General features: G+C 44.9%; 9 protein-coding genes across 9 annotated transcripts in view; 7 read left to right on the top strand and 2 right to left on the bottom strand.

Annotated features, from left to right (window-relative positions):
- LOC106605327 (leucine-rich repeat and immunoglobulin-like domain-containing nogo receptor-interacting protein 1) overlaps positions 1–884 on the top strand; it is a 22,758-nt gene extending 21,874 nt beyond the window's left edge. Inside the window, exon 3 of the mRNA XM_014200818.2 lies at positions 1–884. This exon is cut by the window's left edge and continues 2,360 nt beyond it. The gene's annotated coding sequence lies outside the window, so the exon portion shown is untranslated.
- Positions 885–13,986: 13,102 nt separating this feature from the next.
- LOC106605326 (semaphorin-7A) lies at positions 13,987–33,412 on the top strand. The gene is made up of 14 exons (XM_014200817.2): positions 13,987–14,167; positions 16,626–16,765; positions 22,130–22,192; positions 22,620–22,715; positions 23,024–23,129; positions 23,790–23,897; positions 24,472–24,611; positions 24,965–25,149; positions 25,704–25,812; positions 26,063–26,264; positions 26,977–27,092; positions 27,263–27,435; positions 27,677–27,732; positions 28,469–33,412. The coding sequence occupies exons 1-14, from the start codon at positions 14,086–14,088 to the stop codon at positions 28,813–28,815; spliced, it is 1,923 nt and encodes a 640-aa protein (XP_014056292.1). The 5' UTR covers positions 13,987–14,085; the 3' UTR covers positions 28,816–33,412.
- Positions 33,413–34,981: 1,569 nt separating this feature from the next.
- Positions 34,982–45,876, top strand: LOC106605325 (toll-like receptor 2 type-1). The gene is made up of 4 exons (XM_014200815.2): positions 34,982–35,165; positions 42,249–43,250; positions 43,436–44,618; positions 44,832–45,876. The coding sequence occupies exons 2-4, from the start codon at positions 42,256–42,258 to the stop codon at positions 45,318–45,320; spliced, it is 2,667 nt and encodes an 888-aa protein (XP_014056290.1). The 5' UTR covers positions 34,982–35,165; positions 42,249–42,255; the 3' UTR covers positions 45,321–45,876.
- Positions 45,877–52,155: 6,279 nt separating this feature from the next.
- On the top strand, positions 52,156–54,327 carry LOC106605324 (protein S100-A1). The gene is made up of 3 exons (XM_014200814.2): positions 52,156–52,250; positions 53,509–53,668; positions 54,105–54,327. Exons 2-3 carry the CDS (start codon positions 53,528–53,530, stop codon positions 54,252–54,254), a joined length of 291 nt encoding a protein of 96 aa, XP_014056289.1. The 5' UTR covers positions 52,156–52,250; positions 53,509–53,527; the 3' UTR covers positions 54,255–54,327.
- A 2,306-nt stretch (positions 54,328–56,633) lies between these two features.
- Positions 56,634–60,028, bottom strand: cl026 (CL026 protein). Its single transcript, NM_001173885.1, has 8 exons — positions 59,829–60,028; positions 59,354–59,472; positions 59,045–59,261; positions 58,860–58,922; positions 58,602–58,739; positions 57,532–58,442; positions 57,104–57,288; positions 56,634–56,969 (listed from the first exon to the last, which is right to left on the bottom strand). Exons 1-8 carry the CDS (start codon positions 59,931–59,933, stop codon positions 56,872–56,874), a joined length of 1,836 nt encoding a protein of 611 aa, NP_001167356.1. The 5' UTR covers positions 59,934–60,028; the 3' UTR covers positions 56,634–56,871.
- Positions 60,029–60,044: 16 nt separating this feature from the next.
- LOC106605323 (interferon-stimulated 20 kDa exonuclease-like 2) lies at positions 60,045–69,571 on the top strand. Its single transcript, XM_014200813.2, has 4 exons — positions 60,045–60,139; positions 60,654–61,538; positions 68,583–68,783; positions 68,949–69,571. The coding sequence occupies exons 2-4, from the start codon at positions 60,840–60,842 to the stop codon at positions 69,048–69,050; spliced, it is 1,002 nt and encodes a 333-aa protein (XP_014056288.1). The 5' UTR covers positions 60,045–60,139; positions 60,654–60,839; the 3' UTR covers positions 69,051–69,571.
- Positions 69,572–72,439: 2,868 nt separating this feature from the next.
- Positions 72,440–94,005, top strand: LOC106605320 (brevican core protein). The gene is made up of 14 exons (XM_014200810.2): positions 72,440–72,733; positions 78,952–79,034; positions 79,435–79,821; positions 80,693–80,867; positions 81,009–81,136; positions 81,225–81,518; positions 81,634–83,292; positions 87,734–89,038; positions 91,026–91,133; positions 91,257–91,415; positions 91,962–92,044; positions 92,306–92,450; positions 92,559–92,741; positions 92,894–94,005. Exons 1-14 carry the CDS (start codon positions 72,729–72,731, stop codon positions 93,019–93,021), a joined length of 4,842 nt encoding a protein of 1,613 aa, XP_014056285.2. The 5' UTR covers positions 72,440–72,728; the 3' UTR covers positions 93,022–94,005.
- Positions 94,006–94,125: 120 nt separating this feature from the next.
- LOC106605321 (hyaluronan and proteoglycan link protein 2) lies at positions 94,126–97,870 on the bottom strand. Its single transcript, XM_014200812.1, has 6 exons — positions 97,685–97,870; positions 97,420–97,524; positions 96,824–97,180; positions 96,529–96,645; positions 96,227–96,409; positions 94,126–94,924 (listed from the first exon to the last, which is right to left on the bottom strand). Exons 2-6 carry the CDS (start codon positions 97,496–97,498, stop codon positions 94,647–94,649), a joined length of 1,014 nt encoding a protein of 337 aa, XP_014056287.1. The 5' UTR covers positions 97,499–97,524; positions 97,685–97,870; the 3' UTR covers positions 94,126–94,646.
- Positions 97,871–130,086: 32,216 nt separating this feature from the next.
- Positions 130,087–141,623, top strand: LOC106605319 (ammonium transporter Rh type B). Its single transcript, XM_014200808.2, has 10 exons — positions 130,087–130,488; positions 135,555–135,741; positions 135,908–136,058; positions 136,263–136,410; positions 136,686–136,852; positions 138,370–138,507; positions 139,272–139,405; positions 139,556–139,677; positions 139,869–139,942; positions 140,419–141,623. The coding sequence occupies exons 1-10, from the start codon at positions 130,302–130,304 to the stop codon at positions 140,494–140,496; spliced, it is 1,386 nt and encodes a 461-aa protein (XP_014056283.1). The 5' UTR covers positions 130,087–130,301; the 3' UTR covers positions 140,497–141,623.
- Positions 141,624–143,089: the final 1,466 nt, after the last annotated feature.

Raw genomic sequence — 143,089 nt, 5'->3', positions numbered from 1 at the left:
TCAGAGACTGCATACTCACCATTTGCTTAAGACTCTATGAAACTATAATAATATGCAAACACATGACTGTAGTTATAATAGATGTATAGAATACTGTACTAGGCTATATTCAAATACGGTAGATAAATCAGTTTCACTGTACAGTAACATTTCATGGCTCACTTTTTGACTAGCCTCTCGTTTACGAAAACGTTGTTGTTTTGGCGACAGGAGTATTATTTAGTTATCAGAATATGACGGTGTCCAGCGGGTGATGAAATTCTAATCTGTACATGAGAATGTATCCAATTCCATGTCATATTATAAACAATCTTTTAAGCTTTAAATCCTATTTCCATTTTCTTTTTTATAACAAAGTAAGATAGTTCGCACACATCAAATAGAGAATTCAAGATTATTTTTTGCAAGTAATTTTCTTTTTATATCAGTGGAATTTCATACTGTATAATTTGGTAAGATATTGCAATCAGCAACAATGCTTCAATGATAATATAACTGTATAACATTCATGTAACCTCACATTCATGTAACCTTCCTGAATGTTTATCGATCACAGGGTATTGAAAATATGTGCCTGAGTAATCTCACTCGCCATTAAAGAAACAATGATGAACTGTAATGGCGAACAGTACCTTGTGAAATTCAATGTTAAATGTAGGTCATGGACATTTCCATGCTCTAGGTTACTTTATGGCTATATCTAGTCCTGTGGATTAGTGCCACTCTTCTTTCATGTTCACTTGTTGTGTAGGTACACACAAACCAAAATTCCAAAACAATGTAAATGATGTACACATCTATAGTTAAGTCTGTTGTTTTGCTATCTTATTTGTAAAATATAATCTTTTTGCATTTTGAAATGATTAAAAACCTCTTTAACCTGCCTTATTGCCTTGGATTGATTCAGCAATATCCCATAGCCTTTTATGAAATGACAAAAAAACGAATCAGTCTGCTACAACATACAAATCTCAGTGGTTCTGAGTTGGGCTCTATTTTAAATGACTATACAGTACATTGTTAAATAATTGCTATGAGAGAGACATCCTTCCATGCATAAGACACAGTACGTTAATAATCTCAATGTTTTGACTCAGCTGTCAGACCATTTCAATCGATTAGAGCAGAGAAAATAAACAGATCTGTTTCATCGCCTCAGCGCAAATGCAGATGGTTATTTGATAGAGCTGTGTTTGTTTGTTACCCTTCCTTGTTAGTCTTAATTTTCTGACGGGAAAGGGGGAAATAGTAAATTTGGGTTTTGCTGTATATTGTCTCATTAGTTCAGTTGAAGGTGACAGGATGAAGATCAACCTCAGGAGATCCACGATCCACTGACAATTTCCCATCCAGACGGATATGAAGCCCACCAGCTGTAAGTGGATTCTGTGGAAAGCAAATCATTTTCTCTCTCTTGCCCTTGCCCAGAATAATCTAGAAAAAATGATAATCACGTGCATGAGCAGAGATTTAAACCCTTTTGGATTACCTCTGCATGTCTCAATCTGTTATATAGGTCTGTCTGGTGGATGCAAACCCAAGGCCTAGCCTGTCATATTATCTGTTTTAATGCAACTATTTCCTCTCATGGAATGGAATCCAAAGATTTTACTGTAGCGTCATAAACCAATGCTCCCTATGGGAAGCAAATCCAAGGGCATTATTTATTTACTTGTGCTGTCATGTGCAATGTTCACTGATATTAAAGACAGCGAGGACAGGAAATCATTATTTTTTGTAGGTATAAATCTATTTAGGTTTACAACAGGCTGCCAAAGAAAGATATACTCTCAGGTAGGTCTCATGGTTTACAGTACAGGTCTACAGTATTATTGCACCTCTACACAGATGTGCCCACAAGAGAAAGAACATGTCAGGTGTGTCAGTTCTAACATGGCTAACACCTTTAATGAACCCACAGTGCGGTTTTTCTTTACCTATAATTGATTGAATTGGGGCCCTTGTGTCTGAATTCCAGGTGATAAAATAACCATGATGCTTTGTGTTCCCCTTATCTGGCCTGATGCTGGCCACTGAGTGGTGCTAAAACACCATGGTTAAAGATTCTCAAGTCTCATCCATTACACTTACCAAACATGTTTAATTTTGTATTAATTATACAAAGGTGCTGGGTCACCGTTTCTTGGGAAATCATTTTGTGGAACTCCTACTGATTGGATTTTATAAGAAGGGAAATAAAATGTAGTTATAGGTGACAATGACTAATTAATCTAGGCGATGGGTATGGGTCTTCTAGGCGATGGGTATGGCATATGCTGCAGATACAGGAGCCTATATCTAAAATAACAGATGCCAAATGATCTCTGTATTATGTAAATATCATATTTTGCTAAAATAATCTAAATATCTATTACTCCGGAGTTGCTGTGAGCACTCTTCTTAGTGTCTCAGATGGTAGCCACCATGGCATACACTGACACTACCATTAAGATTGTAGATAAATGGTAAATGTAGCCTACATTTTTTCCAGTTTGGATGATTGTTTTATGCTATAGATACTGCTGTGAATATCTGAACATTGCATCCAAAAATAAACTGCTCACATTCTGGACATAACTTTGTAAGGACTGTGTTTGTGTAAATAGTTTCTGAAAAAAGTGTGGCCAGCTCAAATGCTGATTGTTGCTTCATAAGAAACTGGCCGTTCTAAATAAGCATTCTAAATGAGCGTTCTAATCACACGCGTGTGATCGTACTCTTCAGGAACCACTGTAGAACGATCACACCTGTGTGATGGTACGTGTGAAAATGAAAGGCTACATTTGTCCTAGCGCTGAGGAAAGATTAACGCAACACAAGCGGTCATATTTTCTAACTCTCGGCTGACATAAACTACAATATGAATTAGCTAATAGCAATTACTATGTATAATTAATCACATCACGGGTGAGCTCAACATAGATCGAAATAATTGAGTAAAACACTTTCTAAAAATCGAAAGTAATCTGACAATGATTAGTTTCAGCACGCAGCCATGCTTTTTTTCCTCACAGAAATCTAAGATAATAAGAGAAGACAAAATGAGTTTGGTCTGTTTATAGTATGCATGTTGAAGGGGTGTTTCGTCTACCATCGTTCGATTCCCACCATTCACTTCCTGAAGTTCTCAAAAAAAATTGTGTACCCTTACTCACCTCATTTTGTTATAGCATCTTTGGTCTGATTACGTGAAACCCAGAATGCATTGTATGTCAACAAACATGGCTCCACACATAGCTGAAATTAGCTTAGCTCATCATAATCAGTACAACATTCAAAAAAGTGTTTTATACACATATTTTGTGCCTATTACAATCTATGCAAGAATCGGAATGCCTGATTTATCACAGGTAATATTTTCTGATAGTGATTTACTGATACAAATGGCGCATGCAGGCAGTCAACCACGTAACCTCTCAATCCCACTCTGAGCCATTCAGTGTTTGTTACGGCTTGGTAATTGTGGAGGAGGAATGAGGCGCAGGAAGCAGCGAACACAGGGTAGTGGTGTTTTTAATATACACTCACAAAAAACAAATGTTCCCACACGCAGGGGAGAAAATACATGCGGCGTACAACAACGTCGACATGAACACAAGCCGTCACACAAGAAACAATCATTAATCCCGCACGAACAGGAGCGGGCCAGCTAAACTAAATAGCCCCTCTAATGGCTAATTGACCACAGGTGTCACAAAATAAAAAAAGGGAAAAGCAAAAGGGAATCGTGGCAGCTAATAGGCCGGTGACGACGACCGCCGAGCGCCACCCGAGCAGGAGGGGGCGCCACCGTCGGTGGGAATCGTGACAGTACCCCCCTCCTGACGCGCGGCTCCCGCAGCGCGCCGACACCGGCCTCGAGGTCGACCCGGAGGGCGAGGGGCAGGGCGATCCGGACGGAGGTGGTGGAACTCCCTCAACATAGATGGGTCCAGGACGTCCGCCGCCGGCACCCAGCACCTCTCCTCCGGGCCGTACCCCTCCCAGTCCACTTCGGTACTGTAGGCCCCTCGCCCGGCGTCGCGAGTCCAGAATGGCCCGTACGCTGTACGCCGGGGACCCCCCGATGTCCAGAGGGGGCGGAGGGACCTCCGGCACCTCATCTTCGTGAAGGGGACCAGCTACCACCGGCCTGAGGAGAGACACATGAAACGAGGGGTTAATACGGTAATAGGAAGGGAGTTGCAACCGATAACACACCTCGTTTATCCTCCTCAGGACTTTGAAGGGCCCCACACACTGCGGCCCCAGCTTCCGGCAGGGCACGCGGAGGGGCAGGTTCCGGGTCGAGAGCCAGACCCTGTCTCCCGGTGCGAACACGGGCGCCTCACTGCGGTGGCGGTCAGCACTCCTCTTCTGCCGCGCACTGGCCTCCTTTAGTGAGTCCTGGACGGCTCTCCAGGTCTCCTTGGAGTGCTGGACCCAGTCCTCCACCGCAGGAGCCTCGGTCTGACTCCGGTGCCATGGTGCCAGGACCGGCTGGTAACCTAACACACACTGAAAGGGTGATATGTTAGTAGAGGAGTGGCGAAGTGAGTTCTGGGCTAACTCAGCCCAGGGATATACCTCGCCCACTCCCCTGGCCGGTCCTGGCAATACGACCTCAGGAACCTGCCCACCTCCTGGTTCACCCTCTCCGCCTGCCCATTGCTCTCGGGGTGATAACCGGAGGTCAAACTGACCGAGACCCCCAGCCGCTCCATAAACGCTCTCCAGACCCTGGATGTGAACTGGGAACCTCGATCAGAGACAATGTCCTCCGGCACCCCGTAGTGCCGGAAGACGTGGGTAAATAGGGCCTCCGCAGTCTGCAGGGCCGTAGGGAGACCGGGCAATGGGAGGAGACGGCAGGACTTAGAGAACCGATCCACAACCACCAGAATCGCCGTGTTCCCCTGAGAGGGGGGAAGATCTGTCAGGAAGTCAATGGACAGGTGCGACCATGGTCGTTGTGGAACGGGGAGGGGCTGTAACTTCCCTCTTGGTAGATGCCTAGGAGCCTTACTCTGGGCACACACCGAACAGGAAGAGACATAGGACCTCACGTCCTTAGCTAAGGTGGGCCACCAGTACTTCCCCCTTAGACTCCCCACTGTCCTCGCCTCACCAGGATGACCCGCAGTAGGTAGCGTGTGCGCCCACCGAATCAAACGATCACGAACACCGAGCGGCACATACATGCACCCCACGGGCACCTGCGCAGGCGCAGGTTCCAACACCAATGCCCGCTCGATGTCCGCGTCCACCTCCCATACCACAGGTGCCACCAGCCTAGACGCTGGAATGATGGGAGTTGGATCGATGGGCCGGTCCTCCGTGTCATAGAGACGGGACAGCGCGTCGGCCTTAGTATTTAGGGAACCCGGTCTATAGGAGATGGTAAACCTAAACCGGGCGAAGAACATGGCCCACCTCGCCTGACGTGGATTCAGTCTCCTCGCTGCCCGGATGTACTCCAGGTTTCGGTGGTCGGTCCAGATGAGAAAGGGGTGTTTAGCCCCCTCAAGCCAGTGCCGCCACACCCTCAAAGCTTTAGCCACTGCTAGCAACTCCCTGTCCCCCACATCGTAGTTACGCTCCGCCCGAACTGAGCTTCTTCGAAAAGAAAGCGCAGGGGCGGAGTTTCAATGGCGCACCCGAGCGCTGTGATAGCACGGCACCCACCCCAGCCTCGGATGCGTCCACCTCCACTACGAACGCTAAAGCCGGGTCCGGGTGCGCCAACACGGGTGCGTCGGTGAACAGCGTCTTCAATTTCTTGAAGGCTCCGTCCGCCTCCGTCGACCATCGCAAACGCACCGGCCCCCCCTTCAGCAGTGAGGTAATGGGAGCCGCTACCTGGCCAAAACCCCGGATAAACCTCCGGTAGTAATTGGCAAAGCCTAAAAACCGCTGCACCTCCTTCACCGCGGTTGGAGTCGGCCAATTACGCACGGCCTTAACGCGGTCACACTCCATCACCACCCCCGTGGTGGAAATGCGATAACCCAGAAAGGAGACGGCTCGTTTGGAAAACTCACACTTCTCAGCCTTAACGTATAGGTCATGCTTCAGCAGTCTACCAAGCACCTTGCGCACCAGGGACACATGCGCGGAGCGGGTGGCGGAATATATCAGAATGTCATCGATATATACAATCACGCCCTGCCCGTGCAGGTCCCTGAGAATCTCGTCAACAAAGGATTGAAAGACGGCTGGAGCATTTTTCAACCCATACGGCATGACGAGGTACTCATAATGGCCCGATGTGGTACTAAAGGCGGTTTTCCACTCGTCTCCCTTCTTGATACGCACCAGGTTATACGCGCTCCTGAGATCCATTTTTGTGAAGAACTGCGCTCCGTGAAATGATTCCACCGCCGTAGCGATGAGAGGTAGTGGGTAACTAAACCCCACCGTAATAGCGTTTAGACCTCGGTAATCAATGCACGGACGCAGACCTCCCTCCTTTTTCTTCACAAAAAGAAACTCGAGGAAGCGGGTGAGATGGAGGGCCGAATGTACCCCTGTCCCAGGGATTCCGTGACATATGTCTCCATAGCCGCCGTCTCCTCCTGTGACAAGGGGTACACGTGACTCCTGGGAAGCGCAGCGTTAACCTGGAGATCTATCGCACAATCCCCCTGTCAATGAGGTGGTAATTTAGTCGCCCTCTTTTTACAAAAAGCGATCGCCAAATCGGCGTATTCGGGGGGAATGCGCACGGTGGACACCTGGTCTGGACTCTCCACCGACGTGGCACCTATGGAAACTCCTAGACACCTACCTGAACACTCCTCTGACCACCCCTGGAGAACCCCCTGTTTCCACGAAATACGGGGATTGTGACCAGCCAGCCAGGGGACCCCCAGCACCACCGGAAACGCAGGCGAGTCAATAAGGAAAAAACGAATGCGTTCCTTATGATTCCCCAGCGTTACCATGTCCAGTGGCACCGTAGACTCCCTGACTAGCCCTGACCCTAATGGTCGGCTATCTAGGGAGTGCACGGGGAAAGGGGAATCTATCGGCACCCGCGGAATGCCCAGCTTAATGGCAAGTCCACGGTCCATAAAATTCCCAGCTGCGCCTGAATCGACTAGCGCCCTATGCTGGGAAGAGGGAAAAAATGTAGTAAACAAAACAGGTAAAAACACATGACCAACAGGGGGTTCTGGGTGAATCTGGTGCTGACTCACCTGAGGTAACCGAGAAGTGTTCTGCCTACCATCTCGACTCCCAGACTGGCTCCTCCGGCACCGGTCGGCCGTGTGTCCTCTCCGACCACAGCTGGGGCAGGAGGAGCCACCTCCTCCGGTGCCCCTTGGCACGGCCCCCCTACCTCCATAGGGGTAGGGGCGGGGGTCCACGGGGGTGGAACGGGCAGGACCCTCTCCGAACGCCCGCGGGCAGCCAGCAAGTTGTCCAGTCGTATGGACATATCTATCAGTTCGTCCAGGGACAGAGCTGTGTCCCGACAGGCCAGCTCCCCTGCGGACGTCCGCCCGGAGACTGCAGCGGTAGTGGTCTATGAGGGCCCTGTCGTTCCACCCCGCCCCAGCAGCCAAGGTCCTGAAGTCCAGCGCGAAGTCCTGGGCACTCCTCGTCTCCTGCCTGAGGTGGAACAGCCGTTCACCCGCCGCTCTTCCTTCCGGAGGGTGGTCGAACACGGCCCGAAAGCGGCGGGTGAACTCCGGGTAGTGGTCCCTCGCCGAGTCTGGACCGTTCCAGACCGCATTAGCCCACTCCAGAGCTCTGCCCGTCAGGCAGGAAACGAGGGCACTCACGCTCTCCTCCCCCGTGGGAGCAGGTCTGACGGTGGCCAGGTACAGCTCAAGCTGGAGCAAAAACCCCTGGCACCCAGCCGCCGCCCCATCGTACTCCCTCGGGAGCGCCAGACGAAGCGCGCCAGAGCCAGACGTCATGGGAGGCGAAGATGGCTGTATCGGGGGAGGTGGAGGTGGAGAGAGGATACCACTTCTCTCCCATCTGTCCATCCTCTCCATCATCTGGTCCATTGCCGATCCGATGCGATGGAGGACTGTCGTGTGGTGGAGTACGCATTCCTCCATCGAGGGCAGAGGAGTGGCCGCTGCTCCCGCTGATTCCATGCCTTCTATCACGGTGCGGGATTCTGTTACGGCTTGGTAATTGTGGAGGAGGAATGAGGCGCAGGAAGCAGCGAACACAGGGTAGTGGTGTTTTTAATATACACTCACAAAAAACAAATGTTCCCACACACAGGGGAGAAAATACATGCGCGTACAACAACGTCGACATGAACACAAGCCGTCACACAAGAAACAATCATTAATCCCGCACGAACAGGAGCGGGCCAGCTAAACTAAATAGCCCCTCTAATGGCTAATTGACCACAGGTGTCACAAAATAAAAAAAGGGAAAAGCAAAAGGGAATCGTGGCAGCTAATAGGCCGGTGACGACGACCGCCGAGCGCCACCCGAGCAGGAAGGGGCGCCACCGTCGGTGGGAATCGTGACAGTGTTGTTGTTTTATGTATGTAGCTAGTGAGCTAAGCTGTAGCATTAGCAATGTCTTTCAAAAGGAGACAACTCACAAATGCAGAAATTCTGGAGATTTAAAAAAATTCTGACAATGAGTCTGAAAGTCAGGAATCAGATTCTGACAGTGAGAGTGAGGAGCTGCCCCCCAGCCATTGAGAACCCTGAATCTGAGGACCCCTTGTCCACTGACAAAATCCTAGTTCTCTTTGAAGATGCTGGGGTGATGGAGACAGACCGACTGTGGATGAAGTACATGTAAAGGGTGCGTGCTGGTGGCAGGGAAGTCAGGCACAGGAGAGTGAACTTGGTATAAACGGAGCAGTTTAATAAATGCTAAAAAACTCTGAAAACCAATATATACAAAAATAATATAAAAGGGTACAAAACCCGTCGCACACCAGAACATGACTTGCACAAAACATACAACAAACAATCACCGACAAAGACATGAGGGGATCAGAGGGTTAAATACACAACATGTAATTGGAAACGGTCGGAACTCTTGCAGCATAGAAGGATCCAACACGTCCTCCACCGGAACCCAGCATCTCTCCTCCGGACCATACCCCTCCCAGTCCACGAGGTACTGAAGGCCCCTCGCCCGACGTCTCGAATCCAGTATGGAACGAACGGAGTACGCCGGGGCCCCCTCGATCTCCAGAGGGGGCGGAGGAACCTCCCGCACCTCAGATTTCTGGAGCGAGCCAGCCACCACTGGCCTGAGGGGAGACACATGGAATGAGGGGTTAATGCAGTAATCGGGGGGAAGCTGTAACCTAACAAACCTTGTTCACTGTCCTCAGGACTTTAAATGGCCCCACAGACTCAGCTTCTGACAGGGCAGGCGGAGGGGCAGGTTTCGGTTCGAGAGCCAGATGGGGCCTCACTGCGGTGACGGTCTGTGGCAACTTTCTGGCGCAGCACGGCGCGCTGAAGGTGGACATGTGCGGCGTCCCATGTTTCCTCCGCGCGCCGGAACCAGTCATCCACCGCAGGAGCCTCGGTCTGACTCTGATGCCAAGGAGCCAGAACCAGCTGATACCCCAATACACACTGGAAGGGAGAGAGGCCAGTGGAGGAGTGGCGGAGCGAGTTCTGGGCCATCTCTGCCCAGGGCACGAACACTGCCCACTCCCCTGGCCGGTCCTGGCAATAAGACCTCAGAAACCTACCCACATCCGGGTTAACTCTCTCCACCTGCCCATTACTCTCGGGGTGAAAACCTGAGGTAAGGCTGACCGAGACCCCCAGAAGTTCCATGAACACCCTCCAGACCCTTGACGTGAACTGGGGACCCCGATCAGACACTATATCCTCAGGTACCCTGTGTGTAAACAGGGCCTCCACAGTCTGTAGGGCCATAGAGAGACCAGGCAAAGGAAGGAGACGACAGGACTTAGAAAAACGATCCACAACGACCAGGATCGTGGTGTTACCCTGTGAAGGAGGAAGATCAGTCAGGAAATCTACCGACAGGTGCGACCACGGCCGTTGTGGAACGGGTAAGGGTTGTAACTTACCTCTGGGCAGGTGCCTAGGAGCCTTACACTGGGTGCACACCGAGCAGGAGGAAACATAAACCTTCACATCCTTAGCAAAAGTGCGCCACCAGTATTTCCCACTAAGACAGCGCACCGTCCGACCGATCCCAGGATGACCAGAGGAGGGTGACGTGTGGGACCAATAGATCAGCCGGTCACGGACAGCAGACAGAACGTACAGACGCCCAGCTGGACACTGGAGGGGAGCGGGCTCTGCACGTGACGCCCGCTCAATGTCCGCGTCCAGCTCCCACACTACCGGCGCCACCAGGCAAGAGGTGGGGAGTATGGGAGTGGGATCCATGGGTCGCTCCTCTGTGTCATACAGCTGGGACAATGCGTCTGCCTTAGCGTTCTGGGAGCCTGGGCTGTAAGAAAGGGTAAACACAAAATGGGTGAAAAACATGGCCCACTTTGCCTGGCAAGGGTTCAGTCTCCTCGCCGCCTGGATGTACTCCAGATTGCGGTGGTCAGTCCAGATGAGAAAAGGGTGTCTAGCCCCCTCAAGCCAATGTCTCCACGCCTTCAAGGCCTTGACGACAGCCAACAGCTCCCGGTCCCCCACATCATAGTTTCTTCGAGAAGAAAGCACAGGCGTGGAGCTTCGGTGGCGTACCCGAGCGCTGAGAGAGCACTGCTCCTATCCCAGCCTCGGACGCATCCACCTCCACTGTGAACACCAAAGAGGGATCCGGATGGGCCAACACAGGAGCCGAGGTAAACAGAGCCCTCAGGTGACTAAAATCCCTGTCCGCCTCAGCTGACCACTGCAAGTGCACCGGGCCCCCCTTCAGCAGTGAGGTAATGGGTAATGGGACCAAAACCCCGGATAAACCTCCGGTAGTAGTTGGCAAACCCTAAGAATCGCTGCACATCCTTTACTGTGGTGGGAGTCGGCCAATTACGCACAGCTGAAATGCGGTCACTCTCCATCTCCACCCCTGAAGTGGAAATGCGGTACCCTAGGAAGGAGACGAACTGTTGGAAGAACAGACATTTCTCAGCCTTGACGTACAGGTCATGCTCCAACAGGCGACCAAGCACCCTGCGCACCAGGGACACATGCTCGGCGCGTGTAGCAGAGTATATCAAAATGTCATCAATATACATCACCACACCCTGCCCGTGCAGGTCCCTGAAAATCTCATCTTCAAAGGCTTGGAAGACTGATGGCGTATTCATCAACCTGTACGGCATGACGAGGTACTCATAGTGCCCTGAGGTGGTACTAAAAGCCGTCTTCCACTCGTCTCCCTGTCGGATACGCACCAGGTTGTAAGCACTCCTGAGATCTAGTTTAGTGAAGAAGCGCGCCCCGTGCATTGACTCTATCGCTGTGCCTATGAGCGGTAGCGGGTAACTATACCTCACAGTGATCAGATTCAGACCCCGATAGTCAATACACGGGCGCAGACCTCCCTCCTTCTTCACAAAAAAGAAACTTGAGGAGGCTGGTGAAGTGGAGGACCGAATGTACCCCTGACGCAGGGATTCGGAGACATATGTTTCCATAGCCTCCGTCTCCGCCTGTGAGAGGGGATACACATGACTCCTTGGAAGTGCAGCGTCTACCAGGTGATCTATAATTGAGTCGCCTTCTTTTTGGAGAAGGCGAGAGCCAAATCGGCATATTCAGGGGGAATGCGCACGGTGGAGACCTGGTCTGGACTCTCCACCGTAGTAGCACCAATGGAAACCCCTAAACACCTACCTGAGCACTCTCGCGACCACCCCGTGAGAGCCCTCTGTGGCCAAGAAACAGTGGGGTTTTGACAAGCTAACCAGGGTAGGCCCAGCACCACGGGAAACGCAGGAGAGTCAATAAGGAAAAGACTAATTCTCTCCTTGTGACCCCCCTGCGTCACCATGCTCAAAGGAGCAGTGACCTCCCTAATCAACCCTGACCCTAATGGTTGACTATCTAAGGCGTGAACGGGGAAAGGCACATCCACAGGAACAATGGGGATCCGTAAACTATGGGCTAACGCTCTATAAATGAAATTCCCAGCCACGCCTGAATCGACGAGCACCTTATGCTGGGAATGCGGGGAAAACTCAGGAAAAGTGACAAACACAAACAGTTGTGCAACAGAGGGCTCTGGGTGAGAATGGTGCCGGCTCACCTGGGGTGATGCCAGAGCGCCCTGCCTGCTGCCTCGATTCTTAGAGGAACCAACCCGGCACAGACCGGCAGTGTGACCTCTGCGTCCACAGATGGTGCACGAGTGGGAATCTACATGTAAAGGGTGCGTGCTGGAGGCAGGGAAGTCAGGCGCAGGAGAGTGAACTTGGTATAAACGGAGCAGTTTAATAAATGCTAAAAAACTCTGAAAACCAATATATACAAAAATAATATAAAAGGGTACAAAACCCGTTGCACACCAGAACATGACTTGCACAAAACATACAACAAACAATCACCCACGTGGGTGATTGAAAGAAGAACTGTGTTGCCAGTCAGTGTAGCAATACTATGAAAGTTTAGATGCCAATCGCAATATCAAGTCAAGAGAAGAAAAGGCCTGGAAGGAAGAGAGATGACTAGAAATGATTCGGTTGACCGTTTTATGTGTGGATTAATTGTCGGAGTAGAGGACCTTGTTAATTTCAGGTAAAATAACAACTCAATGTTTATATCCCAGGACAAATTACCTAGCAACAGCAAGCTAGCTAAATAGGACAACTTAGCTAGCAAGTGCAAGCAAGCTAGCTAAATTGCCATAAAGGTTTAATGCTTTTCGACCTGTCCCCAAATTAATGTAATTGGTTCAGAGTTTGTTTTGATATTTTAACCTGCGTGTTGTGATCGCGTTTGGTGTGGGAGGACAAAATAAATGTATGCACGATGGAGCACGCGCACAGCCGGTTTGGGTTCCATGTTATACCCTGACTACACCACTCGTGTCGTGTGCGTGAGCGTTGCAAAATAAATTAGAAATCTATGTTATTCCATTTTTGCACCCACACTGCTTGTACGCGTCAACGAGCGTCTGCGTTGCCAAGGACTAAAATAGAAGTCCTTTCTATTTCTGACGCAGATTGTGCTGCAAGTCCTGCCTCTCCCATCTCCTCATTGGTTTATAGAAGCAGGTACCCACGTGCCATCTCCTCATTGGTTATACCCACGTGGGTGATTAAATGACGAACTATGTTGCCGGTTGTCGTGGTAACACTATGAAAGTTTAGATGCCAATCACCATATAAGTTCAAAGATGAAAAAGCCTGGAAGAAGGAGAGATGACTAGAAACGATTCGGTTGACCGTTTCATGTGTGGATTAATTGTCGGAGTAGAGAACCTTGGGCATTTCAGGTAAAATAACAACCTAATGTTTATATCCCATGACAAACTAAATTGCCATAAAGGTGTAATGCTTTTTAACCTGTCCCCAAATTAATGTATTTGGTTCAGAGATTGCTTTGATATTTTAACCTGTGTGTCGTGATCACGTTTGGTGTGGGGGGACAAAATACATTTACGCACGATGGCGCACGATGGCGCATGCGTGCAGCCGGTTTGGGTTCCATGTAACGGCACTTGCTAGTTAATTTGTCCTATTTAGCTAGCTTACTGTTGCTAGCTAATTTGTCCTGGGATATAAACATTGAGTTGTTATTTTACCTGAAATGCACAAGGTCCTCTACTCCGACAATGAATCCATACATAAAACGGTCAACAGAATCGTTTCTAGTCATCTCTCTTCCTTCCAGGCTTTTTCATCTTTGAACTTATATGGTGATTGGCATCTAAACTTTCATAGTATTACTACACTGACTGGCAACACAGTTCTGCTTTCAATCACCCACGTGGGTATAACCAATGAGAATATGGCATGCAGCTCAGAAATAGAAAGGAGTTCTATTTTAGCCCTTGGCAACGCAGACGCTAGTTGACGCATGAGCAGTGTGGGTGCAATAATTGAATAACATAGATTTCTACATTTATTTTGCAACGCTCGCGCACGCGAGCGAGCGGTGTGGTCAGCCTATTAGAGAGTTTTGGAACTCACGCATGAAAGGGTTCGGGCACATTGAGGACGTGGAATGATGAATTATATCATATTGGCGACCGTTTTCTCCATGGTTTTTGCCGAAAAGTCACCTCGGCTGAAATTCATTGTAAAAGGTATGTGCTAATTTAGCTATTTGCGTTTAGGGTGGTCAGATACGCCCTGTCTGTGTATTAGGCTATATGCGAGGACCTTGTTTTTCCTCCATAGAAATAGTTAGATTAACAATGAACAATAGACTGTAGTCTACTTGAAAATCAAAGTAGTGGATCACTTTCCTCATCACGCGTTTATACATGCATGACATCATGCATGATTCAAGGTAGACAATAATGTAAAATGTTCCACAAAACAGGCTATACCAACAAAATAGAAATGTAGCCTAATAATGATAGTAGGCTATATTAAATTGACAGAATGATTGGCATTGTGTCAATGAGAATGGATCTCAGAGAAACGCAAATAATGTGATGAGAGAGAAAACACGTTGGACTTGGGATAATTGTATTATTTGAATAGCCAATTTGTCAAATTATATATGCGTCCCAGTTCTCAACTAAAGGAAATAAAATAAGCAATTTGTATTACATTAAATGGAAGAAATGAAGCACTGTGTATTAGATTATATTAATCTTTATGTGGGCTAATTTAGGCCCAGTTGCCTATTCCATTGTAATGAAAGGTAAGGGACAGAAGTGTTCATACGTTTGGAACAGGTTTATGGCAGCGAGAACGGTGGAATTATTCAGAACCAATTGTGTTTTACAAGAAACTGGCTTAATTAAGATAGCCTATTATTACTATTTAGGCGTTGATTATTCGGGTAGCCTGTCCTATACAATAGTGACCCACTCCTACGAAGCCATCTAATCTTGAATTCAGAGCGCACCTCAGCATGTCAATGCAGAGGCTGTATGTTAAAGGCCCAGTGCAGTCAAACATGTTTTGTCTGTGTTTTAAATATATTTCCACAATATGAGTTTGGAATAATACTGTGAAATTGTAAAAAAAAAAAAAAAAAGGTTGATAATGCCCCTTTAGTGTAAAACCTGTTTAAAAAGGCCGGCTGAAATTTCTGCCTGTTTTGGTGGGATGGAATTTTAGCCTGCCTGGTGAACCAGGCGGTAAATTCGGCTGCATTGGTCCTTTAAGTGTTTTGACAGGATCGCGGTTTTGGCGTTTGGGTCATTAATAATCCATGTGTAAGGTTCAACCTAGCGCAGTGGGTAGACGTTTACCAGTTGTCATGGAAACGCAGTCCTGGTGTTGTTTACCAATCAGACAGCTCTTATTTGTGATCAATGCCCGGACATTTCTTCTGATCTGCACCTCATTCACTCTTCAAGACAGAATATAAGGCTAAATGATACGTGCTAATTGAAAAGAGTGCTGAGGAGCTCTGGATGTAATATCATTAAGTTTACTCAAATACACAATGTCAGTGAACGTATTACAAAACCACTACATTACAGTTAAAACCCAGCATTATGGTGAATATTTAGCTCGCGCTGCAGAACTGCAATGCAGGTGCACGAGCTGACGCGTTGATGGTAGGTTCTGCAGTAGCTGAGGCTTGTTGAGGATAGAGCAGCAGCATTAGCTCCAGGACCTCATTAAAACACGCGAACAAAAGCGCGCGCTGACGCGCGCGCGAGCGCACACACACACACACACACACACACACACACACACATCCACACAACCCAATTAATATTTATGAGAATTCCACGCAGCAAACTAACAATTATATTTTCAAACTCATGCCTCACACCTTGCACAGTAGTCTAATATATTCACAATCAATAGAAACAGGGCCACCAAGTTAAGATGCACGGACCCTATAGTCATTTCAGGTGTAAAGGACAGTATTCCTCTTGGCAAATCAGCAGTCAAATACTGAACAACATGGCGTATTTGTTTGACATAACAAACTTGTTATACAAACCTATAAAGGGATGTCATGTTAATGACATTCAGTCTTAGTGTACCTGATAGAGACAGAGACATGTCAAAACAGAAAGATGAAATCGAAAAAGCATTACATTCTTCTCACCGTGGAGGTTTAAATGACTGAAGCCTAGGTCATCTCCTTGGACAGCGCCATTTGGTGCTCTTTTGTTGGCCAATTGAGGAACTTGTGGTCTACTTTCCTGAAGCGTCGAGAACGTCAGTCACTGAATTGGTAGACACACTAGTGTCGAATTTGCATGTGCCTGTAGGAATAGGAGTCCTGAGGGTAAATTGACCTTAACCATGGCAACCAATTCAATTAAAGTACAGACTCTTTCTCTCTCTGATCTGTACAGCTTTAGCCTCATATCATGTAAAACTAAAATGACTTGGGCCAAAAGGTAGACTGGCGGCTTTTTGAATTTTATTTTAGACGTTACATGACCACACCACAGAGCTCAATTAATACATTCTTGTTAAATCAAATTAATGAACTGAAAATGATGGCCAATTACATGTTCAATTGACTCAACTTGAAACCCCCAATGACACTGATCTACTGGTATATCATATAACAACATTGTAACAACACCTTCTCCTAATCTACTTTGATATGGCCCACAGAGCCGGCCAGGTACCACTTCTCGAAACCGGAGAACTACATGTCAGTGTACCACCAGGAGGGCACCAATGTGCTGTACGTGGGGGGCCAGACAATGATCTACGTGCTGACTTTCACTGACAGGGGGGTCCGCGATGTGCAGGTGAGTTGCTGGTAACCATAGAGATGAACAGAGATACTCGGTGGTGGTGACACAGTAACCCAATGCAGGCACAGGAGACTGGCTTAAAGAGGAGGCAGCAGCTGTCGACCTAGTTCAACAGCCTCCGTAGCACGAGATGGGTCATGCATACATTTATAGAGAAGATCTAATCTCTGTCCAATCGGAAGGAAGTGATTATATAGTGTGGGCTTATGAGGTCAACATACTGTGGTAAACCGTGGGGTGTTTGGTTGAGCGTGCAGAGATTGACACAGAGACAGGGAGGTTTCAGTCCGCAAAAACAACTTCAGTTAGGTTTGGCGCCGTCCTTCTTCTCTGCTTTTGCTCGGTGTCGGTCTCTCCCCGTTCTCTCCCTCGCGGTGTGCCACAGTGCTCCTTTTATTTGGCCTCCACGGCTGGTTGGCACTTTCCCCTAATTACCTCCACTTGGAGCTATCCGTGTCGGGATGCCCAGCTCACGTACTCCCAGCAAAGGGAGCCAGCATTGCATCACGTACCTCCCCTCTATTACCATCCCTGGGGTAGACCTCCTGGGATACCCCCCCTTAGCCCTGACTAGAAGGGAAGCATGCTCAGGGCTAGGTGTGCATCCCTCCTGGAGAGGGCGTCTGCATTGCCGTGCTGGGCCCCCGACCTGTGGATGACAGAAAGAGAATCGCTGTAAGGACAGGAACCAGCGGGTGACACGGTCATTCGTGTCCTTACCTCTTGCCATCCACACAAGGGGGGCATGGTCAGTGATCAGGGTGAACTTCCTCCCGAGAGGTAATACTTGAGGGTGTCCAGTGCCCACTTCACGGCAAGGCACTCCTTCTCGACAATCGAGTATTTCTTCTCCCTCTGGAGGAGCTTCCTGCTGACATACATGATTGGGTGCTCTTCGCCTTCCTGCTCTTGGGACAAAACGGCCCCTACCCCTGTGTCAGACGCGTCTGTCTGGACCAGGAGGTTTTTTGAGAAGTCCGGGGTGACGAGTACCGGGTGCGAACATAGCGCATCCTTCAGGGCCTGGAACGCTGCCTCTGTGTCCTCCGTCCACCGCACCGTCTGGGGTAGTCCTGCCTTCGTTAAGTCTGTGAGGGGAGAAGCTATTTTATAATTTTTTTCTTGGTGTTTCACATTTCCCCTCTCGATCTGATAGCCCAGGTACTCCACCTCGACGTAGCCCAGTTTGCACTTGTAGGGGTTCGCGGTCAGACCTGCATCCCTTAGCCCATCGACCACTGCCTGTAACCTGCAAAGGCTTGACTCCCAATTGTTACTGTGCACAATTAGGTCATCCAGATAAGCTGCTGCGTACTCAATGTGCGGCCACAGGACGCGGTCCATGAGTCGCTGAAAGGTCGCTGGTGCTCCGTGGAGCCCGAAAGGCAGAACTCGGTAGTGGTATAGCCCCCCGGGGTGGAGAAGGCAGTCTTCTCCCGGGAAGCCGCTGCCAGTAGCACCTGTCAGAACCCCTTAGTCAGGTCCGAGGTGCTAACGTATCTCGCCATCCCCAAGCGGTCAATCAGTTCGTCCACCTGGGGCATGGGGTAGGCATTGAACTTACTGACCTCGTTCAGGCCCCGGAAGTTATTGCAGAAGCGGACGCTTACGTCCGGTTTCGGAACCAGCACTATGGGGCTAGACCACTCACTGTGGGACTCCTTCAGTACCCCCATTTCTAGCATTGTCGTCACTTCTCGCTGGACCGCCACCCTCCGGGCTTCTGGTATCCGGTATGGCCGTTTACGCACTTTTTCTCCCGGACGTGTGTGGATATGATGTTCCACGAGATCTGTGCGCCCTGGCACCTCAGAGAACACGGCCGTATTCTGTTGGACCAACTCTCGGAGCTCTTGTCATTGGATCAGGTTAAGGTCTTCCCCCATTGCAACTTCGACAGAGGGCGTGCCATGCTGTGGCCGGGTCCACGTTACGCACAGCACCTCGCGTGCGTGCCATTTCTTCAGTAAGTTCATATGGTAAAGCTGGAGGGGTTTTCTCCGCCCCGGTTGGAGGACCTTATAGTTGACGTCGCCTACCCGCTCAACGATGTCGTAGGGCCCATGCCATGTAGCCAGGAATTTACTCTCCGTTGTAGGGATCAGCACCAAGACCTTCTCACCTGGTTGGAACTCTCGTGGTTGGGCCCCCCGGTTGTAGACACGCTCCTGGGCATGTTGCGCCTGGGCCATGTGCTCTCTCACCACTGGCCAAATCGCCGTCATCCTCTCCCTCATCTCATCCACGTTTGACTATGCTGGGGGTCAGCTGCTCTTCCCAGACCTCCTTGGCTAGGTCCAGCAGCCCGCGGGGCCGACGGCCATACAGGAGTTCAAAGGGGGAGAACCCCGTGGATGCTTGGGGTACCTCGCCCACTGAAAACATCAGGTGAGGCAGCAGCTGGTCCCAGTTCCTCCCGTCTCTCTCGATGACCTTCTTCAGCATCTGTTTTAGGGTCTTATTGAAATGTTCAACTAGCCCGTCCGTTTGTGGATGGTACACACTGGTCCTCACCTGTTTTAATCGTTACAGATTGCAGACATCTTTCATCACACGAGACATGAACGCGGTGCCCTGATCCATCAGGATTTCCAGCGGAATACCTACCCGGCTAAATAAATGGAAGAGCTCCCATGCGTACCTTTTGCTGCCACCGTGCGTAGCAGGATTGCCTCAGGATACCGGGTGGCGGAATCCATGATTACCAGGATATATTGGTGTCCCCTCACGGTCTTCACCAACAGACCCACCAGATCCTTTGCCACCCGCTCGAATGGCACTCCTATGATGGGCAAGGGAACCAAAGGGTTTCTATACTGTACCCTTGGAGCTGTGATCTGGCACTCCGGGCAACTACGGCAGTAGTCCTCCACGGCGCGCTTGACTCCGGGCCAGTGGAACCGGTTCCTGATCCACTTCCTGGTTTTCTCCACATCCAGGTGTGCCCCAAGCAGGTGGGTGTGGGCAAGTTGCAACACAGTCCTAACATACTGGCTGGGTATGAGTAACAAATCTTTTGTCTCCCCATTATGGTTTACTACCTGATACAATAGATTATGCTTGATTGCGAAGTGGGGGTAGCGCCAATCACTTACTCCAGGTAACAGTACGCCATCCACCGCAATCACCTGGCCCCTAGCGTTCTGGAGATTGGGGTCTTCTAACTGGGCCATCCCGAACTGACCTGTGAGGCTGAATGGGCCTCCCCACCTCCATAAAGGGGAGCCTGAGGTCTTCCTCGCACAGTGGCTCGCTTGCCGGAGCGTGGTCGTCTCCCTCCTGGGTCCGACTCGGGCCCAGTGGACACCTCTCGTGGCGGAGGTTGGGTTGCACAGGCCACCGTCCTTTTTACTTTTCTTCCTACCTCACGTGCGCGCCTCCCCAGGTCCCTTCTCCACAGGGCCTGGAAGAGAGGGCAGTCTCAACCCAGGAGAATGGACACGGGTAGGTTAGGAACAGCCCCCACGCGCATCTGGCACTCCCCCTTGGGGTGGTTATCCTCACCGGCACCGTTGGGTACCTCTTCGTGTTCCCGTGGACACAGGACACTGTCACCTCCTCGTCCCCCGGTACCTCCTTCCCACCTCGTGTGGGCCCCTGCGGGTGGGCCAGGGTCCCCATGCTGCCAGAGTCCAGCAGAGCGCTGGAGTCGATGCCATCGATTCGTACAGAAACCATCGGAGGGGCTGTCTCGGTGTGCGGCCAACAGGAGGTGATGTAACTCGCCATCCGGGTTACCCCAGAGCTGGGGGATGCGGCGGACATGGCCTCCTCCCGGCTGGGACAGCTTCACGCGAGGTGCCCCGGCTCACCGCACTCATAGCAGCGTCTCTGATCTGGGACCAGCAGCCGCCGACGTTGTCGGTTTGGGTCACCCTCCTGCTTCACAGCCTCGGCTGGTTCCGTCTGGGCCCCCTTCAGCCCCTCGCCTCTCTTTGTGTTGTTCGTCCCGCTCGCCACATCTCCTCTCTCCGCTCGGGACCCTCTCAGCAGGTCCTGGGTGTTCTGGTGAAGTCCCACAGCGGTCAGCAATTCCTCCAGGCTCTCGGGGTTCTGCATGCTCACCGTCTTCTTCATCTCGTATGGCAGGGCCCGAAGGTATTGATCCAGGACGAGCTTGTCGAGCATCGGGAGGGACGGTACTTCCGTCAGTAGCCAGCCCTTGGTCAGGCGCACCAGGTCACTCATCTGAGCACGGGGGGAAAGGGTGGGGTCAAAGGCCCAGTCGTGGACCAGTTGTGCATGGCAGGCGAGGCTGAACCCCATAATTGCTCAGGATCTCCCGTTTGAGTCCCTCATAATTCGCGGCCTGGTCAGCGTTCAAATCAAAGTAGGACTTCTGGGCCTTCCCAGAGAGGTAGGGTGCCAACAGGCTGGCCCACTTGGGCTTGGGCCATCCTTCCCTCTGTGCCGTCCTCTCGAAGGTGCACAAATACGACTCCACGTCATCTTCCTCCCTTAACTGAACCAGGAACTGATTCGGGCCAGATTCCTGAGCCCTCCCAACCTTCAACTGGGCTACCTCCGCTACCAGTCTGCGGTTATGTTGGTGCTGCTCCTCCAGTGCTTGCTCCTGGAGAGCCTGTTGCTTCTGCTGGCTGAAGATGAACTGAGCCACCAGCTCCTCCATGGTAATCTCCGTACACTCGACTCCACGGCACCTAAAGCTACTGAGTTGCCCGCATTCTCCACCATATGTGGTAAACCGTGGTGTTGGGTTGAGCGTGCAGAGATTGACACAGAGACAGGGAGGTTTTAGTCTGCAAAAACAACTTTACTAAGACAGAAAATAAACATAACAAAGAAAATTCACTTAGGTTTGGCTCAGTCCTTCTTCTCTGCTTTTGCTCGGTGTCGGTCTCTCCCTCGCGGTGTGCCACAGTGCTCCTTTTACTCGGCGCCACGGCTGGTTGGCACTTTCCCCAAATGACCTCCACTTGGAGCTATCTGTGTCGGGGTGCCCATCTTGTGTACTCCCAGCAGTGGGAGCCAGCGTCGCATCACATACCTCCCCTCTATTACCATCCCCCGGGGTAGACCTCTTGGGATACCCCAATACAATAAAGAAAATACACTGAGCTAATAATGCCAACGTTGACTCGACAAACATGAGCAGAAGGTAGCCTATCATTTGTGTTGTGACTATTCTGATTGTCTGTGCCCTATAGATACGCTTAGGTGATCAAATATTGGAGACAGCAAAGTAATCCTCCCTTTGTTAGTTTATGGCACAGGACCAGACTTTTGTCATTTTCAATCAGCACTGAATTTGATTGCAGTTATTTGAAAAGGCCTAATTTGCATACGGGTTATAGATAAATTGTATGAAATACTGGAATGTATCTTATATTATTACAGATCCCTGTGGTAACCGATGAAAATGCAAAGGCAGCTTGCATCGCCAAATCAGACCCACCAAAGGTAGGTGGTCACCACCATCATCATGCTCCATCAATCTTCGTCATCATTATCACCATCATTACAGTGAGGAAAGTTTGTTGCTACTGTAAGAATATGAATTAAACAGAGACATAATATCAACATGATATCGACACCAGTAGAAACTGTCCCAAAGGTTAAAGGTTGGGACAGGAAAACGGTACAATGCTGTATTTGGTATTCAGGCACAAATTCCATCTGGAAGTTTCTCTTGAGATAAAAGTCCTGCCACTGTACTTAATGAATAAGTGATGCAATGCATACGAAGTTATGCAGACAATGCATTCCCTCAGTACTGCAGAGGTAATTCTTGCGCTATCTGCCAAATTAGGGAAAATGGATGTTCCAATATTCTCTCTCTTTATCGCTCTCTCTCTCTCTCTCTCATCCCCCTCTCTCTCTGCTACAGTTGGAGTGTGACAATTTCATCACAGTCATTCAGAAAGTCAATGACACTTTTGTGGTATGCGGGACAAATGCAGGAACCCCTAAATGCTGGCTGCTGGTAAGATGACATGATGATGAATAGAATAGCTATTGTCTTCAACATGTGTTTAGTGTTCTTACAACGGTCACACTTTGATCTTACTTAACTCCTGTATCACTTTTATAAAAGTTGGTAATAGTGTTCAATAAAAAACTTTAACTTATATCTCTATTTGTACATTTTACATTTACATTTTAGTCATTTAGCAGACGTTCTTATCCAGAGCGACTTACAGTAGTGAATGCATACATTTCATACTGTATACAAGGAGGTAAGAACATTCAGGATATGGCTTGTGAGGTTGTGATGTAATTTCCTCTCCATAGGTAAATGACACTGTGCTGACTGACGCCCCCACCAATGGACAGATGGCACCAGCCTCTGACATCTCCCCTCCCTACCCCTCCCAGAGGTCCGTCAGTCTGTCCGCAGGTACGATGAGAGGACAGACAGACACTCCAGCCAAACATCCATAGAAACTCTGCTATTGGCACAATACCAAACCCATCCCTCACCCCTATTTCTACATCCTTGTTAACTCCTCTCTGTGGATCTGAAAGGATAGGATAAGTATCAGCATTTTGGTGGAGAGCTCCATCAAGCCATTATGTTCATAAGTATACAGACCAATCAGATCCTCAACATTGGCTTTGGTATGGGATAGGAGATCTGTTTAAAATGGTACTATAGTACTACAGATGGTTCACGACATGTAGCGAAGATGTAACTCACAGTATTATCGGAATCATGGCAAGGTTACTTTGTATAGCAGGTTCTGTGATAGCGCAGACCAGGCTGGACTGGAGTGATGAACCAATGAGCCATTTGCTAGAGTGAGGCAGCATTCTGATAACGTTCATTTCTCATTGAACCATTAATGTCATGATCCAAATGACCTTCCTTATTGCTATGGAGACAGTGCCCTAAGTGGGGTAATTGTAATACGGTTATGGGAGGGTGTTGGCGCAGTCAGCTAGCTGTCTTCTGTTGATTTATTTTTTATCTCTCCCTCTAACTTCTGTTTCTCTCTTCTCTCCCTCTCTCCTCTTTATCTTTCTCTTTATCTTTACCCCCCCCCTCTCTCGCTCTCAGATGGGAATCTATACTCTGCTCTGTCAGCAGTGGGGCGTCACCCTGGCTCTATCCGCCGGACCTACGGCACTCAGAAGCTCCTGAAGACTGAGACCAAGTGGCTGCAGAGTGAGTGGGATGAGAGCAACATGGGACTATATTGGTGTAGGAGAGCTGCATGAGGCACTGGAGTGGATGAGCATGGAAATAGCAAGTCTACATTATCTAATATCTTGTAACTGTAACATGCTGCATGCAGAAATGTAATCCCTATGAATTCTTCCATTTTAAAGATCATAAGTTAAGTTCACAGTTGTGATAAAACATTGTATGACTAACTCCCTGTATTATGTACTGGAAGTCTTTATTAGCCTATAAAACTTCCAAGCAAACACTTTTATCAACATGTATTTTTTAAATACACCTTTATCTCTGTACACGCTAGATGGCCCTGCTAGAAGGAAATGCATTAGTTTCAAATGTGCCCAGATAGTTACAACCAGTGACTGAGTTGGCCTGGAGCTCACTGGCCTCAAATGTTTTACTACCTGATTGAGTATTAGCACTTATAAAATAGTGCCTGTTAAATAGTGATAAGTACCAGCACCTAAATATAAAGAGTAACGGCACCAGAAATGAGTACCGGCACCTATTTCAGTCCACTTCAAGCACTGGTGGAAGTCCTTTCTCTCTCCTGCTGCAGACCCCCAGTTTGGTGGAGCAGCAGTAATGCCAGCCTCTCAGAAACACAAGGAGGAGATCTACTTCTTCTTCAGTGAGATCAACAAGACGGCCATGGTGGATGAGGAGCCCTACAGGTCGCGCATCGGCCGAATCTGCATGGTAACCACAACAACATCACTATATCAGCTGTATTGCAACGTTATTGCGTATTAAAGCTGAGCTCCGCGAAAGGAGAAACAGCACCACTGGTCACCCCATGCACATTTGTTATTGTTTAGTTTTTTTAAACAGAAGAGATGAGCATCCAGCCTCATGGTAAAAAGAAAACGTAGCACATGCTCTGATGTTCTATCGCCCGTGCAATGATGTCAGAGGGGGATAAAAACTGGGTTTGTTGTTTGAAGTAACATCTTTGTTGTTGTAATATTGCAAACCAACCTGGCAGTTTCACCGCTAAGGATTCCAGCTTTAATGTTATGGTGTACTGTTGTATACTGTGTGTCCGTCTCCAGGTGGATGAGGGGGGCATAAAGAACCTGCTGGCGGACTCGTGGACCACCTTCCTGAAGGCTAGGGTGATGTGTGGTGCGGGTAGCACCCCCCAGCAGTACAACAACATCAGACAGGCCTTTGTGCTGTCTGACGTGGCCCACGAGAAGAGGACCGGGGTCATTTACGGCCTGTTTGCCAACGCCTGGTGAGTAGACACCTTACACCTTCAACACCCTCCAACCCATATGGCTGCTTAAGACTGTATCATGCTTAAAATGCAGGAGAGGAATGAGCTGCACAAACAACATAATCAGAGGAAAGGAGGAATTATGCACAGCACATCCAAATGGGGCACAGGAGCTGGGTAGACATGTACATCAATGAAAACCTGCGAGCAGCAAAAAGTTTCAGTGAGGAAAATACTTGATTGTATTTGAAAGGGAAAGGGGGATACCTAGTCAGTTGTACAACTGAATGCATTCAACTGAAATGTGTCTTCCGCATTTAACCCAACCCCTCTGAATCAGAAGTGGGCTATGCGCTGTGGAGGCGGCCGATTACTTTTGAGTTTGAGTGCTTGTATTAGCATATTTGAGCAGCCTTAAATCTTTTAAGTCCTTTCGAGAGTCATAGTAATATATTCTACTCAGCTATCAGTCTGTGATTGAGTTGCTAACAACATTCCGATTCACATTAAGTTTGAATAAAGTAAGTAGAAGGAAGAAAGGCTTTTAAGTGTTGTATTGTTTGGTTGACCAGGGACACGACAGTGATATGTGCTTACTCCATCGAGGACATTGACCAGGCCTTCGCCACATCCAAACTGAAGGGCTACAGCATTCCTCTGATTGGACATCGCCCTGGCACAGTAAGACACCCAAGAAAGTTAAATTAACTTTCTTTTAATTAACGTTTTGTAGTGCCAATCAAAGTAATTTTGCAAAGGCCAATTGCATAAGCTCATGCATGTGAGTCCATCAATTTTGGGGAAGTGGAAGACTTGTGTTTCTATTTTGGAACAGTTGCAGATGACAGACACTGGTTATGAAATTATTGTTCAAGGCAAAGCCACAGCCTAAGTCTGTCTCCCTTCCTGATTACATCACTTCCTGTCCCAGTGTGCCTTCAAGAACTCCACGGCAGCCCACAACCCTAAGACCCTAGTGGTGATCAGGGACCATCCGGAGATTGAGGACGTGATTCGTCCGGTCGGTGGTGCTCCGCTGAACCTGCCCACCGACGATCACTTCACACACACTGTCGCTGCAATTGTGCTAGCAGTAAACGACGAGCACTATAGTGTGCTGTACCTGGGAACAGGTGTGTGTGTGTGTGTGTGTGTGTGTGTGTGTGTGTGTGTGTGTGTGTGTGTGTGTGTGTGTGTGTGTGTGTGTGTGTGTGTGTGTGTGTGTGTGTGTGTGTGTGTGTGTGTGTGTGTGTGTGTGTGTGTTTTGCTGTCAAGCTGTATCTCATGTACAGGCGTTTGGTGTAACCTATTTAAAAGGGATCTTTTAGAAGACGTAGTCTCCTTGACAAAGTAAATAAAAAAGTTCTTTGCTCAACGCAGGCATGAGTTGGGGCTTATTATAAGAGTGCATTTTTGGCATGAATCCCAAATAAATTGACTGAATTAAAAAAACACTAAGTAGCTACAGCCTAATCGACGTGCTCCGATAAAGAAGTCAGTCGCTACCACAGGGAAAGTAGTGATAGAGCTGTGAACAGAGCCATGGGTCTCTGAGGTGGCCTAATAACAAACTAGAGCAGTTAGTCTTCTGTGGGAAGTAATAGCCTCTCAATGTGGGGAGGAGATAAGAGAGGACAAGCTGCAGGACAGGCCTGCTCCTCTCCGTAAGTCACCCACTGATGAATTGACCAGTAGAGGAAAAAGGCAGCATGTGCTATTATAAACCTGGAGCCGTATTCAATCAAAAATAGTCACTGGGTTTCCGGGATACATAAAAAAGAACAGGTCTCGACCATGGTGTCTCTCTCTCCTCTGATAATGTTCTCTCTCTCTTTCTGGTGATAGAACAGGGGAAAGTGCTCAAGGTTCTGCACACTATCGAGGAGGCCTTTATCATATCCCAGTACTCCCTCTTCCACAACGAGGGTCCTGTTCTAAGCATGGCCATCGACTCTAAGAAGGTACTGTGAGACCATCAGCGAACACTCCTTAGCAGCTAGCACTAATATCCGTAGAAGAATTTGTTTACGACGTAGCTGCAGTCCAATCCATTTAAACAATGCACTTCTAGTGATAACCACTGTATGTCTCTTCCTGTCTCTCATGTATTACTCCCTGCCTTCTCCCCCAGGGCCACCTTTATGTGGGCACGGCAATGGAGGTCCAGCGCATACCATTGGCTGACTGCGGTCGCTATGGAGACAGTTGCCAGGAGTGCATTCTGTCTCGGGATCCCTATTGTGGTTGGGATGCAGCCAGGAGGAGGTGCACACCCATCCCAGCTGGATACAACATCAGCACTGGGTATGAGATGTGACGATGTCACTCCTGGAATACAGTTTAGATACCTATGGAAAACATGCAGTGTACAAAAAAAATAACAATCAATACCAGCCATAACATATCATTTCTTACAGAGGAGTGTCGAGGTTTCAACTACTATTCTAGGTTTTATGATAATTGTTTAATTTACATAAAATGGTTGATTGTTCAAAATGGTACGTGCTAATTTGATGTTCCTTCAATAATTTGTTTCATACCATAGGGCACTCACTCAGAGTCTGGACCATTCCAATGCCTCTATCTGTGGTGAAGCTTCTGGTGAGTGCCACTCCACCTCCTCTCTGACTCTCTGTATCTTTATTAACTGAAATAAGGAACTTTTTTCCAGAGCCTAACTCAGAAGATGATATCATATAATTGAGCGGAGGCTCAAACCCATTGGGTGGTCTAATATCAGTTTGCCCTCACTTCAAAGCCCAATAGCTTCAGCCATATTAACCTCTAATAATCCAAACAAATTATGGGATATGTAGTGTCTTTGTTAGCAGTCTCTTTTTTCCATGACTTCTGTTGGTCGCAGTCTCGGTGCAGCTGTCATGCATATCCGTTGACTGTTTCCCTTTCTTCCATTCCTGGAACATTGAGATATAAACCCAGGGAGTGGAGGATGAAAGGTGATGCAATATCATATATAAAGATATTATATTTTTATCTGTTATTTTAGCTGATATTTTCCAGAGAGAGTAAGTATCAGACCACAGAATAAAATAGATGCATCTCTGTGTCCGTTTGTACACGTTAGTCTGGTTTTAGGTTTACTGGGATTTGAGTCACAATTGTCCTACTAACTGAGAGCAAAGTTATAATTTACAATAACCTGAATACCTGTCCTGCCATTCCCATTTTCAACTCACTTATGATTGTTAGCGTTTATACGTAAACAATCCATAGGTATGAAACCATAGCCTATTCTCTAGTCTAGGGAGCCCATAAGTAAGTATTTAATTTGGGTGAGATCAATGTTAACCAGGCTGTGCCCTCTGAACCACCACAGCACCGAAGACCCATAGGACAAACCCCAAACAGGTGGTGATTGACTCGGACGGCCCCGTTAACCTCCCCTGCCCCGTGCGCTCCTTTCACGCCACCTACCGCTGGGAGAAGGACAACTGTATCCAGCACTACCCCTGCTTCATCACAGGAGACTCCTGTGTGCTGGAACCCACCCCTGACCTGCCTCTTAAGCAGGGGGTGTTCCGCTGCATGGCCACGGAGAACGGCTACAAGGTGGAGCTGGTCTCCTACAGGCTGGTGATCAACAGTGGGCCTCTGCCTGCCTCCTTGGCCTCCACCCTGGGGCCCTGCCTCCTGCTTGCTGCAGCCACCCTCTGGCTCCTGTAACCATTGCAAATGCTAAAGCTAACCCCTTAGCCTCTAAGGCCCTCTCTCTGACAGACAAGAGAGGAGGGACCACCATACCCAGGTTAGGTTCGCAGAGCATTGCTATTAATGGTCGGGTAATGCGATCAGTGTTGCCCACAGAGACTGTTTTCAGAAAAAAGTGTTTTTTTATTTAATTTACATTGTTCGGGAAATGCCTGAAAATAAACAAAGCCATGTATTTTTTAATTATATATGGACTTACCATACTAACCAATACTGTACTGTTTAAACAAAAAAAGACCTAAAACAAACTTAAAATACATAACATTTAAACTTAATACATTAACATCAATATGGGTTTTATGGAAAGACAAACTATATTATCATGTCTTATTCAGAATTTTAAATACAGATTCAAACCACAAGATGTGCTTTGCGAACCTTGCCTGTTCCACCCAAGAGATGACATCTCATGAGTTGGGTTAAATACAATACCAGGCCAATTTCTCTTTATGGTTTCTCAACTTATTTTGAAACTTGATTGTGCTACTTTGTGAATATTTGAAGCTTGAATACTTCTCTAACATCCAAACATCCTGTTGAATGTCATAAGTATAGGCTAGTATTTAGAAAATGTCTGGTATTGAGTAAAAAAAAAAAAGCCTTATTAACAATTCTGGGACATACCCCCTAAGCACAATTTGCAGTAGAAGCAAAACTGATCAATTATGTTGACTTGAAACTGTGAATGAGGTGGCCAAGCCTTACTTTGATGCTGGGAGGAAGTGTCATCTTTTTGACAGGAAGTAGGTAGAAGAGCATGAGCTCATCCTCGAACATCATTGTGTCTCGGCAAGTCCTCTGCAGTAAAGGCAGTTTTTGCATCATTTTATTGGATAGTATCAGACATTCATATTATGCTACTTCATTTTCAATAAACATAAGTACAGTAAACGTCATTCAGTGGCAGGTGAGGCCAAATTAGAATTGAGTAGATGACATGTAGAGTTAGTTGCATTTTGTAGTTTGCTATATGAGAAAAAGCTTGTGATTATATGAGTACTGTGTGTTAAGTATTTTATTGCTCCACAAATGCTGATTTCCACCATTGCTGCCTATGTATATGAAAGTTATTCTTGATGGTTCAAGGTTTTATACTGTACAGAAGTCCAGAGAGGACAATAAAAAAATCCTTGTCATGTCGAGATAACAATTTATTTATCTCATGATCACGACGTAACAAAAGTTGTTTTGCCGAGATCACGAGAATGTTCTCATGATCACGAAAAAACAAAAGTTGTTTTGTCGACATCACGAGATTAACTCTATAAATTGATGATAGATTGACATTATGGCTGAGGCGGTAGAGCCCACGGTGGATCAGCACATATGTTTCTATTGATTGCTACACTAAGGGATGGTACATTTCATGCTAACATGTCGCTCATTGTCAGTTTATAAAGTAGAATGTTAGCAAGCTAAATGTCCTTTACCTTGAGCAAAGAGTGGCAGATAGCCAAATGGTTAGAGTGTTGAGCCAGTAACTGAAAGGTTGCTAGATCAAATCCCCGAGCTGACAAAATAAAAATCTGTTGTTCTGCCCCTGAACAAGGCAGTTAACCTGCTGTCATTGTAATAAGAATGTGTTCTTAACTGACTTGCCTAGTTAAATAAAGGTTAAAAATAAAAGACCTCTTGGGGCATCTAAGCCTTCATGGGGCATTTGAGCCCTGAATGATGCCTGAAAGGATGGCTTGTCTCCCAGGTTGTATGCCAATTGCATGCAAGCAACAATGCAGCTAACTTGGCTAGTCTTGTGAGTGTGTTAGCTAGGTAGTCTTATTAGCCAGCTAGCTTGTTATATATCTCAGATTCCACCTTGTAGGGTGTTTCATAGGTAGTGCTTCTTGCAGGCAGATTAGCAGTCAGTGCATTATGTATATGATCAAGATTGGATGCGCTTGATTCTTGGCAGGCTCATTTGATTCAATAACAGTGACAGAGGCTGATAAGTCAGGATGCTGCCTAGTAGGCTGTCTGCAAGGAGCCTTACATATGAAACAGCCTACAAGGCAGCACCCTGATTTATCAGCCTCTGAGGCTTCTATTGAATTGGATCAACTTACCAGAAATAGATGTCACCTACTTTGGAATGTATGCATCAGCCTATATTGCGCTGAGCTAATCTGCCTGCAAGGAGCCTTACCTATGAAACAGCCTACAAGGCAGCATCCTGATTTATCAGCCTCTGAGGCTGAAATGTAACCTGATCAGCGTGTCAGGAATGCAGCTCACCCACTGTAAATGTGTCAGGCATCGTTCAGGGCTTAAATGCCTCACTTTGCAATCAACTCAGCCACAGTGCTCCTTGATGAAGTGGTTATCGTGCATCTGAAGAAATTAATGGATGATGAGTGGTACTTTTGATTATCTTGTGATCTCGACAAAACAACTTTTGTTATGAGATAAATATGTCTTGAAATTCATATGTCCTCTCTTGGCTTCCGTAATACTGTGGTTATACAATGATGTTACTCTTTGACTGCTTTAACTAACCTATTCTCAATGGGAAAATTCAATGCATAATTCTCAAAGGGGTTATTTTCATACTTGTATCTGTATGCTGTGACAAACGCTTTACATAATTTGATAGGCTCCTTTTGTGAAGTAGAACACTTTGAGCAGCCACCATACTCTGGGGAGAAAGACTGAAATTAATGATTTACATATTTGGAAGATATGGAACAAAATTCCTCTTTAAGCAATAGATGTTTTTTATTTTAGCACCTGACCTCAAATAATAATAGTATGTTGGAGGCAGAGAATGTTTGCTGGTGTAACAGTATAGCTTCTGTCCCTCTCCTCGCCCCAACCTGGGCTTGAACCAGGGACCCTCTGCACTCAGACAACAGTCACCCTTGAAGCACCGTTACCCATCGCGCCACAAAAGCCGCGGCCCTTGCAGAGCAAGGGGAACAACTACTTCAGGTCTCAGAGCGAGTGACGTCACCCAATTGAAACGATATTAGCGCGCACCACCGCTAACTAACTAGCCATTTCGCATCGGTTACACTCACCCCCCTTTTGACCTCCTCCTTTTCTGCAGCAACCAGTGATCCGGGTCACGGCACCAATGTAACATTATAGCTTCCGTCCCTCTCCTCAACCCAACCTGGGCTTGAACCAGGGACCCTCTGCACACAGACAACAGTCACCCTCGAAGCACCGTTACCCATCGCGCCACAAAAGCCGTGGCCCTTGCAGAGCAAGGGGAACAACTACTTCAGGTCTCAGAGCGAGTGACGTCACCCGATTGAAACGCTATTAGTGCGCACCACCGCTAACTAACTAGCCATTTCACATTGGTTACACTGGGAGGGAGTGGTTAACTCAGAGAAAATGTTGAATGTGACATAGTAATATGAATGTAGTGGCAACAAAATGCAAGTCTATTGTTCCCATTTATTGATTGTAGTATCTCACTACTGAAGCACCATCTTACAACCACTACTGTGTTTTGAACTGTGGCAAATTTTGAAATGGCAAAAAAACACTGTCGCCTGAAAATATTGGTAGAAAACAGGCTACATAATGCTGTTCTTAGAACAGTTTTAGCCATAGTTCTGCAGGTTCTATCTTTCTCTCTGGGGGTGGCAGTACGTTTGTTGTCTCGAGGTCTCAGGAGGATCTGCTTGCTGCATTGCACTGATGCGGGATATTGACTGTGCCAAACATAAGCTGTGTTGAGCCGCCTCATCCACCGCCTGCCGCTTCTCACTCACTTAGCACTTTGAGTAATTGGTTTCCCAAATCACTTTCTCAAACTCACACACATTCTTATATATGTCACAAATACACACAGGCATATTGGGCACGCACACACACACACCTCTTGTTTACCAATCACCCACTTCAATCTCATTCCCTTTACTCCAGTATTTACTGTTGCTTATCTGTTTCATTATATTTTCAGCATGAAGCTGGTGTGTCTCTGAAAACAGTGAACAGAAGCCGCTCATACGCTAGCCAACACTAAATAGGCAACTGAACCTGTATCGCTCACTGCAGAGAAACACAAGCTCTTTTACCAAGACAGATGGCCTAGTGTCACTGGGTATTGTTAAAAACAGTCAATGAATCATGCCTGTGCAGAGTTGATTGTATTTGGCCTTTCATGGATTTCAAAAGGGCAGCAGTGATATGGGAGTTTCGTTTCTCTGGAGCACTTTATTTAATGACCACCTTCATAGCCAGGAGTCCCTGCTATGACGTGGACATAAACAGTGGATATATCGCATGCGGGTGATTATCATTATCCTAGAAAGATTTAAACCGGTTTGTTGTGTTCAATTTACCCATTCGATAAATAATGCCAGCAGAGAAATAGAGTGAAGTGAATCGTATTGTCTTTAAATCCTTTCTCTGGTGCTTTGGACAGTGTTGATTGCATTTTGTGTCTTAGAACGTTTTATTACCATAACCATCCTTTTTTTAAAGGACAGATGTCTGTCTATATGAAGTGTTAATACATATCCATGTAACATATCTGTAACTCCATATGTTTCCCTTTACTGAACATGTACAGTGAAAATCAATAAAGTCATCAACTACAGTATTTCCTTTTTTATTCACTTTTATTTATTCAGGGTAGCCCAGTTATGTATTTCTTCACAAACTGGAAGAAAAATGTATATCATTGGTCTTTTTAATTTGCATGTGTGTCTGTGAAGAGAGCGAGAGAGAGAGAGAGAGGAGGGGCAGAGGAAGGGATGTGGACAAGCATATCAAACGAGGAGAGGGAGAGAGAGAGAGAGAGAGAGAGAGAGAGAGAGAGAGAGAGAGAGAGGGGGCAGAGGAAGGGATGTGGACAAGCATATCAAACGAGGAGAGGGAGAGAGCGAGTGATTCATACTTAATGGTATAATACATGAGCAATGAGCATGGCACGGTTTGTGGCACAGTGGAAAGTTGGGTTACTTTAAACTGTAGCAGATAGTGTTCAATTCAAGCTGGAGAACCACAAAATGGTTGAATTCGACATTGAGTATTTTATGTTAAATGTTGCACCATCTACTGGTGTAGAATTGTATGACAGTTCAGTGTCAATGCTCCACATGTGATCTTCATATTAGTAAAATTAAATAAAACATCACTTAAACCATGAAACAGACAAGTGAACCATATTTATACTGGTGATGAACTCTATTTATACTGGTGAATGCCTATTCTAGGACATACTCCATTGTCAGGGAAGTGATATTGCTAAACACAATAGAGACTATTTATTTTTGCCAACTCACTCACTATAAGCTAATATTCTTTCCATCACCTCCTGCTTTTTCCCCCCAAAGGATACTTGGCTTGACATGGTGATGGATCACTTATGATTAATAACAAGATCTTACAAGACAGCTTGCATTTGTTATGGGCTGTCATTCACTTTTTAACACCCACCAACAAACTGAGGCAACCATAATGAAGAACATGTTTATTTCTCCCAAAATACAACCCCCGACAAACCCCCATCCCCCTCTCTATTCTATTAGGATCGTTTCAATCCATTTCCCATGAAGTTAGTTTCCTATTTGGAATGAAGAAGAGAAACAACTAATTGTATTCAATAACAGACAGGCTTACTGATCGACTGCCAGAGATAGCCACACGAAACAAAATCAAAACACCTGCTACATACTAACATAACAGTATATTAATCATCCATTTTATAAGGTTCAGGCTTTCCTCTGTGCAAAGACAACCACAATACAAGTATATCTAATGACATGTCTCACTAAATCAATTTAATTGCCAGAGAGGTTTTAACTATGAACTTTGAAGGATCTGACTTAGCATTTTCTCCAATGTGTTACAATACCCAGGGTGGAATAATAACAGAGACAAAACTATTTCAATGTACTATTGCACAAGATGGCCCCATATCTTACTTTCCCCACAGTCACCTCAAAAGACAATGTATGCAATTAAAGGTTGCAAACCCTGGCAGTAGTGCTTGACTTGGACTGAAATAGGTGCCGGTACTCATTTTGGGTGCAGGTACCTTTTATATTTAGGTGCAGGAGCTCTGCAATACTTTTGAGCTAATATTCCATGAGGTGCGGTAGAACATTTGAGGTGTCGGTACACAGCTCCAGCTGGCTCCTGAATAAGTCAAGCACCGCCTGCAGGAAAGGGAATGGCTTTATACCCCACATTCCACATTCCTGAGCGCTTACAAACAGAGCAATGTGGAAAATACAACTTAAAGGGCTGGTCTTCTTCCTTCATGATCAGTCACAGACAACACATGTAAATGTGTTGTTGAAAACGGGTAACTGAAGGGCTGAATTGGTTCACTAATATTTCATCTTAAGGTGAGTTCTGAGACTTTGTCTGACTACTTTATGTAAAATCTTGATTGTTTTAACAGTATGAAGATATTCACAGTAGGGAGATGGTGATAGCACCAGCCATTTTCACTAATGTAGATATTTTTGAGATTCACATTACCTCAAATATTTTAGCAGTAACTATTTTTGCACTAAGGGATGTTTTCACAAATACCAAACAGTTGGGCATCAAGGGAAAAAAAATCTAGATATGCAAATTTGAACTGTTTAAGTGACTGAGAAATCAAACAAGTTAAAGTAAGCATGTCTAGACAGGCTGTATAAGACAATTATAGAACCACACTGCGATTATAGAAGGAGTCACCATCATGAGCTTTGTTCTGTCAAATGTTTCCCTCAAGTCCAGGAACAGCGATCTGCCAGGTGGATGAGGGTGCGTTTGACTCCATTAATATTGTGCTAACTAACTGAAGGACTCATGTGAGGGCCATGGTTTCGTGCAGTCTGTGCAACTGAGACATTTTATCACATATGTATTTAATGTTAATGTGTCAGGGTAAAACTTTATATTGAAGACCTTTGACCAGTTCTCTTGAAAAACAGATTCTGTCAATGAGACTAACCTGTATGAAAAAATATTAAATATAATTGTAAAAACTAGAGCTCAAGTCAAAGTCATAACTTAACAGTATGCGTGTCAGGAAATCAGACAACAGACAGTACCATGACAGAATAGTTTGGGGCAAGTCATTACCTGGAAGCATGTGTTATTTCATAGTTTTTATGTCTTCACTATTATTCTACATTGTAGAAAATAGTAAAAAATAAAGAAAAACCCTGGAATGAGTAGGTGTGCCCAAACTTTTGACTGGTACTGTATGTCACTCATTTGTAGATAATAATTAGCCTATCAAAAGTGAAGTTTTGTATTTGTAGTGTAAATCACACATATTTGGGTAGGCAAGTCATCTGATCCCAATATTAGACATTCAGAAGCACACAACCAGTGTGTTATGTGTTATAATGGTTAACCAGGCTAACTAACAGAGTTCATGTAGCCTATTAATACTCTAAACATCTAGGTTAGAGGCACATAGCTCAGGGTTGACTGCTCTTACCTGGTGGTAAGCAGTAACATTAAGTAAATAGAGACCGGCTTTAGAAGGAAGCTCCTCCTACTTTCCAGTAAAATCATCCTCACCTTCTCATCAGCCACTCATTGCGTCATATTTATGAGTTGCCATGCAGTCTGACATTGGTCCGTGGGACATTAATCAATCACTCAGTTATAGTTGGCTGATATTGATTTCATCACTCTGCAAGGTCTAGTGTTAATCTAAGCAGTTTTTAAAGGAGGAAGACCTTTCCTGAGTTCCTGGTACAATAACAATAAGATTGGTAAATACTTATATTGAACCATTTCATGATTGGCCTATGCTTTATTTTGGTCATTATGCTGGGTTATTATTTTGTGATGGGGTTATATTCATGTAAGGCATTTTACTGAATCAATATTAATGACATGGTTGATCTTTTTTCATTCATTTGTAGGAATAGCCATCAGTGTTGGCTAGAGAACTGATTCCTCTAAACTACTGGTACAGTAGGTATCATTGTGAAATAAAGCTATGATTTTTTTTTTACACCCTTAGAAACATAGAAGGGCATATTTCCTCTATGTTAAATTACAAAACAACCCCACATAGTAAGGAAATATTTACGAGTCAAGGAACCCTGCCAGATATGAATGTCAGTGATGGCGATGGACCTCAGAAAAAGAGGTCAAGATAAAGATAAAGACAGCAGTCTAACAGACTGCCCAATGAATTATAAACATCATAAATTGACCCCTCCAGCAGAAAGAAGGCATTCATTACCTAAATATTTACCTCTATATTGAGAGCAGAACTCTGACCTGAAGTTTGAAAGGGTTAGTCGCAATTGCTGGTCTCCAGGAAGTATTCCATATTTACATTTATATTTACGTCATTTAGCAGACGCTCTTATCCAGAGCGACTTACAAATTGTATACAGTAAACAAAGTGGAGGCTAATTAAATACCTTAGACATTTTGTTATCAAAAATACAATATGCCACAGATAAATTTTTTAAAAATCCTGAATCTTTATTGAGAAAAGCAACGGCTTCTGAAAATAATTTTTTGTTTGTTTTATGTTTCATCAGTTGAAATTATTCAAAATATCATAAAACATTGATAGAATACCAAACTTACTGTAGGCCATAGCAGGGGTTCCCAAACTTTTTCACTCGGGGCCCCTTTCATTTTATTTTTTTTTATTTCACCTTTATTTAACCAGGTAGGCTAGTTGAGAACAAGTTCTCATTTGCAACCTGGCCAAGATAAAGCATAGCAATTCGACACATACAACAACACAGAGTTACACATGGAATAAACAAAACACACAGTCAATAATACAGTAGAACAAAATAAAACAAAAAGTCTATATACAGTGAGTGCAAATGAGGTAAGTTAAGGCAGTAAATAGGCCATGGTGGCGAAGTAATTACAATATAGCAATTAAACACTGGAATGGTAGATGTAAAGCTAGTGAGGGAGATATGAGTCTCCAGCTTCAGAGATGTTTGCAGTTCATTCCAGTCATTGGCAGCAGAGAACTGGAAGGAAAGACGACCAAAGGAGGAATTGGCTTTGGGGGTGACCAGTGAGATATACCTACTGGAGCGCGTGCTACGAGTGGGTGCTGCTATGGTGACCAGTGAGCTGAGATAAGGCGGGGCTTTACCTAGCAGAGACTTATAGATAACCTGTAGCCAGTGGGTTTGGCGACGAGTATGAAGCGAGGACCAACCAATGAGAGCGTACAGGTCGCAATGGTGGGTAGTGTATGGGGCTTTGGTGACAAAACGGATGGCACTGTGATAGACTGCACCCAGTTTGTTGAGTAGAGTGTTAGAGGCTATTTTATAGATGACATCACCGAAGTCGAGGATCGGTAGAATGCTCAGTTTTACGAGGGTATGTTTGGCAGCATGAGTGAAGGATGCTTTGTTGCGATACAGGAAGCCGATTCTAGATTTAATTTTGGATTGGAGATGCTTAATGTGAGTCTGGAAAGAGAGTTTACAGTCTAACCAGACACCCAGGTATTTGTAGTTGTCCACGTATTCTAAGTCAGAGCCGTCCAGAGTAGTGATGCTGGACGGGCGAGCAGGTGCGGGCAATGATCGATTGAATAGCATGCATTTAGTTTTACTTGCGTTTAAGAGCAGTTGGAGGCCACGGAAGGAGAGTTGTATGGCATTGAAGCTCATCTGGAGGTTAGTTAACACAGTGTCCAAAGAGGGGCCAGAAGTATACAGAATGGTGTCGTCTGTGTAGAGGTGGATCAGAGAATCACCAGCAGCAAGAGCAACATCATTGATGTATGCAGGTTAGAGAGTCGGCCCGAGAATTGAACCCTGTGGCACACCCATAGAGACTGCCAGAGGTCCGGACAACAGGCCCTCCGATTTGACACACTGAACTCTATCAGAGAAGTAGTTGGTAAACCAGGCGAGGCAATCATTTGAGAAACCAAGGCTGTCGAGTCTGCCAATAAGAATGCGGTGATTGACAGAGTCGAAAGCCTTGGCCAGGTCGATGAATACGGCTGCACAGTAATGTCTCTTATCGATAGCGGTTATGATGTCGTTTAGGACCTTGAGCATGGCTGAGGTGCACCCATGACCAGCTCTGAAACCAGATTGCATAGCGGAGAAGGTACGGTGGGATTCGAAATGGTCGGTAATCTGTTTGTTAACTGGGCTTTCGAAGAACTTAGAAAGAAAGGGTAAGATAGATGTAGGTCTGTCGCAGTTTGGGTCTAGAGTGTCACCCCCTTTGAAGAGGGGGATGACCGCGGCAGCTTTCCAATCTTTGGGAATCTCAGACGATAGAAAAGAGAGGTTGAACAGGCTAGTAATAGGGGTTGCAACAATTTCGGCAGATCATTTTAGAAAGAGAGGGTCCAGATTGTCTAGCCTGGCTGATTTGTAGGGGTCCAGATTTTGCAGCTCTTTCAGAACATCAGCTATCTGGATTTGGGTAAAGGAGAAATGGTGGGGGCTTTGGCGGGTTGCTGTGGAGGGTGCCGGGCAGTTGACCGGGGTAGGGGTAGCCAGGTGGAAAGCATGACCAGCCGTAGAGAAATGCTTATTGAAATTCTCAATTATAGTGGATTTATCGGTGGTAACAGTGTTTCCTAGCCTCAGAGCAGTGGGCAGCTGGGAGGATGTGCTCTTATTCTCCATGGACTTTACAGTGTCCCAGAACTTTTTTGAGTTAGTACTACAGGATGCAAATTTCTGTTTGAAAAAGCTAGGCTTAGGTTTTCTAACTGCCTGTGTATATTTGTTTCTAACTTCCCTGAAAAGTTGCATACGGGGGCTATTCGATGCTAATGCAGAACGCCACAGGATGTTTTTGTGCTGGTCAAGGGCAGACAGGTCTGGAGTGAACCAAGGACTATATCTATTCCTAGTTTTTTTTTAATTGAGTGGGGCATGCTTATTTAAGATGGTGAGGAAGGCACTTTTAAAGAATAGCCAGGCATCATCTACTGACAGGATGAGGTCAATGTCATTCCAGGATACACCGGCCAGGTCGATTAGAAAGGCCTGCTAGCAGAAGTGCCCCTCTTCCAGCATTGGGGAACATCCCACGCCACGTCGATTTCTATGGGCACAAGCACTGTTCATGACATAAACTGTTCACAGCTCTCTTGTTAGTGAATAGAATTTTGCAGGTTTAAAGCTCATTTCCTGCAATTCTACACATTTTGTCATGGGGTGCAAATAACATTTTGCAGTTTTAAAGCTAATTTACTTGCAATTCTATACATTTTACCATGTCTAATGTGTATTCATCTGATATTTGAGTGACAAAAAATGACAACAATATTTATGGGCTAAAAAAACGACATTAAAAAAACATTAGCTGACATGAGCTAGCTGATCTGGACATTTCTGACAAGTTATAAATAGCTCTCTAAGGTATGCTATGACTAACATGAAAAGCGGAAGTGATGATGTACTACCCAATTTTGAAATTGCACCTTGTGCATTCTACTATTGCAACTTTCAATAGTAAGTTTAAAGCCGGACTTAGTTTTCCCTAGGTTTGGGAACCATTGGCCTATAGAACAACAGTCAAAGGGTTCACTGGTTCACTTTGATGAGATGTCAGAATATGTCATCCACGACAATCAGTTATTTTCTTAAATATTGGTGAAGAAAGTGTTGGCCGATAAGTCAGGTATAAATATAATGAAGCAATAATTCTGAAGCCAGTCAATATTTATTCATTACATAAATGTTTACTCCCTTCTTGTCACTCACTGGATACAATTTTACTAAAACTGTTTGTTCTACATGGTAATAAAACTTGATATATTGCCCACGTGAAGGTAATGCCAAAACAGTGAGTTACCGTTGGTTTGTAGTGTAAATAAAGGAAAGAATTATGAGGACTTGGGGGATTGTATTTAACAGCCATGAGCAGAGAACTGTGTCTTATGAGGGTTAGTAGAAACATTCAGTCATGAGAATTAGTCTGCAAGAGGATTTTAATCTCAGTCAAGGACTCCCTTGTGTAAGGCATATCAACACATCAGCTGGTCTTGAACAGATACTGTAACAGCATCACCTCCACTAACAGGTACAGTTAAACGTTTTTAAAAGATGTATCTTTAAATATACTTTAAAGGTTCTCCATTGAGCATGCATTTTAGCCCATAAATAGGTTTAAATCTGGGTCCTGGAAATAGCCCCCTAGAATTGCATATATTCTTTTTTAGTTTTGCTGTGGAAATTTGAGCATTTCACTTCCCAACACCACAACAGTAGTCTGAACTAAGTCAATAGACCAGGTGGGGTGCATGCCAGAACTAACATACAGTCCGTGTTGAGAAATCTCACGTTCAATTGGCATTTCCTCATTTTATTGCCCACAAAGCGAGAACTATACATAATGGGCAGGAAATTATTGGTTGTTGGTATTCTTCATCTGGTTGCTTTTTGCCTATATTATCAATACTTTGCTGACTTCTACACTAAAGCCTAACTTGAAAGATGCACACTGTTGGACCATTCTTCACTGCAAGCATGTTACTATTCAACCTGTAATAATCAAGACAGTGATGGTAAACATGGATGTAAACATCAAATCAAATCACATTTTATTTGTCACATGCGCCGAATACAACAGGTGTAGACCTTACAGTGAAATGCTTACTTACGAGCCCCTAACCGACAGTGCAGTTTAAAAAAATATGGATAAGAATAAGAGATAAAAGTAACAAGTAATTAAAGAGGAGCAGTAAAAAATAACAACATATACAGGGGGGTGCCGGTACAGAGTCAATGTGCAGGGGCACCGGTTAGTTTAGATGACAACAGAGAGTGGCAGTGGTGTGGAGAGGGGGGGGGGGCAATGTGAATAGTCTGGGTAGCCATTTGACTAAATGTTCAGGAGTCTTATGGCTTGGGGGTAGAAGCTATTTAGAAGCCTCTTGGACCTAGACTTGGCGCTCCGGTACCGCTTGCCGTGTGGTAGCAGAGAAAACAGTCTATGACTAGGGTGGCTGGAGTCTTTGACAATTTTTAGGGCCTTCCTCTGACACCGCCTGGTATAGAGGTCCTGGATAGCAGGAAGCTTGGCCCCAGTGATGTACTGGGCCATTCGCACTACCCTCTGTAGTACCTTGCTGTCGGAGGCCGAGCAGTTGCCATACCAGGCAGTGATGCAACCAGTCAGGATGCTCTCGATGGTGCAGCTGTAGAACCAAACATGTATCCATAGATAAGAGTGTCATGGCAAAATTTCACAAATCCCTTCTCTTGGCTTTGAAACAGAAATGTGTGGGTAATGTTGGGCACAGACACATCAATACTGGGTAACATCAGAGTGAAATCCATTTTCTCCCTCCCTATTTCCTCTAATTGTAATTGAGGGATTGAAGGACGTAAAGAGGAGACTATAGTCAAACTTCAAATGATAAAGACCTAGAGATTGCAATAGATGTTTGTTAACAATCTTGTCAATCTTGTAATTTGTTAAACTTGACAGATTTTTACATTCCTTTACAGATCCAAAATGTGCATGCACACAATGATTCTACTGGGTTTTGTGTGGTTTAGTCCACCACTTCTTGTGATCCTTGCATCACCAACCCCTGCTTCGAATGAAAAGAGAGGCCCCTGTCAAATCTACAACTCTGGTCGCTCCGCAAACTGCCTTGGTCAGCGACTGGATCATGTTCCATGGAAACACCTCCCTTCCACGCTTGAAAGGATAGATCTATCCTACAATGAACTTCATGCCATTCGTGTTAATTACTTTTCTCGCCTACCTCATCTTCGTGTCCTCGAGCTGCAGTTCAACAACATCTCTGTGATTGAGGACCGTGCCTTCCACAACAACCCCCTCCTGGAGCATCTTAACATCTTTAACAACTCCCTAGAGGAAATCCCTGCCAACGCCTTGCAGGACCTCTTTAATCTAAGGGAACTCCTTATGTCGAATAACCTTTACACCCAGGCCACATTGTCAGCTGACGTTTTCTCCAGATTGACCCACCTCAAGGCCCTGTCCATGGGCGGCCCCATGGTCAAGGGTCTAAGGAAAGGGGACTTCCAGGCATTGAGGAACATTCAGTTGAATGACTTTGCCATTAAAACTTCATCAAATATCAGTTACTATGAACCGGGTAGTCTGAAGGTAATCCAGACAGGTAGAATGGGTTTTGACATGGCCATAGATCAGAAGCCGAATTTCCTACCTTTGATTCTACGAGACTTGGCCAACAAGACTTTCAGTCTCATCCAATTCAGGAACCTCTTTGAGTTCATGTATTACTTGGGAGATGAGGATATTTTCAGAGGCTTGCAAGACATCAAAGTAGATTCGCTCATCTTTCACCGTGGAAAATTCAATGAGAACCTTATGAGGATGGCTCTGTTAAATCTACAGGTCACCCCCCTTAAACGTCTGACACTTCAATACATTGACTTTGCTCGCTCGCCCAACTTTGTGGATAATGGCTTGGCCTCCAGTATCAAAGACCTTGCTCTGAGTAGACTAAATCTGTGGTAAGCATATCTTATTCTACTATTCTATTACAAAAGCACTATGCAGACATTTCTACCCAGAAGATGCAAAAACAAATACAGGTTCCTAGTCACAAGTGTATTTTTTCATCAATTGAAATCTGTTTCCATATCTATGTAGTGTGAAAGTACCAATTATGTTTTATTCATGCTCCATTACTCCTCAGGCACATCAGTAATCCAGATATTATGCGTTTCGACTGGCGCTTCACATGGTTCAACAAAGTCCGACTGCTGTCCATTCAGAATGTCAACTTCAATTCTGTGCCTTGCGATGCCTGGCTTAATATGGAAGACATGGAGGTTTTGGACATATCAAACAACCGCCTGCCGGACAACATCCTCTTCAACCAGAGATGCGACTACAGGGGCACCATGCCGGCTCTTCGTTCCTTCAATGTCAGCACCAACCAACTGACCAGCCTTCAGGACTTAGCCTCCCTGACCAGGGAGTTCAAACAGTTGAAGGTCCTGGATGTTAGCCACAACATGCTGGGCTCTGCTGAGGAGAGTCGCAACTGTAACTGGACGCAGAACATCACCCAAGTGATCGCACACCACAACCGATTCAAAAGTGGTGCCCTCCAGTGTCTGCCCACCACAGTACAATTCCTGGACCTTTCGTACTGTGACCTGGACCAGCTGGACATGGCCTACTTCCGACAAACCATCAGCCTCAAGGAGCTACTGCTCAATGGGAACAAGATCAAGTTCATCCCCTCTGGGTGGAGAAGTCGTTCCTTGCAGTCACTGGCTCTGGATGGGAACTCTTTTGGGCTCATCAGCATGGGCTACTTCCAGGACATGCCCCAGCTGTCTCGACTGACAGCAGGGAACAACCCATTCCACTGCACCTGCGACCTCCACGCCTTTATCCAGGAGACAATTTCCAAGGGGAAGGTCAACATCACTGACTGGCCAGAGAACTACAAGTGTTACCATCCAGAGGCCCAGCTCAATACCGCTGTGGCAAATTTCTTCCCGGGTCACGTGGCCTGCGATGTCAGACTGGTCATCATCATCTGTGTGGCTACTACTGCTGCTGTGGTTTTAGTGTTGATGCTTATATGCTACATATTCAATGTTCCCTGGTACACCAAAGCCACATATCAGATCCTCAGAGCCAAATACAGGGCTCATCAGGAAGGAACATCTGGAAAATCACAGATCTATGCTTACCATGCATTCATCTCCTACAGCCACCCAGATGCTGACTGGGTCAGGGACCAGTTGTTGCCCTGCTTGGAGAACAGCAAGCCCCCCTACCGACTCTGTATCCATGAGAGAGACTTCATGCCAGGAAAATGGATCATCGACAACATCATTGAAAATATTGAGAGCAGCGAAAAGGTAAGGTTGAGGACCCACCAAGACAAGTTAGAGGTGTTTTAACAAATAAATAGTAACAGACTTTTGAATATAAAAGGTCAATTGAACAACCCAAAATGTCAGATGTATGTTTTGTTTAGGTTTGTATCCTGATTCCTGCACTGTGCATTTGCCTAAAATTTAGGCCCTAATTGAATACACCCTATCCTCTGAATTTTTTGTTTCCAAATCCAGGTCATATTTGTGCTGTCACACCACTTTGTGAACAGCGATTGGTGCAACTACGAGCTCTACTTTGCCCAGCAAAGAGCCATCGGCAAGACCTTCAGCGATGTTATTCTGGTGGTTAAAGAGCCCATCGACCCTGAATCTCTGCCCAGCAAGTATTGTAAGCTCAAGAAGATGCTGAACACCAAAACGTACCTAGAGTGGCCCCAGCAAGTCACGCAGCAGACCTTCTTCTGGGCTCAACTTAGGAGCTGCCTGGGCAAGCCCACAGTGACTAGAGAGCAGGCTCTTAGTGGTAGGAGCAGCAGTGTATCCTCAGTGGGTGTTGTGCCTGTGATAGAGCTCCCTCTAGAGGATGGGAAGCCAGCGATAGCTATGCCAAATTTAGACAGAGAAGCAGGGCTCCACAAAGTAGTTCCTCAGGAGATCAAAAATCTTTCAGCGAGAAGTGCAGAGTTTTATGGGCAAAGACCAATCCCTGTAGCCGTGGCATGAGACAAAATAAGCCAAGAATGTAGCTTGTAATGTGTAAAGTGTCCCAAGACCAATCTCTCTCTGAAGTGCTGAGCTTGAGTGACTTCTTGGCCATGCTGTGGCAGATAATGTTTTCCAAGCTGCTGGTAGCGTTAGCAAGTGTTTCATAATGATGACAGTGAATAACATGATCTGTCGGCCACCCACCCTCTGACATGTACAGTGCTTACTCCCCCTTGAAATCTTTACATTTTGTTGCGATACAAAGTGGGATTGAAATATATTTAATTGTAATTTTATTGTCATTGATCTACACAAAATACTCCATAATGTCAAAGTGAAAAAAAAATGTTCTATAAATGTTAACAAATGAACACAAATTAAATAACTAAAATATGGTCGTTGCATTTAGTTCAGAAGTAAAAATCGGCTTAACAAATCACATAATAAGTTATATGGACTCATTTTGTATGAAATAATAGGGGTTGATGTGATTTCTGAATGACTACCCTTTCCTCTGTCTCCCACACACACACACACACACACACACACACACACACACACACACACACACACACACACACACACATACATACATACATACATACATACATACATACATACATACATACATACATACATACATACATACATACATACATACATACATACATACATACATACATACATACATACATACATACATACATACATACACCTGTAAGGTCCCTCAGTCAAGTATTGAATTTCAAGCACAGATTCAACTACAAAGACCAAGGATCTTTTTGAAAGAAGGGCAGTGATTGGTAGATGGGTAACAATAACAAATCAAACATTGAATATATCTTTAAGCGTGGCCAAGTTAATAAGTATGCTGTGGAGGATGTATCAAACAAACCAGACACATCAAAGAAACAGCCGTCCTTCTGAACTGAGCTGCAGGATAAGAAGGAAACTGCTTAGGGATGTCAACATGCGGACATTGCTGATTTTAAAACAGCTACAGAGTTCAATGGCTGTGATGGGAGAAAACTGAGGATGGATCAACAACATTGTAGTGACTTCAGAATAATGACCTAAATGACAGAGCAAAATAATAATACAAATACACAAAATACATTGTTTTCCAAAACATGCATATGTATGCAACAAGGCACTAAAGTAATACTGAAAGAAAAAGAAACACGGCAAAGGAATACACTTTTTGGACTAAATGCAAAACCTTATCTTTGCGGCAAGTCCAACACAACAAATCACTGAGTAACTGCCTCCTCATTTGCAAGCACGGTGGTGGCTGCATCATGGTATGGGTATGCTTGACATCGGCAAAGACTGGTGAATTGTTCAGGATAAAAAGAAACCGGATGGAGCTAAGCACAAAATCGTAGAGGAAAACCTGCTTTAGTCTGCTTTACACCAGACACTGGGAGATGAGTTCAAATGAAGCAGGACAATAACCTACAACACAAAGCCAAATCTACACTGGAGTTGTTTACCAAGAAGACAGTGAACGTTCCTGAGTGGCCAAGTTACAGATGACTTAAATCTGCTTGAAATTCTAGGGCAAGACTTGAAAATGACTTTCTATCCATGATCCCCAACACCTTCCCAGACTTGAAGAATTTTGAAAAGAATAATGGGGAAATATTGCACAATACAGGTGTGCAAAGCTCGTATAAGACCTACCCAAGAAGACTCACAGCTGTAATCACTGCCAAAGGTGCTTCTAACATGTATTGACTCAGGGGGGTGAAAACGTATCTAATCAATGTGTATAAATGTTTTATTTTTCCATGATGTTAAAAAAAATAAAAAAATTCGACCACTTTGACAGAGTATTTTGTGTAGATCGTTGACAAAAAAAGACCATTAAATCCATTTTAATTCCACTTTGTAACACAATAAAATGTGAAGAAATCCAAGGGGGGTGGTAGACATTTTCTATAGGCACTGTAAGCTCTCGGCCCCATGTGCTCTCTAAGCGACCCAGGCCAAGGGCCCTGCTGACAGGTGCTGAAAGACCACAAACTCAACAGCTCAAATGGGATCTCCCGTGTCACACTTGAGATAACAAGCAAGGTGCCAGGGAGATGTGGTGACAGGTGTCATGCAGCGTGGTTACACTCCCAACACCACTCGGCCACTGATCACAATTACTGTAACACATAATGGATGCCATTTAGCAGACACTTTAATCCAAAGCAAATGACATTTTATGTGCACGTGCACATACACATGCCACGTAGAATCCGCTCTGCCATTTCAAAGGGTATGCAAGCCACAAATCTCATATGAAAGAGGGAACCAGTGGGGACTGCATGTTAAATGACAGTTGTTTAGAATGAAAACACTTTAGCTTATGCAATGTATTCATGTCCAGTAATATTGAGAAAAAATGTGATCCAAATATTCTAAACAATATAAATACCATTATAATAATGAAATATAGTTTCCTAAATATGTTTTACTTTTCTATACTCTTTACATGCTTTAATGTACATGTGAATGTTATTGTTAATGTGAATGGTATTATCTAATTAAGTAAATAACAAATTAGTTAATTGCTTATCATAACATATTGCCTAATGCAAATGAATTTAAGCCAATAACTCTAATAAAACAGTGGTGTGTTTTATACTTGACGGTTGAGTGGGTATTTAGAAATAGGGATGTGTTAAAATGCAGTGTAATTCTGTTTTACAATATCAGTGTGAAGGGCTGCTTTGTGAAACCTGCCAATATTTACAAGTGACCAATAGATGACACCCTTTTACATCTTCTGGAAGTCACATTTAGTTGGTGTGTGTGTGTGTCTGTGTGTTTTGAGGAAGAGATCCGACTTACAGTATATCACATTAACTTTGCAGTTGTCAGACTTGATATAACAAACAGCATCTGCCTGTAGTTTTATGCCCAGCGAGACAACAAACATGACATAATGCCACAGGGGTCACATGAAGTTCAGATTGATTTTAGTAACGATTCTGGGAAGAATATGCTGAGATCCTTTCGCATGGGATATTACTATCTGGGTGTAATATATATTTTTATTTTATAGTATTTTGATATCTTGCAATGCTTCCAGATTCAATATCCAAATATTTTAACGTTGATTTGATGTACAGTATTAAATATGGCTGTTCCTATTCTAGTACGTCACCTTTTGTGTTTTTCCAATTGTTAAATGAGAAAATTGCTACCCAGACTAAATCAAAATGTATTATGTGCTGGCTATTTACAGAAATTGCCACCTGAGCACAGAACATAAGAAGAAAACATGCATTTTTCAATCCCATGTGCATTATCATTGCTACCTGTATTTTCAGTATTCTGGAATAATAAGTGTGAACTGTGTTTATCAACAAAGATAATTGAAGGTACGATTAAGTTGAAGCTTGCACAGGCTGTAAGAGATTCTAACAGTTGGTTCTGCTTCTCTGCACAGTAATGAGAGATGGTGGCTTTAGTTTCCCACACAAAAGGGAAAGGTGAGTGCTCTTTTTCCGGGTCACTCAGGTTGACATCTACTTAAGTGAGATCACCTCGGAAACGCACTCCGTACAGCCCGCTGTTGTGGCCTTGACATGGCCAAGCCTCGATGAATGACTTCCATCAGACTTACAGTATTTGTCCTGGAGCTGTCTAATCTTGGAAGGTTAAGCAAAGTATAGCCTACAAAGTAATACACAAAGTACATGACATGTGAATACTTATGACAGAGGTCTGTATTCTGACCACATGGACAGTTACCACATATCAGGCCTAACACCTTTGCCAAGATATCCTATAAACCACGGCTTCTCAGGCATTATCTCTTAATTGACCCCTTGGTTTTGTATTCTGCAAGTATACTTTTGAAGTAGTGTTCGTTTTATTGTGTGTGTTTATCTAATCTACCATAGTCATAGCATAAGAGCATGTAATCTTGAAAAAGGACAGAAGGACAGACGCTGTATGTCAACGTGTACATTAGCATATGAATGAATTACAATCTCATAGAATATAGCATGTGTGATGATAGATGGCTCATTCATCGGCTACAGCTTATATGAATTTGGTAGTTAGCGTCTGATATGAGCGCAGAAGCATGCAGAGGGAGATTATTTCCATGTGATGTCATTTGAGGTGATAAATGCTGGCAAACCATTTTGGGTGCCCAGCAAGGGACAATGGTGAGAGAGAGAGAGTGAATGTATGGAACATACTGTAGTAGGCCTATACGTATCTGACCTGCTGCTGTCATATCCCATGGCTAACGTACGCCTATCCCCTAAATGATGATTCAATTTACACTGATTAAAAATATAAACACAACATGCAACAATTTCAAAGATTTTACTAAGTTACAGTTCATCTATGGAAATCAGTCAATTTAAATAAATGAACTATTCTCCAATCTATGGATTTCACATGACTGTGAATACATGTATGCATCTGTTGATCATAGATTTTTTTTTTTAAAAGGTAGGGACATGGAAAACCAGTCAATATCTGGTGTGACCAACATTTACCTCATGGAGTGCGGCACATCTCCTTCGCATAGAGTTGATCAGGCTGTTGATTGTGGCCTGTGGAATGTTGTCCCACTCCTCTTCAATGGCTGTGCGAAGATGCTGGAAATTGGCAGGAACTGGAACACGTACACGTCTATCCAAAGCATCCAAAACATGCTCAATGGGTGACATGTCTGGTGAGAATTCAGGCCATGGGAGAACTGGGACATTTTCAGCTTCCAGGAATTGCGTACAGATCATTGCGACATGGGGCTGTGGATGATCATGCTGAAACATGAGCTGATGGCGGTGGATGAATGGCACGACAATGAGCCTCAGGATCTCGTCACGATATCTCTGTGCATTGAAATTGCCATTGATAAAATGCAATTGTGTTAGTTGTCCAAAGCTTATGCCTGCTTATACCATAACCCAACCGCCACCGTGGGGCAGTGTTCACAACGTTGACATCAGCAAACCGCTCACCCACACAACGTCTGCCATCTGCCCGGTACTGTTGAAACCGGGATTCTTCCATGTAGAACACACTTCTCCAGTGTGCTAGTGGCCATCGAAGGTGAGCATTTCCCCACTGAAGTCGGTTACAACGCTAAACTGCAGTCAGGTCAATACCCTGGTGAGGACGGCAAGCACGCAGATGAGCTTCCCTGAGACGGTTTCTGTCAGTTTGTGCATAAATTCAGGGGCTTATTTTTCGTGGACAGATTTTGGGTAGAGTAAAACCTCTTGCTTCGCCTCTTCCTCTCTGCTGTCTTGGGTTCTCAGCAGATGGTATGGAAGACAGCTGGCTCCATGTGAATTACAATCCTGATGCTATGTTTTAACATTTAGAAACGTTAACAATCCTCCCTTGCGATACGGTTTTGGAAACATAAAGCCTTTCACTTTCACATCAAAATAATTTCACAAATGCAAAATAAACACTTACTGTACACTGTTTTAACCACTTTTAACACAGTTGCAGCCGACAGTATTTTTCAGTTACAACACTATTACACACAAGTGTTAGGAGATGCTTCGATAGCAAATTAGAAGAGATGATCGCATCTTCTTCTCTTCTTATTATTATTATTCCACAAATTTGTATTGGAGGACCACAACAAACTGAAAGGTACATACACCGCCACCTAGTGTACTGGAGTGTGAGGCCGGTCACAGCCTCCCTATTCATCTATTTCTCTTATCTAGGCCTGTGTTTCCGCCTACTATTCTGGAGTGTGAATTCATTACACTTTGTGACACAAAAAGGGAAGGGGATGGGGAAAAGGGACCAACTAACCTTACACCCATTAAAAACCTCACCACTTTTCCACGACTTGGCTCTATCTAATCCTACACCAGGCCAACAAACCTGCGAGGACGAGACACTATCATTAAACACACCTTGTAAATCTTCTGCAGTAAAATCTCGTACACCCAAGTACTTCTCTGTAGCTGCCACCACAACATATATTTTATGTGATTTACGTTCCATTTCTGTGGTACAGTTGATAACCATGGCTATGCCTCACTCTCTGTTGGCCTCAGTTTCCTCACAGGGATCCTCTCAGGATCTCTACCCATCTTCCTCTCTTCACTGTCTCAGCATACCACACCTTCTGTACTACTCTGATCCTGGCAACTTCAGCCTGCCTTTCTCTCACTGGAAACTTCTGATCCTCAGCATCATGGGTACCCCCAAAGTTAACACACAACTGTTTCCACCGATACTGCATATTCTTTTGTTTCATGCCCTCCTGCACACTTCTCACGGTCGCCTCTGTCTTCCGTAGGCTTAAACAAGCGCTATAACATGGAAATATGGCCGCCCGGCATGGGAACTCTAATCCTAAAAAGGTGTGTAGTCATTTAACATTTTTTTTTTTAAATAAATACTTTCTCACAGAATTGAAAGTTATTCCAAATGTTTCCAAAACGGTATCTCTTCGTGCAAGGCATAGGCCTATTTGCGTTTAGACAGAGCATTTGGGAAGCGTCATGGCATTTCCCTCAGTTAGGTCCCATTCCCGTTTTCTTTGTTTCCATCAGTTTGGTTCTTTAAACGTAAACGGTTTCCGTTACAACCGCAAGACGTAATGAATACAACCCTGCTAATGAACTCGGAATGTAAGTCCGTCATTTTAGTTGCTTTAAACCAATAGGTCCCATCATTTGAAGACGTCATTGTTAAATACAGCCTATACGATAGTATACTGATACTGTATTGTTTATGAGGTAGGCTAATACATTCTGTATAATAATTGTAATTAGTAGTTGCACCGCCAAATGTAACCTTACATGGTCAAATGAATTAGGTCTACCCGTGCCATTTGTATCCGTGATGTTGCAGGTTTCACCGGTGGGAGGCGCCTGATTTAATTTTCTCACAGGTGAGATGCATAAAACAGGTAAGATGAGGATCGACGCCACTTCTGCTTCGTTTGTCATCGGCGTTGAGGTGAGTAGCGAACGTGTTTGTGGTCAATTGATTTTTTAACATAACCTGCATGCCTATTTCTTGTTGAGCATATGTACATGTATGTGCCATGCAGCCAATAGGCTTCCTGGTGAGATAAATCATATTTCCTTTTTTTTGTGGGGGGTAGCGTTGAGTTTATTTTATAGTGATTCCCTTTTGGTTATTGCACATTTTGCCATCTTTTATAATTGTCTTAGGCCTACAAAAAGTTCAGCAAAGGAGCTTTAGGCCTATGTTAACTATAGTGTACAAAACTTTAGGTACACCTTCCCCTTTTACCCTAAGAATAGCCGCAAGGTGTCAAGTGTTCCACAGGGATGCTTGCCCATGTTGATGCCAATGCTTCCCACAATTGTGTAAAGTTGGCTGGATGTCCTTTGGGTGGTGGACCATTCTTGATACAAATGGGGAGACTGTTGTGAGTGGAAAAACCCAGCAGCGTTGCAGTTCTTGGCACACTCAAACTGGTGCGCCTGGCACATACTACCATACCCTGTTCGAAGGCACAAATCTTTTGTCTTGCCCACTGACCCTCTGAATGGCAGGTAGCCTAGTAGTTAGTGTTGGGTCAGTAACTGTAATGTTAATGTCATTCTGCAAGGCAGTTAACCCCCCCCCCAGAGCTTGAATTACTAGGAGAGCTGCACCCATCACTCCCCCACCGCACACAAAAGACTGGGCTACATTATTTATGCATCTCTGGGGATGACAATCAATAGCTTGCGAAACCATCTATAGAGTTACTAAGATACCTGATCGTTTTGAGGTTTATCCTGGACCCCTGAGAACAGCAAGGTCTGACGGTTTCCTCAGTGTAGGCCCACCAGTGCTGTATTGGTGACGTGTGCTCACCTGGGCAACCAATAGCAATGTCTCATTCTCTGGATCAATATTTTTCAATTCAGTTGCTGCTGGAGTCAATATATTTAAATTCATGGGTTGCTAGTTAACGGATGCCTGTATCTAGATCATAATTTAGCATGTACTTTGTTTTTCAAAGACCAAATTTGAAAGTCTGATAGATTTGAACCCACATGATGATAATTTGGAACTGGATGAAATGCAAAGGAAAAACTTGCCCCAGTGGCTTTTGCATACAGTTTACAATAGTCTACACAGACACATGTGTTAAAATAAACAGGAACCAGTAAGGGGTTCACTTCATGCAAATTGACTTCTACTGTTAAATCTAATTGTCCATACAGCTGTAAATGACCTATCCCCTTTTTTTTTGTAGGTATTCACAGTGCTGTAAAATGGGTTCCAAACTTGAGAGTGCAATGGAGGGGCTAATTCGAGTGTTCCACTCATACTCCTCAAAAGAAGGGGACAAGTACAAGCTGAGCAAAGTTGAGCTGAAGAATCTGTTGCAGGGTGAACTGAGTGACTTCCTGGCGGTGAGTTTGATTCCTAATGCTGTCAAGGGGAGGGATATGTGGTTTCAATATGACATTCTGAGCAATTACATTTTTATGGACATAAACAAAATGAGAACTGCCCCAAAGCAAGTCATACAAACAAGTATTGGAGAAGTCTTGAATTATTGAACAGTTGTGGGACCCATCACCTTCAAGACATATTCTACTAGAATAATTTAAATAATACAATGGCCTTGCCTAGAAACAACGCTTATCACCTAGACATTTCTTAAATCTGAAATTATTTGATGGGTATAACAATATGACATGAGATCGATCTTTCCATCTGATTGGTTTTGTGCAATTTTCTGCGTATTGCCTATTTTGTATCTACAACTGTTCCAAGAGTCATGTGGCTGCTTCTGGTCTGGGCCTACATTTCAATGCATTAACCATTCCTACTCCTCTCCCTCAGGCAAGTAAGGACCCTATGGTAGTAGAGAAGATCATGAGTGATCTGGATGAAAACAAAGATGGCGAGGTGGACTTTCAGGAGTTTGTCATCTTGGTTGCTGCGCTGACCGTGGCCTGTAACGAGTTCTTTGTAGAGAGCCTGAATGAATGAGTTTGGAAACAGTCTGTGACCTCGGCTTTCTACTCATTATTCCTTGTTAATAAAACAAACATGTATGCTTTAATTTATTTGTACTTTTTGACAGAAACCGGCAAAGGTTTCAATATTGTCACAATGGTTATTACTAACAAAGGCTCTTTTTACAACAGTCAAATGATTACCGCTGTAGAGAATCCTGCAATGGACTGACCAGTTTCAGTGTACTGTCATTGCACTAGTAGTTAACATTCTGCTCAGATCAATAAAGGTGATTGCGGTCTAAATATGTTAAACTCAGCTCATCGTAGACTTGAATGCGCATTACTGGTACATGTCTTTTGCATGTGAAATCTGGGGCTGTATGAATCAATTGTCTCAAGAGTGCTGATTTTAGGATCAGTTTTGCCTTTTTAGATCAGTGAATAAGATTACATGGACAGTAGGGACTTGATCCTAGAACAGCACTTGTACTGAGACTCTTCATGTGGCCCCTGGTCTGCTACCTATGCTTAAACATGGCAAACTGCACCCAACATTATAGTGAAGGATTTGCACTGAAATACATAACCCCCTTCTGTTTGGCTAAAAACAAACAGTTCTAAACCAAGTTCCCATGAAGCAGACTGGTGAAACTGGCTGGCTGGATTCTAATCAATCTTAATGACATGCAAGGCTTGCTTTAAATCCAATTTGCAAAAGAGAAACTGCTTTAGATCCTGTGTGACGATGCGTCGGCAGCAACAGAACACTGCAGTCTGACAACTTAATACTGGAGTCTGTGGCCTAAGTCTGGATGCTTCAGTCATGTGTTAAACACTCCCTGTAACAAACTTATGTCACGTGTGGTGCAGACTGTAAAATTCAAACTATTTGTGGCTCAATAGTTAGAGGTACATCAAGATACTGTCTATGGCACATTTGTGGTCATGAGTCATGGACACCAAAGTAGGATACAACCAATGGTATGTGGCGACTGTTCTTATAAAATGTGGTTGATCACGATGTACTTGGTGCAACTCTTGCGGGTTGAATAAATCGAACAATAGCACCACACTAGGTCTGTGGATAAGGTTGAGACGTCTAGAGCTTGCCGGCTCATTTTGAGTGTGCACTGAGCAACAGGTCAGGAGTTTCATGTATGACTGCTGCTGTGTAAAATACATTGGCTACGTTGGATTAATCCTTCAAAACTACAGGTTGAGTGTCAGCGAATGTGTCAATCCCTGAAAAAAAAATCCCGAACAATGGCAATTACTACTGGAAACAGGCTTTGGAAAATAACTAAGGATTCATCTGGTGAAGTCTAAATACCAGTCTTCATTCATTTACACAATTTGACAGAAAAGGGGCACATTCTCTCCCTTTAAAAAGCAATTTGGTCCAGACATGAATATGAAAAAGCAATTGCATTACATGTGTATGGTTGCGTGCCCTCTACTTCTTTCCACATTCTGTGAGGAAATATTAGTAATTTGACTCTGGCCATGTCCAAATACCCATACTTGCATCCTAAATATTTTTAGTATGAAACATTTTAAATCAAGTATACTTTAAATACCCGGATGTCATCCATTTTAGCTTTGACAACCAGATATGGGGATGTGCTACCAAAATTAACCAATAACATGAAATAATGCAATTGCGCATGATGCATTCTCAGTATGGGAAACGAAAGTTTTATAGTATGCAATTTTCAAAAACCAAGAATGGTTTAAATGTTACTCATTTCAGCTCATCTAGTAGAATTCAATGCACATTTTTCCACAGTGCATTGGAAGAGGTGGGCTGCGAGTGATTGGCTACTTAGAACTAGGGCCTAACAAAATTGGGCAACTTAATTAGGAAGATGCCGAATAGCGACGCTTCTGTGGTGGTCAAATTTAATGTAGGCCATGTAGTCTTTGTTCTCTTTAAAGTGATCATGAGTGTTGCATCGTAGGCTACATCTTTTGAATTTTTTTTTTTTTTTTACCCAAAGTCAATTTCTGTTCTCATTAAAGTGTTGTTCTGATGTCGTTCCCAATTATCAGTGCTTTAGTTTTGTTGCTGTCCAGAAGTTGAATTTGCGATGCACCTAATTTTTTTGTTGTCAATTTCAACATTTGAAAAGTTTTGGGTTGTGTACTAGGGTATTTGATTTCATTTATATGCACTTGGGTTTCACTATGTTAATGAAACCAAAACCAGATTTAAATGCCTTTGAACAGGGTATGGTAGTAGGTGCCAAGTGCACCAGTTTGTGTCAAGAACTGCAACGCTGCTGGGTTTTTCACAACAGTTTCCCATGTGTATCAAGAATGTTTCACAACCCAAAGGACATCAAGACAACTATAACTCCATTAGTATTCTATTCAGACGGTACGTGCAAAATAGCTTACGACAATGAGTACATAGTATGCAGTTGAAGTTTTTATTTATTTTTATTTCACCTTTATTTAACCAGGTAGGCAAGTTGAGAACAAATTCTCATTTACAAGTGTATATACAAGTATGTAGTACGCTAGTATGGATATTCGGACACAGCTACTCCTAAACTTCCACTCAAGTCCTTGAGCACCAATGAGTAAGGGAGTAAACTCTGAACACAACACACCGTTTTAGAGGTGTCCTTGGTTATGGAAGGGTGCACTCAGTCTCTGTCCCTTGTCGGCTGCTTCAAAGCCATCAGTACCAGGTTTCGGGGAGAGAACGCAGGGTCAAAGAGTGGCACCAGCTGACTCTTTATACCTACACCAACAATCAAGCAATAAATAACACCTTTACTGTTAGCACTGGGCCCACAAAAAAGATGTATGGAATCCAGATACAATATCAGTATACATTAAGATCTGATAATACACAGTCTCTGTACATTTCCTCACCTTTCTCCTGCAGGTATAGCATCCTGTCCAGCAGCACCAGTGTCTCCACCACCGGTGCCAGTAGCAGAGCCAGGCTGAAGTAGACCACCACACGACCCTCCTGCCTCAGCATGGCCTCCACTCTGCAGGTGTCCAGGGGCAGGTCAGGGGGCAGGCCAACGCGGGGTAGACCCAGACGGGCATACCTGTGGGTACATGGTGAGAGGGGGGGGTCAGGGGTACATAGATGATCATGTTTGACCTAAAGGCGATATTGAATTCCTAAATGTGATCATCAAAAGTATTATCATTATACACAAGGATAATACCAAATAGTTTGAGACATGCAAGGATGAATTTCTTAAGTTTTCATCCTAACATACAGTGAAAGCTGCTGCCTAATGATACAGACTGAAGAGGTATGGATACAATCTTGGGTAAACACTCACTCTGTAAAGGGTAGCAGATGTGCTTTCTTTATTGCCTGGACTCCCGGCCTGCGCAGCTCTGGCTTCGCCTCCCTGATAACTGTCTCTAGGGTTGCCCGATAACAGTGCATCCTTAGCAACCCACTCTCTTCCCGCAGCCTGTGCATGTAGTCCTCTATGGCATGACACGCCCCCTCCCGTGCCTTATAGGACAGCTGGTGTCCCGGCAACCCCTGCACCCAGGAGCTCATTGGGTAGCCAAACTCTGAGTGAGATGCCTCACTGGTGGGCAAAGGGGATAGGGGAGGGGCTATGAGGCCAGGGGGGTTGGGGTTCTCACTGGTGGTGATCTTCATGTAGCAGCACGCCACTGAGGTGATGCCACGAACGTGAGGGCAGCTGGCAAAGTGGCGAAGGAGGGTGGCACTGAGGTCCCCGCAGGCATGGAGGCCCGTTAGGATAAAATCTGGACATCCCTGCCCCTCTTCCACAGGGCAGACAACAACTTCTGTGGATGAACTCTCTTGGCAGAGTGGGTGGACATATGGGCCTTGCCCGGCTTCAGTCTTGCAAAGACGTTTTGGAAACGAGAGTGAGCTAGACCGGGGTTCATGTTTTACACTAGTAAACGAGTTTGTACATGTATTGTCATTATTCTTGAGTGGGGATGCAGCCTGGCCATTGTCTGAACAGCCCAGGAATTCTGATTTTGCAGTCAACACAGGCTGGTCTCCGTGCCCATGTTGCTGATCAGCTTCTGACATGGACTCCCGCTGTCTCTTCTTACTGGGTCCAGCCGGAGCGGTCTGATCCTCACAGACACATTTACCATTTCCTACCTGCTTGACGAAGTCGTTCCATGATGCTTTGGGGTTGACCCAGCCAGCCACATGGCAGGGTGAAGGGGCAGATCTAGAGAGCGGAGGTCCATTCTGAAAGAGTAAGAGCAGTATAAATATTTAATTCTTCATTACATTGCATATTAGCAATATTCACCTAATTGCTTATAACTCTGGTTTTACAAAAAATGCCTAGTCTGAGCCAATCAGCTGTGCCTTTCTTGCACTTTACTGAGCGTTCTGGTGCATTACCTTCCTCTGCCGCTCCTTCTCCAGCGTCCACAGAAGCTGTCCATCATATTTGGATGCCATGGAAACTAGAGTGGGATCAGCCTCAATTCCAGTCACAGACAGACCAAGCCCAAACGACAAGAAACGAGTCAAATGGCCCTAGGGAGACCAGTAGGGATACACAATCATGTACCATGACAAATCTCATTGTTAGGAAGATTACAAAAAGTAATATTGTGTGACACCTAGGTCTGATAACAAGACTGAATATTAGGTTACCTGTCCAGAACCCACATCCACCACACTATTGCAGTTTGTCAGGTCACAAAGCTGCTTCACCAACTGTGGAGAGAGATGAACAGATCAGTATCAACAACAACTGAAATGCTTATTTGAATCAGCAGCATATATAAAAAAGTAGTATGCACATCCATATATATGCAAATTAGTATGCACATCTTTACCGTGCCCAGACTCCGGATCTCATGCTGCTTCTTGGGTTTCACATGTTTCCTAAATATGTGTCCCAGCAGTGAGCTCTGACTCTTGTTCTCCAAGAACTCCTCTGGCTTCAGCATGCCCACTTCATGTCCCCGCTTGCCCTGGGGTGTCCTGGGGAACGTCAGGGCATGCGCGGTGGCCCGGAAAGCCAATAGTGAAAGAGGCCATACACAAGAGTAGCTGAAATAAAAAAGTTAAATTGTATAAGTTATTTCAAACTGTTTTATGATATAGAATCCAAATTGAATGAATACACTGGTATGACTGAATACCTTCTATTCACATTCAATCTGTCCAATAGGAGGTCAGCTATTTGTGGGGGTGACAGGTCACAGAGGATCTGTTGCCATCTGGTAGGCAATGTAGCCCATAGATCCTCACTGAAGAATTCCTATGGCAGGAGAAAACATGATCAATAAAACATTAATTCATTGAAGAGTAGCTAGAGAAATCGATTCAGGGGCCCTTTGATCCAGGGATCAAGCTTCATGGGAGCGTGTAGGGTGAAGTTGCCTCTAGACGCTGAACTTCGGTCAGTTTAGCATTTTTCCAAATAATGGTTTAGGTCAGGATTGAGGGAGGGGAAGTAAGCCTAGATCTGTACGGGAAACTTCAACCTGGAGCGGAGGACTCGAGACTTGATAGCAGTATATCACGTGATCATCTTATAATCAAATAACCGTATAAAAACCTGCAGCAGCGTAACTTAAAAAAACATAGAAATATAATGAGTTGCTTACTACGTACAATTATGAAGGAATCGGAGATGTGTTTGTATGTCGACAGAAAATATGTAAGATTTCTTGCCAACTCTCTTTGCTGCTCTGCTGAAAGTGTCGGTGAGCACATCATTCGACCGTCGCATCGGCAACTGACCGGTTATAAATTGTGAACATTAAACATTTCAACAATACACTATTACACCCGAGTGAAAGAGTTTTATATAACGACGATGAGAAATGTTTGTTTGTAGCTCTTCCTCACAACACGACCTCTGAACCGGAAGTAGTCGACTGTTCGGCTGCTAAGGATGTCGGAGCATGGTGCTATATTTATAGGTCGGTGTATATGTGTAATTTGTTGTATAACGCTGATTTGTGCACCATATTATCAGGACACAATATGAGTTTAGACATACAAAATTAATTAGTCTGTCTGGAGAATAAAGTTTCATTCCTAGTTAGCTAATGTTTGAGTCGCTGTTTCGGGTAGCTTAGCATCAGAGCCAGCTAATATTACTGTAGCTAGATAGCAAACTAGCCAAGGACCCAATGCTAGCTCGCATAAGCCGTATTTTCTACTGTAATATCATCCTGACAACTATCTATCAAGCTAACATTTACACTACACGGATTACACATACTTTTCGAAAATACCTAAAGTTAATTGTGGCTAGTTAGCATGAAACACATTGAGGCCACGTAACTAAGCTAGTGCCAAACTAGCTAGATTATATAAACAGCGAACTAGCTGGCTAGTTAACTTTTTTGTTTGTCATGACTAGAATGTTTTCCCACAATTTCAGACATACAAGCTGATTTGTTAACATAAATCTATTTTATTTTTGTCCAGGTATCACAATACCGCTTCAATTGATGTCATGACAATTGGGTCAGAATGACATTTGATTAAAACAAAAAGTTGAACCTAATTTTGCACAGCAGTGAAGACCTTTATGTCCTGTTGGAGGGAGTGGGACGTCAACAGTTTTAGTCCAAGAACAAACCCAGCCCCAGCTGAGGAAGATTCCCCTCCAAGATGTCGGACATGATGTTCAACCTGGGCTGTTCGGGCAGCAGTGGACCCTGTAAGGACTCATCGGGAAGCAACAAACACAAGGCATTCATCGACAGGCGGCGATTCTTGGAGAAAAAGGGTTACCTCAACAAGAAGCAGAACCAGCACAATCATAAACAGGGGAATAAACATCAGGGCCCGCCTCCCTGGGCCAATCGGCCGCCTCAACCCAATGCTGCACACAACAAAAGCTCTGCTCACACTCAGAATACTCACAGTAAAAGTTCATATCACATACCCAGTTCAGAGCATGCCAGAGGTGCTGCTTCCAAACCTGCATCATCCACAAGCAGCTCAACATCCTTCACCATTACTGTGAAGAATTCCACCAATCCTGAGCAATCCACTTCGACTATCACTCCGGGGCACCAACCCCCGCCCACCAGGACTGTTGCCCACTGCGCCCCTATCCCAAGAGGGTCGGCCCCCTTTTGTAACCCCCTGAAGTACCTTGCCATGGACTGTGAGATGGTTGGCACGGGCCCCAAGGGTCGCAACAGTGAGTTGGCACGATGCAGTATTGTCTCCTATGATGGAGACGTGGTGTATGACAGGTACATCAAGCCCACCAACGCAGTCACTGACTACCGGACTCGTTGGAGTGGCATCTCCTGGCATCAACTGGTCAAAGCCATGCCATATCAACATGCCAGGAAGGAGGTAAGAAGCCTTTTGGAGGAGAATGTTCTAAGGAGGATGATTTTTTAAAAATATTTCTTTCCACCGAAAAGGACCTATGAGCATATCAAATTCGGTGTCAAATGAAAGCTAAGAGTCTATATTTTGGGGAAATAAAGGCATAGATCCATTTTTCAACCATTTTCCATCTTGAAAATGTGATATTAGCGAAGGCTTTGATTTCTGGATAAACAGATGGAAAAGGGGCCTTAGAAAACATATACCAAAAAAAGTATTTAAAAGGTATCAGAAATACATCAAAACATAGTATTGTAAAGACCCCTGCCAATTAATATCAACACTTATATTTAGTTTTGGGTAAGTTGTTTACCTCCTGTAAGTTTAATAAATATTTCCTTGTAATTCCATTAATAAAAGCCCACACGTTTAAAATATTTTCAAACCTCTCTCCCTTATGAGGAAGGAGGATAATGGTAGACCTACCAATAAGTTATAGTGATTTTACTGACATAAATGTTGTTTATGAATTATTCAGTGATTCAAACTCATAATTCTGTTACCAAATGGTTAACGGAATTACCCAAAAAATCAGTTACGGACTTACTGCAACTGAATTGGCTACAATGGGAAATCATAAGTCACAAAGTGTTAAAACAGTCTGGATAAGCCTCACTCTCTCTCACCATGGATCGGTGTCATTCATTTTGAACTGGACTGTTATGTTTCACTATATTGGATCACTCCAATATATTGGTATCACTCCGCGGCGGAGGGATACATCCGAGGTGAGGATTTACAGATTTGCTCCGGTGTACACCTGTGTCACGGCTGGGGTCCGCCCCTATATATAGACTCCATGGCCACGACATGTTCGCTTTCATTTTCTCGGCGGAAGTCCGTATGTTTTGAAGTACAAACTTTCTGAAGTTCACTTGGTAAGTCACTAGTAAGTGTAATATCTTGCGTGGAAGTATACTCACTGGCTGTTTGCAGCCTGGAGCAGCTGGCCACATGGCCAGACCCTCCTCTTGAGTGCGCCACTCACTGCGTGTGGTTGATCTGTGTCTTCCGCCTGTGGTTTGTCGTGCTTGTGTTTTGTTAGCGTTACACTACGACTCCGTGTGCATTAATATATTGGTGGCTCTTGCTGCCACAAACTGTAATTTACCTTACACAACTTGCCGACTGACTTGGTCTGTGTGTGTTGTGAATTGCTTTAGCATGCTGCTTCAGCGCGGGTTCTCTGATAATTATCTTGCAGGGTTTTTTCTTGTTCTTTCCCCTGCAGAGTGCGAGTATTATGGAAAACTACGTTGAGACATTAACTTTGGGGTTCCTTAACGGGCGTTACTCCATATGGTGCTGTTTTTACTGCTTGCATATTAAACCGGTAGGTAATGTTGGAGTAAAACAAATAAATCAATCCATTACCTGGTTGCTGTTTTTTTTTTGTCTGCCTGTTTTTCCCACAGGGGTCTTCCTCTGTGTTTGCAGAGGTACTGGGTAATTTATCCCTCAGAGTTCCTATTCCTCCAAGCGGATCACGACATAGCTCTCACAGGGTGTCAGTGGCCTTGTTGGCTTGGCTGAGCTTATGGCTTCCCTTTGTGACAGGTGTGATGGTGGCATCCCCCTGCGGATCCGCATACCTCGTGTATGCACTGCCTGGGTTTGAGCCACGCGGGGAGGGCGGTGGAGCGCCCTACTGGATGTCTGTTTTGTGTGGTGTTCTCAGAGCGCCTGGAGGCCATGCGCGAGTGGGTCGGCCAGGCTTGGGCTCAGGCTGGGAATGAGCTCCCTCCCCCAGGAGTGGTGCGGCAGCAAGCTGTTAGTCTGGGCCCAGTACCCCTCCCAGGAAGCATGGCCAGAGCCACCGCCGGCAGAGCTGGGACCACCTTGAACGTAGGGCCATGCCCTGCGTCAGGAGGTTGGTAGCTTTGGTGGCGGCAACAGCTGTTCCCTGTTGGCCAGTGATAGGCTGTTCCTGGGGGACAATGCTGGCACTGTTCACCACCGTGAGCGGGGCTACCAGGCTGACAGGCCATCAAAAGCCACCAGCGGGGGGCTTCATCGCCCCCAGTGGCTCGAGAGGCTATGAGGAGCCCACTCACTTGGGTAGCCACTGCACTGGACATCAACTGGTGGACAGTGATGACTCTCCATCTGTCCCCATCTCTGCTGAGTTCTACGAGGCCTTGCAGGAGAACTGGGCGTCTGCCAGGGCGGAACCCCCAGAGTCTTTGATGGAGACTTGAAAGCCACATATGGGTCCCTTTGCTCTCTTGGCCGCCTTACCAACGCGGCCATGCTGCTGCAGGCCTACCTGCAGACTCTGGTTTCCTGGCTGCAGGAGGGCACATAGGAGCTCCTCCGGGAAGTGATGGAGGTGTCTTGCTTGCTTTCCCTGATCCAGAGGGATGTGGCCCGTGCTAACGGACGGGCCATGGTGCAGGTGGTTACGTCCCGGCGCTATCTCTGGCCGGCGCTATCTCTGGCTGGCCCAATCCTGTCTGCCACCTGCTCTCCAGAGCACATTTGCCACTCACCCCATCACCCCAGGGCTGACGTTTGGCAGAGGGGTTGATGACATTCAAGAGCAGACGATAAGGTTCGTAGGGACCGGGAGACCCTGAGGCTGTTCATGCCGCCTCCCCGGGTCCAAGTCAGACGGACCGTCGCCACCTACATGCACCCGAACAACGGTGGGGTCCCTCTCCTGCCACATCGCCTCGTGCTAAGGGACGAACGCGGGGAGGGGCACAGCGTGCGGTGAAGGCAACAGCCTGTTTTTCCCACACGGGTCTTCCCCGGTTTTTGCAGAGGTACTGGGTAATTTACCCCTCATCGGGTTCCTATTCCTCCAAGGGGTTCACGAGAAGCTCTCCCATGGCGTCAGACCCCTGCTCCGTGGCCTTGTTGGCTTGGTTGAGCTTATGGCTTCCCTTTGTGATAGGTGTGATGGTGTCAACATTCACCGCCATAGGGATGTGCCTGGGAGACCCAGGTGCTCATGGCGCCAGAGGAGAGGCGGGCCCCGGCAGGACCCCTGACACACCCTTCCCCGGCCTTGGCGATTCTCCATGTCTCAAAGGGCGAAGTGGGAGGAGGGTGTGGAGTCCCCCTGGGTGTTGTCCACAATGCTCGAGGGGTACTGACTCCAATTCCGGTGCCGGCCCCCATCCTTCAGAGACCTTTGTGTCACCACTGCAGGATCGAGACATCAGAATGACTAGGTCGGTTCTACTCCACTTATTTTGTGGTTCCAAAAAGAGACGGAGGGTTACGACCTCAACCTCAATGGGTACTTGAAGGTACATGCTGTCCCCAGCCTCGTGTTGCAGACCGTGTCCAGGGACCAATGGTTTGTGGCGCTGGACCTGAGGGATACGTACTTCCATGTTCCTGTTCACCCAGCTCATTGGCAGTACCTTCGATTTAACTTTCGAAGGGACAGCTTACAAATTCATGGTTCTTCCCTTCGGGCTCTCCTTGGCACCCCGCACTTTCACATGGACGTTGTCCTGGCACCTCTCACATCCCGAGGATTGTTGATTGTTGATCCTCAATTACCTGGACGATTGGCTGATTTGTGCCCCGCCCAGGACCCAGGTCCTGTCAGACAGACATGCTCCTGACCCACATCGGCAGGCTGGGCATTACTGTAAACGGCAAGAAGAGTCATCTGATGCCCACCCAAAGGGTGGCCTTCATTGGCATGGAACTGGACTGAGTCCTCAGGAGAGCACGCCTGCCCACCAGAAGGGTTCAGGCGATCCATCTTGCCTCGACCACTTTCTGCAGAGCCGGGTGGTATCCGCCCTGACCTGCCAACGCCTGTTGGGCTTGCTGACGATGGCCTCTTTTCTGATTCCCCTGGGCCTGCTCCATCTCCGGCCTTTTCAATAGTGGTTCAACTTCCACCAGCTGCACCCGAAGCACCACCGTCGCTGCGGGCCTCAGGGCATTTTTGAGGTGGCGCTGTCGCTCCTTTCTCTCAGGTGGGGTGGAGATGCTGAGGATGTGCCGCCGGGAGCTGGTCAACACCGATGCCTCCCAGATTGGCTGGGGGGATGTGTGACCAAGGGCAGGTCAGCCAGCGGTTGTTGGCGACCCCCTTGGAGCAGCAAGCACATCAATACACTAAAGCTCTGAGCTGTACTGCTGGCCCTGCGGTCATTCCTTCCACATCTGAAAGGAAGCATCCTGGTGACAACGGACAACACCACTGTGGTGGCTTACATCAACCATCAGGGTAGACTGAGGTCCCACCGCCTCAATCTTATAGCATGGGAGCTCCTTCTCAGGGCTGTCTAGTGTCTCTACGCGCAGCACACGTACCTGACATCCTGAGTGTGGCAGTGGATATGTTCTTGATGGAGGGTCCGCCACCTTGCGACTGGAGCCTACATCCCCAGGTGGTGCAGCACCTGTGGGACAAGTTCGGGAGGGCACAGGTGGACCTGTTTGCCTCCCTGGAGAATGCACACTTCCCCCTGTGGTACTCCATGTCGGAGCCACCAGGGCCTCTGGGCTTGGATGCTCTGGCTCATGATTGGCCAGGCCTGGAGCGTTACGTATTCCCCCCCCCCTTTCCCCTGATCCAGGCTGTGCTGGACAGGACCAGGATGGCAGAGCATCGTCTGCTTCTGGTGGCTCCGTATTGGCCCAGACGACCCTGGTTCAGCCTTCTCCTGTCCCTGTTGTCTGGGACATCTTGGCAACTTCCCCTGAGACCGGACTTGCTGTCTCAGGCTGGGGGATCTCTGTGGCATCCAAGGCCGCACCGCCTCCGTCTGTGGGCTTGGCCACTGAACGGCACTAATGATCCATGTTAGGACTACAGGAGGGTGCATTGAACACCATGCAGTGCGCAAGGGCGCCGGCTACAACCGCAGCATACCAGTTGCGTTGGCGGTTGTTCTGCTGTTAGTGCACTGGTATTGAGGTTGTGCCCGAGTCATGCGGGGTGCACTCTTTCCTCCAATAACTGCAGTCTCGCTTGGATGAGGGGGGGCTTGACAGCCTCTACACTGAGTGGGTATTTGGCCGCTATATCTGCCTGCCATGTGGGGTGGATGGACAGGCCAGTGGGGCACCATCCCTTGGTCTCCAGGTTTATGAAGGGAGTTCGTCACCTGCGTCCAGCTAGGACCCGCTCAATGGCGATCTGGATGTGGTCTTGGCAGCTTTGGCAAAGCCGCCTTTCGAACCGTTTGGGTCTGCCTCCCTGAAACACCTCTCTATGAAGGTGGCTTTCTTGAAGAGGGTGGGTGAGCTCCATGCTCTTTCAGTAAGTTCTGAGTGCTACCGGGTGGACCCCGGGGGGAGGAGTATATCTCTCCGCCACAACCCTTCATTCCTCCCGACGGTCATGTGACCCCCCCCCCCCCCCGGCAGTGGCGGGGGAGTCTGGGCCTCCCTCTGGCATGCTGTGCCCTGTGAGGGCACTGGCTGCCTATGTGGAGCGGACACGATCAGTGAGAACAACAGACCAGCTATTTGTCTGCTATGGTGAGAGAGTCCTGGGGGCTGGATCATGGCCCCGATTACGACAGCATACCGCCTGGCTGGCATGCCAGTGCTGGGATCTGTGGTGGCACATTTAACACGAGGTGTGGCTGCGTCCTTGGCTCTACTGAGAGGAGTGCCCCTTGCTGAGATCTGTGCTGCGGCCAGCTGGGCTTCCTTTTGTACCTTTGCTAGGTACTCTCGGGTAAATGTGGCACCTCCCTCTGCGGTTGGTTCGGAGGTCCTGGGCGTCGCCTCCCCTTCTGGGGACTGTGCCGGGACCCCCTTCCACATTGACAGCCCCTGCGTCTCGGTCCCGCGCTGTGACTTCGCTGCTGACTGGCCAGGTCCTTCTAGCACTGACTAATCTGGTACGTGTATGCCAATATATTTGAGTGATCCAATATAGTGAAACATAACAAAGGTTGCGTATGTAACCACGGTTATCTGAGCTATATGGATCACTCCAATCCTCTATGGTGCTAGAGGCACTTAAAAATTATGTAGAGAACGTGTCACGGCCATAGGGTCTATATATAGGGGCGGACCCCAGCCGTGACACAGGTGTACAAGGGAGTAAATCCTCACCTCGGATGTATTCCTCCACCGCGGAGTGATACCAATATATTGTAGTGATCCATATAGCTCACATATCTGTGGTTACATACGTAACCTTCATTTTTACAGCATGCGTTGATGCGCTTGTTTTGAGATCAAAGCGAGAGTTACATGTAGTGACGTGTGCATATTTGTTCATATCCTTTGCTAGTTAGTGAGTTATTAGTCCAATTATTGATAATTTGTAGTCAGCAATGGGGGAGTTATTGCTTCCTACAAGAGCACAAAACATGAGCATTTTCTTTTAAAAAGGGAGTCAGATAAAGAGCTCTTTTTTTTGTCTTAAAGGGGCAGTGTTGTATTTTGAGGCAGGCTTGAATAAGCTAAGTAGCCAATAGGCAGAGGGTAGCATAATTTGTCTGATTCTCTGTAATAATGGTTTGGGAATAATTATGCATTTTATTTTGTATAGTGGTTTCTTGCATCAAACAATATAATTTTAGTCACCTTGTCTGAAGATCAAGTGGATAAACAGGTTAATATCAAGCCCTGCATGTTTTTTTCAAAAGTCTCATGTAATGTAGGCCTAAATTGAACTCCATACACTGGCTGCTACTGTTGTTTTTGATGGTAGGCCACTCTGGTAGGACTACATTATGATCAAATACTCACAGTAGCCTACTTGACCACTGTTTAAACTTACCTAAAGCGGGTACAACATCAGTGTTCAGAGTAAACGCGCACCGGAAGTTGCACAGAATTTTCACAACGTTCAAGTTTGCACTCAGCAGACCTTAAATTTGCTCAGTGATTTAAAAAAATTGAGGGAACATTGGTTGTATGGTTTGTTAAACTTTGAAATCAAAGTGAAAAAACTGAGTCAAAGCGTAATTCCATTATTGTGGAATTGCCCCTTAATCTACTCTATTTGGACCTTTACTTTACTAAACATCACCATGATATCATTTGATCTCTTATTTGTATTCCCCCCTCCTATAGATTCTGAAGATCCTTTCAGGAAAGGTGGTGGTAGGGCATGCTGTCTACAATGACTTCAAGTCCCTAAGTTACAGTCACCCTGCTGTCTTAACGCGGGACACATCCCGCATTCCTCTCCTCAACCAGAAGGCTGGCTTTCCAGAGAAAGATGTTGCCTCTCTGAAAAGACTCACCAAGGCCCTGTTCAACCGCAACATCCAGGTGAGAAGAGACTTCTGATTGAAACGGGATTGATTTGAATATAATCTACAGTGATTCAGTCTGGGTTGTTTGTTCTATTCTCGACAAAAGTAGTAAGCTAATAAACCTCTTATTGTGTAGCTTATGTTATTTTGTAGTAACAAGGAATTCCCCTTGTGTTCTCAGACTGGGAAGAAGGGGCACTCGTCTGTGGAGGACGCCAAAGCCACCATGGAACTGTACAAAGTTGTGGAGGTGGAGTGGGAGAGGACCTTAGCCTCGAAATAAAAAAAAAAGCCAGTGAAAGTCTGTATGGACTGAACTGGTGAACGGGTTGAGCGATGGTATGGAACTATCATGTTTAACATAATTGTAACATTCAGAAATCACTATCAGGTCTTCCACTTCTCACCTCAGCCACTTTTGTCTCTTTTTCTACTTCCGTTAAAAAAAAACAGTTCAGGGTTGCAGTTGTTTATTTTGTGGTGGATAATCTATGCCACAAGATGGCAGTCCTCTGCCACAAGGGTGCAGTCTATTTTCTGTTTAATTAATGAATTCCTAATACAGACCTGTGATACAGTTTTTGTTGTTGCTTTGAATTGTCTAGAGTTATTTGTTCAGACACTTCTAATTTTATATATTCAATTGTTAACATACAGTATCTCAGTACATGTTCATTTTGACGGGTGAAAGTAAAATCGATTTTAATGCCATGATAATGCAGTATAATAATGAAATTGGTTTTAAACAAGCATTGTAATGGAAAACATGGGGGGGGGGAAGAAATAAATGACCATTGCAAACTTTTAAGCCTACATTACTTATTGATGATAACCATTACACAGAGGCAATTGTATGTCTGGCCAGGGACTTGAGATTGAACAGTGGTTTCTAGAATCTTTCCTGAAAGGTTCTTGTGAAAGTAGACTGTGGTCCTATTGACTCACGACTATTACCAAGACACCATTCAACAAAACAGTGTGCCAGACTGGTGTGATTAGACTACAGCCCAAGTAGTCATTAAACAAACATCATGCGTTGTCGTCCAGTTTCTTTTCAGTGGATAATTTAGCGACGCATTAGCTTAATGGCAATACTCAATTAAAAGCATTTGTGTCAAAACTAAAAAAGATTTCAACTACAAATCCCATTGATTCATGTTGCTGTTATTGACATCTGTTGGAGCTGACTGTGGACTTATACTTCCGTGCTGTGGGACCCATAAAGAGAGGCCCCTGTTGTATCTTCTCCTGCCTGGGTCAGGGTGTGAACTGTGCTTCTGCCTTTGGCTGTTCTGTTTCCCCCCCTCCTGTGAAGACCTATGCTAGGTATTCAAAGAGAACCGTTGTGTTCTTCTCATGTCAGCCTTGGCCTAACCTCTATTGACCGAGCAGGCAACTGAAAACCACGGTATCGCCACCGCTGGTGCCAGAGCTCCTGATGGCTAAATCCAGGACATTACACCTTCTCGCCAGAATGTATCAGTGATTCTGAGAGGGCACGCCTCATTATGCCAGTCTTCCCGGCTGCCACCCATTCACTGGTTACGTGGACCCTTGTTTTATCTTGATGGACATCTTGAGACTTCACAACTATCCACTGAGGTTAATTGACAATTCATTTTCACAAAAAAATCTTTTGACTTGTTGGAGCTTTCCATCGTTTCCTCTTGTCAGATGGTTTTTACCATTTCATGTCAAGGAATAAATTGTGTCTCATGCATATTCACTTTTAACTCCACTCCCACTTGTGTAGGCACCGCAAAGTGGACCTTTACAAATGACAGAGGCCTGAGCTCTAAATTCGGCCACAAAATGCCTGTAGGTGCCATGCAGAGAAGTCATTGCGTAAGGTTGAGAAATGGCCTTCTACCAACGCATTCATCAGTGACACAGCTGAAGAAGTGTGCAGCCTGTGAGATGAGCCAAACAGGTTTTCATAAATGTTGATTTGAAAAGGCAGTAAAGTATTACAGCAGTGGAACAATCAGGTCAGTGATCAGATTTAATCGCAGGTGGAATGCATGTCTTTGTGCCATGAAGGGATATAGCTGAATGAATTGGGTAATGTTGCCTGGAATGAAAGTATGTCCAGAGCAAGTTAAAGTTGTAACATACATGTGTTTTCTACAATGATGTTTTGGCCCTCAAATCATGATCAATTTATAACATTGACATGGATGGTCGCAATAACCAGTAATGAACTAGACTTGGGAAGTGCATGGCGAAAATATTGGGCGACTCTCTGAGCCAGCCTACAATCATATCCATGCCTCTGGGCCTGCAGTCCAACAGCGGTGTCCGTTCCACTGGCTTCCCAGCACCCATGTTGACCGTCCTGCACCATGCCTATATGTTAAATTCCTTCACAGCCTGCCACTCGGCCGCAACTGTCAGCTGAGCAAGGCTATGAACAAAGCGGTATTCACCCTCCCCTCTTACCAAGACCTCTTGCTCAGCACTACTACTATGCTACACCCACTTTTCTAACTTCTGTCTGTTTATACCGTTGGACCATTAAAACCTCTGCGGGTGGCCAGCATCCACCCTCTGTCCACAAGTGGTGAGCACAGCAGACATGAATCACGACTCTGACTCTGCACCCTGTCCACGAGAAAGCAAGGTCCTGCTTTGTGTCTAGTTGGAAATCTGTACATAATCGTTTCCCACGTAATTTCAACCTGTATCATGTGTTTGACTTTTATAGGAAACTGGGTTAACTCTGATAGCTGTGAAAGGACAAATAGTTCCTCCATACACTAATATTGCTGTGCAAGTAATCCAATACAGGTCTTGATGAATCCCATAGAGATTTAGTTAAATTGGGAATTGAAATTGCATAAGCATCCAAATGGAACTCAAAGCAATGTGATTGTGACACTTTGTTTGGCCTTTCATGTAGTCGACAGGTTGAGCAAAAACATCTGCTATCATCCACGCTAGTCAAGATTATCCCAGATTACTAACCCTTAATGAATCCCTTTGTGCAGGGGCACATAATGAGGATAATGTTAGATTGTTCACCATTAGCTGTTAACCCTCAGTCTTGCATGAATTGCTAATTTCTTGAGAGCCTTGCAATATTTCAGGGGAGCTTGTAGGAGGAGTATTTTAATGAAGATTCCCTCTCCTTTTTATGAGTGATCAGCAATGGTCATAACTGGTCATATTCTTCATTACAGGCAATGAATAGGCCTAATCAAATCACCATGATATGTTCTCTTCTCACTGGATTTGCAGCATGGAAACAAATAATTTGTGGTTTACAAGTTTGGTTGGACAATTTAAACATTTACGCATGATTGCTCTAAATAAAAATTGAAAGATTGAAAAACCAGCAGACTGAAGCGGTGTTTTCTTTTAATTGTAGTATAGGTAACTGGAGTATGTGAATTGGCGCTGCTGGTAGCCTATAGGGCTCTATTGTAGTCCCACTTCAGCATTCTCAGTAGTGCCCTCTGCTGCAAGATGGTGTGGGATCATGCTACATGTGTTGCTTATCGGACCGCAAAGCATCCTGAGTCCTGCTTTGACGCACTGACTTGCAACTTTGAATTCAGGCTATTGATTTCTGATATTATTTTCCCCTAAAGTGATTCCTTCAACCTGTATCCTTGTGAGTGATTGGTTTGTCTTTTCGTTATCCACCCACATCCCCCTTTCTCCATTATCCCGCAAATGGGAAAGTGTTCTTGGTCAGAGGAAGAAAGTGGGCTGTTCAAGATTTTGGTGTGCATAATTCTCTGCCCCCCAATCCCTCTTTACTTTGCTTCCTTCGCTGGCGGACGGAGCTCAAGTCGTTCTTTAGCTTTTTCAATTCAACGTAGGGAATCCTCGTACCTGACAACCCATTGTCTAATTTCATTCAAATTTGGTGGAAAAATATTTATTAGAAGTTGCACCTGTCGAGTCTGCTTCAAAATACAAAGGTACACAGAAAGGATCATTTGAGTGCGTCGTTTAAATGAGGTAGGTGATGGATTTGTAAATCATATATTTTTGGCATGTCCTTGATAAATATAAGAATACATTTCTGTCGCAAAATAACACGTTTTGTTCATCAATTAGCCAACAAATGTTTTTTCGTTGTATACGTCAAACATAAAATCCTCAATACATTTTGCCATAATTAGAGCAAATTAGAGACATTTTTGAAAAAATTTTAAACAATAGAGCCTATTTTTAGTCAAATATATGATTTAAATATTTTTTTTTCACCTCTTTTAACCTACTGTTATTGCTATTCTGTAGGTCAAAATGACAATTTTATGGAAGTTTTTTGATATAAAGTTATTTTGACTTACCCTTGAACCCACAATCTCAATTATTCAATGTAAAATAACATTTTCCTCATGCATTGTTTGCTAAGCACAGTTAAGCAGGATCCAGACAGATTGTACCTGCTACAGTGCTGTGTAAGAATTCACTCCAAACTGATTTTATGATCAAACTGATTTTATTAAGTAAATCATATGGGGCATGGGGCAATGCACACTGTTGTTGCAGGCCTACTTGTACCTATAAAAATACATGTTGTACTGTACTCCAAACTGGCTACATATGGACATTCTGTGACAGGGAATAAAGCTTCTTTTCCCCAACCAACTACTGTATTGACATTAATACCAGTGGCTTTGTTTAAAAACATTGATTAAGACATACAGATCTCTGAACTGGAAAGGGAAAGGGGGATATCTAGTCAGTTGTACAACTGAATGCATTTAACTGAAATGTGTCTTCTGAATCAGAGAGGTGCATGGGGCTGCCTTAATCGACATCCACGTCATCGGCGCCCGGGGAACAACTGGGTGTCAAAAGCTTGGACCTTTTGATGCCAGTTGATATTTCAGTGGGCTAACACAGATGTTTTGTGGAATGGCAAGTGATAGTTACATTGGAACAGGTAGCTTGCTAATTGCTCTACACCTCTCACAGTCAGCATACATATTTTGCTAGTTTTCGTCATAGTTAGGGGCACTTACAATGTTTAAGCTATTTCAAGTGATTGGGTTCCACGCATGACATCTCAGTGTTGATTTATCAACACTTCTGTTTCTAAGTTGATGTTGTCGTTTAAAAGAACTAACATCGACCCATACAGTACGTTAACCTAGTTTAGTACTATGCCCCAATCAGGACCTGCGTGTGAGAGAGCCCCCCAAGCCCAGTCTGGCCCCTGGATGTACTCATCACTCAGGCCCCAGGTAGGGACAGCCATGAGGAGCTCCCTGAAATAGGGAGGTGTGAGGTGAGCAGAGGAAGTAACACACATGGCCTACCCAAGTGGACTCTACTGTAAGGAGTGGAGGGAAAGAAAAGGCAAGGTGAGTGCATGACAGCACTCTGCTGTCCAAGAAAGAGAGAATAATTAACTTATTTTTGTCAGCTTGAAACTTTTATATTTGAATATTCAGCCTACCAGTCACCGGAGAAACGATAAGCAGGTCTGTATCATAATATATGCCGTTTAGCAGATACTTTTATCCAAAGCGACTTACAGTCATGCAAGCATATACTGTATTTTCATATGTGTGGCCCTTGTGGGAATCAAACCCACAAACCTTGGCTTAGCAAGCACCATGCTCTACCAACTGAGCCTCACAGGACCATTATTATTATCTGTTCCATAAAGAAAGTAGAGGCATATAAGAGTAAAGGTGCACTTTGATGACACTTAGCTGAGTTTTAACAGGGCCGGATAATGCCCTAGTTGTCAGCCTGACGTTACTGGTCTCCTAATCATGTTCCTATGTACAATCAAGTAGCTATATCCTGCTTGCAGCCAGACTGTCAAGACAGATGCTTTGATGCTGTGGTATCTGGGTTATTCTTCTCAGTTTGACTAACCTTGCAAATATGACTGTCCATTGCAAATGGGATATTACTGGTTCCTAAATAGGTTATCACACCATCTTTGTGTTGTTGACTGACGAGAGTGGACTGATTTGGTGTACTGCTGTGAGAGTTGCCACAGTTTGCCTTGACAGTCTCCCATAAGCCCTTAAAGCGCTCAGAAGCCCTACATTTCTGCCTAATCAGCCCATGGCACAGGCTACAAATGGGCCAAGGCCCCTGCCCCCCCATCCACCTCCATGAGTCAGTTCCTTTGGCTGGAGTGGCTAACGGCTAAAGCTAATAGCAATATGGCTAATATCACTCCTCAGCTGGACCTTCTGTTGTGTCCTGCCCTGCTGGAGGGGCACTGCTGAATCACACCAAAGCTTCCTTCCTGCTGACTTTCTGTCTCTGTCTCTCCTCTCTTAGTGCACTCTGTACAGTTTTGTCCCCCTATCTCTCTCTCTCTCTCTCTCTCTCATAGCCCCTTTCTTTCTCATTCTTATCCCCCCCCCCCCAACTTTGCTTTCTGCCAGCCCGGGCCTGTGAGTATGGGTTGCCCTTAGAGATGGGCAGATGGAGTCATTCGAGGTAACGCGAGGCAGGATTGGAGGGTGGGCGTGGTGGTGGGGTGGAACGAGGCCGGGTAATGGAGGGTGGCAGACTGGCAGAGGTGGTGGTGGGTGTCAAACAATGACTAGGACAGCTGGTGTTTGATAAGCTACAGAGGAGAGAGGCTGTGTGGGCCAGGTATGTGTGTTCATGTTCACAGTATCTCATTCTATTTGACCATAAAGAGTGACGTATCATACCATTACATAAGCCAAAATAGAAATAATCTGTTACTATCATACCCTCATTGATTCAGTTCAAGAAAGCATAAGTCCACTTACAGAGGTAGTTCCACACTCACACACTTCCCCCTTCCCACCATCATCATCCCCATCACCAACACTGTATACTGCAGTCCATCAGCCTGAAATTACCTTTCTTGGTCAGACCAAGGTGAAGTCATTGGTTATTCCAGCCACTTGTGATGCATGTCTAAGCACTTCTGAGGTTGCTTGGGATGCGTCCTCCCCCCTCTCTCTCTCCCCAGAGGAAGCCCTCTTCCTCTCTCTCCTTGGAGTATGGAAATGTGGTTGTGGCTAAGGGCCATGTGCCCAACACAGCAGGGAAGAAAACTACTGTGTGTGTGTGTGTGTGTGTGTGTGTGTGTGTGTGTGTGTGTGTGTGTGTGTGTGTGTGTGTGTGTGTGTGTGTGTGTGTGTGTGTGTGTGTGTGTGTGAGTTTGGCGGTATGAACAAAAATCCATATCATGATACATTTACTGAATTATCATGATAAGTTGAACAGTAAGTTTACAACACTAATGTGCAATAGTTACTTTTTTTATATTACACTTAAAACTACTTCTACCTCTTTGAATGTTGTGGCTACCATTGTCCCATTTCATTTCAACCTTCACATTCCTCTAGTAAAGGCAGTAAGGCAGTAAAATGCCCTCGATAAACGGTTGGTTCGGTCTGTATCGATAATTTTGGGGTTTATTGTCCCAGCTCTAGTTTGTGTGTGTGTGTGGATATTGGGGGTGGGGATGTTTTGGGTGTTGGGGGAAAGGAATACATATCAATGCTGTCTGCTTATATACTTCATTAACAGTCATAGGATTGAGGAAGATTGACTGGAGGGTAATTGAAGAACCGGACAAAAAAGACTTCATTTTCCTAGAAACCGGAGCTGAGACAAGTAGGAGAGGGAAGGCTGCCAGGATGGCAGTTAATTTGCTTGTCCACATTCTCACAATCTACTGTTATGGATACTGCCACAGATCCATCAGCTGCCCAATTTCATTTCAACCGACAGTTATGATGTGGATTATTTTCCCAATGATTTTCTTCATAGGTTCGAGACAGTTTCGTTCATGTGCAATTTACCCACTTCTATCATCACCACTCCTCTCTACTGTATCTACTGTATTAGCAGAGATCACACTCTAACAACCCCCATGTTTACTAATGGATTTTACAGTTTATGTTATGCAATAGGTCACTGTACTTCAAACTTTGAAAACAGAGTTTTACATGGGAACTTTGGGTAATTGATCATTAAGCGCAGTCGGATTACTACAAAACCAACATTAATTTCTGCCGTGATTTCGAGTTAATTTAGTTCTTCTTGACCTAATTCCAGTTCCTGATGGGATTTTCCACAATATCAGGATTCTATATAAAAGTGAAGCAACAATCCAGACAGGCGGTGTAGTGTATAGGTTGAGATTCTCTTCCTCTAACCTCATCACTGGGTGCTTGTAAAATAGCTTGTAAAAAAGATTAAAGGTCTGGATGTGACTTTTACAGTTATTCGGCAATCTACTGTGGGCTGCCATTAGACATTTCCAATTTAGCAGAATCATCACTTCCTCCTTAGACAAAATGTAAGACATCAAGACATTTGAATTACAGGGATATATCTGCAGATAGAATAGTCATTATAAAGATAATTAGCCTGATGATACATGAATGTAACCTACAGTACTAGATAGTTAAGGTTGAATAAATAATTCACATTGACTATATAGCCAAAGTTAGACCTGCATTTGAATGAAGGCAATGTAATGTACACTGAGTGTACAAAACCTTAAGAACACCTGTTCTGGCCATGACATAGACTGACCAGGTGAATCCAGGTGAAAGCTATGATCCCATATTGACGTGTAGACAATCAGTGTAGATGAAGGGGACGAGACAAGCTAATTAAAGAAGGATTTTTAAGCCTTGAGAAAATGAAGACGTGGATTGTGTATGTGTGCCATACAAAGCGTGAATGGGCAAGACAAAAGATTTAAGCGCCTTTGAAAGGGGTATGGTAGTAGGTGCCAGGCGCAGCGGTTTGTCTCAAGAACGGCAACACTGCTGCGTTATTCACGCTCAACAGTTTCCCATGTGTATGAAGAATGTTCCACCACCCAAAAGGACACCCAGCCAACTTGGAACGCTTTTGACACCTTGTAGAGTCCATGCCCTGGCGAATTGAGGCTGCTCTGAGGGCAAAAGGGGGCTGATCAATAATAGGAAGGTGTTCTCTAACTGTGAGTGATCACTAAAGCAACCAGTGCACTGGGTTTGCAGCATGACTGCGCAGTTCATTCACCAACACATCCAGTAGGGGGGGGGGACTCTATTCATGTATACATTTTTGAACCCTCTAAGAAACGCACTGCTTATTTGAATACACCGGCCTGCTCAGAATGGGTAATGTGGCGAGTCAGTGGGGGAAATGTGTAGCTGTGTCTGTGTGTCTTTGGTACGTGGGTAATGTTAATGGGATGGGGGTGGTTGGGATTTAACATTTAGGTTGCTAAAAGGGATATAATGATGATAAAGCAGTGGAGTTGGAGAAAGGGCTTTGTGCCATGCCATCCTGGGGGAATTTGGGGGACATCAGAATTCTGCTCACACTCGAGAGCTCCCAAAGTCTGACTCATGCCAGCTGGATAACACCAAGGCCACACAGACAGTTACTCTCTAACACACTCTAGTTGACTGATGCAAAAAGGCACATGCAGTTCACAGCTACTTTATACACACACACACGCGCACACACGCACACACACGCACACACACACACACACACACACACACACACACACACACACACACACACACACACACACACACACACACACACACACACACACACACACACTATCTGACTAATGACACTCCCTGACTTAAAGAGATTTATATACACATGCAAAACACAAAACCCCACAAAGACATATCCATAGACTCATCAATTAACTTATTGGAAGCTCAACAAAATTCTGCAGAACTAAAAAACAATCCCTCACACTTGTCATACAAATCCATTTTTCAAAATGAAGAATGAATATTTGTTATTTCAAAAGGACTTCAGCTTGATCAGGACTGACGTTGCATGTGATGGATTAACACACCATCCTATGTGCCACCTCATCCTATGTCTCAAGGTCTCTGCTAAATGACAGCGCTGATGTCTTAGCCACGGCTTTTACTTTACGGTCGCAGAGGCTGAGGTGGCTGGTGAATGCTGGCCACTTGCCACTGTCTAGTAATATACTCTGAGGTTGATGAATGACTGTAAGCATGAATCAATATTTGTATGTCTTATCTTTTCTCCAGGTATCCAAAAGAGGCCACAGGACCCTCTGAGAGTTATTGAGGGAGTCATCCCTACCTCTTTGCCTCTTTCTAACTTTCTCTACAGCACTACCCTCTCCATTTGTCTATTAAGCTTTCACGATAATGATACGGTCTTTCTGTCTTTGTGTCTCTCTCTCCCCCCCACCTCTCTATTTCTCTCTATTGCAGATTGGAGATGCTCCTGTCTTTGCTGCTGTGTGCCATCTGTCCACTCGTCCTACCGTCCTCCTCTACCCCCAGACACGCGTCAGGTGCGTGACTAACCTCCGTGAGCACCGGCTATACTGACATCCGTTCAATGATCAATGACCTTTGACTTCTAAGGGTATAGGGGCACTTTCTAATCACTCCCCGATTATTCATCGTTTTTGCTGACACACACTCTGGAAACTATTTTAGAAGGTGTGACTTTAACAGCAAAAATCAAGGTTAACTGATGTGCCCAGGTGTGAAGAGGAAGTGTCTCATCCTGTATTTGTTTCAACAACACCATTACGGCAAATGGCAACTGGCAAGAATTTTAAATGGGTTCCAGATTTTAACAAATAACATCAACTGCAACCTGAGACATGCCCCCCCCAATTGTTTTTAAACTGTGAACTTTTTGACTATAAAATCAGCAATTTAACCCATTTATTCTGCACTCCCCAGATGACTCCAGACTCCTACAGGTGACCATCCCTACGACCCCTCCCTTATCTGCCATCTTGGGGGGCTCTCTTACCTTACCTTGCCTGGTGTCTCTGTCCCACCCGCCCCCCAACACGAATGGCCGCCACGCCGTCCTCTCCCTACCCAGGGTCAAGTGGAGCGTTCTGTCCCAGGGGCATGAGACTGAGATCCTGGTGGCCCGAGGGGACAGGGTGAAGGTCAGCGAGGCCTACAAGGACCGAGCCTCCCTGCTCCATTATGCTTCCTCCCCAGCCGACCTCACCCTGAGGCTGGATGGCCTGCAGTACAACGACTCTGGCTTCTACCGCTGTGAGGTGCAGCAGGGCCTGGAGGATGCCGACGGTGTGGCTCAGGTCAAGGTCAAAGGTGAGGCCGGGGGTTGATGTCATAGATGTCGGGGATAAGCCAGAGTTCCTGACCTATGACAGTAACAACTCAGGAGTGTGTGTGTCAATGCTTGTGTCTCAGCAGGCAGTGAGCCAGTCAGAATTGTCAGTCACAGGATGGCTCTAGGAGAGACAGAGAATGTCCTACAAAACACAGCATAAACACTGACTGTACATTACCACTTACACTGAGTGTACAAATCATTAAGAACAGCTGCTCTTTCCATGACATTGACTGACCATGTGAATCCAGGTGAAAGCTATGATCCCTTATTGATGTCACTTGTTAAATCCACTTCAATCAGTGTAGATGAAGGGGAGGAGACGGGTTAAATAAGGATTTTTAAGCCTTGATACAATTGAGACATGGATTGTGTATGTATGCCATTCAGAGGGGGAATGGGCAAGACTAAAGATTTAAGTGTCTTTGAACGGGGTATGGTAGTAGGTGCCAGGCGCACCAGTTTGTGTCAAGAACGGCAACGCTGCTGGGTTTTTCACACTCAACAGTGTGTACGTGGGCCAGAACCCTTGTGGAGAGCTTTCGACACCTTGTAGAGTCCATGGCCCGACGAATTGAGGCTGTTCTGGTGCAACTCGGTATTAGGAACGTGTTCTTAATGTTCTGTACACTTATTGTACACTTCTGTCCCTTTATAATGTCATACAAATTCTGCTGAGAAGAATTGGTTGTCCCACCCTATGCACCCAGCAAGTAATAGATTATGGATTGCCTGACTAGAGCAGTTTATAACCTAATGAATCAGATATAGCCTATGCTTGTGAATGTAGCTGTAGTTCACACAAAATACTGAATCTGAAATAACGGCAAGACTGTGGACCTTCAACAGGGGTGGTGTTCCACTACCGGGATGCTTCCAGTCGCTATGCCTTTACCTTTGCGCAGGCCCGGGACGCCTGTGAAGAGATCGGGGCTCACATCGCCACCCCAGAGCAGCTCTTGGCAGCCTACCACAGTGGCTATGAGCAGTGTGATGCAGGCTGGCTCTCAGACCATTCAGTGAGGTAAAGGGCCAGGCAGATAAAAGACCACTGTAAATGTTCTCTCATATCAAGTGGACACAGATAGAGAGATGCTTCAATAGACTTTCCGCCTTGTTATAACAGTTGTATAACACTATGTAGTATCGACTCTCTTCTCCACAGATATCCCATCCAGATGCCACGAGAGGGATGTTTTGGAGACATGGACGGGCATCCTGGAGTGAGGAACTATGGGCTGCTGGAACCTGATGAGCTGTACGATGTATACTGTTATGTGGAGAACATAGAGGGTAGGAAAATTTGTTATTTATTGGAGTATTTCATGAATTTGATCAAGTGAAGATTATTACAACCTGACTTCTCCCTCCATATCTACAGGGGAAGTGTTCCATGGCTCTGCCCCCCGAAGTTTCACCCTATGGGAAGCTAAGGCCTATTGTCTGGCTCAGGGAGCGGAGCTGGCTACCACAGGTCAGCTGTATGCAGCCTGGAATGACGGACTGAACGCCTGCAGCCCGGGGTGGTTGGCTGATGGGAGTGTACGCTACCCCATTGTCACTCCCAGGGAGCGTTGTGGTGGAGGGGAGCCTGGGGTCAGGACTGTCTATCGCCATTTGAACCAGACAGGCTTTCCAGAGGCACACACTCGCCATGACACTTACTGCTTCCGAGGTAAGAGGTTTTGAAAGTTATGCTGGGTTTCAGTAGTGGCATCCCAACGCAGTTCCTACTGTATTCTAACTCATCCTCTGGCCTAACTTTGATTTATTGCCCTTGCATCTGACAGGCAACAGCAACACTCACACCGAATCTCCCCATGATTACCTGGCAACAGAGCCAGAGGACATTGGCCAGGACATTGTGACGGTGTTTGAGCCTCTGGAGGAATTCAGCCTGAGTCAGGTGACGGAGCAGGTGGTGAGCGAAGAAGTTCAGGGCTCCCTGACTGCCCTCCCTGTTCCAGAGGAGCAGCACCCATCAGAGCATATAGAGGAGCAGGGGGCTGTCCCTGGAGAGCAGTACCCAGAGCAGGGGGCTGTCCCTGGGGAGCAGTACCCAGAGCAGGGGGCTGTCCCTGGAGAGCAGTACCCAGAGCAGGGGGCTGTCCCTGGAGAGCAGTACCCAGAGCAGGGGGCTGTCCCTGGAGAGCAGTACCCAGAGCAGGGGGCTGTCCCTGGGGAGCACGGAGAAGAACAGGGGTTTGTCCCTGGAGAACACGGAGAGGAGCAGGGGGCTGTTACTGAGGAGGCATACATCAAGGAGGACGGAGAGGAGCAGGAGGCTGTGCCTGGGGAGCACGGAGAGGAACAGGAGGTTGTTCATGGGGAGCAGTACCCAGACCAGCCTGGAGAGGAGCAGGGGGCTGTCGATGGCCAGGGCCCTACTGTTGTCTATCACGAGGAGCTACCCTTTCCGGTTGAACCCCAAGACCCATTCACCCCCACATCCTTCCTCCAAGACCTGGAGCCCACAGAGGACACCTGGCAGCCGGTGAAAGAGGTCAGCAACCCAGAATCATATCAGCCTGCCCCTTCGGAGGCAAACTTAGATTCAAACTACCCAGTCACACCCTATGATGAGCTGAATGCAAACCCAACACTGTATCCACCTTCTCCCAAGACAAATTATGAATCAGGTGATCTTACCACTGCTCATGAAGACAAAATTGGTAGCCCCGATCCCTTCCAGCCCTCGTTAGAGTCAAACGTGGAATCAGGAGAGCCCTCTATAGAGGGTGTACCAGGGACTGCTCTGGAGGCCCCCGTGCCCACCACATCATATGAGGAAGTGGACGGGTCCAGTGATCCACATCCCATGCCTGGCACAACCCCTGAGAGTGGTGAGCCAACAGTGTCTCAGTATGGTATTTCAGAGGAAAGCCATATGCAAACAGAGATCACCCAGGAGACTGATCACTACACTTTTACCTCTGAGACCGCAGGCTCTAATGTATCAGGAGTTGAAGCCACTACTAGGTATGACAGCTCTCCAGAGGAGCAACTGGAAAGTGGGCTGCCCACACCTCCTGAGGAGGACCACTCCGGAGATGAGCATGTCATCCAGGTGGAGCATGTCACAGACATGGTCTACCCAAGCACCTCTTACGACCTCTCAGGAGGGTCCATCAGGCCTGAGGGAGCCATCGCTGGGGGTGTCGAGGATACATCTGTATCTTCCTCTTCACCTCACGAGGAAACAGAGCTCTTCCCTGACCAGTCCACCACTCAGCCTCCATACTGGGAGAACACACCTGAATACCGCCGAACCAACTCTGTGGACCACAGTGCCAGTGTCCTTCTCCCTGAGGAGCATACCACATCACTGGACTCATTGGTCATCCAGACAGGGGAGAACAGTGGCTCTGCTACTGCTGAGTCAGGAGACCTGGCTACCCTAAGCCCAGTGGAGATGGACCCCTATGAACTGATCCCTACCTCTGAATATGGTGAGTCCATAGAGAAGCGTTTTTGTGCATATTTTTTATTTTTTTTTTTTTATTTTTTTTACACTTATCTTTATGTAATGTACTGAAGATTTAGTGCAGTAAATATTTAATGGTATTGAATGACATAAAACCATGAGCTGGCGCACCCCCAAAAAAGGTGGTGGAGGTGCTGACTAACGGCGAGTAAATTATATTTATTTAATTTGATCTAACCCTTATTTTACCAGGTAAGTTGACTGAGAACACATTCTCATTTACAGCAACGACCTGGGGTATAGTTACAGAGAGGGACGAATGAGCCAATTGGAAGCTGGGCATGATTAGGAAATTAGATTGGAAGTTAGCCACCGGGGTTAACACCCCTACTCTTACGATAAGTGACATGGGATCTTTAGTGACCACAAAGAGTCAGGACACCCGTTTAATGTCCCATCTGAAAGACAGCACCCTACACAGGGCACTATCCGCAATCACTGCCATTGGGATATTGTTTTAGACCAGAGGAAAACATGCCTCCTACCAGCCCTCCAACACCACTTCCAGCAGCATTTGGTCTCCCATCCAGGGACCGACCAGGTGTTAGGAGTGTGTATCGGAGGCGAAGTCAGGTGCAGGAGAGCAGAGTGTAGTGAACAGGCGCACTTTTTATTCCGGTCAAAATGACAGCACAAAAATAACATAAAATGTGGCCAAAACACGGAACATAGACAAAAAGTAATGCGCGTAACGATATCCACAATATCAAAATACACGTAACACAAACAATCCTACACAAAGACATGATGGGGAACAGAGGAATAAATATATATGAATTGATTGGGGAATGAAAACCAGGTGTGCAGAGAACAAGACAAAACAAATGGATACATGAAAAATGGAGCGGCGATGGCTAGAAAGCCGGTGATGTCGACCGCCGAATGCCGCCCGAACAAGGAGAGGAGCCGACTTCGGCAGAAGTCGTGACACCAGGACCAACCCTGCTTAGCTTCAGAGCCAAGACAGCAGTGGGATGGAGGGTGGTACGCTATAAAAGGCTATACAATTATAGGCTATAATTATTTTTATTTTTTTAAGAGAGTCGCACAGTCTATATACCAGCTCCAAGTAATTTATTGGATAAACCACCAACATTTCAGCATCACTGTGCCTTCTTCAGGGTAATGTCATGAATGCTTGAACGTGAATGTCTACATAACCTTGTTCAAGGATTCATGACATTACCTTGAAGAAGGCACAGATGCCGAAACGTTGGTGGTTTGCCCAATAAATTACTGGAAGCTTGTACAGTATATAGACTCTGTGACTCTCTTTCAAATCAAATCAAATCAAATTATATTGGTCACATGCACATGGTTAGCAGATGTTAATGCGAGTGTAGCGAAATGCTTGTGCTTCTAGTTCCGACCATGCAGTAATATCTAACAAGTAATCTAACAATTTCACAACAACTACCTTATACACACAAGTGTAAAGGAATGAATAAGAATATGTACATATAAATATATGGATGAGCGATGGCCGAACGGCATAGAGTACAGTATATACATATGAGATGAGTAATGTAGGGTATGTAAACATTATATAAAGTGGCATTGTTTAAAGTGACTAGTGATACATTTATTACATCCAATTTTTTATTATTAAGTGGCTAGAGATTTGAGTCAGTATGTTGGCAGCAGCCACTCAATGTTAGTGATGGCTGTTTAACAGTCTGATGGCCTTGAGATAGAAGCTGTTTTTCAGTCTCTCGGTCCCAGCTTTGATGCACCTGTACTGACCTAGCCTTCTGGATGATAGCTGGGTGAACAGGCAGTGGCTCGGGTGGTTGTTGTCCTTGATGATATTTTTGGCCTTCCTGTGACATCGGGTGCTGTAGGTGTCCTGGAGGGCAGGTAGTTTGTCCCCGGTGATGCGTTGTGCAGACCTCACTACCATCTGGAGAGCCTTACGGTTGTGGGCGGAGCAGTTGCCGTACCAGGCGGTGATACAGCCCGACAGGATGCTCTCGATTGTGCATCTGTAAAAGTCTGAGTGTTTTTGGTGACAAGCCAAATTTCTTCAGCCTCCTGAGGACACCACGCTGTCTGTGTGGGTGGACCATTTCAGTTTGTCCGTGATGTGTACGCCAAGGAACTTAAAACTTTCCACCTTCTCCACTACTGTCCCGTCGATGTGGATAGGGGGGTGCTCCCTCTGCTGTTTCCTGAAGTCCATGATCATCTCCTTTGTTTTGTTGACGTTGAGTGTGGTTATTTTCCTGACACGACATTCCGAGGGCCCTCACCTCCTCCCTGTAGGCCATCTTGTTGTTTTTGGTAATCAAGCCTACCACTGTAGTGTCGTCTGCAAACTTGATGATTGAGTTGGAGGCGTGCATGGCCACGCAGTCATGGGTGAACAGGGAGTACAGGAGAGGGCTGAGAACGCACTCTTGTGGGGCCCCAGTGTTGAGGATCAGCGGGGTGGAGATGTTGTTTCCTACCCTCACCACCTGGGGGCGTCCTGTCAGAAAGTCCAGGACCCAGTTGCACAGGGCGGGGTCGAGACCCAGGGTCTCGAGCTTAATGATGAGTTTGGAGGGTACAATGGTGTTAAATGCTGAGCTGTAGTCGATGAACCGCATTCTGACATAGGTATTCCTGTTGTCCAGATGGGTTAGGGCAGTGTGCAGTGTGATTACGATTGCGTCGTCTGTGGACCTATTGGGGTGGTAAGCAAATTGGAGTGGGTCTAGGGTGTCAGGTAGAGTGGAGGTGATATGATCCTTGACTAGTCTCTCAAAGCACTTCATGATGACGGAAGTGAGTGCTACGGGGCGATAGTCGTTTAGCTCAGTTACCTTAGCTTTCTTGGGAACAGGAACAATGGTGGCCCTCTTGAAGCATGTGGGAACAGCAGACTGGGATAGGGATTGATTGAATATGTCCGTAAACACATCAGCCAGCTGGTCTGCGCATGCTCTGAGGACGCGGCTAGGGATGCCGTCTGGGCCGGCAGCCTGGCAAGGGTTAACACGTTTAAATGTTTTACTCACGTTGGCTGCGGTGAAAGAGAGCCCACAGGTTTTGGTAGCAGGCCGCGTCGGTGGCACTGTATTGTCCTCAAAGCGAGCAAAGAAGCTGTTTAGTTTGTCTAGGAGCAAGACATCGGGGTCCGCGACGGGGATGGTTTTCTTTTTGTCGTCCATGATTGACTGTAGACCCTGCAACATACCTCTCGTGTCTGAGCCGTTGAATTGCGACTCTACTTTGTTTCTATACTGACGCTTAGCTTGTTTGATTGCCTTGTGGAGGGAATAGCTACACTGTTTGTATTCGGTCATGTTTTCGATTGCCCTGATTAAAAGCAGTGGTTTTCGCTTTCAGTTTTGCTCGAATGCTGCCATCAATCCACGATTTCTGGTTGGGGAAGGTTTTAATAGTCACCGTGGGTACAACATCACCGATGCACTTGCTAATAAACTCGCTCACCGAATCCGCGTATACATCAATGTTGTGGTTTGATGCTATCTGGAACATATCCCAGTCCACGTGATCGAAGCAATGTTGAAGCGTGGAATCAGATTGGTCGGACCAGCGTTGAACAGACCTGATCACAGGCATTTCCTGTTTTAGTTTCTGTCTATAGACTGGGAGCAACAAAATGGAGTCGTGGTCAGATTTGCCGAAAGGAGGGCGAGGGAGAGCTTTGTATGCATCGCGGAAGTTAGAGTAACAATGATCTAGGATTTTGCCAGCCTGAGTCGCGCATTCGATATGCTGATAGAATTTAGGGAGCCTTATTTTCAGATTAACCTTAAAAAAATCCCCAGCTACAATAAATGCAGCCTCGGGATATGGTGTTCCCAGTTTACATAGAGTCCAATGAAGTTCTTTCAGGGCCGTTGAGGTGTCTGCTTGGGGGGGATATACACAACTGTGATTATAATCGAAGAGAATTCTCTTGGTAGATAATGCGGTCGGCATTTGATTGTAAGGAATTCTAGGTCAGGTGAACAAAAGGACTTGAGTTCCTGTATGTTGTTATGATCACACCACGACTCGGCGAAGGCATACACCCCTGCCCTTCTTCTTACCAGAGAGATGTTTGTTTCTGTCGGCGCGATGCGTGAAGAAACCAGGTGGCTGTACCGACTCTGATAACATATCCCGAGTGAGCCATGTTTCCGTGAAGCAGAGAATGTTGCAATCTCTGATGTCTCTCTGGAAGGCAACCCTTGCTTGGATTTCATCTACCTTGTTGTCAAGAGACTGGACATTGGCAAGTAGTATATTCGGGAGCGGTGGGCGATGTGCCCGTCTACAGAGCCTGACCAGAAGACTTTAAATTACATAAAACATTTCTGCATATGTAATGTGTGCAAAAAATTTTTTTTATCAAGTGTGGACAGGGCTACACTAACTGTAGGCTTGAATAATGTTTGTGATCTGTTTCCTGGCAGCTTATGACCCCACTCAGGAGCAGTCTGGTGTCACGTCACCCGACTCCTCTACCCTAGATGACCATGTGGAGCAGGAGGCAGGAGGCACAGTGGACTCATTACCAGAAGTTTCCATGGGTTCCACTGACCAGGATGAGCACACTGACCTGGGTTCAGTTCCAACTGACAAAGTCCTTACAGTTATTTATGACACTGACTCTAGTGAAGCCTCGGGGGTCCACAAGGGAATGCTTGACGTTACCCACTTGACATCCCCCATACCTATAACCTATTCCCCCCCGACCCAGCGTTCCGTGGAAGCAGAGGCCAGCTCCCCAGGTGACTTCATAACCTTCATCCCAGAATCCAGCGTTCCATCTGGGTTTGATCCCCTCGAGGAAAGGCTAGAGAAGGTGGAGCAAGAGGGGTTGGGTGAAATCCCAGAAGTAGTCAAAACTACTACCCCAGAGACAGCTTCTGGTGAGGAGGTGAGTAGAGATGAGGAGAATGGTCAGGAGGTGAGTGGAGAAGAGGAGAGTGGTCAGGAGGCGAGGGGAGACGAGGAGAGTGGTCAGCAGGTGAATGGAGATGAGAAGAGTGGTCAGGACACGAGTGGAGACAAGAAGAGTGGTCAGGAGGCGAGTGGAGACGAGGAGAGTGGTCAGGATGTGAGTGGAGATGAGGAGAGTGGTCAGGAGGCGAGTGGAGGCAAGGAGAGTGGTCAGGAGGCGAGTGGAGACGAGGAGAGTGGTCAGGAGGCGAGTGGAGGCGAGGAGAGTGGTCTGAAGGTGAGTGGAGATGAGGAGAGTGGAAACGAGGACAGTGACCAGGTGGTGAGTGGCCAAGAGGGAGTGGAGTCCAGCTTAGGATCAGACGAGGAGCACTCTGAATCTGCTGAATCTGGAGAAAGCACAGGGATCCTTGAACCAGACGTCCCTTACATGAATGAAACTGTCACTCCCATCAATGGCACAACTGTCAATAGCACAGATGAAAGTGAGCCTGAGTCGAGCACAGATGCGCTCTCTACTGATACGGAGATCACGCTGCTCCCTGACTTGTCCCAGACCCCCCTGCCCTCCCCTACTGTACCCCAGGAGTCCCGGGCCGATGCAAATCTGGAGTACAGTGGGGAGACCTCAGTCACTGAGGACCCTGACTCCATCACTCCACTCACTGAGGAGCCTGAGGAGACCCCCAGCCCGACGCCCACCACAGAGGACTACAATGACCAGGCTACGACGGCAGCACCCCTATATCCAGAGGACGTTGATGAGGAGAAACTGATTACCACTCCTACTACTCCAAGATTTGGGAACATTTCAGGTAACGTTCAATGTAACTCAAACCATGACAATTATTTGAATGCATGTGTTAATGCAAATCATAATTGCATACTTTCTACCATATAACTCACCTTAAATTACTCACTTGACTCTTGGATTTATTTTATGGTCTCATGCCTCCCCCACTCTGCTTAGTCATTAGAAAGTTTAAAAAAAAATGCATTCACATGGCAGTCAGAGTAAACAACTGACTCAGCAAAAGAAGGGGATTATCATTGTTTCTGTTGGAGGTCAACACACAGCAGGAGGAGCTGTCTCTGTTCATAGCAGCAAACGATTGGGACCATAGTATACAGTGAGCTCCAAAGGTATTCGGACAGTGACATTTTTTGGTTTTGATTTGGCTCTACTCCGCCACCTTGGATTTGAAATGATACAATGACTATGAAATTCTAAACACTTCTACATTAATGTGGATGATACCATGATTATGGATAACCATGAATGAATCGTGAATGATGATGACTGAGAAAGTTACAGAGACATAGATAACATACCCCCCCCCCAAAAGTGTTCTGAAAAATATTATATTCTTATTTACAATAAAAGTGACTCCAAAATGACACAATACATTATTTACCATTAATTTGTATTGGGCACAAAATAATTTTAAACTCAATAAAAACAGATGCATCCAACAAGTTTGTAGGGTCACAAGCTTGATGTACTGTATTTAGTCAATGTGTGCTAGGAATATGGGACCAAATACTAAACTTTCAACTACTTTAATACACAAGTGAATTCTTTTGGTTGCCTAAAATGGGGGGACTATCTACAAAAAGTGCTGTAAGTTCACCCTATATTGATGAAAATACCCTTACATTAAAGTTGAAAGTCTGCACTTTAAGCTCATAGTCGTTGTATAATTTCAAAGTGTTGGAGTACAGAGCCAAAACAAAAATAAATAAAGGGGCAGTGCAGTCAAAACATGATTTCCTGTTTTTTGTAATGATATTTCCACACTATGAGGTCGAAATAACACTCTGAAATTGTAAAAATGATGATAATTCCCTTTTAGTGGAAGAGCTTTTTGAAGAAGAAAAAAAAATACCTGGAATTTCAGCCTGTTCAGGTGGGAGGGAGTTTTTGGCCCACATCATGACATCACAATCTGATCTGATTATTCTGACCAATGACCAGTCATCTTTTATTTGCATATGTATCCTCTTACTTTGAAGGGGCTCTAGAGTCTAGACCAGGGGTGGGCAATTCCAGTCCTCAAGGGCCTGATTGGTGTCACAGTTTTGCCCCAGCCCCAGCTAACACACCTGACTCCAATAATCACCTAATCATGATCTTCTGTTTAGAATGCAATTTGATTAATCAGCTGTGTTTGCTAGGGATGGAGAAAAGGTGTGACACCAATCAGGCCCTTGAGGACTGGAGTTTCCCACCCCTGGTCTAGACAATCCTATCCGCCAAGCAGGGCTGTATATGTAAATATATTTCAATTTGTATCAACACGATCATACTGAGCATTTCAATGGCAAAAGGAGACTCAGGGACTTATTTCCATGAAATAAACACTGTGATTTATTAGACATACAGTGATGATTTAAAAATAAAATTAAAAAGACTGCATGGGGGCTTTAACAAAATGGCAAGGTAAAAAAGAGCATGGAACCATATGTGCTGAAAACATTTGAAAAGGTAACCTATGTCTAAAATTTCCTCAGCACAGGGGCTTAAATAGGTCAAATTCTATTTTCTGTAAACTGAACTCTCAGGCCACTGTAGGCCTATGATGATGTTGAGTACTGTTGGTATAATGGCTCCCTCCAGTGGCAGTCAAATAAATTCAGATGTAAATCAACAATAAAGTGATCCCATCGTATCTGTCCTTTACATTGACACTCTAAAGAGGGGATTCAAAAATGGAACACACACACACACCAAAAATATTTTAGATATGTTGTTACTGCATTTACATTGGTGCCAATGCTTGTCCTCTCCTACCTTTGTCTCAGATGCCTGCCTAGAGAATCCTTGTTATAACGGGGGAACATGTGTTGACAGTGGGTCTTCAACCAAGTGCCTTTGCTTGCCCACCTATGGAGGAGACATGTGCCAGACAGGTACAGTAACAGATTTCATGTTTTGTTTTCTCAAAGATAATGTTGAAATAATTAACATATTGCTCCCCCTTATGTATATTTTTGTCTCCTCTGTGTGCATCTAACCTTCTTCATGTTGGTCAGACCTGGAGGTGTGTGAGCCGGGTTGGGAAAAGTTCATGGGCTTCTGTTACCAACATTTCACCAAGCGTCAGGGCTGGGAGGTGGCAGAGCAGCACTGTCGTATGTGTGGCGCTCACCTGATCTCGGTCATGACCCCTGAGGAACAGGACTACATTAATGGTACAGCAGGCCTGAAAACATGTCCTTTGATCTTGTAACAGACAGCTCCAAGTGCTCTGCATAACTTGACCTGTGTAACCCTCATCCGTGGACTGTTAAAAAGGGGTAATTCAATCATTTAAATGGGAATATTTGTTAAATTAAATATTTGTCATAGCTTTATTCAGTGTGAACAGAACTTACAGTCCCAAAATGCATAACCTGGATGCGTAATGACCCCTCTGTAACCCCAGTACCATCTGTGAGGAATGTTTTGTAAACTAAAAACAATTGTTTAAACAGATGGCTTTGACTGTTTAAGGTTGTATGGTCCAGGGAAGACGCAACGTTGTCTTCTTTCATGTCTTACCTGCCATCCACTCATTTTACCATGAAGCATGGGAGGGCTTGGATGCCAGTGTTAGTATTATGTCTGGAAATATGGAGATGATTATTTCGCATTCCTTAGTTGTTTCCCATGGCCTGTAGACTGACACTGGCCCCTACCTGCTAGTGAGCGAGTGTTTGCAGGCCCAAAGTTACAGTGCGCTCTCTCTTTCCCTTTAGATAAGTACAGAGAGTACCAGTGGATGGGACTGAATGACAGAACCATAGAGGGAGACTTCCGCTGGTCTGACGGGAATCCTCTGGTAAATCTCACATAGTCTGTGTTCCCATGAAATATGTCTAGGTTCTCCATAAACATAATGTTATTTGCATGAACGTGCCTCTGGAAATGTATCCCATTGGTATACAGAACATCCTCACTTATGTTTTGTAAGACCTGATGCAAAAATAACCTCCTGGTATGTGATCTGCTTCTCATACTACTTCTCTGCTACTTTAAATGTCAACTAACATTATTAAAACTCCCCTACTTCTTCATCCTACTTCCCATCTTTCTCTGCCAGTTGTATGAGAACTGGTACCGGGGCCAGCCTGACAGTTACTTCCTGTCTGGAGAGGACTGTGTGGTGATGGTATGGCATGACGGGGGGCGCTGGAGCGATGTGCCCTGTAACTACCACCTCTCCTACACCTGCAAGAAGGGCACCTGTGAGTACACAACCAAAACCACCACGGTAGTGTAGCATAGAAGTTGTCCTCAATCTCTCAGTATAGTTTTCATGTATTTGCAGTCCTAACCGCATTATTTCTGTTCAGCTTTCTGTGGCCAGCCCCCCGTCATTGCCAACGCCAAGGTGTTTGGTAAGTCGCGTCTGCGCTACGAGACCAACTCCAAGGTGCGCTACTACTGTGAAGAAGGATTCCTCCAGACGCAGAACCCCGTCATTAAGTGCCTATCCAACGGCCAATGGGAGGAGGCTCTGATCACCTGTCACCCTGGTGAGGACAGACATTAATTCCATTGACTGACATACAACTAAATAAATGTATGATGTATGGGATAGGTCTCTAATGTTATCATTGTATGACCCGCTTAAGTTATTTTATGCTCACTGTGATAATGACATGATGTACCTGCAATGTTTTTCCAGCCCTGAGCAACTTAGCAGAGGGAGAGCAGAAGGTCACGACGCCACCCTATCAGAACGAGGGGGTGGAGGTGGTGGACACAGCCACGGAGAAAGCCACTTCAGAGTTCTGGGACATCAAGTGGAACTAATAAGCTCATCAAACTCAATATGCCCCTTCCCTCTGCCCCCTTCCCTGGTATCTTATGTTCCACTCAGACTGTCCAACCTTGTCCCTCCAACAAGGTGGAGCCTTGTAAAATAAATGTTCTCCCTGAGAACGAGTCATCACATTCCTGTCACCAGCTCTTTCCAGAATAAACCCATTTAGAACATCAACAGACTTGATCAATCACACTTACAATAAGAGTACATCCCAACATAAGGCCACTATTAGAGGAAATGGATCAAATTTGCACAGTACAGTTTGTCATTGGAATGAGCTTTAACGAAGATGTCCCATCCATCATTGGGCTTGTTTGTTGTATGTGATTGTTGACTAGTGAAATACTTCAATATCCACCTGTGCTACGACACTGTTGGATTACTGTATTTGACTGCTAGTAACATATATTATGACATGTTTATGACGGTATACAGTATGACTTTGATGGAGAGTTTTAGTAAAGTGCAACCTAAATCTCAACCTCAGCTGGTCTGACATTAACTGAAGCCACTTTCCCACTCTCTGCCACAAAGACAGAATTAAGATTTCCACTTTGGTATGCTTTTTTATAAGAAAATCTTCTTCTCAATTCCCACAACCCAAAGCATTTTCTCAGCATGTCCTCTTATCTGGTGCTTTGTTTTTCAGGTGTCTTACGAACTTTGGACCCAATATTAGAAGCCAATATCCACTTTAAAGTACTTGGTTTGAAAATAGGCAGAATCCAAAGTTTGTTATTTTATACTCTCGTAAAAACGTAATCACTAAGATACTAGGAAGAAGATGTGAAAATGTCCACAATGGTATTTCAGTTTTCATGCATCATTAAACACTACTTTACGTTGGTAGTGTTTAACAGTAATCAAATAACGCTAATTGTTAATCCCATTTGTGACTGCACAATTACATAATGAACTTGTTATGAAATAAAAAAGGTCATTGTAAAACTAATTAAAACTTAATTTTGTAATGTAGTCTGAGTTTTTGGAGAATAGAAAATAAATATCTAATAAAATGAATTGATTACAATGTATTTATCCATGTGAATACAGTTGCATTTTAATTATATTTTAATTCCATTGATGAAATGCACTTTCAAGATCTTTTATTGTATTACAGTTATGCTCAATGCATATACTTTCTCCCATTCTGCTATTCACACACTCTCTTACATCAGATAAAAAGCTAACAACAGCATTTTATGAATTTGTCATTGTGTAATAACTATCCTGTTACATTACAATAGTGCTTCTTGGATAACAAAGATCACAAAACGAATGTTACACAAATGCAGGAAAACATGTACAGCAGTTGTTACCTGTAGCAGTAAAGCTCATAAAAGTGGCAGGCTTTTATTGATGTGTTCCATGGAAAAAGGCGTTAAGCCTTTGAGGTTTCCTGTAATAACATATTGTAGTATTGCAGAAAAGCGCAGAGCTACTTGTATCTTTTGCCATTGTTGAGGAACCAGTTCCCAGCCTTTTGACTACCTGTATCTGCAAGCCCTGCGTAATGAAACCTGTAGGGGTCACTGGTAGTCTTCACAATGGCTGCGTCTTGGATCTATGAAGTCTGGGATGTAGGCTCCACACGCTATGGGTCTCATGACAGCTACCTGTAGCAGTAGGCACCATAGAGACGCAGGGTCTTGTTGGGGTACCCAAAGGTGCGCACCCCAGCCTCGGGAATACCGCCACAGCGCTCTCTAGGGGTGGTGATAGGGAAGCGCACACTGCCGTCCTTCAACCAACCTCCATTACAGCGATCATAGCTCAGGAAACGCCAGGCTGAATAGAGCTGGCCAACCAGAGCTAACTCTCCTCCCTCACCCCTACACACCTGCACTGCCTCCCCAAACGTGAGTGGCCCTCCAACGAAGAACACAAAGCCTGGAAGAGAGGAAGGGGAATACAAGCTCTTTAACCTGCTAAAGCAGTGTTCGCCAACTGGCGGCCCGTGGTTCGAATTTGGCCTGCGGGTGATTTTATTTGGCCCCCCCAAATTTGAGCATTTCTTTTATTGTTGGACATAAAAGACTGTAAAAACATCAGCAAATCAGCTCCAAGTGATTTAAATTTTGGAAATCTGTTCCAAAGTACAGTATATATGTGATCATATACAAATGTAAGCAAGGTTTAAAATGATTATGTTTTAGTCAAATTTTATATCTGTTTGGGCTTCTTGCTGTCAATTTTTGCAGTCCAGAAATTATTTGTAAGTATGTCCCTGCACCCTGACCATCCGCTCAAGAACAAAATCGTCCCTCTGCTGAATCTAGTTGATAACCCCTGTGCTAAAGCATTAGAAGTAATTTGTTGTCTCAGTCATTCTGGATCTGAAGTGTTGACATGCACTCACAACAATATAATTACTGTTATTTAAGTTAAGTATGGTGCTGGATCCATCCCTATATTGCAGCGATCATCAACTAGATTCAGCCGCAGATTTTTTTGATAATTATAATAATTTCAAATAGTTTGTAGACTGCAAATTGACCGCAAGAAGTCCAAACAGATATAACATTTGACTGAAACATAATCATTTCAAACCTTGCTTACATTTGTATACGATCACATACCTGTATATCTCTCTATTATGTGTGGGAATACTTTCAAACATATTTCCTAAATGAAAATGTACAGTCTTTTATGTCCAACAATAAAAAATGTAAACTTATTAGGGAACCGTGCTATATGGTAAAACCACCCAATATCTTTAAAATTCAACATTTCAACTGAGGTTTTTATTTTCCGATTATAGTGGATTTTCTAATGTCACTAAAGGGCAACTAGTTTCCCACAGATGGACTTGTTTACAAGTGGGTCTGAACAACAGCCTTTATTGTCCATCACCATCCTCTCAGGACCATTAACGAGGCCACTCCTATGTATCGCCAAAGGTCACCCTGTTGCTATGGAAAGTTTACAGTCAGAATAACTTCAGACTGTTCTGAACACAGTCTTTTACCAATACTATAATGTAATTGCATCCTTATTAATGTTTCGATGAATATGTTGGTTCCAGACTATTTTTAAATGTACCACATCGCCCAAATCCAATTGAACTCCTTTTATTCATTTTCAATAAGCAGCATCCCGAATTAAAAGGGGTGGAACTAATTTGGCACATGAAGACTGTACTGACATTGCTATTTGACAGCTTCACAAAGCACCAAAACCCATTCAGCTTACCTGTGGTTCTAGAGGTGAAACAGAAGGCATCAAAGTGGTCCCGGATCCTGTCCCGGGGGCCATAGCTCCGAATGCCAGGCAGCAGCTCCCCCCCACATTCTGCTCGTGGGTGCAGGATGGGGTAGTGGACTGTCCCATCGATGAGCCATCCCGCATTGCACCAATCCAGACCCTCTGTCCAGGCTACACAACGAGAATGTGTTACTGTTTACTTAGTGAACGTTAGCCTTACATAAACCTCTATGGCATCAGCAAAGTTACAGCATAAACTGTCAATGTTTTACTGATTGAAAATTGAATACCTCTGTATAGCTGCTTGAATGTGGCCAATGTGCCATCCTGTTCAACACAGGCCTCCTTAGCTTCCTGGTAGGTGAATTTGTAGCGGCCGTTTTTGCTCTGATATGGGAACACCATCCCTAAAAGTAAATAGAAGTTGTCTCTTTTTATGTTGATGTTAAGTCACACAACATATCAAAAACTTTGTCTGATCTGCCTTTTTTTTCTCCAAATATATTTTTGTCTGATAGCAAGCAATACGGTTTCTTTACAACATTTGAAATGTTTTGAAAGGTTACAAGGATCATCAAAATGTACCTTCTATCTCCAATGTAATGATGACGCTCTCGTCCTCGATACCGTTGATCAGCTCACAGCGATATCTACCATTGTCTTCTAGTTCCAGGTTGCTGAGTCGTAGTGAGGCATCCATGGCATGAGCCTTACGAAGCGAGGCCCGTGGCCCAAGCAGGCCATAGGGTTTGTGGGCTGAACCGTTTGTGATCATGACAATGTTCTCGCTTCCACGACGAAGTGGTTCCAGTTTTGTCCATTTCACATTGTAATGGCTTGGTTTGAATCGCAGTACACATGGCAAAGTGGCATTTCCTCCCCGAGGGCTGGTTACTTCAGCATAAACAGGTGGCTCAAGCAGATACTTCAATTTCTTTGTTGCTGAGGGAATTAAAACAGCTTCCTTGTAAAATTATTCCTCCATAGTCCTCCATTATTCAACAATGAAAGTCTCATACATTACATTCGGTTAGAATTATTTTATGGTCATCAATAAGCAATGTCACTGACCTATAGCTAGTGGCCTTCATGAACTAAATTGAACAGATTCAATAGATGGATCCAATTCTGCATAATCTCCTGTCATAAGCTAAAATACCTTTTATACTGATAAAGCATACCTTGTCTGTTTGGGAGATAAATAGCAGACGTCCAACTGAAACAACTTGTGGTCAGTATCAAAATAGCAGCACAGTTCATAATGAAGCAAGTCACCCTCCCTGTCCCTGCAATAGAATAACAACATTATCTGATTTAGAGTGGTTACATAATGTGGTAGAGCATTTTTGATTGTACTAAGAAGAACAGTTTTATACATAGAACATTTGCCCCTAGGAGGACCAAAACAGATCAACAGACACCAAAAGAAAATCTCAAAGCTCTAACCTGCAGCAGTTGATGAGATGAGGATTTATTTTTCTCTTCAAAACAGTGGTGACTGATCACCTTTGAGGGTTATTCAGCCAAACATGACCGTTGGTGGGATAGTTTGGAAGCAAATATATCTTCTTTCTTTTTCTCTGAGCCCCTTTCTGCCACTGCAATCTCTCCCTCCTCCCTCCTCCCTCCTCCCTTTGACCTCCAAGGTCTCTCTCTCCCTTCTTTGGTCGCCCTCCTCTCTCTCTCTCTCTCTCTCTCCCTTCTTCCCTCGCCCTCCTCGCCCTCCTCTCCCTTCTTCCCTCGCCCTCCTCGCCCTCCTCTCCCTTCTTCCCTCACCCTCCTCTCCCTTCTTCCCTCGCCCTCCTCTCTCTCTCTCTCCCTTCTTCCCTCGCCCTCCTCGCCCTCCTCTCCCTTCTTTCCTCGCCCTCCTCTCCCTTCTTTCCTCGCCCTTCTCTCCCTTCTTCCCTCGCCCTCTCCCCTCTCTCTCTCTCTCCCTTCTTCCCTCGCCCTCCTCTCTCTTCTTCCCTCGCCCTCCTCTCCCTTCTTCCCTCGCCCTCCTCTCCCTTCTCCCCCCCCCTCTCTCAGACCAGTGCTCATATGTCTCAGGCCATGGTGGACAGTGTAAACAGGGTTCTCCTTTCTGCTCCAGATGTTAATGAGGATGTGATCTGACAGGCTACCATTGTGTCTCTCTCTCTGCCTCCATCCTCTACTTGTCAATAAGGGACACGTGAGAGGAAGTGAGGAAGAGTTGCCCGTTTTCAAAGGGTTTGAAACTAGAATGTGTCTGTTTACTGTATTTATGTTATAGAGAGACAGTTAGAGAAATTGATATTTATACATGTTTAGTTTTGAGCCTGGTATTGTGTATGGGTAAAACAGTACCATATCCCCATGGAAGTAACCATGTTGCTAGTCCATGCTGTGACTTTCAGTAGCAAGGTTGTAACCTACTGCTAGCTCAACCACTGGCGTAGTGCAGTTTCTCTGGACCCCAGAAAAGTCGGAGTCTTCTGGACCTGTCACGTCCTGACCATAGTAAGATGTTATTTTCTATGGTAGAGTAGGTCAGGGCGTGACAGGGGGTGTTTTGTGTTTTTCTATGTTTTCTATATCTATGTTTAGTTCTAGTTTTCTAGAATCTAATCTCCAATTTGAGGCAGCTGGTCCTTGTTGTCTCTAACTGGAGATCATACTTAAGTAGGGATTTTTACCACCTGTGTTTGTGGGTAGTTATCTTCTGTTTAGTCTATGTACCTGACAGAACTGTGCGCTTTCGTTTTTCTCGTTGTTATTTTTTCCTTTAGTATTTTTAGTTATAATAAACATTCATCATGAGCAATCAACACGCTGCGCTTTGGTCCCCTCTCTACGACAGCCGTTACAGGACCTCAGAAAATTGAATGCGTTAGCCACTCACGAAGTTTAGACTACTTACTGATCGCTGTCCATGGTTCTTAAATTGCGACGTCTACACGGCTGCCTATCAGATTATGTGGTGCTTGTAGTAGCCTATAGCTTTGCTTTAATGGATTCTTGTTTACTTTTATTTGGTCTGCATTTTCTCATGTTAAGCCTGCATTTTCTCATGTTAAGCCTAACGTTTATGTTTCACGAAGCTATAGGCCTACGATGTCACAATTCTGCTATTTAGAATGATGGCTGGCGACAATATTGTATGTACTTGTTCAGCAATTAAAGTTGGAAATTCAAACATTGCAGATTGTAAAAAGAAATTTCCATGTAACAGCCCAATGTAGATTGACAACACAAACACTTTGCTTGCTACATGTTGACATTAAAAAGGAGGGTTACTGTCAATGATTTATAATAAAATGTAGACATACTGTAGGTGTGAGATGATGGGCGCATGGGCACCCAGAGCTCGTGGGACCCCCACCTTGCGGGGGCTATTGGGGTTTCCCCTACGCCAGTGAGCTCAATTTATCATTTCAAAACCCTATTGATCGCAAGGCTGCCTGTACGCTGAGGGCCTTTCCATCTTGCAGGGAGGGAGGAAGCTGTGTGAGCCCTGGCTTACGCTGGCCCTGTGGCTCCAGACACAAGGGCTGCATTGTGAGAGCCACAGTCTCCTTTCCCCCCAAAGACAACAGGCGGCGGGCTGGCATACAATCACGAGGAGAAGGGAAAAATGAAATAATAGAATTCCTCTACTTCCCCTGTCCCTTCTCCATTGTGCTCAGCCATCAATGGAACTCTTTCTGGCTCTTTAGTTCACAGCAATTAGTATTCATCAGGACACGCTTAAGTGACAACTGTCCCGTCTCTGTCCCTCCCTCTTTCCATCCAACTCTATCTCTTTCTCTCACTCCCTCTCTCACTGTACTTCAACCCCAGCTCTCCATCTATTTTCTATGTGTTGGTCTTATTGATGTATTTGAGTTAAGTTCAGGGGTTAGATCAGGGGCGTCAAACTCATTCCATGGAGGGCAGAGTGTTTGCTGGTTTTTGTTATTTCCGTTCAAATCAAATCAATGTATTTGTCACATGCGCCGAATACAACAACTGTAGACCTTATTGTGAAATGCTCACTTACAAGCCCTTAACCAACAGTGCAGTTCAAGAAAGAGTTAAGTAAATATTTATAAACTAAAGTAAAAAAAAGTAAAAAAGTAACACAATAAAATAACAATGAGGCTATATACAGGGGGTACCGGTACCGAGGTACCGTTCAGTAGCGGCATGTGGGTAAAATCACTGAGGAAGCCAAGCCAGTAAAAAATCCATATAACAACCTATGTTGTGATTGTTGTGTTTGCTCTATAACTCAATCGTTCATACGCCACCGTGAAATACAATAAGGCCGTGACAACAAAAACACAACAGTCACACAGTGGCAGAATAAATTCAACTACACATACGTTTGTTTCATCACAAAACCGGAGAGCAACATCTGTCTGGTGAAGTCCACAAAGCAAATATTGCATGTAACAAACCGTTATATCACATGCAGAATAATCAAGCTGTCACGCCCTGACCATAGAGAGCCCTTGGTTCTCTATGGTGTAGTAGGTCAGGGCGTGACTATGGGGCGATCTACTATATCTATTTCTATTTTGGTGCTAATGTGGTTCCCAATTAGAGGCAGCTGTTTATCGTTGCCTCTGATTGGGAACCATATTTAGGTAGCTATTTCCCCACCTGTGTTTTGTGGGATATTGATTGTTTGTTAGTGTGTTTGGGCACTACGTCCTCACAGTCTTTGTAAGTTTTGTTATTTTGTTTTGTTAGTTTCACTTAAATAAATATGCAGAACTATACTCACGCTGCGCTTTGGTCCACTCATTTCCAAGACCGTGACAGAATATCCCATCAACAAAGGACCAAGCTGCGTGAAAATGAGGTAAGGGAGTTTTGGACTTGGGAGGACATGAGAGGACACGAGACCCTTCCTTGGCGGGAGTCGCCAAGGAGCATAGGGGGACAGCGACGACGCCGGGGACCGCGGCCACAGAAACCCCAATATTTTTTTTAGGGGGGGCACATGGAGCTGGCGGCTGAGCAGAGGAAAGAGCCAGAGACCGTCAGGGAGGCGATAGAGAAGTGGTCGGTCGACCCAAGAAGAGTGCCAGAGCCTGCCTGGGAATCGATGGAACAGTGTGAGGAAGGATACCGGAGAATGGAGTTAGCTAGGAGTATGCGGCAACGCAGGCGTTTGGAGGAGCGTGTCATCAGTCCGGTGAAACCTGTGCCGGCTCCACACATCAGATCTCCAGTGCGCCTCTCCAGCCTGGTACGTCCTGTGCCTGCTCCCTGCACTCACCCTGAAGAGTCAGGGAGGCAATGGGGAAGTTGGGAGAGAGATGAGAGAGATGTTGTGCAAGTGTGTTCTGCTTAACATCCGACCAGAGGATCCGGTTAGCAGTCTGGTGCAACCTGGGCCGGCTCCACGCTTCTGGCCTCCAGTGCGGCTCCCCAGTCCGGTACGTCCTGTGTCTCCTCCTTGCACTCGCCCTGAAGTGCGTGTCCCCAGTCCGGTGCAACCTGTACCGGCCCCACGCATCAGGCATCCAGTGCGCCTCCCCTGTTCGGTACGTCCTGTGCCTCCTCCTCGCACTCGCCCCGAAGTGCGTGTCCCCAGTCCGGTGCCACCTGTACCGGCTCCACGCACTAGGCCTCCAGTGCGCATTCACAGTCCAGAGCTTCCAGTGCGCATTCACAGTCCAGAGCTTCCGGCGACGGTTCACAGTCCAGAGCCTCCGGCGACGGTTCACGGTCCGGAACCTCCTGTGACAGTTCACGGTCCGGAACCTCCTGCGACGGTCCACGGTTCCGGAACCTCCTGCGACGGTCCACGGTCCGGAACCTCCAGCTCCAGGGCAGGAGCCTTCCTCTGCACCGGTGCCCAGTCCAGACACGGCGTCCAGTCCAGCTCCAAGGCCAGAGCCTCCCTCTGCACTGGTGCCCATTCCAGGCACGGTGTCCAGTACTGCTCCATGGCCGGAGCCTTTTTCTGCGCCGGGGCCCAGTCCAGGCACGGCATCCAGTCCCGCTCCATGGCGGGAGCCTTTCTCTGCGCCGGGGCCCAGTCCAGGCACGGCGTCCAGTCCAGCTCCATGGCTGGAGCCCTCCTTTGCACTGATGCCCAGTCCAGGCACGGCGTTCAGCCCGGCGCGATGGCCGGATCCGGGGTCTGGGCGGGGGCTACGACCTGCACCGGAGCCGCCACCAACACTAATCACCCCCCCCCATCCTCCCCATTTGGTTTCAGGTTTTGCGGCTGGAGTCTGCACCTTTGGGGGGGAGGGGGTACTGTAACGCCCTGACCATAGAGAGCCCTTGGTTCTCTATGGTGTAGTAGGTCAGGGCGTGACTAGGGGGTGATCTAGTATATCAATTTCTATGTTGGTGTGGTTCCCAATTAGAGGCAGCTGTTTATCGTTGCCTCTGATTGGGAACCATATTTAGGTAGCTATTTCCCCACCTGTGTTTTGTGGGATGTTGATTGTTTGTTAGTGTGTTTGGGCACTACGTCCTCACGGTCTTTGTAAGTTTTGTTATTTTGTTTTGTTAGTTTCACTTAAATAAATATGTGGAACTATACTCACGCTGCGCTTTGGTCCGCTCATTTCCAAGACCGTGACACAAGCAAGTTAATGTCTGACAGTTTACTAAACAACTAATGATTTAGAACCACAGAGTTATCGCAAGTCTGCACAAAGGCAACAGGAGCACTGCCTCAGCTATTTCAACACTATTTCAACATAAACATTTAAACATCGTCAAATCAACAGGGCTACACTGAAAACAAACTTAAAGACCCAAAAAAAAACGATTTAGTCCAGTCAATGTTATGTATGCGAGCAAGCAAAATCTTTTTTGGACTCACCCTACTTGTAGACTAGTTGAACGCCAATGTCATCCCCCTCTCTTTTACGTTGGCAAAATGGTCCATGGCTCTGTCATACAGTAAGTAAGCTTTTAGTTTTCGTTGTCCTAGGCTACCTAGCTAACATGCTTGCTAGCCTAACTTTCCCGCATCGGCAGAAATTGACCAGCTAAGTTAGCTAGCTAGATAATTTTGATCCTAAAAGGGCTAGGCTACATCTAGGCTACATATTGAACTTCAATCTTCTCAGGCAAGTTGCACAGCATATTCATTTATGGTTACATCAGAATCGCATCATAATCATTGGCCTGTACAGAGAATTAAGTCATAACCACAAGTCCAAATCCACATCTCCATCCATGGATTAGGAAAGGGCCGATAGCTACTGCGAGACATCAACACAAGAAGACCAGAAACTAAAATTACATTTTGCTTAGGGTGAGATTTGACTGGGGTGAAGCCAAATCCAAACTGGCCTCCCTTGGGGGGCGTTTTGATGCACCAGGACAACCCACAGTTGAGCTCAGCTCAGCACTAATTGGCAAATTATCTTACATTTATTTTATTAAAGGAGGCCAAATGATTGCTGGCATCAATCAAACGCTACGGCCGCAACATGTCATAATATTTTTGTCCAGACAGCATCAGATACATGGGCTACACACACTGAGACAGTGTACATGGGCTACACACAATGCCATCCTCTTTCATGTTGCAAAAACAATATGACTCTGTCATACAGTACACGATTTTAGTTTTTGTTGTCCTAGGCTACCTGGCTAAAATGCTTCATCGCTAGCCGAACTTCCTTTCATGGGCAATGATGTGACAGGCCAGCTAATTAATAACATTAGCCTACTACCAGGGGCGGAAATCCCGGGGGGGACAGGGGACACACGACCCCCCCATCCTGGGAAAAATATGATTTGTCCCCCCCAATATATCACTGAAACATAACTATGTAATTGAAATAATATTAATAATACGCAATGAAAGCAAATGTGCTGATTATAGACACTTAATAGCGCGTTTTTAAGTTTCAAAAGATTGCAACCCCCCACCCTTTGCCTCACAATGGTTTGATCCACTGCCAGTTCCTTAGCTTGCTAGGTAACAGAGAGGTCGTATCTACTGTCTGAAAGGCACTCAATGCACGTAACTGACGTGAGGTTAATCCAGTCAATCGTGCACACACTAGCTGAATATGCAGAGCTAGCGCGCAAATATTAACTATTAAGCTAGCTAGTACCTATTCCATTTATGTGGCGTCGTCAAAGATGGAATCTTTGCTATCGTCAATTTATTCCAAGATCAGCATGCAGATGATGTAAATTAGTGCTTCAAAGTCCCTGTGATAAGGTTAGCGATAAACTGAAATCCAAACTGAACAGAACTACAAATTACAAAAGGTTGCAGCATATGTTGTGTAAATGGTGAACTCATACAGCTGTCAACTCTTGTCATTTTAATCCGTTTCACATTTGCTAGCTACCTTTTAGATCGAAGCCCAAATAGAATGATTGAAGATGATAGAAGCCCATCTCCTACTGTAAATAACCTACACACTGTGTGTGTAGCCAGCCAGCCAGCCAGGTAGAAAAATGGCAGAAAAATAAAAGACGGACATCAGAGTATTTTTCAATACACCAAAACGCATAGTAAGAACCCTAGTAGCCTAATATCTCAAAGACTAGTTGATAAAATGTTCATAAGAAAGAAATTCAATTCTAATGGAAATGTTTCACAATGATGTCATTAGGCAGAGCAGGCAACAGATAGCACACAGACAGCAGAGTTGGGGACAGGTATGCATGGACAGACTGGCAGAGACAGGGAGTCTCAGGTAAGTTTGTTGAGTCTTTGTTTGGCAACATTATGAAAGGTTCTCAATTTTTTGGACTTGTAAAATAGGAACATAATTGGAAAATGCCATGGATACCCCCACTCTCAACTTAAACTGGTGACTGAACTAAGATTTGTTAAAGGCAATGGTATTGCTGTTGTGATTAGTTGTGTAGTTTTGGGTACCGGTAGTTAAGAGTACGGCAAACACCTTATTTCTTTGGTTCCTCAATATACATTTACCATATTACAATGTAGGCTATGTGTTACAGCACTACTTTTGGTGTCCCCCTCAGGAATTGCTCTTGAGAAAATTTCATGTAATTGTCCCCTCCAAAGTTGATATCAGATTTTCGCCCCTGCCTACTACATCTACCTACATGTTGAACTTCCATCCTCTCATTGTATGAATTTAGGGTTCGATCAGAATTGCCGTTATAATCATTGGCCGGTACGGATAATTTAATAAAACCACAAGTCCAAATCCCTATCTCCATTCATGGGTAATTTGGGAAAGGGCTAATTTTAGCTAGCTAGATGCAAATGCAACAATTCAAGTTATTTCTGTCAATGACGTTTGGCTTCTGATGTGATTGGTTTGAAGCCAATGTCACGGCTGTCTAGGACCAGTGGAGATGTGGAATCAGGAGCAGGAGACAGAGGGCCGGAGCAACTGTGTTTTAATAATATTAGTAACACGCAATAGCCGTAGGGCACCAGGCGCGTGGCGAAGTCTGCCAGGGGAAAAACACCTTCCCAAAATAAGCGCACTGGAAACAAAAAGCGCACGGGGTGCAGCCCGGCAATAATAATCGACAATAACAATTTACAATCACAACTGTCCTGAGTGGACAATAAACAATCCCGCACGAGAACCCCAACTGAAAATACACACTAAATAACCCCCCACTAATGACAAACACAAAACAGGTGCGAGATAGACAGACAGACAAAACCAAAAGACACAGAAACAACGATCGGTGGCAGCTAATAGGCCGGCGACGACGACCGCCGAGCGCCGCCCGACCGAGGAGGGGCGCCACCTTCGTTAGATACTGTGACAGCCAAATCCAAACTGGCTTCCCTTGATACTTGTTTTTGGTGCACCAGGACCATTCACAGCTGAGCTCACTCAGTTTAGCTCAACGCTGATTGGCTATTCTTTTATTTCATTTTTTTAATCAAGGGAGGCCAGATGCTTTCTGGCTTCCCTTGCATTCAATGCTGCGGGCGGAAAAACGTCATACTCTTTCTGACCAGACAGCATCAGATAGATGGGCTACACATACTCAGACAGAAGGGCACTGTTTCGTTCTCTCTGATGCTTTCTCCGGTGAGATAGATCCAGCCACTTGCAAATTGAAGGAAATGTATGAAGCACAGAGAGATGTCTGTATGTTTTGTACGTTTTTTTCTTGGTAAAATTTTGGGGAAGCCTGGCTTCCCTTGGCATCCATGAATACTCGCAACTGTCCTTAGGGCCACGGGTTAGGGTAGATTGACTAACACAAGACTAACTGACAGGTTTTCTCTATGTGTTTTCTACTAGTGTACTGTATGTACTCTGTGTTGGAAGTTAGCACAAATGTATCGACCCCTCTCTATATTGCTTCTCTCCGTTATCGCTTGATACCATTCTCATTATAAACATTTTTACTCTTACCCTCACAATTTCTCTTGCCCTTAGGTAAACAGTACTAAATATCCTGACTCAAGTAAAGACATGTTCGGATGTTTCATTTCAATTTGATTTATGGACTTTTTTGTGGCTTCTTGGAAATAATCTTTGTGGTAAACCGACAGGTTTCTCAAGAAGCTAGGGTCATGAGTATCATGGATATTACAGTGGAGCTGCATTACTTATTTATTGTACGCTAACTAACCATGAATGAATGGATGTACAGTAAAAAGGTAACTTGTTTACTAGACCTAACTAGACATTTTAGTGTCATTTAGCTCATCACTTCTAGGTGTGAAGAGATATAGTATTACATTATAGATTTAAAATATATAGTCTGTAAACCTATTGTCCACAACGTTAACATGACATTTCATATTTTTGGGGTGTCAGTTGAGCTAGAGCTTTTGAATGACCTTTTCTTTGCCTATATCATAGATAAGAAAGAATGATAAAGAGCAGGTTTGGTCTACCAGCCCTGAAGCCCTTATGTAGTATCAGTTTACTGGGATCACCAGTGCATGACTGTGTTGACGAAAGCTTGACACACACATCGCGGTCATGAAGGCTTTTCAAATGCCAAAGGCACACATTTCTGACAGGTCTTTATCAACTTGCAAGAGGCCCTTTCCCTCCAGTTAAATACATGCTCTGGAACTTTGGTGATTAGTAAGTCATTTTACAACCTCCCGCTTTGGGCTGGATGTGTCAATGTGCAGTTAAATACATGCTCTGGAACTTTGGTGATTAGTAAGTCATTTTACAACCTCCCGCTTTGGGCTGGATGTGTCAATGTGCAGTTCATACATGCTTAATCTATGAGCAGAATTACTGTCTTACTTAAATTAGCCACAACATCCTTCGTCTGAAAGCGACTGTTTACTGAAAACTGTGTTGGGACATTTTCCAAAATGTTCACCTACTTCGGCTAGCCCCCTACCAATTTGAGATCAAGACAATGAGCTTCAGCCAGTGGAGACTCCTCAGGGGAGGACCATCATCATCAGTGAATTAAAAAAAAAAAAAATATTGAAACATCAAAAAAGTTATAATTTTTAGATACAACTTTACTAAATATATTCACATCACCAACTAATTGATTAAACACTGTTTTGCAATGAAGCTCTACAGTAGCTTCAACAGCACTCTGTAGGGTAGCACCATGGTGTAGCCGGAGGACACCTAGTTTCCGTCCTCCTTTGGGTACGACAATACAAAACCTAGGAGGCTCATGGTTCTCACCCCCTTGCATAGACTTACAGAGTAATTATAACAACTTCCGGAGGACGTCTTCCAACCTATCAGAGCTCTTGCAGCAGGAACTGACATGTTATCCACCCAATCAAAGGATTAGGGAATGAATCTAGTACTGATAGCATAAGCTACAGCAGCTAGCTAGCACTGTAGTGCATACAATGTGGTGAGTAGTTGACTCAAAGAGAGAGAAAGGCAATAGCTCAACAGTTTTGAACAAATGAATTTCTATAAAAATGAAGGAGAAGCAAGAGAGATAGAGAGAGACAGAGCGCTATCTATATAATCCATTGTATTTTTCCCTTTCACTTAGCTAGCGAATGTACAATAGCTAACTAGTTTAGCCTACTCAAACACCCGCCTCATGAAGAGAGGAATGCTATGTTAGCTAGCTGGCTATGGCTATCACACAGGAACTGGCACACCCTGATCTGTTTCACCTGTCTTTGTGCTTGTCTCCACGCCCCACCAGGTGTCTCCCATCTCCCCTCATTATCCCCTGTGTATTTATACCTGTGTTCTCTGTTTGTCTGTTGCCAGTTCGTTTTGTTCATCAAGCCTTCTCCTTGCTCCTGTCTTTTCTAAAGTTTCTGTTTTCTAGTTCACGGTTTTGGCCATTCTGCCTGCCCTGACCCCTGACCCTGAGCCTGCCGTCCTGTACTTTGTCCCACCACACTGGATTATTGACCTCTGCCTGCCCTGACCCTGAGACTTCCTGCCGTTCTGTACCTTTTGGACTCTGATCTGGATTACTGACCTCTGCCTGCCCTTGACCTGTCGTTTTGCACATCCATAATCTCCCAGCCTACCCCAGTGTCATGAGAACCCCCGCTTATCTTCTCTGGAGCGCTTCGCTGGAGATTCCGGAACCTGCCGGGCTTTTCTCTCCCAGTGCTCCTTCATTTTTTCGACCTCTTCCTTCCCCTCGGACTGCTCGAGGATAGCGTACATCATAATGCTGATGTCCGGGAGGTCACTAGCATGGGCTACGGCGGTGTGGGAGCAACAGTCCACCGTCTGCCTCAGTCTCAGTCTAGAGGAGTTTGTGGCGGAAGTTCGGAAGGTATTTAATTCTCCGTTGTCCAGGAGAGAGGCTGCTGGTAAGCTGTTCCAGCTACGTCAAAACTCTCGTAGTATGGCAGACTACGCAATGGATTTTTGCTCACTGCCGGCTGAGAGTGCCTGGAACCCGGAAGCATTGTTCGACATGTTCCTTTACGGATTATCGGAGGTGGTCAAAGATGAGCTTGTAGCCCGGGAGCTGCCCATGGACCTTGATTCCCTCATAGACTTGACCAACCTGGATCGATGGGCGACTTCGAGAACTGTCACGAGAATTTTCAATCCCAATGATAATAACTAACAATCAATAAGCTTTGACCAATCCCCGAGGTTTGTAAGACCCTTGGTTTAATAATAATTAGGCAAAGACTCAGCTTCTGCAAAAGGTTCGTACAGTTTATTCACAAGAACGTTCTGAAGTCCATAATACAAAGACATCCATTTTATAATTCACTCCCTAATTACGCACATACATACACACGAACAGTAGGTATCCTACGCACATACATACACACGAACAGTGGGTGAGTTGTATCCACTGTTTATTACCACCAAGCCCGGCAGTTCCATACGCCCTAGATTAGAGGAACCTTGAAAATACTCCCTGTCCTATCGTAAGTTTCTCAGTTCCAGCCAGGTCGGGTCACACACAGTTGAATTGTTCTCTGTATTTGCTTAGACACACACACACACACACACACACACACACACACACACACACACACACACACACACACACACACACACACACACACATTTCTCTCCCTCACATGTCTTTACTGAACCTTATTGGACTTATGTTTAGTACTTTAATTATTCATAATACATGCTACATAATCGAATGATTATTAATAGTTACCTTTGTCTAATTATTCATTATATCTGTTACATCATGTCATAATTACGTTTCTTTAAGCATATAATTCCCTTATCATGAACATAGAAGGGAAAGGGAATCTGTGCCCTGTCATCCTCGTTCACCCTCGATTCCCACCCCGCCTCCGAAGAATCCTGGAGACCCCCGAAGTCTACATGTCCGAGTGAACCCGATGTCATCCGAGTTCTCTTGGGAATCACTGAGGGCTGCCGACTCACCTCCTTTGGAGTCCAGGCATCTGGGCAGAGCTAGATTGTCTCCGGCTGAGCACTTACGCCGACTCCACACCTAGAGCTGTCTATATTGTGGACCTACAGGACATTTCGTAGTTACCTGCCCATTAAAAAACAAAGCTCATCAAGAAGGGGCGAGTACTGGGGCCTTATGGACAACTTTTCCTCTCCCTTTACTCGCACCCCTTTCCATGCCATCCTGCTGTGGGGGAATCAGTCAATCTCTCCGGGTACTCATTGACTCTGGGGCCGATGAGAGTTTTTTAGACGCAACCCTGGCGTCCGAGCTGGGCATCCCCACTCAGCATCTTTCCATTCCCATGGACGTTAGAGTGCTGGACGGGCGCTCTATAGGCTGGGTCACTCACAGTACCACTCCCATCAACCTACGAGTGTCAGGGAACCACAGTGAGGCAATCCAATTTATGCTAAGGTTCCCATGGTATTGGGATTCTTTTGGCTCCAGCGACACAATCCCATCATACACTGGACTGCTGGTGCCATTCTGGGCTGGAGCCCGTTCTGCCACGCCCATTGTCTGAAATCAGCGCCGCCTGCCCTGGGACTTCTTCCTGCAGGCCCACAAGTTGCCCTCGGACCTCTCCGCCATTCCCGCGAAGTACCAGGACCTCCAGAAGATGTTCAGTAAGGCCCGGGCCACTTTGCTTCACCGTACCGACCCTATGACTGCGGGATTGACCTTCTCCCAGGCATCACTCCGCCCCAGGGATGACTGTACTCTTTATCGGGTCTGGAGACCAAGGCTATGGAGACCTACATTGAGGACTCTCTAGCTGCAGGGTTCATCCCTCCTTCTGCCTCCCTCGCCAGCGCAGGGTTCTTTGTGGAGAAAAAGGACAAAACCCTGCGCCCGTGCAGCGACTACCGGGGTCTCAACGATATCACGGTGAAGAACTGCTACCCGCTACCTCTCATCTCCTCTGCCTTCGAGCCACTCCCAGGGGCCACCGTGTTCTCTAAGCTGGACCTACGGATTGCCTACCATCTGGTGCGGATACAGGAACTATGAGTATCTGGTCATGCCATTTGGCCTTACCAACACCCCTGCTGTGTTCCAGGCTCTGGTTAATGATGTTTTCCGCAACATATTGAACCGGTGCGTATTTGTCTACCTCGATGACATCCTCGTCTTCTCTCGCTCCGACCAAGAACACGTACTCCACGTCCGACAGGTTCTCCAACTCCTCCTGGAGAACCAGCTTTTTGTAAAAAAAAGTGTGAATTCCTTCGCTCCACCATCCCCTTTCTGGGTTACATCATCGCTACAGGGAGTGTACAGATGGATCCCGGAAAGGCGAGAGTGGTGGTGGATTAGTCCCAGCATACATCCTGGGTGCAGCTGCAATGTTTCCTGGAATTCGCCAACTTTTATCGCCGCTTTATCAAGGGGTTACAGCACCCTGGCATCCCCCCTGTCTGCACTCACCTCTCTCAAGGTTTCGTTCACATGGTCCCCAGCTGCTGACCGGGCGTTCCAGGATCTCAAACATCGCTTCACCACAGCTCCCATCTTGGTTCGTCCTGACCGGTCCCACCTGTTTGTGGTGGAGGCCGATGCTTCGGATGTCGGAGTGGGGGCTGTCCTGTCCCAGCGTCCTGCCCTGGACCTCAAGTTACATCCCTGCGCCATCTTCTCCCACCGACCCAATGCCACGAAGAGGAACTACGATGTGGGGAATCGTGACCTCCTCACTGTGAAGATGGCATTTGAGGAGTGGAGGCACTGGCTGGATGGGGCGGAACATTTGTTCATTGTGTGGACTGACCACAAGAATCTGGAATATATCCGCACCGCCAAGTGCCTCAATTCCAGGCAAGCTAGGTGGGCCCTGCTGTTCAGCCGGTTCAACCTCTCCCTCTCATACCGGCTGGGATCCAAGAATGTCAAGCCAGATGCACTGCCACTCCACTATAGCCCCACGGCTTGAACCCCAGACCCGAGACCATCCTCCCCACCTCATGCCTGGCGACGGCACTCAGCTGGGGAATAGGGAAGCAGGTTCGTGAGGCACAGCGTTCCCAGCCCCTGGGGGTGGGGGGCAGTTAACCGGATGTTCTATCCTGATGCAGCCCTCTGCTCGGTCCTGGAATGGGCCCACTCCTCCAGAATTGTCTGCCACCCAGGCTCCCGGCGGACCCTGGCCTTTGTGCGACAACGCTTTGGGTGGACTACCATGGTTCCTGACATCTCCACATTCGTCGCCGCATGCACGATCTGTGCACAGAACAAGATCCCTCTGCAAGCTCCGGCTGGTCTCCTTCAACCTCTGCCTGTCCCTCACCGTCCCTGGTCTCACATATCCCTGGACGTTGTCACGGGTCTCCCACCGTCTGATGGCAACACCAACATCCTGACCGTAGTGGATCAGTTTTCTGAAGCCACCCACTTCATTCCTCTCCCCAAGCTACCCTCTGCCAAAGAAACGACCCAGCCCATGGTGCAGCATGCATTCCGGATCCTAGGACTGCCAGTGGACATGGTCTCCGACCGGGGTCCTTAGTTCTCGTCCCAGTTCCGGAAGGCTTTCTGCACACTCATTGGGTCGTCGACCAGCCTGTCCTTCAGGTTCCACACCCAGTCCAACGGCCAGTCAGAGCGAGCCAACCAAGACCTGGAGATGACTCTGCGCTGCCTGCTCTCCGCCAACCCCACCACCTGGAGCCAGCAACTAGTGTGGGTCGAATACGTCCACAACACCCTTCCTTGCTCTGTCACGGGTCTATCGCCCTTTGAGTGTTCCCTGGGGTATCAGCCCCCGCTCTTCCCTGAGCAGGAGGAAGAGGTCGGCATACCTTCGGCCCAGATGTTTGTCTGCCTCTGTCATCGTACCTGGAAGAGAGCCTGGTCGGCCCTTCTGAAGACCACCTCCAGGTATTGACGACAAGAGGATCAGCTTCCTGGTATTGTCTCGGGTAGAAGGTATGGCTGTCCACCTGGGATCTGCCCCTTCGGGTGGAATCCTGCAAACTCTCCCCCTGGTTTATCAGCCCTTTCCCCATCTCCAAGGTCATTAGCCCCTCTGCTGTTCGTCTTCTGTTGCCCTGTACCCTCCGTATATATCCCACTTTTCATGTTTCCAGAATTAAACCCATGTCTCACAGCCCCCATGTCTCACAGCCCTTTGTCTCCTGTCTCCTGTGTTCTCTGTTTGTCTGTTGCTAGTTCGTTTTGTTTCACGAAACCTACCAGCATTTTTCCCTTGCTCCTGTCTGTTCTAGTTCCTGTTTTCTAGTTTTGACCATTCTGCCTTCCCTGACCCTGAGACTGCCTGCCGTTCTGGACCTTTGCACCCTATCTGGATTACTGACCTCTGCCTGCCCTTGACCAGGTCGCTTTGCCTGCCCCTGTACTAGTAATACACTTTTGTTACTTCGACACTGTCTGCATCTTGGTCTTACCTGAAACGTGACAGTCATCCAATATGCTTTAATAGAAATAAGGCCATGCTCATAAAAAATGTTTTATCGTCCTTCCTCCTCTTATTTTTTGTCATTCGGATGAAATGTTACAGATCAAATTCGTACAATATGTAATAAATCTGTTGTGCTTAAGTTCCAGGACTGCATCTTTAAAGACTTCACATTTCTGTTTGTTTTTCACATTCTTAAAGATGCCCTTTCGTCCCTTTAAACATATTACTGACACATTTTGAACATTGTGAAAGATACACTAAAAAGTGCATGTTTCTGACAGGTTTAAAAGGTGCCCCTTCCTGACCAAATGTTGTTACTGTTCACAATAGAGAATGCGGGAAGATGTTTTTGCACGCCTTAAACATACAACCTGGATCTATTGAATGGACTTGAATTTGCCCTTTAACCCTAAACAGTTCAAACAACCTCCCTCCCAAACTCTGCTAACAACTTGTATGTACGAAAAACATTTTTTTTTAGGTTGAGGTTTGCACGTTGTGCAGCATTTTATTTTCATCTTTCATGCTATCTAAAGTGCAATATGTTCCTTAGGCTATGATATAAATATGCCTTGGCACTGACACTAATAGCGTAATAGATGAATGGTTAAGCAGTTAAAGCATATCAAACTGGGCACACAATGGTTGAATTAACATTGTTTCCACATCATATAAATGAAATTACATTGAACCAACGTAGAACAGATGTTGAATTGACGCCTGTGCCCAGTGGGTTGGTTGTTGTTGTTGTTGGAGTAAGTCTGTCAGGGATTTCTTCGTCGGAGGACGATATAACGAAATCATCGTCGGAAAAAGATGACCAATACGCAGCAGAGTTGATATAGTTCATTTTGAACATTTAATAAACTCAAAATGGATATACAAAATAACAAAACAAAACTCACGATAAACTGACAGTCCTGTTAGGCTTACTTACGCTACACACGAAACACGGAACAATCACCCACAAATAACAAACACACCCTAATATATGGGACTCTCAATCAAAGGCAGATAGACAACACCTGCCTTCAACTGAGAGTCCCAACCCCAATTAACCCAACATAGAACCAGACATACTAGACTGAACATAGAATACATGGAAACCAAACAGTGCCCAAAAACCCCGGAATACTAAATCAAATGCCCCTTCAACAAACACACCACCCCGAACCACATAAAACAAATACCCTCTGCCACGTCCTGACCAAACTACAATACTAATTAACCTTTATACTGGCCAGGACGTGACAAAGTCTTTACATTGTTGTTGTGTAATCGAAGAAATGCCACAAATGTTTGTATCGAATTGCCCCAAATTTGACTTGTAATGTATTTTTTCTTATAGGAACCTTTACAGTAGATCACAAGATACATTTAGCTTTGCTTTCCTTCGTGAGTCTTTCATATGAATGCTAGTCAGGTGAACCTAGAAGGCATGCTGACCTGACAAAAACGCTCTACATATGTAAAACGGTACGTTTGTTTTTACTGTCTGCCTCTGCACTTTCAGTTGGGCGTTTGACTGCATTATGCCTTCACAAACTGCCATTGTACAGGGAGAACTGATAAAGGGTCTACACACATACCTGAATGAATGGTTGTGTTTTTAATTTCAGTTTTTGGGTCTACTGATGGTTGTCTAAAATGTGTCATGTGATGTTCTGGTATACAGATTGCCTAGGGGACAACCAGATGCTCCTCCCATTCACACATAGCTTGTATGGATTGGCTCATTCAAAATCCTGTTGAACCAGTTCTATTGAGACTTATCCCTTGTAAAAGCTGATATGTTCATCATTGTCATGAGCCTTCTCCCACAATGAGTTACCCGTGCCATTACATTGTTTCTCCAAAGATATTGCATGCTAACTGTACTCATCACACCTGCAACCTTCATGAAAAAGGAAAGCCAAGCTTCTATATGTGGTTTGTATATATGCCTAGGCCTACTGTTTCATGTGTAGTGCACAGCAAGGCATCTCTTACTTAGACATTATTATCAGGGTAGCTTATAGTGATAACACTGATTCACTCACTATAGTGAACCTAAGCTCTGGGAGGTTAGGTGAGACGCTATCTCTTCATCTCTGTTATTTCTGACCTGTCGCTCAGGGGTCACTGTCCCCACATGTCACTCTTTTCCCTCCCTTGGTGACAACAACATACTGGATAACCCCATAGATTCTCAGTCTAGTTAGTTTAGGGGCATGTGTGCTCCTCATTTGATGAGCAGTCACATAGGCAAAGATCAGAGATAGGGCTCAGGTATAGGACTGTTTACGTATCTCTTTCTCACTCCGTTTCCCCTGCAGCTACTCCACACCTCTCTGTGCTCTAGCAACACACTGCATGCCATGGGTGCTGACAGACAGCACATGATGAAATAGGTGTGTGTGTGTGTGAGATAGAGAAGAACTGTCTTTTGGTTAGGAATGTAATAACAAAAAATGCCTTCCAAAGCACACATACTTGACTTGCACTCAAGCGTAATAACTTATTCTCAGATCACCTGTGCAAGAGGAGTTAATAGGCACGCTCTCACATCTACAGTCTTCAATGGAGTCCGCAACTTCAGAATTTCTCTCCTAGCCTCATTACTAAGCATACAAGCACAGTAGTACTATAACGTTCCGTAACACACACACCTCCACACACACAGGTTTGCAGGCTATGTGTGGGAAGTACCTGTATGGTGTACGTGTATGTTATCGCAGGTTGTATAACGGACAGGTCCTTTCTTGTGCTTATCGCATCGGATCAGGTGCCAAGGCTCCAGTAGCCAGTTCTGTTAAAGCTCACGTCCCTTATTTGAACCACCCGCCCTACACAAGCAACCCCGTCGCCACATGTCCCATCAGCCATGCCTGATGGCCAGATTGTCTTATCTGAGAGGCCCAGGAGCCAGCCTGAAGATGGAGTGACAATAGAACACTTCATAGCACAAATCTTGCACGCGTATTTGTGGTAGTGCAGCTGCTGGAATTCTACAGTTGATGCCCGTGGGGACAGGGGTGGTTGACACACTGAGGGGTGTGTGTGTGTGTGTGTGTGTGTGTGTGTGTGTGTGTGTGTGTGTGTGTGTGTGTGTGTGTGTGTGTGTGTGTGTGTGTGTGTGTGTGTATATATTATGTAATTTATTTCTTTGGATTGTGTGTCTATGCTAATGAAAAGTAATTATTCAAATGTAGATGGACTTTTATTGGAGGTGGAATCTGTGGTAAAACTTGAACAGTCTTGAGATGTTTCAGTACATAGGCCTATTGGAACTGCATTATGGCATATCACAATGTCTAGTGTTCATGAAATATGTTACAGAGTTTGAGACTCTTAGCAGAACAAAGGAAATGTCAACAGAGATAGTGTTTGTACCAGCACGGGACAGGCTTGCATCTGGCTTACGAAAACTGTTGGGACACCATGTGTGTCTCCCCACTACGCCTGAGTGTGTGTCCTGGAATGACAGAGATTCCTGGCATCTCACAGGCATCCGGCATAGCCAACCTAATCCTGTATCGCATTTAGGTCCATATCGCACATCTCTTGCCCTGGTTACACCTTGCATTAACATGTGGTTGTCGTCATCTGATCAAGATGATCCGAATGAGATTTGTTTTGTCTACACATATATAAAAGGTCTTGAGCTGCCCACTGTGTCCACATTGTGACCAGATTCCCTGGTCCCTCCCTTTATGAAAATTAATCCAACCTGCCTTGAACCTCCCCTTATGACACAAGCTGTAGAAATTGACAGAAAACAGCTGACTTTTATAGTCAATCGTTTATACTCTCATCATTACAGCCTACCTTTGTAATCCAACGATTTAAGACTGGGTGTACAGTCGTGGCCAAAAGTTTTGAGAATGACACAAATATCGGGGCACCACCAGTACAGAACTTGCTCAGGAATGGCAGCAGGCAGGTGTGAGTGCATCTGCACGCACAGTGAGGCGAAGACTTTTGGAGGACGGCCTGGTGTCAAGAAGGGCAGCAAAGAAGCCACTTCTCTCCAGGAAAAACATCAGGGACAGACTGATATTCTGCAAAAGGTACAGGGATTGGACTGCTGAGGACTGGGGTAAAGTCATTGTCTCTGATGAATCCCCTTTCCGATTGTTTGGGGCATCCGGAAAAAAGCTTGTTCGTAGAAGACAAGGTGAGCGCTACCATCAGTCCTGTGTCATGTCAACAGTAAAGCATCCTGAGACCATTCATGTGTGTGGTTGCTTCTCAGCCAAGGGAGTGGGCTCACTCACAATTTTGCCTAAGAACACAGCCATGAATAAAGAATGGTACCAACACATCCCCTGAGAGCAACTTCTCCCAACCATCCAGGAACAGTTTGGTGACGAACAATGCCTTTTCCAGCATGATGGAGCACCTTGCCATAAGACAAAAGTGACAACTAAGTGGCTCGGGGAACAAAACATCGATATTTTGGGTCCATGGCCAGGAAACTCCCAAGACCTTAATCCCATTGAGGGCGGGTGGACAAACAAAAACCCACAAATTCTGACAAACTCCAAGCATTGGCTGCCATCAGTCAGGATGTGGCCCAGAAGTTAATTGACAGCATGCCAGGGTTGATTGCAGATGTCTTGAAAAAGAAGGGTCAACACTGCAAATATTGACTCTTTGCATCAACTTCATGTAATTGTCAATAAAAGCCTTTGACACTTATGAAATGATTGTAATTATACTTCAGTATTCCATAGTAACATCTGACAAAAATATCTAAAGAGATTGAAACAGCAAACTTTGTGGAAATGAATATTTGGGTCATTGTCAAAACTTTTGGCCACGACTGTACAGGATTGCTGTGTATAACAGGGATCAGATTCTTATTCAGTATATGCCTAAACAGTAGCCTACCAAAGGGGGAAAAAATGTAAGAAGAACGACCGTAGTTTGGTTTCCTCCAAATCATTGATCAGTGATAATTCATAAACAGTCTCTTTCACTCATCGAGAGTTGATCGACTGATATAGCATTACAGAATTTAAATTGCACTACAATCGTATTACTAATAAGCATGCACCCATTAAGAAAATGACTGTACAAATGGTTAAATACCGTGGATTGATGAGGAATTGAAAAATTGTATGGTTGAGAGGACGAGGCAAAAGGAATGGCAAACGTACTGTAAATGGAGAAATCATGTGACTAAACTAAACCAAATGTCACGTCCTGACCATTTTGTTATTGTAGTTGGTCAGGGCGTGGCAGGGGTGTGTTTGTTTTGTGTGTTTCGTTTTTTTTTGGGGGTTCTATGTTAATATATTTCTATGTTCGTTCTAGTTCTTATATTTCTATATTTAGTTTATTGGGCTGACCTTCAATTGGAGGCAGCTGTTCCTCGTTGCCTCTAATTGAATGTCCTATTTAGTAGGGGTGTTTTTCTATGGGTTTTGTGGGTAGTTGTTCCGTGTATAGCTGGTTAGCCTTACAGGACTGTTTTCGTCGTTGTTTGTTATTTTTTGTTCTAAGTGTTCACGTTTATCCAAATAAAAAGGAAGATGAGTACGATACCCGCTGAGCCTTGGAGCCTTTTTACGACAAATGTGACAGAACTACCCAACAAATGAGGACCAAGCAGCGGAGGAAGGAGCAGCAGAGGAACTATATGGAGTCATGGACCTGGGAGGAGATCCTGGATGGGGCAGGACCTTGGCACCAGGCTGGGGAGTATCGGCGCCCTAAGGAGGAGCTGGAGGCAGCCAAGGCGGAGCGGCGCCATTACGAGGCGTTATACGCAGAGATTGGCAAGTGCGAGAGGCAGCCCCCCCAAAAACAATTTGGGGGAGGCACACGGGTAGTATGGCTAAGTCAGGTCGTAGACCTGAGCCAACTCCCCGTGCTTATTACGGGGAGCGACAGATTGAGAAAACACCGAGCTATGCGAAAATGCGCACTGTATTGCCCAGAAGCATTCAAAGGCCGGTGCAAACGGTGAAAGCTCCTCAGTATGGCCAGGCTATGGTGAGCACTCAGCCAAGAAGGGTTGTGCAGGCCATATGCTCCAGACCTCCAGTGCATCTCCAGGGTCCAGTTTACCCTGATCCTGCTCCTTGCACTAGCCTTGAGGTGCGTGTCACCAGTCTGGTGCCTCCAAAGCCAGCCCCACGCACCAGGCCTTTAGTGCGCTTGCCCAGTCCAGTACGTCCTGTTCCTGCTCCTCGCACTAGCCCTGTGGTGCGCGTCCCTAGTCTGGCGCCTCCAAAGCCAGCCCCACGCACCAGGCCTTTAGTGCGCCTGCCCAGTCCAGTACATCCTGTTCCTGCTCCTCGCACTAGCCCTGTGGTGCGCGTCCCTAGTCTGGCGCTTCCAAAGCCAGCCCCACGCACCAGGCCTTTAGTGCGCAGTACCCGTCTAGAGCTTCCGGCGACAGTGCCCCGTCTAGAGCTTCCGGCGACAGTGCCCCGTCTAGAGCTTCCGGCGACAGTGCCCCGTCTAGAGCTTCCGGCGACAGTGTCCCGTCTAGAGCTTCCGGCGACAGTGCCCAGTCTAGAGCTTCCGGCGACACCCTACAGTCCGGAACCGGCGCAGCCAGAGTCGCCCTACAGTCCGGAACCGGCGCAGCCAGAGTCGCCCTACAGTCCGGAACCGGCGCAGCCAGAGTCGCCCTACAGTCCGGAACCGGCGCAGCCAGAGTCGCCCTACAGTCCGGAACCGGCGCAGCCAGAGTCGCCCCACAGTCCGGAACTCCCAGAGTCGCCCCACAGTCCGGAGCTCCCAGAGTCGCCCCACAGTCCGGAGCTCCCAGAGTCGCCCCTCAGCCCGAGGTCTCCAGAGTCGCCCCTCAGCCCGAGGTCTCCAGAGTCGCCCCTCAGCCCGAGGTCTCCAGAGTCGCCCCTCAGCCCGAGGTCTCCAGAGTCGCCCCTCAGCCCGAGGTCTCCAGAGTCGCCCCTCAGCCCGAGGTCTCCAGAGTCGCCCCTCAGCCCGAGGTCTCCAGAGTCGCCCCTCAGCCCGAGGTCTCCAGAGACGCGCCTCAGACCGTGGTTTCCAGCGAGCCTTCAGTGGGGGTGGACAGGTTAGGTTGGGGACTAGGGCCAGAACCAGAGCCACCTCCGTAGGGGGGAGTATTGGGGAAGGGGGGGTGTTTGCACAGGAACCGTCGGTGATGGTGGCCACCCTCCCTTCCCTCCCTGTAGTTTTGGGGGTTTTGTTGTGGGGTTTTTGTTTGTGTCATATGGTTAAGGTGCATTCGGTGTCTGCACCTTTGGGGGGGGGGGTACTGTCACGTCCTGACCAGAAAAGGGGTAATTTTGTTATTGTAGTTGGTCAGGACGTGGCAGGGGTGTGTTTGTTTTGTGTGTTTCAGGGTTTTTGGGTTATGTTAATATATTTCTATGTTCGTTCTAGTTCTTATATTTCTATGTTTAGTTTATTGGGCTGACCTTCAATTGGAGGCAGCTGTTCCTCGTTGGCTCTAATTGAAGGTCCTATTTAGTAGGGGTGTTTTTCTATGGGTTTTGTGGGTAGTTGTTCCGTGTATAGCTGGTTAGCCTTACAGGACTGTTTTCGTCGTTGTTTGTTATTTTTTGCTCTAAGTGTTCACGTTTATCCAAATAAAAAGGAAGATGAGCACGTTACCCGCTGCGCCTTGGTCCACTTTTTACGACAAATGTGACACAAAAAGAAGAAACTGTACTATGAAACAAAGAAATTATATAAAGGATGATAGTAAAATGTTTTGGACTGCCTTAAATGAAATTTGGGGCAAAATGCCAAACTCAGCTCAATCATTCATTGAATCAGATGTCTCATTTATCACAAAACCCACTGATACTACTTTAATACTTTTTTTCATTGGCAACATTAGAAAACTTAGGCATAACATGCCAACAACAAACTCTGAACCTACTCATCCATGCATAACTGACCAAATTATGAAAGACGAACATTGTAATTTTCAATTCCGTAAAGTGAGTTTGGAAGAGGTGAATTTTGTTGTTGTTGCCAATGACAAACCACCTGGGACTGACAACTTGGATGGAAAATGACTGAGGATGATAGCGGACTACATATATTGCATCTCCTATTTGCCATCTCTTAAATCTTACAGGAAACTTTGTGCCCTCAGGCCTGGAGGGAAGCAAAAGTAATTCTGCTACCCAAGAATAGCAAACCACCCTTTACTGTTTCAAATAACCAATCAGCCTGCTACGAACCCTTAGTAAACTTTTGAAAAGAATTGTGTTTGATCAGATACAATTCTATATCACAGTAAACAAGTTAACAGCTGATTTTCAGAACACTTATAACGAAGGAAACTCAACATGTACGGCACTCACACAGATGACTGATGATTGGCTGAAAGAAATTGATAATAACAAGATTGTGGGAGCTGTTTTGGTAGACTTTAGTGCAGCTTTTGACATTATCGATCATAATCTTCAGGCCTAAGGGTTGAACTAGCAACTCCGTATTAACATGGCGAGAGCACTAGTTGTGCCATTAAAGGTTCAGACCTCTTGATACTTGACAGTGAACACATTAGGCTACGCTCATAAACAGGGATGCTAGAAAATTAGGACTTGGGAATGGGATGCAAGACGGAGTGGAATTAGTCTATACAATTAGCCCAGGCTAGACTAATTATTCTCCCTCTTGCACCACATACACAAATCCTAATTTGAACAGCGGGACCACATCGGTAAACCCACTGCTACTACCAATGTAGTGATTTAGGGGGATCACCAGGAGTGGGATTTATCGGCGTTACGGGCACCTTGCATCTATCTACCTTTGGGTAGATGCAAGGTACACTCACATACTGGAGTGGGTTGGCACCTTTTATTCAGTCTATATCCTTGGCACCTCATTTAGACAAAAGGTGTTTCCATATTTCTATTTCAGTAGCAATTATTGAAGACATAATCAATAGGAGGAAAATCCAACTCCAAATTTGTAGCAAGAAACTATTTCGATTATTTGGAGAGAAAAAAAGTGGGCTGCCATATCAGTTTAGCCATGTAACCTAACCTAATTAAAATGTATTTTTTTAAAACAGCTTTCCACAAATAGTCCTAGAGTTGCTTTAATTAACTTGTCTACAGTTGTCTGCAGTTGTCTACAGTTGTCTGCAGCTGGCTCTGATCGTAGTGTAATGAAACAAGCAAGGAGAGTGAGCTCGTCTGTGGTGGTCGGTGAACCCTCAACCTTCTTGACCATAGCCCTGCGTGGCATTGACTGTGCCACAAAAGCATGCTGAAGTGGCAAAGTCGATATCCATGTTTATAATCACAGGGTCGCTACAGTTATTGTTATTTGTGATCGTAAACATTATTTTGAGTTAATTCTATGAGTAGGAAGGGTATTCAATTTATTTTACAGTATAGGGGAAGGGTCATGCGAAGAAAAAAAAATACTTTGGGGAGGGGGGCGCATTTTTTTATGAAACCTTGAGTTGGATATATGTAATTACACTGTAAAAAGTGTTGTAATTAATTGTAATATTCATAGTTACACTGTAATAACAACATGTAACAGGTGATAATTGCAGTCTGTAATTACAGAGGTGTAACAACGAATGCTTATTACCATGCTTGTTATGAATGTTAAAGTTTCCTAGCGTCCTAATACACCATACTGGCCAGTGCTATCCTTGGGACGTCTGTACCCTAAAGCCTAACCCTAACTTTAATCCATACCCTTAACCATAACCCTTACCTAACCCTGACCTTAACCCCTACCTTAACCATTTTAAATGGGACGCCCCAAAGATTCCGGATGGCACAGGCCGCATCATATTTCAGCCTGTACAAACCACCTCAAGTGTTAGCCAATTGAAAACCAACCACCTTATTGACATAACTCTGCAATAAAGGGCTCTGGAGTCTGATGCCCAGCCCCAATGACAAAAACGTGTCAATATCTTTAACCATCAATTAAACATTTTTAAACACATTAATAAACAATTATGGTACAAATGTTGAGATAGTAATTAGTGCTTGCCAAATGGTAAGCCTATTAAAGATGCACTAAACAGAAATCGCCCCGCCATTACCTGGTTGCTAAAATTGTAATAGTTTGTCTAATTTCAGTTTATGTGACAAAATAAGAAAGTGTAGTATAGAGAATCATTGTACAATCTAAAACACTGTGCAATTTCTTTTCCATAACCAAAAATATTGTATTTTCAGCTGTTTGAAGCTGGTGTGGTAAACCCGAAAGTAAAATATGCAAAAAACAAAACTTGAGAACGGGAAGCATAGAAATAACACACATAGAACAAGTATACCGCTTCTTAGACTTGCTTTCAATGAGAAAGCAAGTCTGAATTTGGTCAGGTTGCCCAAAAAGTTACATATTGCAGCATTAAGCTTGGTGGAATAATGGTTTATCATAAAACAAATTCTTATTCCATCATGTAACCTTGAAAGGGGTTTCGCTGTTGAGGAACATTCTCTCTTTCGAATGGGATGCATTGGTGCAATTATTTATTTATCCCAAGAATTAAGGCATCATGTCAAGATCTGCACCACACGCTCGCAATAAGGACAACCTTGAACCTGCCCATTCGTTGACACGTAAGTCATGTGATAGTGCGTGAAGAACGAGGTCGAGAAGGTCAGTGTGCAAAATCCAGACATGTAAGCTTAATGTGAAAGAAACAAAGTGTTTTAGGTCAAAAACGCCAACACAGGGGAGAGAAAGTACGTTTTCCATGCAATTTGTTTAGCTTTTTTGGAAACATGAATTCTGCCGGACGATTTAACATAGGTAGTTAGCTAACTAGCCTAGTGTTGCCTAGCTAGCTAACTGTAGTGATATACCCTCTAAAACTAATAGCATTGTATTTGGTACAAATCATTCCTTAAATTCTAGACCTCAGCTGAATCTGGTAGCGAATGGTGTGGCTGTTGAACAAGTTGAGGAGACTAACTTACTTGGCGTTACCTTCTTAGATTGTAAACTGTCATGGTTAAAACATACAGATTCAATGGTTGTAAAGATGGAGAGAGGTCTGGCCGTAATAGAGATGCTCTGCTTTTTTTGACACCACACTCCAAAAAGCAAGTTCTGCAGGCTCTAGTTTTGTCTAATCTTGATTATTGTCCAGTCGTGTGGTCCAGTGCTGCAACGAAATACCTAGTTAAACAGCAACTGGCCCAGAACAGAGAGGCACGTTTTGCTCTTAATTGTAATCAGAAGGCTGATATAAATACTATGCATGCCAGTCTCTCTTGGCTAAGAGTTGAGAAGAGACTGACTGCATCACTTCTTCTTTTTATAAGAAACACGAATGTGTTGAAAATCCTAAATTGTTTGCATAGTCAACTTACACACAGCTCTAAACACACACACACTTATCCCAACAGGGGTCTTTTCACAGTCCCCAAATCCAGAACAAATTCAAGAAAGTGTACAGTATTATATAGAGCCCTTATTGCATGGAACTTCCTTCCATTTCATATTGCTCAAATTAACAGCAAACCTGGTTTCAAAAAACAGATAAAGCAACATCTCGCAGCACAACGCTTCTCCCCTGTTTGATCTAGAAAGTGTGTGTGTATGCATTGATATGAAGGCTCGCTTGCCTTTAAAAATGTTTTTATGTAGTTCTGTGCTTGAACTGTTCTTGTCTGTTGATGTTCTGTATTATGTTTCATGTTCAGTGTGGACCCCAGGAAGAGTAGCTGCTGCTTTTGCAACAGCTAATGGGGATCCTAATAAAATACCAAAATAAAATACTGCATCCAAAATACCACAGTCGACTGCAGTTACTGCACTCTTAATGCAGTTTCTAAACTGCAATCTTTTTTGTAAAGGTAGAAACATTAGCTGGTGTTTTTGTTCGGCCTAACAAATAGGCTAGCTAGCTAGCTAGTTACAGAAGTATATCATAATTAAGTATATTATTTGTATTGTTATTTGTAAACTTTGGCATGAAATGAGCAGCAGCAGTACAGAACCATCGCTAGACTGGCACATTAGATTCCTCACTGACTAGAGGCACAATTAAAGGTCCAGATGCGCAATTAAAGGGGATTTTTTTATTCTGATGTGATTTAACAATTGACTCAGAACATCCAATTTCCTTGTTTCTCTATTAACAATTGTAATTTTGAGAGTGAAAACTTAACAAAATCTAAAACCAGGAAAAATAATACATATAAAACATAATTTGGGAAAATATTAAACAGAATTTTGGGGGGGGAAATCACAGATTTTATAGGGCCCCCTGAGTTGTTTATTAACCACTGTTTTACCAGGTATATCTTCTACACTAAAGACCTGGGGAAGACTTACAGGGAGGAGGAGAAGAAAAGAATGTGCATATTTGAAAACTAGAAAAAAAATATATAGCTTGTGACTTTTTTTTAAAAGTAGCTCTCATGCTAGAAAGGATGGAGACCCCTGATCTACAGAATACACTCTCAATGGAATCTGTGAGTTTTTTTGGGGATTAGCTAGCACACTAGGTAGCTAGCTAGTTTTCGAACCTTGACTCTCCAGCTAGCTAGCTCCCTAAAGCTGGCAATTATGGTTGTCTGTACTCGCTAGTTAACTAGCTAGCTAACGTTAGCTGGGCTCAATGGCCTTATTTTCCTTGAACCTTGTTCTCAGGGAATCCATACCCCAAGGGTATTACGTGAGACACACTTAGCATGTTAACTTTGGCTAGCTACATACTTTTGTCAACATACCGAATAATGTTAGTTCCTTTTCGATGTAGCTATACACTAGCTAACTTGTTAGTGTTAGCAAGCACTATTATTGCTAGTGGGATAACACAACAACTAGCTAGGTAGGCCTAGCTACTGTATATGCTTAAACTATAGAAATCATGATGTTGATAACTAAGGGTAACAGTGTCTATGCTAAATTGTGATACAGTGCATTCGGAAAGTATTCAGACCCCTTCACTTTTTCCACATTTTGTTATGTTACAGCCTTATTCTAAAATGGATTAAATTATTATTTTTCCTCATCAATCTACACACAATACCCAATAATGACAAAGCAAAAATAGGTTTTTAGAAGTTTTTGCAAATGTATTAAAAGTAAAAAACAGAAATAGCTTATTTACATAAGTATTCAGACCCTTTGCTATGAGACTTGAAATTGAGCTCAGGTGCATCCTGTGTCCACTGACCATCCTCCAACTTGATTGGAGTCCACCTGTGGTAAACTCAATTGATTGGACATGATTTGGAAAGGCACTCACCTGTCTACATAAGGTCCCACAGTTGACAGTGTATGTCAGAGCAAAAACCAAGCCATGAGGTTGAAGAAGTTCCCAGTGGGTCAGAAGTTTACATACACTCAATTAGTATTTGGTAGCATTGCCTTTAAATTGTTTAACTTGGGTCAAACGTTTCGGGTAGCCTTCCACAAGCTTCCCACAATAAGTTGGGGGAATTTTGGCCCATTCCTCCTGACAGAGCTGGTGTAACTGAGTCAGGTTTGTAGGCCTCCTTGCTCACACACGCTTTTTCAGTTCTGCAATTTTCTATAGGATTGAGTTCAGGGCTTTGTGATGGCCACTCCAATACCTTGACTTTGTTGTCCTTAAGCTTTGGGAGTATGATTGTGGTCATTGTCCATTTGGAAGACCCATTTGCGACCAAACTTTAACTTCCTGACTGATGTTTTGAGATGTTGCTTCAATATATCCACCAAATTTTCCTGCCTCATGAAACCATCTATTTTGTGAAGTGCACCAGTCCCTCCTGCGGCAAAGCACCCCCACAACATGATGCTGCCACCCCTGTGTTTCACGGTTGGGATGGTGTTCTTCGGCTTGCAAGCCTCCCCCCTTTTTCCTCCAAACACAACGATGCTCATTATGGCAAAATGGTTCTATTTTTGTTTCATCAGACCATAGGACATTTCTCCAAAAAGTACGATCTTTGTCCCCATTATCAGTTGCAAACCGTAGTCAGTTTTTTTTTATGGCGGTTTTGCTGTGGCTTCTTCCTTGCTGAGCGGCCTTTCAGGTTATGTCGATATAGGACTCGTTTTACTGTGGATATAGATACTTTTGTACCTGTTTCCTCCAGCATCTTCACAAGGTCCTTTGCTGTTCTTCTGGGATTGATTTGCACTTGTCACACCAAAGTACGTTCATCTCTAGGAGACAGAACGCGTCTCCTTCCTGAGCGGTATGACGGCTGCGTGGTCCCATGGTGTTTATACTTGCGCACTATTGTTTGTACAGATGAATGTGGTACCTTCAAGTGTTTGGAAATTGCTCCCAAGGATGAACCAGACTTGTGGAGGTCTACCATTTTTTTTCTGAGGTCTTGGCTGATTTCTTTTGATTTTCCCATGATGTCAAGCAAAGAGGCACTGAGTTTGAAGGTAGGCCTTGAAATACATCCACAGGTACATCTCCAATTGACTCAAATGATGTCAATGATGTCAATTAACCTATCAGAAGCTTCTAAAGCCATAACATCATTTTCGGGAATTTTCCAAGCTGTTTAAAGGCACAGTCAACTTAGTGAATGTAAACTTCTGACCTACTGGAATTGTGATACAATGAATTATAAGTGAAATAACCTGTCTAAAAACAATTGTTGGAATAATTACTTGTGTCATGCACAAAGTAGATGTAGTAATCGACTTGCCAAAACTATAGTTTGTTAACATGAAATTTGTGGCGTGGTTGAAAAATGATTTTTAATGACTCCAACCTAAGTGTATGTAACTTCCGACTTCAACTGTACTTATAGCTCTGCCTACTACAGACGACTTGTTTTTCAAATTATGAGTAACAAATATTTCACTTTACTTGCAATGGTAAGCCAGACCAAATTAAATGCGCTTGTTTATATAATGTATATGAGTTTGCGGGGCTAGAATTATTAAATATTAAAGCATTAAACCTCTCACGTAGCCCTTTCATGCAGTCAAATGACCGAGTGGTCTCATGGGTGGAATCATAATTAAAATCATAATTAAACTTTTTTATTTTTTTTATCTGCCAAAAATCTGGTGTTTCTATGTCAAACGGTTTTGTTATATTTTGGTCTTCTGTGATGTATATAAAGTGTAATATTGGTATGCAAACTCAAAATGAATACATTTCAACTCTATAGCTGACATAGTACGCGTGTCTTATTTTTTCTATGCCCATAAAGATGTGTGAGGTGTAAACTTTTGTTTCAAAGTAGATTTGTTTTAAGACTACCAAGAAACACTTTGTGTGACCCTGATTTAGTCCACCGCAGTAAAAGGTAATTAAAGCGTCAGTCATACAACAGGTATACTTAAACCAAACTGGTTCTCCAGTAGAGTAGTAAGAATGGCTTTTGATTGCCTTTTTTTCTTTATCCAGATAACAACCTCTCTCAGCAGCTTTCCTCTTGTTATAGGTCACTGGCTGACAGTCACTCATATATCAGTAAAAAATTAAATTGGTAAATGTGTTATTCTAGCCAGCTATCTAAACTTGTAGTAATCACATCCGAATTTCCGACATGCACGCAGGGCACATGCCCAGAAGGGCTCAATTCGAAACGAAGACAGTCAATTCAGGAAATAAACTTAAATACCCCCCCAAACCCCCCTCCCTCCCAAACTATTCTCACTAAAACTCAAACCCTGGTTACAGCCCTGGTAATACTGTTATTACAAGTACCATGTATGTGAAAAAAATATATACACATTCAAGTAACTTTTGTCCTCTGAAGTGGTGGATGGGCCAATAAAATCCATAGTTACTGTAAGTTCTACTTGGATTTTGCTGTGCCTTAGCTACAGTAGGCCTATGCCATCAGTCATCATCATGAGTGGAATTCTTAAATTCTAGAATTTTAATTGACCTTCATTGACAGAATTAAATGTGAAATGACCCCAACTCTTCAGACAGTCATACAGACACGTAGGTAGGCAGGAAGCTTGACAGACGTTCAGGATTCAACTTCATAGATTGGCTTTGTGCCTGTGGTAGGCTTTTAGTTGAGATTCTCTAAACCATAACAGCATTCCTGCTAGGTGCTCTTCTCTAAAGGAGAAAGATAGCGTACATAGTGAGTGATGGCTGCTCCTTACAGGAGAAAGATGTGCACAGACCTGCCTCCATCCCCTCTCACATCCTACTCCCCCAAAACCTGTCTCAACACCCCCACCCATCCATCCCAAACCCAATGTCCCACAACTTTTCCAGTTGCGCCTGTCCAAACATCTCAACTACAGGCTCTTTTAGCTTTTTAACATTGTGACAGTAAGTAAGGTGTGTGTGTGTGTGTGTGTGTGTGTCTTGGCACATTATCACACCTGGTTGCACAAACTATTCTGATCCCAAGATATTTTGTTTTTATTTTACTTTTTGTCTGACTTTGAGGAGTCAATGGCATAACGGAGAGACACAGCAATATGTTAGATCCTATGCATGTATGTGCATGCCTGACTGTCTGCATGCATCTGTTTGTGTTTTTTAATTCACCGTGGGCCTTGAACCATCAACCTAATGTTTTACCGTAGATAATGTATGAAAAAGCATTTTTAAAATCATTTCGATATAAAGGGTAACCCCATGAAAATAGTGTTTAATGGGTCATTTTCCTTCTCTATGTATCTAGAGGAGTAGCTGATCCTTTTAAGGAGTCCTACCTCATTCCAGACCACCTTAACAGCAGCAATAGTGAAGGGGAGGAGCTGAGGTTTTCTTGCAGCCTATGATTGGAGGCATACAGAAAGGTGGTGGGCATGAACATTTGCAACCAAAACACACTAATTAAGTCAGACCAACTCATGTGTCAGCTTGAGTCCTCACTCCCTGCTCTGCCACTCTCCCATCGCATCACTGCAGCCACCAGTGCTTGTGAGTGTTAGTGTATGTTGCTGTGTTTCCCGCTCTGGAGCTGAGTTGAACTTTTAACCATTCACCCCTAAGGCCATAGTGCAGAGCCAGGAGAATACCCAGGTAACCCCACAGCCATGACGAATTCGGCGACTAACTTGCGGCTGAAGCTGCCCGTCGCCTGCATCATCCTGGAGGTGATCATCATCATCCTCTTCGGCGCTCTGGTGCAGTACGACGATGAGACAGACGCCAAGCTCTGGCACAAGGAAATCGCCAATGGCTCTTCCAACTACGACAACGACTTTTACTACCGCTACCCCAGTGAGTGACCGCAGCGAGAGGGGTAGGGTTGGGGTAACGAGAAAAGTGGGGTAGTAGACATCCCTAACCACTGATACAGGGTCAGATACGTTTTCATCCTTTTTAATGGTTAAGGTTATGATTAGGTAGTATGGTGATCTGACCCTAAATCTGTGGATAAAGGTAGCTATTACCTTGTGAGGGTGGAGAGGATGGGGGATGTGGAGTCCATCTATAGAAATGAAATGATTGTTCTTTTTCTTCTTTGATATGGTTTGTCTATGTGTCTGAGACTTGCATGGTAGCAGAAGCAGATATGTTTGTTGTTTAGGCGAGTGTCTTGTGTCATTCATGCCATACTGTACATGTATGTCAAGACAATGAACATGACAGAAAAGTTGTCTGAAGCTCAAACGAATCTGACGACTAAATCGGAAATAATTTATTTTCCTTCTGTGTTATGCCACATGTCTCGCTCCAGCGCTGTGTTTGGATATTGCCTTCCCACCTAGGGAGTCTACCCCATCTGGCTTTCTTTGGGATGTTACGTACTTACAATATGGTTGTGTGGAGGAGATGGGGAGGTGGGTGGGGATGGTCATGGGATATTGAGGTGAGCTGTTTGTAAGGGTCTGTAGAGGGGCAAAGCAACTCTGTTTTATGTTTGATCTGTGCTCAATGCTGTAGATTAGCATTCCCACTCCGAGACCCGTTGATATATAGGGCAGACTGGGGTAAGATGAGCCAAAGGGATAAGTTGAGCCACCCTTGTTTCTAGGAAACCATAAAATTAATAATATGACAAAATATTTAGGAAGAGGTCATGGATTATGTGAAGGAATAAACCACATGGAAAAGTTATAAGCAAGTTAGGTCCAAAAACCAGATTTTCACCAAGTCAAATGAATTTATTGTGTTAGAGGTTTCATGATGCTTGTATCTTAACCAAAGAAGATACTTTTAATATGATACATCATTTGGGAGGGTGGGGGTCTATAAGCTTCAATATGAGGTCCTAAACCTCGCATGAAAGTGCATCCTTGTAGCTGTGTGGGCTAATAAAGTCAAAATGTTTGTCCTTTGGTAAGTTGAGGCAATGGCCATGGGGTAAGTTGGGCCAATGGTTGAGCCTATTGCAAGTTGAGCAACCAGAGCCTGGCCTATGTAAAAGTGTTTGCTAGGGGTTAAGCCTGCGTTAAAAGATGCTTACAATTATTCAAATACAAAAAAAGCGATTGTGTTTAAATTTGTTTGGGAAATAAAGATAGACATGGTTTTTAAAAGGTTGTGGTAATATTTCATTCAGTACAGAAATTTGAAGGTGGCTTAACTTACCCTGTCCCGGGCTAAGTTGTGCCAAGCGACCACATAGACCAAGCTATGTTTTCAAAACTGTAATGTTTTACATGAATTCTGATTATTTCCAGGGATACACAACATCCTGAAATATATTTGAATAATTTTGTTAGAAAGAATACTATATTTCCCTTGACGGAGTAATGCTGAATGTAAAAAATGTATCAACTTACCCCACTCTCCCCTACGACCCCTTAGCTCCTCAGTGTTCAATGTGAGTTTTCCCTCCTTTGCGTTGACATTTTGGCTGCAAGCAGCAAAGCAACAAATGGTTAATTTGTTTCCTAATTAGAGGAGGGTTTGGTTGCCAAATGTTTTTGGGTGAACTTATTTTACTTTCTTTGACAGTGCACTCCAGTTCACTGATGCACCAAATAGATCATTCTCATTATCGGTTTTATACTTGATATGCTCCGTTTTGCTTTGTGTTGTGGTGTACAATATACATCAACAGTCAACACAGTACATATCGGAGACATACGGATACCTGAAAACAGACAATGTGCTTAAGTGATTGCAATCTGTCTGCGGTCCTCTGAAAATAACTGGAAACTAGAAGCTCTTTGTCAAGTGGGAGGAGAGGGAGAGTTAAGTTCTCCAATGTCAATATGGAAACAAATCCGGCATGGGGAGAGATTTCTGTCCTTTGATTTAACCGTTTGTTTCTCAGATCTTTCTGTCAATGTTTTTTTGATTAGCGTCAAAACCCTCTAACTCATAGGCTACTTTGAACAGCAAGAGGGAAGGAAATTTGGTCTCTGAATAGGTTATAGCATGTCTGTTGTAGTGGGTGTCCAATCAGTCACCATGGGCAAAGGTTTACTTTTCCTCCTCTGAACGTTGCTGTTCCACCTTAACAGATCAGTAATGAAATGCAAAGGAAGACTGTTGGGAGGAGGTGGTGGAGGTATTGGGTGTGTCCAATTCTTAGCCTTGTTGAAAGTTCCTGTGTGCAACTAGTCCTACCTGTCACCACACCTTGAGGCTTTCCCAATACTGTCCCTATACTGTGTCGTGCAGGTGGATGGGTGCAGGTAAGCCCCATAGTAGAAAGAGTATGAGAATGTCTGATATACAGACATGGGAATGTGTAGGAGGAATTTTCACATTCACTCCATCACTGTCTAATTAGTGAACGGCCAGGGGGATAGGGGCTTCTGCGTGAGAAAGGGGCACCGGGGGGAGGAGCGTGAGGGGGAAAAGTTGAGTGAAAGATGGGGAACAGAAGGTGGGAGGGTGAAAAGGAGAGAAGGGGTTAGGAGGGAGAGAGCGATTGTTTTCAGAGAGAAGGAGAAGTTTGCTTTGGCAGTCTGATTTGTGTTTATTGACATGCCAGCAAGGCTTGTCATATGGATGACTGATGTACACAGAGAGAGAGTTAGGGAGAGCAAGAAAGCAAAAGAAAAAGACAGTGTGGCACAAAAAGGTAATTAGGGAACCAAGGTGGGATATGAGCCACTTTGGCTGGTAGCATGGTTTCCAGGTTTCCGTTGTTAAGGCTGGGGAGTCATAGCCTGGTCAATCACACTGACCACTGTGGTCAGTGTGGCTGACTAGGCTACGGGAGTCAATGGAAACTTTGGGAGTTTAATTACATGAATCTCTGAGAGTTGGATCATGTCCGTTTGACTTTGAATTCAATTAATCTTTGAGTTTGAAGTCTGTGACTCTTTTGAGCTTTCAATCAATCGAGCACATGCAGATTGGACCTTCTACACACTCGCACACCCCCCCCAGGTGAAGCTGCTGATGCATGTTAAGCCAGGCTCACTATTTATGCTCTTGCCTCAAGCTATTGAGTGATTGAGTACACTGATTTTGACAAAGTAGAAACCCGTTCAAGGTTGGGTAAATTTGAAAGAGGAAGCACTAAAGGTCCATTAGAAGTAATTATTTCAGATCTTTAACCTGTCAGCTTCACTGCTGAATGGAAAATCACCTTCAAGAATGGAACTCACATACAGTACACACATACAGTACACACGTGCACATCTGACTACTCTCGTTGATCATGTCCTGTTTGGAACTTCAAACGTTTAAGGTGTAGTAAAACAAATTACGAGGGGGGCTCAGCCCCCGATTGAGACATGAGCTCCCCTAAATGCAACAAAAGTCAAACTTTGGGGGGACTCTACTTTAACCATTCTCCTATTTGTTTAAATACATTTTGTACTGCTAAAATATATTACATTTATACATATTAAAATAAAAGCTTATTCCAAATGAAAGGAACACCCCCAACTCTCTGTCATGGTTTAAACCAGTGATAGTTGGTTGAGGTTCTTTCAACCACATTCATCTTTCTACCTTGCCTGTCTGCCTTGAGCTTTGGCTAGCAAACTTGCAACATGGTATCGACTGGGTCCAACCCTTTAACGAACTTGCAACATTGTTTCAACTGGGCCCTCAATTTCCTCTGCGGATGAGCTCGGGACAGACACAACTGTATTTGCGTCCCCATTTGTCAGCAATACGCATCAATTAATTCAGGCTACAAGAGTGTAGGCTTAATAACAATCACCAAATATCATTAGACGTTTAGGCGTTTTGTAACAGATGTATCTATCCCTTCATCAAATAGCGGGTGCACAGGGCAGTGTTTGGATGATGGAATTCTTTTGGAGTGGATGAATGTGTGCAGGTAGCCTACTTTTTAAGGTGATTTGTTTGATAAGTGAAAACATTATCACTGGATGTGTTCATGCCACATTAAAAGGTAATACATGTTTACTGTTAAAATACATACCTTTACTATTAGCCCCATCAAAAGGTTTGTGCACCAATAGGAAGTCCCGTGAATAAAATTGAGACCACCAAATGTCACCATATAATTCTCCCTCTGCTGCTCTATATTGTCTGGCTGTGTAGGGTGACCTCATTGATATGAAATAAGAGATTTGCTATGTTATGTCAACATGCAGTAGAAGCCTACCATCTCCCTTAGAATTATGGCTGCTCCACTTGACACATGTCTAGAAAGCAAATGATCTCTTGATTGAAAGATGCAGTCAGAAGTAAGAGAACTGTAAGGTAGTCATTAGGTTAAAACTGGTCTGTATGTTGGCTCATGAGCGCAGGTAATAGATTACCTTTAGGTCTTTAACAATAAATGTCAATGTGTGCAAATTTTTTATAATTTATTTACCTACTCACTGGTGTTGCCCGTGTGTGTGCATGTTACATTTTCTCACCGCTCTGTAGGTGTCCTTCTCGGGGGTGGTACAGGGTATTTGGGCCAACCTGCCAATGGGGAGTTGGGCAGTGGAAATATCCTCCATGCCAATGATCAGTTGCCAGGCAACGACCAAGAGATATTGTCCCTACTCCCCAGTGCCATGTGGATGAATACGACCAGTGGGCAGAGGGAGGTGTAGTAGGCTGGGTTAACAAGGCCAGATAGCAGGCTGAATGGAGCTATGAGGCACAGGGTAACTTCTCTGTGTCCTTCTATGTAGGCCAACTGATGTTCCCAAAATCCCCTGTCTCACTCAATTTAAATCACAAAATGTTGACAAAAAGGGATTGTTGGTGTTTCGTGGAGAAGTCACCAGAAATCACCAACTTTGAAAGATACTGCTATACTACTGTCATAAGACATAGTCTTTCTCACCAAACCATAAGAAGGGGATTGTTAGAGTGTTTATGAGACTGACCACACAGGCAGTTGAATAGTGACAATGTGCATCCAACACAATAAAATAATCTGTAATGTGTTCTCTTCCTTTGTTCAGGCTTTCAGGATGTGCACGTGATGATCTTCATTGGCTTTGGTTTCCTCATGACGTTCCTGCAACGTTACGGATTTAGCAGTGTGGGCTTCAACTTCCTCATCGCGGCCTTCGCTCTGCAGTGGGCCACTCTCATGCAGGGCTTTGTCCACGGCATGCACGGGGGCAAGATCCACGTCGGAATAGAGAGGTAGAGCGTATGCACACACTAACCTACATTTCATTACTAAAATAAACACAACACACCAGCAGATACATGTGATGTGTATACATGGCATATCATACGGGTGTAAGTGTATGCTGTAGTGTATCCCATAATAAACCCTATCATTAAGAGTTGTTTGTCCCTCCTGCAGTATGATCAACGCTGACTTCTGCACAGGCTCAGTGCTCATCTCGTTTGGGGCGGTCCTGGGGAAGACCAGTCCAGTCCAGCTGCTGGTCATGTCTGTGATTGAAGTCACCCTGTTCGCAGTTAATGAGTTCATTGTGCTTTCTGTTCTGGGGGTGAGTGTGTGTGTGTGTTTAGGTGTACCATTAAATATACAATTAATGTCTTCCTGTATATGTCTGTATACAAACCTACAGTAAAACTGCTTTTTTACCTACTATTATGCCTACTCTCCTATTAGGCTTTCTCATCACTCTTGAATAATGTACTTTAAGACTAAGCTTTTTACACCACTTAAATTAGATAATTTCCACCTTTAGGCCAAGGATGCTGGTGGCTCCATGACCATTCACACCTTTGGAGCTTACTTTGGCCTGATGGTGGCTCGTGTTCTCTACCGCCCCAACCTGGACAAGAGCAAACACAAGAACTGCTCTGTCTACCACTCTGACCTCTTCGCAATGATTGGTAAGAATACCTCCTGCTCATCGTAATCAGGAAGCCTGTACATTAGATACAAATAGCCACCATCAACAAGTCGGACAACTTAATAAGCTTCATTTTCTGAAGAAGCCAGTTATGTTTTGACTGTACATACAATGCATGCCAATGTATGGGAATCTGTGTCATAATTAAGAGTACATCCACCTCCCCAGGAAAAAAACCTTACCTGTAAGCTTGCTAAACTAAAGGACTATATTACATACCGGTATGCTAATACTTATTTTTCCCTGCCTGCTCAGGCACCATCTACCTGTGGATGTTCTGGCCAAGCTTCAACTCTGCTGTGACGGCCCACGGAGACGACCAGCACCGCACGGCTATGAACACCTACTATTCCCTGGCTGCCTGCACCCTGGCCACCTACGGCCTGTCTGCCGTTGTGGCTCATGATGGCAAGCTCGATATGGTGAGGGGGCTAGTACAGTGTGGGGACTTAAGGAAAAGCAGGTCCCTAAAAGTAGTATAGGGCTAGACAGGTGATGCATACTTGGGGAGACATAGTAGGGAGAAGTAGGATTCTACAGGGACTATGCAGTGGAAATGAGGGGCTTAAAGTGGTTTTCCCAGATCATTTCAAGTGGGAGTTAGGGACTAGACATGGTGTGTTTGTTGTCAATACAATCTGGTTCAACTGTATTTTGCATCATAGGCCTACTAGCTATACTGTAACCCTATTAGATGTTATACATGTAAGTAAATATTTGGAATGAATCATGACTCCTTTGGGATGAAATCCTTATTGGCCAACTCTGAATCATCATGCAGTATGTTTGCAAATACAGACAGGTTTTTCAACTCTTGTCAACAGATGTAGTCAGGCATGCTTGCTGAAAGAAAAACACAACTCTAAATTTCTTACGTACTTACATTATTATCCTTATTATTATATTTATTCCCCTCGTTCTAGCGCTTAAATGATTTAAGCTATTAGCATGAAACCAACTTACAAATGTGCGGACTGCACCAACTTAGATTGCTTGAAAAACGTTTTGATAGCATTTAACTCACCAACAGTAACTCTTGAACCGTTCAAGCTAGACACCAAACCAACTTTCACATGTTCAGGCTATCCTACCAATCAATCAATCTTTTCATCTACCCACTTTTTCAACTAGAACCAGTCACTACCATCACTACCACTTCTGTAACTTATTTCAAAAACATAACATTTTCTTCAGTAAATATACTTCTCTAGTTTAGATTTGATTTATCTATTCTAAACTATCAAACTATGAATCCTCAAACTTTCACACAAGATACGATTTAAGATTGGAAACCATCCCAAAAAAATGCATGCTGAAGCATCACACCATAGTTATCTACCTTTAGAGTATACAGTCTTGTGAGGCTGACAATATATCTAGTTGCTATGTCCCTTGAGGACATGGCTGTCATCTGCATCTCGTTCTGAAATCAAGACAGTACATTCCTGTCTAGATGGCAATCAATCTGAAGTTGTCTTTTCTATACAATGGAGGGAGTGTAGGAGTCAGTGAACATACCACATGACCTGGTGATAGTAGTATGGTTCTAATCAGCTCAGATTATCTCATCGTTGGTGAAAGGGTAGTGTGTCCGCAGCATATCATCAAATCTGTCTGCAATCTAACAAGCGTTTCGCTACACCCGCAATAGCATCTGCTAAATATGTGCATGTGACCAATACAATTTGATTTGAACTCTACACACTCGCACACCCCCCACTTTGCATGATGGCGATAGCAAATTGTCACACAATGTTCCATTGTTTGGGATTTTTCTATTATTCAAATATTACATAATTCATTCTACCTTCTCGTTCCTTGACATTGGTACCGTGCGAAATTTGAGAACAGTGATAATTAAAATAAACGTATGATTGGACTCTGACAATCAACCATTTTGAACACCATTTAAAAAACTTTGTCTCTCTCCTCTCTTTAGGTGCACATCCAGAACGCCGCCCTTGCCGGTGGGGTTGCCGTGGGAACTGCTGGTGAAATGATGCTCACTCCTTTTGGTTCCATGATTGTGGGCTTCCTGGCTGGAACCATCTCTGTGCTGGGCTTCAAGTTCCTCTCGGTAAGGCCAACCTGCCATTGGTAAGACAGGATCTAGGACAGAAGTGTATGGAAATTAAAATGTATTATCCTCCTGAGACCCAGCAATAAAACATATCTGTAATTAAAAATAAATGATATTACATAAGAAGTTTTTTGGGTGAAAAAAACTTTTTACAGAAAAAGAAAACAATTAACAAATATAGGTTTATTTATTTTCTATTGTATGTGCACTGTAATGGACTTAATACATCAGTTGATAGTAAATAGGAACAATTTAACATTACATTAAATGAGTACAGGTAGGTAAAAAAAACTACAGAGGACATAATTAAGCTCTTATTTGAAAAATGAGTGCACTGCTCTGAAAACTCACCAAACTATTCCTGAGATATTTACTTACTAAAAGCAATTGAGTATCAAACTCACAAAAAAAATGTATTACACAATTACACACACTTACCTTTCCATAAAATGTGTTAATTGTGTTGGCAGCCATTTTGACAAACCTGGAAGAGAGATAGTCATCCAGGTCACACTCCCACATGAGATATAATTGAAAAGCCCAGAATGTCCTCTCAAGGGGTCTCAGTAGGATATGACCGTTAATGATGCCAACAGAAGAAGAGTATCTATTTACAACATAAACAGTCATGTTGAGAAACACATCCACTTATGTGTATATGGCACCTTTTGAAGGACATAAGGGTGCTAGGGTACATAGACATAACAGACACAAACACCCGCACTCATGGCACTGGCAACTTTCCACCCCTGTCCTCTCAGCCTATCCTGGAAGAAAAGCTGAAGATACAGGACACGTGTGGCGTCCACAACCTGCACGGCATGCCTGGAGTCCTGGGAGCCATCGTTGGAGCAGTTACTGCTGCTCTGGCAACCAAGGACGTCTATGGAGATGGGTTAGTCTGCCTTTTTTTTGACAAGTTGGGAAAGTGTGCCCTCTCCTGCTTTTATGGTGAAGCTCCCCCTTTTGCGCAACAGACAGACGCTGTCAAAGCGTGCATTCACACAACAGTTTCATTCAACACTCCCTATTCTCTGTGTTGCAGGATGGCTGATGTGTTCCCTGACATCCATTCTGGTGATGTGGAGGCCTCGTTCCAGGGCGTACGACAGGCCATCTCCCTGGCCGTGACCCTGGGCATCGCCCTTCTGGGCGGTCTTATCACCGGTATGTAGAGGGACTAGCTAGAGGATAGGGGGGATTTAAATATTCCCAGCATGTTGTAAGCACACATAGTCATTGTCTTGACTTGTTTGTTTCACAAATGCATGGTGATATTATAACTATGCTCTTTTGTCCCTGTATATAGGCCTATGCCTTGTGTCTGTGTGTAATTGTATAATGTCCTTGTCTTGTAGGTTTTATTCTGAAGCTGCCAATCTATGGTGCTCCTCCTGACACCATCTGCTTTGAGGATGGCATCTACTGGGAGGTAAGTTTAGCTACTACACCCAGTCAACTACACCCAGTCACTTTGCACGGACGAATGAACACACAGGACTCACAGATTTGTACATAGTGTTTGTGTGAGAATGCAGGGCCATTCAGGCCCATGAAGGGTTAAAGATTGCCAACGATGGCATGCAGTTGGGCCCAATGTTGTGCAATATGATATGTGACCACAAGGTGTCATTCTTGCATTTGGTTACTGAACTCAAATAACTGCTTTTCATCATAAGCAAAGCAGTCACCCTCAGAACACCAGGTGGTGCCATTTCACATGGTCAATGCATGTATAATCAGTAATTGACGATTCTGTTGATTAAAAAAAAGATACAGATTCAGGAATGTCTTGAAATTAGCTAGGACATCGGTATACTTGCAGTTTTATGACTAGATAAGGTGAAAATGAGGTCTAAATAAATCATCCACTACATCTTTTTCTCTTTCCATTTATCTCTCTCTCAGCTGCCTGGTGAGGAGGGCTCACATGAGGAGTTGACCACTGTCAGGACACCGGACGAGGCAGAAAAACTCAATGCATAAACACACACACACACACACACACACACACACACACACACACACACACACACACACACACACACACACTTGAGATCCACACCTAGCAGATTGTACAACCAGGATGTGGCAGCACATGGTGCTTGTGTATGTCTGCCATTTTTCAATGTGCCAATGACCATATCTGATTCACTAGTATGGTGGTAGTGTGTGTTCAAATACTCCAGACCATCAGCAGAAGTGCCTTTCACTCTCAGAAGAAAACAATCTCAAGGTAACCCATAATGTGTTTACACCAGACAGAAGCATGCTATCCTCCAAGCAGCATGGGCCATGGACAGTCCATTGCAATATACCTCCTACCAGCTGCCTTATGTTATGGTCCTAGATGATGCTATGAAGCTACAGTATATGACAGAGCTGTAGACTTGAATCATGGTCGGGGGAAATTTGGATACGACTAGTGAAACCTGTTTGATGATGCAAAAACAATGGATTAAGCTAATTTTAACTGGGTGTTAAGAATTTTTTTGGCTTCTCCGCTCTTCTAAGAGATGTTACATGCACCAATGTTAAGGGAATTACACTTTTAACCATTTTTAATCATCCGATTAATTAACTAAGGGAAAGACAAATTCGCAGTAGGCCTATGCGTTGTAATTTCTATATTAAAACCAAAGAAAATTGTACCTCGCATGTGATTAATGTAGATCGCTGATGTTTTCATGAATAGACAATCACTTTTATAGATGCAAGTCCATCATTAAAAATGTAAAGTATTCCAGACTAAAACTATGCATAGATAGTTAAAGTAGAGTTTTGACGATTGAATATTCTCTCTGGGCTGGGATTCTCCTTTTCTTCTATTTCTATACTATGCAATGTATTGTGTCGATTAGAGTTGCTATTGTACAATTATGTGCAGTTGTGTATTGTACATAAATGTTTAGACAACATCAAATGTGATATAATTTAAACGACTAGCTTCACCCCTACAGACAAACCACTGAATCAAACGGATTATTTGCTACAGGGGGCGAAATGGTGCCCAGACTTTGTTACACTGGAGAAAATGTAATTGCTGTGAATTTAAATGATAATTGAATAATACCTGTAACACATTTTGGCAGAAATAAATCTTTGAAATGTGATTTTTTTTTTTAACGTTATTATTTTATCTTGTTTATTGGACATTTTGAGTCGTTTTGTTCCTTTAATCCGTTCCTGAATATTTAATTGAGCCCGTAAATACCTCAGAGTTAATGCCAAAATCAAAATGTTTTTTTTTTCTTCCATATACCACATGATTAACACTTTCTGGGATCAAACAGCCTAGGGAAGCAGCTGTCTTCGGCTGCATTTAGACAGGCAGCCATATTCAATTTTAATCAATCAGATCAGCTGAAAAAGAGCTGTTGTGAAAAGATCTAATTCGTCAAAAGACCAACAAGTGGAAAAGAACATCCGAATTGGGCTGCCTATGTAAACGCAGCCTTTAACATGTGTCTTACATGCCTCGTTAGAAGTGCCCGGAGCCAGTTCATGTTGGGTATGCCAAATAAAAATGCGACTCACATTCACTTTTTTTTCTTCACATTTTCAAACAGCACATTTATATTTTACAAATGGGCTATACATTTTGGGGTTTTTTTCTCGCCTGAGTAGCCTCCTTTCACTGCCAAAATTAAAATTAAACCATCTAGTGTTCAGCGAAATAACAACACAATGTCAAATACAGGTAGCCTAGTAAAATAATTAACATCCAATCACATTAACCGTTACTCTCGCGGGAATTCCACTAACGGTCCGTATGTAGCCAAACGTAGCTGCTGCTCATGTTGGTATCTGTACTGATTGCGCAAAGGCCATGACAGGGAGACATAGTGGAGTGGTAACGCGCGTCCAAGCAGTTGCTCCCGACATTTGGGTACACTGCAGCATCCACCGAGAGGCTCTTGCTGCCAACGGAACGTTTTGGACATTACAGTGAAAATGGTTAACTTTGTTAAAGCAAGGCCCCTGAACACTCGTGTATTTTCTGCACTATGCAATGATATGGGCAGCGACCATGTAACGCTTTTACAACATACAGAAGTGCGCTGGTTATCAAGGGGCAAAGTATTGACACGTTTTTTTGAATTGAGAGACGAGCTTGATGTTTTCTTTACTGACCATAATTTTCACTTGTCTGACTGCTTGCATGATGATGAGTTTCTCATATGACTGGCCTATCTGGGTGATGTTTTTTCTCGCCTGAATGATCTGAATCTAGGATTACAAGGACTCTCTGCAACTGTATTCAACCAAGGCACCTGCAAGTTTCCAAACATTTCTGGGGGGAATGGCCCTAGCCCTTACCCTCCGATCCAACAGGTCCCAGACATGCTCAATGGGATTGAGATCCAGGCTCTTCGCAGGCCATGGCAGAACACTGACATTCCTGTCTTGCAGGAAATACCGTGCAGAACGACCAGTATGGCTGGTGGCATTGTCATGCTGGAAGGTCATGTCAGGATGAGCCTGCAGGAAGGGTACCACATGAGGGAGGAGGATGTCTTCCCTGTAAGGCACAGCGTTGAGATTGCCTGCAATGACGACAAGCTCAGTCCGATGATGC

Source organism: Salmo salar, chromosome ssa05, assembly GCF_905237065.1.
Source record: "Salmo salar chromosome ssa05, Ssal_v3.1, whole genome shotgun sequence".
Taxonomy (NCBI): domain Eukaryota; kingdom Metazoa; phylum Chordata; class Actinopteri; order Salmoniformes; family Salmonidae; genus Salmo; species Salmo salar.
The sequence above is the reverse complement of the archived record's forward strand: the minus strand, read 5'-3'. Positions and strand labels throughout refer to the sequence as shown.

What these genes read in the sequence shown, in the direction of transcription:
- LOC106605325 (XM_014200815.2), top strand. Translation starts at nt 42,256, where the DNA reads ATGTGCATGCACACAATGATTCTACTGGGTTTTGTGTGGTTTAGTCCA. An exon ending in CTGAGTAGACTAAATCTGTG is followed by an intron (nt 43,251 to 43,435) that starts GTAAGCATATCT and finishes ATTACTCCTCAG; the next exon opens with GCACATCAGTAATCCAGATA. An exon ending in ATATTGAGAGCAGCGAAAAG is followed by an intron (nt 44,619 to 44,831) that starts GTAAGGTTGAGG and finishes TTCCAAATCCAG; the next exon opens with GTCATATTTGTGCTGTCACA.
- LOC106605323 (XM_014200813.2), top strand. Translation starts at nt 60,840, where the DNA reads ATGTCGGACATGATGTTCAACCTGGGCTGTTCGGGCAGCAGTGGACCC. An exon ending in ATCAACATGCCAGGAAGGAG is followed by an intron (nt 61,539 to 68,582) that starts GTAAGAAGCCTT and finishes CCCCTCCTATAG; the next exon opens with ATTCTGAAGATCCTTTCAGG. An exon ending in TGTTCAACCGCAACATCCAG is followed by an intron (nt 68,784 to 68,948) that starts GTGAGAAGAGAC and finishes TTGTGTTCTCAG; the next exon opens with ACTGGGAAGAAGGGGCACTC.
- cl026 (NM_001173885.1), bottom strand. Translation starts at nt 59,933, where the DNA reads ATGATGTGCTCACCGACACTTTCAGCAGAGCAGCAAAGAGAGTTGGCA. An exon ending in TCTCCGATTCCTTCATAATT is followed by an intron (nt 59,473 to 59,828) that starts GTACGTAGTAAG and finishes CTCCTGCCATAG; the next exon opens with GAATTCTTCAGTGAGGATCT. An exon ending in GCTATACCTGCAGGAGAAAG is followed by an intron (nt 56,970 to 57,103) that starts GTGAGGAAATGT and finishes TTGTTGGTGTAG; the next exon opens with GTATAAAGAGTCAGCTGGTG.
- LOC106605326 (XM_014200817.2), top strand. Translation starts at nt 14,086, where the DNA reads ATGATGAATTATATCATATTGGCGACCGTTTTCTCCATGGTTTTTGCC. An exon ending in GCTGAAATTCATTGTAAAAG is followed by an intron (nt 14,168 to 16,625) that starts GTATGTGCTAAT and finishes TATGGCCCACAG; the next exon opens with AGCCGGCCAGGTACCACTTC. An exon ending in GTCCGTCAGTCTGTCCGCAG is followed by an intron (nt 23,130 to 23,789) that starts GTACGATGAGAG and finishes TCTCGCTCTCAG; the next exon opens with ATGGGAATCTATACTCTGCT.
- LOC106605319 (XM_014200808.2), top strand. Translation starts at nt 130,302, where the DNA reads ATGACGAATTCGGCGACTAACTTGCGGCTGAAGCTGCCCGTCGCCTGC. An exon ending in TCTGGGCGGTCTTATCACCG is followed by an intron (nt 139,678 to 139,868) that starts GTATGTAGAGGG and finishes CTTGTCTTGTAG; the next exon opens with GTTTTATTCTGAAGCTGCCA. An exon ending in AGGATGGCATCTACTGGGAG is followed by an intron (nt 139,943 to 140,418) that starts GTAAGTTTAGCT and finishes TCTCTCTCTCAG; the next exon opens with CTGCCTGGTGAGGAGGGCTC.
- LOC106605320 (XM_014200810.2), top strand. An exon ending in TGACACTTACTGCTTCCGAG is followed by an intron (nt 81,519 to 81,633) that starts GTAAGAGGTTTT and finishes TGCATCTGACAG; the next exon opens with GCAACAGCAACACTCACACC. An exon ending in CACCTGCAAGAAGGGCACCT is followed by an intron (nt 92,451 to 92,558) that starts GTGAGTACACAA and finishes ATTTCTGTTCAG; the next exon opens with CTTTCTGTGGCCAGCCCCCC.
- LOC106605321 (XM_014200812.1), bottom strand. Translation starts at nt 97,498, where the DNA reads ATGAACTGTGCTGCTATTTTGATACTGACCACAAGTTGTTTCAGTTGG. An exon ending in TTATCTCCCAAACAGACAAG is followed by an intron (nt 97,181 to 97,419) that starts GTATGCTTTATC and finishes TAATTCCCTCAG; the next exon opens with CAACAAAGAAATTGAAGTAT. An exon ending in ATTCAAGCAGCTATACAGAG is followed by an intron (nt 96,410 to 96,528) that starts GTATTCAATTTT and finishes CTCGTTGTGTAG; the next exon opens with CCTGGACAGAGGGTCTGGAT.
- LOC106605324 (XM_014200814.2), top strand. Translation starts at nt 53,528, where the DNA reads ATGGGTTCCAAACTTGAGAGTGCAATGGAGGGGCTAATTCGAGTGTTC. An exon ending in AACTGAGTGACTTCCTGGCG is followed by an intron (nt 53,669 to 54,104) that starts GTGAGTTTGATT and finishes CCTCTCCCTCAG; the next exon opens with GCAAGTAAGGACCCTATGGT.